Below are 132,228 nucleotides of genomic sequence, written 5' to 3'. Positions count from 1 at the left end.
GGTGGCCAATGGCAGTACTAGGAGCAGGGTGGGTCCTTGGAGGCCTGGGGGAGTGGCCACTAAGGTGGAAAGAAAGGTGAGTCAGGAGCACTGGGGAGAGACCCAGCTCATCTTCCAGCCTCCCCTGGTTTCCCTTTCAGTGACCCCTTCCCTTAGCAGAAGCCTAGGCCAGAGGCAGGCCTGGGGCTGCCCCCACACCTTCCCAGGGGTTGCAGGATGGGTTTGAAGTGAATAAATCTGGAGTAAACCAAGTGTAATAACTAACACTAATGCCAGAGTCTTAGGATTACCCTCATTTTTTACAGGGGCATTTCCCAGGGCTCAGAGAGGTTAAGTGGCTTGTACAATGTCACACAGTAATGATCAAGGCTGTGTTAAAATCCAGAAAGCCTGGGGCGCCTGGGTGGCTCAGTTGTTAAGTGTCTGCCTTCTGCTCAGGTCATGATCCAAGGATCCTGGGATGGAGCCCTGCATCAGGCTGTCTGCCCAGCAGGGACCCTGCTTCCCCACCCCCTAGCCCCTCCCCGCCTCTCTGCCTGCCTCTCTGCCTACTTGTGATCTCTGTCAAATAAATAAATAAAAATCTTTTTAAAAATTAAAGGGAAAAAAAGTCAGAAAGCCTGAATTTAGGGAGAAGGGCATGAAGCTGTGCCCTGCACACAAGGACCTCCCCCAGGTGGGTGCTCGGAATCCAAAGGCGACTCTCCTTGTGAGCCAACCTCTGTTCCTGAGCCCGTTGGAAGTCAGTATTTTGGGGGCACCTATCTTCACCCTTCCACCCCACTTCCCTCTTGGGAGTGCCTGTCCAGCCCTCAGTGTAACACCCGCCTCTCCCACCCGCCTATTGACAAGACTGCTGCCTATTGACAAGACTGCTGCTCCGCTGTCGTTCCCGTGATGACCGCCAGGGGTCGCCTTGGGCGCGCCAAACGTGGCACGGAAGAAAACCCAGCGGTCCAGAAGGCACTGGGTCTTCCAAGCCAGGAGGGAGCACACCCACCTCTGCGCTGCCTGGGGCCAGGGAGGCTTGCTTGAGTTCCGGGGTCAGACTCTGCCCCACAAGCATCTGACACTAGGGTCCTGCCGCCCCCAGCCTCCAAATCTGCTCCGAATTTCCTCCATCTGTCCCTGAGGCAACAGAACAGACATGAAGTCTGCTGATTCATCCTTTCCTCAATCACTTTCTCTGAGCACCAACTGTATGCCAGACAATCCCCCCGGACATACTGGAAATATGGAGTTGAGGAGGACAGGACCCAGCACGCAACCTCCGTGAAGGAGGGACAGTTTGTCAGCACTGTTCACTTGCCGCTCCTGGCACACACATCCCCTCAGTACCCAAAGCGTGTTTGGTGCTTACAGGAGAGCCTGGATTAAAAAAGTGATTGTACAATTAATTGATGACTGTTGTGAGTGCTCCAGATGAGCTCCTACCATGCCTGGGCTGTTTTACTTACCAAGCTGGCTCTTAATCTTCCCAATTGTCCCAAACATCATAACCCTCATTTTACAGCTGGGAAGACTGAAAGCACAGAGGGCAGTCTAGACAGCCTTATGGTTTCTTGCCTTGGAAGTCCCAGTCTACAACATTCTTCCACTACTCTTTGCCTGGCTAACTCATGGTCGCAGTTCAGGGTTCACTCAAAGGGCATCTCCTCTAGGAAGCCTCCCCTGATCATCTCTCCAGTTCCCTGCTTCCCATCCACCTGATTATGAGTCTGTCTCCCCTCCTGGACTGTGAAACCCTGAAGGCAGGAAGCATGTAGACTCTGTTCCTCCTCATCTACCTTTAGTACCTGGCTTAGTGCCTGGCAACAGGGTCAAGAGTGAATGAATGTTTGTTGAATGAATAAATGAGTGCACATTAAGCAGATAGTGGAAAGGTGCATGGCTCCAGGGCATTATGGGTAACCTCCTTGTCACTGGTACTCAGGCGGCCCACACCTGCAGGGCCCTGATGGGAGAGGCAGAGGGTGTGGGGTCCTGGAAGTTGATGTTATGGAGCTGCTGGGTGACTGGTGGGTCCTCCTCTGCTTGCCCCCGCTCCCACCATCCACTGTCTCTCTCAGATGATGCTGTCACATTCAGTGGGAAAGTTCTATATCTATAACGCGGGGCGGGGTGTGAGGGGGGGTTGATGTCCATCCCAGTGGAACCAAATGAACATTGCTGAGCCCCCATCTCTCCATCTGGAAAAGGAATGGGAGAGAGCCTGCTAGTGAGTCACCGTGAGGATTCCACTGAATGGGATCACTCATTAAAGCCTCCAGCCCAGCGCCTAGCACAGAGTAGCCCGGGTGTGCCCTGGGCTGGCACATAGTTCCTGCAAGCCTCCCTTTCCTCACCTGGAAAGGAGGTTAATGAGAGCCCCAGCAATCGAGGAGGGTGGTTTCAGGCAGAGGGAGCTCAGCACCGCAGCTGGCAGTGAGCAGGGCCTTGTGAAACAGCAGCTGCCTCGATCCACACCAGGCACTGTTCCAAGTTCTTCTACCCTGGCCTGATGTCATTCTCGCGAGTCCAGAAGTAATTCCCGCTGACATTCTGATGTTTCAGTGATGCCAGGTAAGCCCTCCTGTGTCAGAGCCGTGTCTGAGGAGTTGGGGGTCCAGAGTTTCCATGGCAACCCCCCAGCCATGTGTCCAGAGCATCCGGAGAGTGGACCCTGGGCCTCCCTTGGGACCTCCCTGGGTGCCTGGTGCACGGTAGGTGTGCGTCAGGGTTTACCGTATGGACTAGAGGCTTGGGCACCCTGTCAGCCTCCCTGGGACCCTCTGGGTGTGGGGGGTAAAGGCTTGGGCCCCGAGTCCCTCTGGGGGAGAATACAGCCTCCTGCCAGGCACACTGGGTGGGCTGCAGCCAGCCCTTGCTCCCTTTCCAGCCTGGTCTGTCCTGCTGCCTGCGAGTGGCCCCCTGAGCAGCCCAGCCCCTCCTCTCCAGCGGGGGCCTTGGCAACCCAGCCCTCATTGGCTGCACGTAACCTTGGAGACGGGTCCCCGCAGAGCAAACAGGCCACAGGGCTCCGGGCAGAATGGTTCCTCCCTCCGCACCCTGTCCCCTTGCACTGCCATGAGGGATCTCTGCACCACCCAGAGCCAAGCCTACTGGCAAGAGCGCATCCAGAAGGAGACCACAGCCCGGGTCACCTGGAAGATCAACTATGGCCACAGGTACCTGAAGGAGGGGCCCGTGCCCAGGAAGCGGCTGCAGCGGGCCCCCCTCAGGTTAGCCTTGGGAGCAGGGCCCTTGCCGGCCACCAGCGCCCCTGAGAGCAAGGAAATACGGGATGGATGGCCAGAGACCAAGGGGGTCCAGGATCAACTGTCCAAGGGAGTGGGCGTCCAGGGCCCCCCACCCAAGGGAGAGAAGGCCTGGGAGGCCCAAAGAGACCCTCGGGGGCCAGCAGTCCAGACCAGGCCAGGGGTCTTAGAAATGAGGCAGGTCCCCGCCAGCACCTTGCGGCTGCTCTTCCAAGGCATCTCCCACGACGGCCAAGGCCGGGCCTCGTACCTCCGTGAGCGGCATCGGCAGAAGCCAGAGGAGAAGTTTCTGTACCCGGTCTTGTCATCCTGGGAGTACGGCTGGCACATGGGTAAGGGCTGCCACCATCTTGCCACTCCAGGCCTCTGCTGGCAGGCCTGGCCCTCCCTTCCCCCACCCCAGCCCTGTCCTTAATCACCCCGCAGGCAACAGCCTACCCCTCGGTCTCACCCTTCTCAGAGCAGGCCCCACGCCTTCACACCTTCGGGCCTTCGCACATTTTCGTTGCTCCACCTGGAATGTACCTCCTGTCTCTTCCTCTGCTTGCTAACTTTCCCATGTCACCTCCTCTGGGAAGCCCTTCGAAAGTCCTCCAGGTAGATCTGAGTCCACCCTAGTGCTTATCCAGCTTTCTGGGTCTACAGAAGCCCTGGGCCCCCTGTGTCACCATTCCTCAAGTATCCATCTGGTCTAATGAGCCCTTTGGGTTCCAGAAATTCTTAGTTAATTTTATTAAGGCCCTCCCAGCCCCCAGCTTGGGGATGGTACTCCGTGACCATGGAATGAGTGAACAAATGAATGAAGGAAGACTAGGGAATGAGGCCTTGTTTTGGAATCAGGAAGTGCAAGTTCAAATCCTGGCTCCTCCCCTTGGGAGTTGTGTTGAGCTCAAACAAGAACCTTAACATCACTGGACCTCAGTTTCCACATCTGAAAAATGGGACTATACTAGTACCTGTCTTCCTGTGTCACAGAGTTTTGGGGAAATCAAATGGGAAAGCACCCTGAACAGAAATTTTCCTCACAAAATCCTCCTGCGGTGGAGAGGACATTCATTCATCTGACATGCGATGCTTTCATTCGGGAAAGTCCAGCGAGGGAGATCTGGAGTCACTAAATCCCAGCTCTGCCCCAACATGAGTTAGCAAATGAACAACCATGCGAAGAGGGACTCAGTTTGAAATTAGAGTGCCTGGGTTTGGATTCTGGTCTGTTGATTTATTCACTCACTCAACAAAGATTTAGTGAGCACCTGATTTACGTCAGGACCTTTGTGTCCCTGGGGATATGGCAGAGACTGTGAGTGTTCAGCCTGTAGAAGGAGATCTGTCGGGAAAAGGAGAGGAAGATGCAGGGGCTCCTTGGTGGACAGGTGGTCAGGGAAGGCCTGCTGGGACGGGGTGCTGGAGCAGAAGCCTGAGGTGCTTCTACTTCATCCGATTCTTCTGAGGAGGGCCTGACTCCCTGGGCCCACAGAGCGAGTCTCGGTTCCTGCACTGCACCCCCCTCCCTGCTCCCCCTGTCATCCTCCTGCCTATGGGTCTATGTCTCTGCCCGTGAAGCCACTGCCAGGCAAGGGCCACCAGACCGAGCAAACTAAACTACAGGATGCCCAGTTACATTTGAGCTTCGGATAAACAATAATTTATTAGTCTAAGTATGTCCCAGATATGGCACGGAACATACTTAGACTGAAAAATTGCCGTTTATCTGAAATTCAGCCATCACTGGGCATCCTTTACTTCATCCACAATCCGAATACTGGAGCCGGGGGGAGCTGCTCCTGGATGCCTCCTGTGTCCTAGGGCAGTCCTAGGTTCAGGGCCAAGACTGAAGACTGTTTCCCTCCATGGTGGTTCTGTAAAGCTCCCGGTTGCTCCTGAAATCTCCTGAACATTCTCTAAGATTCTGACCTCATGCCCCCTAACCTGACCAGTTCAGGGACTAAATGAGGAACAGATGAGAGAACTTCTGTGGACCATCTCTCTCCATCCCCCGACGCGGTTACAGACAGAAGCTGCATCATCCTGGAGGGGGGAGGGGGGAGTGGGGTGCGCTGCGAACAGCCATGGGGAAGTGGGGTCACAGGCATCATCTGGACCCCAGCCGGATTGTCCCCAAATGCCCTTTGACACAGAGAGAGTACCAGTCTAGTGCTTGGCACATAGTAAGTGCTCAACAGATGGAAACTGGTATTATTATTATTATTATTATTAATTCAGCAGCCAGGACTTACTGCCTGTGGGCATCTGGGAGCTGGTTCAGCCTTGGCGAGGACCCTGGAGACTCTCACTAAGAAGCTCTGGGATGGAGGGGCTTTCACTAGACAAAAGGGAGAAATGGGATGAGGTTACCCCTTGTCGGTGTGGGGTAGGGATGGGAACGAAAGAGTCAACTGTTGGAATGACTTGAGCGCCTGCCACCCATTGGGGCAGATTGTGGGCCCAAAGCCAATGTAGGGCCGTGAGGTCCCTATGCTACGTACGCCAGGTGTACCATGTAGTTCCTGGATGCTAAGTTCCTGGATGCAGTTCCGCTGCCCCCAACTGTTCAGAAGTACTTCAAGATCTTAACCAGAGCGATTGTAGCTGGTGTCCCTGCTGACCCTCGGCCCTCCCGGCTGGGCCACGCTGGCGGGAGGAACGTGGCCCCACCTCAACCAGGCCTTTGCTGTGTTCCAGGGGACATCATGAAGGACACCAGGGCTCCAACGTATGCCAGGTGCCAGCCCATCTCAAAGACCTTTTACATGAAGAGTAGCGTCTTCCATTTTCCACGGCGAACAGACCAGCTAAGCTGAGCTCAAGGGGGGCTCAGAGGCTGCTCCTGCCTTCTCCTGCAGTCTGTCTGGACCCCACTGTGCAGAGACGCTGCCGCTCCACCCACCTTCCCTCCGTTTGTCCAGCCCTGCCTTCTCTGCGGAGCATGAGGGGACATGAGTGCTTTTCTCTACCTCTGGGACTCAGGGTGGTCCACCTGCAGCCTCTTGGATGTCCTCAGGGACTTCAGCTCCTTGCACAGCCCTGCCCCCACCATCACCAGCCAAGCGTGGGGTGCTCGCTGCCCTCCCAGTGTCCCAGCAGCAGAGCAGGGGGCAGGCGAGGGGCTCGCGAAGTGCAGGAGAGTATCTCCCTGTCTTGACTCTCTCTATATTTTAGTGAAGGGACCCACAGCCGAATCGCTTGGTCCCAGTGTATCCCCCAGTTCAAGGAGGAAGTGGTTTCCATGTTTACTTACTATTTCTCTCACTGTCCCCCACCTCCACCCCGAAGAACCTGCATGGGTCAGGTTTGCCTTGTTTTTGTAGCAAACAGCCACCACCTCCCAGTTGCTTTAACCAATAAAGGCGTATTCATGCAGCATGGTACACTCTGATGGCCAGTGCGCCGCCTGCCGCCTGCCAACCTGGGGAGCCGAGCCACTCCCATCTGGTGGCTCTGCCATCTCCTAGGGCTTCAGGGTCCTTCCCCGAGTCTCTCTGCATCCCACTGGGGACAAGGGAAGAGACAGAGTCTGCGAAGAACACACCCACTCTTAACTGCCTTGGTCCGAAACGGACCAATGTCGCCTCCCATCACGTTCTGTTGGTGAGAACTCATTCCATGACTTCTAGGTGTGTGAAGGCTCAGAGAGTTGTGTCTCTCCTGGTCAGCCTCTCAGTACAACTTCACAGACGAGCCAGGCTCCCTACAGCTGAGATTTGAGCTAATTGGCCTGGCTTTCCCTCATCGACTTCAGGAAAGTTCTGGAGTGGGGAAGAGCAAGAGGCAGAGGATGTAAGTGAGGGCCAAAGTGTGCGTGTGATTCAAATGGAATTCACACTGTGGCTTTGCATGCACACCAGAGGTGCTTGGCAACAACCTGCTGAATGTACTCAAATACCAAAGAACACCCTGGATTCCTCCAGGGGCCATGTGATTGCAACAGCCGTGGATCTGACTGCTCCCGTGGGTCAGACCTGGTCTGGGCTCCTGTGGGATCAGAGGCCACACCTTCTGGGAGTTCACAGTGCAGACTGAGAAGGGCTTGTGATGGGGGAAGGTGGGCACTTTGGGAGCATAGAGGAGACACTGAAGTCGGCATGGGGTCTCGGGGAGGTCACTGTTATTTCGGGCATTAAAGGAAATAACGCTCAGAAAATGCCTAGCAAGTGCCTGCCTATTGCTGTGAATTACATCGATGATGACAGTGATCTCTGTCCACAGCAAGTCTGCAAGCTGCTTAGAAAAGGGCGAGCTACCACCGGAGCAGGCTTTCTCAGTCAGGAATTTGCAAAGAGTTCACGCCTTACCGAAAATGATTTAAGTGACGATTTTCTCAATTCTCTCAAGGAGGGGACTCCGTAGCTAGGATCGTTCTAGAGGCTCGGGAAAGAGATTCATTACAAACAGTGAATGTCCCAGGATGTTAGGCTTACTTCTTCTGAGGAATTTATTTGTGTATGTATTTAACAAAACTCCAATGTGGCATTTACCATGTACGGGCATTTTTCCAAGGCTGCACTGTGGCAATCGGTAGGCATAAGCCACACGGGTCCATTGAGCCCTTGAAATGTGTTGTAAGTATAAAAGATACATGAAAACTTGAAGATTTAATATGATAAAAAATGTAAACTATCTAATGATTGTTATATTGAGTTACATGCTGAAAAGACAAAGTCTGTCATTTCAGACTTGGATGCTGGATTAAACCAGGGATTGGCAGACTTTCTCTGGAAAGGACTAGTTGTATTTTCCACGTGGGAGCCATCCAGTCTCAACTCCACAGCTACTCTGCAGTTACAGGGTAAAGGCAGCCATAAATAATACATAACCAAATGGGTGTGGCTGTGTGCCCGGAAAGCTTTATTTAAAAAAAATAGGCAGTGGGCTCGACTCGACCTACAGGCTGTCATTTACTCACCCCTGGGTTAAATAAAATATATTATTTAAATTACATTTACTTGTTTATTTATTTATTTATTTTTGCTTTTCTTAATGTGGCTAATAGAAGATTTCAGATTACATTCGGCTCACATGCTATTCCTACTGAACAGGCTGCTCTAAGTACTCTACGAAAATTAACTCTAGGGGGACGCCTGGGTGGCGCAGTTGGTTAAACGACTGCCTCCGGCTCAGGGCGTGATCCTGGAGTCCCGGGATCGAGTCCCACATCAGGCTCCCAGCTCCATGGGGAGTCTGCTTTGCTCTCTGACCTTCATTCTCTCTCACTGTCTCTCTCTCTCAAATAAATAAAATAAAATCTTTAAAAAAAAAAGAAAAGAAAAGAAAATAGGGATAACTGTTACCCTGAGGCGGGGGTGGGGGGTCGGGGAGTGTGTGAAATCTGCTGACAACCTAAGGAAAGAGCATGCATTGGCTCCTTAGCCTGGCTCCCCCACTGCCAAGGGGTGGAGCCCAAGGCCAGACTAGCTTGTGGCTGCTTTCTGGGAATATCCCAGTCTGTACTTTCTCTGTAGGTTCATCCTTTGACTAAAAGCAAGTCCCCAGCAAGACCACCAGGTGGTGCTGTCGGACCACAGAGCCTGGCAGTTGGCCTGCAGAGACCTGGGCTCTAGGGCTGGGGTTGACCATTCACCTGCCGTGTGGCCTTGGACCTCAATTTTCTCACCTATAAAATGGGGTCAGACTGGCCTAGTGGAAACATGACCTTTTAAGACGGACTGACCTGATTTGAGCTTTGATTCCACCAGAGCCACAGGATGACTATCAGGGTCCCCAGGCATTTTGCCTTTGTGCACCCCTTCTTCCATAGAAAAATATTAAAAGTTATATTTAAACTCTGTTGGTATAAGCACAAATATCTTAATATTGGGGCGCCTGGGTGGCTCAGTGGGTTAAGCCGCTGCCTTCGGCTCAAGTCATGATCTCAGGGTCCTGGGATCGAGTCCCGCATGGGGCTCTCTGCTCAGCAGGGAGCCTGCTTCTCTCTCTCTCTCTCTCTCTCTCTCTGCCTGCCTCTCTGTCTACTTGTGATCTCTCTCTGTCAAATAAATAAATAAAATCTTTTAAAAAAATCTTAATATTATATATTAAAATATCTTTCCTCAACCTAAAACTTCATCTTATTCTTTCTTATTCTGAAAGAAAACATTTCTGTGGCCCTTAAAAACTATCATAAGCCCTAAGCCCAGAGGCTACTGGGCCTCTGGGAGAGTCACACGGGACTCCACTACTCACCAGCTGTGGGACCATGGGCAGGTTATCCAACCTCTCTGGGCCTCAGTTTCCTCATTTATGAAATGGAGATGACAACAGACCCCACGTTTTTAGAGCCATGGTTGGAATTTAGTGAGAGAGTATATACCATGACTATGAGTGGCAGCTATTATTTCTTCTTCTTATTTATTATCTTTAAAGATATATTCAGCTCTAACCTCTATGAAACTACTAAAGTATCTCAAACAAGTAAGAATCTCAAAATATATCAAAAAACATTTTTTTTTTTTTTTTTAGCTTCCAGGCTCCTTGGTGGGGGAAGTAGGAGAGTTTCCCAGAGAAGAGTGTGTCAGCAGAAGTTTTTGCAAATGGCAAACACAGATTTTTTTTTTTTTCTCCTGCCATCAGGGAACTTATGAGGGAGGAACATGGGCTTGCACCAAACAGCTGGACCCTGGGCCCCTGGACAATATGTGCCGGTGGGCAAGTACTTGTTTGGGAAAGGTGTGTGAGTGTGTGTGTGTGTGTGTGTGTGTCTGCATATGACATTCATCTTAGAAAAAGGGAGATTTGCATGGAGTTTTGAAGGCTATGAAAGCCTCGAGCCTATGGAGACAGGAACATCACGTTTGCAGGGAAGAGGAGCGAAGAGGGAAGGGGTGCTTTAGGCTAAGGGGATAGGGTGGCTCAGTGGATTAAGCCTCTGCCTCCAGCTCAGGTCATGATATCAGGGTCCTGGGATTGAGCCTCGCATTGGGCTCTCTGCTCAGCGGGGAGCCTGCTACCTCCTCTCTCTCTGCCTGCCTTTCTGCCTACTTGTGATCTCTCTATGTCAAATAAATAAATAAAATCTTATAAAAAAGATTAAATCTTTTTTATAAGAAAAAATTAAATCTTATAAAAAAAGATTAAAAAAAAGTCCAGTGTAGGAGGGTAGAGGTCAAGTTCAAGGTGAGGTTTAGCTGAATTTTAGTTTGTCTATCCCTGGTGCCACCCCATTTTATATCCTTCAAATATTCTTTGAGAAACTTGAAGACACTAGAAAGCAGGTCAGTTTTCTTTGTATTGTTTTGGTTTGGGGCTTTTAATTTAATTTAATTTATTTGACAGAGAGAGAGAAAGAGAGAAAGCATGAGTGAGGGCAGCAGGCTGGGGTAGAGGAAGAAGCAGACTCTCCAATGAGCAGGGAGCCCGATGTGGGACTCAATCCCAGGGCCCTGAGATCATGACCCAAGCCAAAGGGAGACACTTAATGACTGAGATACCCAAGTGTCCCAGCACTAAAATTTTTTAATCCCCAATTTGTACCAGCAGAAATCACTAACTTTGTAAGCTAGGTGTTTCCATCTGGAAGCATTTCTAAAAGAAAAATTACAACAATGTCCACTACTTTTCGCTCCAAAAAAAAAAATTGCTTTAAAGGATGACTATGAAAAGGCTTTTACCTTCTTAACAAGATGGCACAGTAGTGCCCCAGTGTTTCATTAACTCCACAAAAACTGTGAGTAGTGACTACGAAGACACAGTTTTGCCATCATAGAGGCTGACAATTGGGAGTGACACTGAGCAACCAGCTGTACAGGTAATGAGGGTTAGGAAAGGGAGATGAAGAGCACTGTGGGAAGATGTAATGGAGGGTCCTAGAAAGACTGGGGGAAGCTAGTGAGAAAAGGCCTCCCTGACTGAGTGAGATTTAAGCTGAGTTTTGAGGAATGAGAAGAAATTAGCGAAGCGGATGGGGGTGATGGGGAAAAGGGGTGATGGGAGTACGGGTGCCAGTGCAAAGCCCAGAAGCTGGGGAGAGCGTGAAGAACTGAAGAACTACACGCTGTGGCTAGAAGGTGTAATGGTTGAAAGTGGAGTTGGAGAAGTAAGTGAAGGCCAAGATATACAGGGCTTCGATGAAAAGGACTGGGGTCTTTACCCAGAAGAGAAATGGGGAGCCCTTGAGGGTTTTAGCCGGGAGGCAACAGCAGGAGATTTGCATTTTGGTAAGTATATGCTGGTTGTTGGGAGGAGACCAGATTGTAGGGGGCTAGGGTGGGAGTGGTGGGACCAGGGCGGGGGCCGCTGATGCCACACAAGGAGAGTCCATGGCTTGGCCTATGGTAGCCCCCTCGGCTCTTGGCCCCATGAGGCCTGGTGTTTGTAGGCAGCTCAGTCTCAGCTACGTGGAGACTTTGGGAACCAAGCGACCATCTGGCTAGAAAATGTCCCGTTGTTCCAGTCCATTCAGGGTAAGTACTGTTTCCCACACTAGTTGCTCAGAAGAGGCGTGTGCGTGCGTGTGTGCGTGCGTGCGTGCGTGCGTCTGTGTGTGTGAACGCGAGCGCGCGCGTGCCTGCGAACGTGCGCGCGCATGCGCGTTTGTATATGTGCGCAATGCTCCCTGCACGGCTCTTGGTTTTCTCGAGATTCCCTCAGTTTTATGGAATTCAGTAGCTTTCCTGAGTCCTGAAGCTTGAAACCGCTGGTGCCCGAGTTCCGTGGACCTTGGTTACCCGTTCCTTCTCCCAGATGTGACCTGTGAGTAAGCGACATGGGAATGCGGGCTCTTCACGGTGCCTCTGTCCTCAGGACCATGGGGTGGATGCCTTAATGGGGGAGACTTGGCAGCCGATGCAGGTGGAAACGTCTCTCACCCGCACGCCTGCCTTGGCCAGGCCCCTTTGCTCCCTCCAGGAGGGAAGACAGATGTGGCCTCTAGTCTGTCACCTTTTCCTTTCCTGGTTTGATAACTGCCCTTTATACTTGCCTTCTCCAATCCAAGGGAAAGATAGGAGCCAGGGCTGCTGAATTAGAGAAGCTCCCTGTACTCCCCACCCCGGTCTCCCATCCCAGCAGGGACAGGACTAGGAATACTAAACACTAACACAGAACAGCAAAGAGGGGTCTCTGTGTTTGCGGCAGGAAAGGGTGTTGAATAGAAAGCAATAATAACAGGGCCTGGATGGAGACGCATCTCCATGTCTCAGTGCTTTTTGTGGTCAAAGATAAAGCAATGGAACCTTAGTCTGATTCCTCATATGGCAACAATTCAAAACAGTGAAGTGAGAGACCTGTGTACCCAAAGACTGCAGGTGGGCCATCCTTTGATGGAGCAAGTCCTATTATTAAAATACAGCCTCCATCTTTGGAGGGCTTACCAAGTGTGAGGCACGTATTTGGTATGTTACATTCATTACTTAAACTTCACCTCTGAGCTTGGTTCTCTCATTAGCCTCATTTTAGACATAAGGGAACTGAGGGCAAGTGGGCGGCTCAGCATCCGGGAGCTCCAAGGTCGTGCAGAGTATGACTCCAAAGTGAGCCAGAGCCCTGGATCACGCTATACTTCTTGTCCCGAAGCAGAACTGGGAGAGTGAGTTCAAGTCTGGTCCCTCGATAAAGAATGAAAGAAAAGTCCCATCCTCAGGTCACCTGGGAGCTTGTTGAAAAGGCAGTTCCTGAGGCACCTGGATGGCTGGGTTGGTTGAGCGTCTGCCTTAGCTCAGGTCATGATCTCAGGGTCCTGGGATTGAGTCCTGTGTTGGACTCCCTGCTCAGTGGGGAGTCTGATTGTCCCTTTCCCTCTGCCCTCCACCCCTGCTCGTGTGCATGCACGCTTTCTCTCTATATATATAATAAATAAATTAAAAATAAAAATGCAGGCTCCCACCTTGCCCCCACTCCAAGCTTCTGAGACAGACTGTGGGAGCCTGGGGTCTGGGATCAGCATAACAGGTCCTCTGGGATTCTGGTGCACACAAGTTTCAAACCCTCTGGACAAAAACAAAGCTGAAAGGTTATACACACAACCAGGGTATACCCTCCTTCCCCAAAAGTTGTAAGGGGTCCTTGCCCCAGGCAGACCAGGTGACCCAGAGAGATGGGAGCATGTCTGTGGCTCTGTTAGTTTGTGACCAGAAAGAAACAGCCTCACTCCAGCCTCACTCTGTCTCTTCTTGTCTGGCAGAGTTTGCCCAGAATGGGAGCTGGCGGGGCCTGTGGCTCTGGGAAGCTGCTTCAGCGCAGGGATAGAGGGAAGTCTTTTCACCAAGGAGGCCGCAGGGTAGCAGAGATCAGCTCAGAGCCATTGACAAGCTCACTTAGTGTCTGGCCAACTTTTCCCCACCAAGCACAGGGCTCTTGTCCCACTGTGCTGCTGGCCTTTAGGGCAAAAGCATGATCCTATCCTCCATATGCTCTTTTGGGAATTGCCTGCTTGACCATTTTGGACCTTAGAAACAGGAAGTTTTCCTGGGCCTGTGAGCCCTGTTCAGAAGGGATGACAGAAGCTTTATAGCCTTGCCACCTGCCCCCACCCCCAATTCCAACAAGAGCTCTGAGGGTCATTGGGTTTTTGGGGGAGAAACAATTTTCCCATTTAAGCCAACCCCTTTTGATATTATTCCCTTGCTCAGATGCAACCAAATTTTAAAAATCAGGCTCATGGTTTCTTTCTTATATCAAAAGTCACATTGTCCCTGATATATTAAAGAAAATAATCAGGGGGTGGGACCCTGCTTATAGGATGCTAATGCTCTATTTTGGAGAGTCACTTAATGGTGCTGATTATTCATAGATTTTCTTGAAAGAATGCATAAGCTGGTAAGAGGAGTTGCTTCTGACACAGGCAACTAGGGGGTGGGGCCCCGGGGCTGCAATCCTTATCACTGCTTATGCTTTGGAATGCCTGCGTATTTAGCCATGCCCAGGTACTATTTGAACAGAAGAAATAATACAAGAGAAAGCAAAGCCAAACAAACAAAAATGGTCACCATGGATACAGGTAAAATGGTGCTTCTCTGCAGCTCTTTGGTTGCAGAATGATAACAAAATCCTTGAGTTTCTGCCAGCCAGCTAGCCTCCTCAAAGCCTAGGAGGAGGGAGGCTTGGAACATGCAGGGAAGGGGCAGTCCCGTGGGGCACAAAGTGCAAGGTGGGACAAAGGCAAGGCTGACATGATACCCCACAAAATACAGACCCTTGTAGGCATCCAAAACCTCTGGGCTCTCTCCACGTGGGTGATGGGAGTGTCTGAGGGACTTAGAAGCAGGAATGGGAGAACAGGTGGACCATGGTCAGAATGCAATTCCAGAGGACAGCACTGGTAGGTACTGGGGTGGCTGAGTTGAAGGACAATTTAGAGGCAGGGAAACCAGATGGGATAACCTTCCTTCTTGATCCCTGTGAGACATGATCACCATTCTGACCTCAGACAAGAGGAAGTAGATTCCTCAGAGAGTGAAGGGCCCAAATCATGGGGTGCAATGGAGGCCTTGGCCTTCCTGGTCATTTCCTGTGGACTAGGATCCACTCCATGAAGACTGAAAGCCAATGTTCTTCTTCCTCCGGCAGCCTCTTTCATGGCAGGGCTGAGCAGAGGCAGTGACAGCTGATGAGGCTCTCCTTGGGACATGAAGACTATCCTTTAGGACTGCAAAAGCCCCCAGTTTCCTTTTGGGTAATTCGGGGAAGATATAGCCCAAGTAGGATAATAGAAGACTCTCCTCCCAATTTGACAAAAATTTTTAAAGATTTTTATTTATTTATGTGAGAGAGAGAGAGAGAGAAAACACAAGAGGGGGAAGGGCAAAGGGAAAGGGAGAAGCAGGCTCCCTGCCGACCCCAGGACCCCAGGACCCCAGGATCATAACCTGAGCTGAAGGCAGATGCTTAATTGACTGAGCCACCCAGGTACCCCCAATTCAAGACAGATTAAATTCATGTTGAAGATGAAAGCAGTTGGACCAGTCTTGTTTCCTGAGTGCAGGCAGCAGCTCATGCCTCTTAGAGCTGTTTTATTTTGAGACAAGAAATGGTTAGTACAGTGGCTCCTTTGTATCTAGGAGCGTTGGACCTTTTTCTTCTTCGGAGAGATAGATTTCTTGCTGTTGGTGAAGGCCCTTGAAGACTGTAGTTTAAATTCGACTGGAAAGTGGTCGCTGACCTCCAAAGCCTACAAAGAGAAAAGGGAGATGAATTTGGGAATTCAGAGACTGTCATTTTAGTGAACAAATTCAGGCTTAAGGTGGGAAGATAAAAAACCTAAAGTCATGCAGTAGAACACACACTAGTGAGTGTCATCCTTGGACCAGCTCAACCAGAAATTTAGGTAGGTCTTCAAGCCACAGAATAAATCATAGACTTGGAGACTCGGGGTCCAATGGCCCTATGTTGTATCTCCAGTGGTGGCCTCAAAGGGTGACACCAACCCGTCTCCCAGGACAGTGGTACAGAAAGACAAAGATGGCAACTGTACCTCCTCCTCGGTCAACCCATAAGCTTTCTGGAAGTTAAAGGTGCTGTTTGATTTGAGAACAACAGAGTTGACGATCTCTTGTCCTCTAAGCACGATCCTGCAGAAAAGGGGGAGAAGACAGTCCTATTAACCACCTCGTTGATTTGTGAAACAAACCAAGTTTCCTGTTTGACCTCTGGAATTGACTGAGCAGCCTGGCTCTTTCATGTCGTGTTCAAATTCCAGGCCTGGTTTTGTCTCCCTTAGGACAGTGCCTAAGATTGGGGAAATTGGCTCATCCCCTACTGGGGTTCTATGGGCACCAGCACACAGTGTTTCCCTGTGTGGGCAGTAGCCCTGTAGGTGGAAGAGAAGATATTGTATGAAACATGGACACCACATCGTGGATCAATGACTTACATACTGAGAATGTTGTTCCCCTTGCAATTATTTTTCACTTTTCCTGATTCGGTTATGAAGAAAGGTACTGGCTTATCTTTTTAAAAAATATTTTAATTATTTATTAGAGAGAGAGATTGGGAGCACACATGGGGTGGGAGTGTGGAGGGCAGAGGGAAAGGGAGAAGCAGGCTCCCTGCTCAGTGGGGAGAGAGCCCAACGTAGAGCTCGATCCCAGGATCCTGAGATCATGACCTGAGCTGAAGGTAGATGGTTAGTCCATGGAGCCACGCAGGCGTCCCTGGCTTATCTTTAATAACACTCTAAGCTCCCATTTTAACCAAGACAGAGTGGGCTGTAATCACCAAGCACTCTGCAAGCAAGATAATTAAGGCAGAATTTAACATTGTTTAGTTTCACTGGGCTTATGTTTTAAGTTATTTACGATTTATGACAAATAATGCTATTTTCTTACCTTAGTATGAAATTTCCTTTATTTATTTATTTATTTATTTGTCAGAGAGAGAGAGACACAGTGAGAGAGGGAACACAAGCAGGGGGAGTGAGAGAGGGAGAAGCAGGCTTCCCGCTGAGCAAGGAGCCCGACACGAGGCTCGATACCAGGACGCTGGGATCATGACCTGAGCTGAAGGCAGACGCTTAACAACTGAGCCACCCAGGCACCCCTGAAATTTCCTTTAAAAATTAATTTATTTCATTACAAATGAATAAATTTAAAGACAAATACAGGGAAAAACCATAGTATAGTTGCTTTGTAACGACAGCAAAATCTGGGAACATGGTAGTTAAGTGAGTTTTGGCAAGATGGACTCTAATATACCCCACGTGGAGTGACACATTTGGGGCCTACATGGCCCCCACTGACTGACTGAGGAAGGACAAGGTGAGTCAACTGCCAGGTCATGACCATCCACTGAGCTTTTCCTAATTCTGACTGACTGATTTGGTTTCCTGTGTTTGTTACCAATCCCACCATGGTTAACTCTGAGCTTAATCCACAAGTAAACTCTTCCCATTCACTTGGCGATTTCTTCACCAAGAAATCTTCAGACCCAGAGAGTCAAGAGCAACATAGTTAAGGTGCCTCTGTTTCTGGCTTCTACGGACATGTGTGGGCAGGTCAGCTGATCGTTGAAGGCTCTCCTGAGGCTGCTCCTTGCACAGGCCAGCTCTTGGCAGCTTTCATGTCCAGGAGTGCACAGCTCATGGGAGGTGTTCAATAAATATTTGAACATAGAATAAAGACTTGAATTGAGACCATTTCATCCTACTCCCCTAATTAGAAATGTACATCCCTTTAATTTTTTAAGATTTTCTTCATTTTTAAAGTAGGCTACATGCCCAACATGGGGCTCGAATGCACATCCCAAGATCAAGAGTTGCATGTCCTACCGACTGAGCCAGCCAGGCACCCCAGAAATTTATAACTCCTTTAAGAAAAGCATAAAAGAGGGACGCCTAGGTGGCTCAGTCAGTTAAGCATCTGCCTTCGGCTCAGGTCATGAACCCAAGATCCTGGGACTGAGTCCCACATTGGGCTCCTTGCTCAGAGGGGAGCCTGCTTCTCCCTCTGCCTGCTGCTTCCACTGCTTGTGCACTCTCTCTCTGACAAATTAATTAATTAATTAATTAAAATTAAAAAACATATATATATGCCAGTCCAGAAAATATAGAAAATCCAGAGCAACAAATGAGAAATTAATCTTTAAAAAAATCACATGTAATCCTGCCATCCTTTGGCATATGTGTGTCTAAACCCGAGGTTCTTTTAGTAAACACATTTTTTACCTGTTCCCCCACCCCTCCTAATGTACTGTGAGCATCTTTCCTGGTGATGCACTGTTCTTCAGCTTCATTATTTTTGATCACCTTCCCCTTGTTGGCCAGGGGAGAAGAATGGGGCTGCAGAATGGCCTTGACCTGCCCAAGGCAAGTGGGCGAGTGGCCATCTCCAACCCACTTAGCTGGCAAACTCTCAAAGTAAGAGGAGTGAAGGCACCAGGGTTGCAGTAGGTTGTGGGGTGGCCCAGGCTCCTGGGACTTCCTGCCTCCATTCGCCTTTCCCCAATGCTAGGGCTGATTCCACTCTTGGGAGCTGGAGTAGGGACTTCTGCAAAGGACACACCAGCCCTGAAAGCTCCAAGAGGAACAAATGAGGTCATGGGATGGAAGTGAAAGCCTGACCTCAAAACTAGAGAAGTGAGAACAGCTGTCTTCTGGCAGAAGCCATCTCATGCTTCCTTGGAGGCACGCTGGGCTCTGGGAACCACGGAAGATCAGGAACATTCACATGTTTTGAGTGTCTCCCACATGTCCTGATTTAAGGAGCAAAAGTGAAAGCTAACTGAAAATCCCCAAGGAGATTTTACAAGTACTTATTTTTTTTTTTTTTTTAATGTAGGCACTACAGCCTATGTGGGGCTTGAACTCACACCCCAAAATCAAGAGACACGTGCTTCACTGACTGAGCCAGCCAGGCACCCTGAGAATGCTGTTACTTAAAGGTATGTATTTGCGTCTAGGAATGTATAGCAAAAGCTTTGAGAGTGGAAAGACCCTTGTTCTAACTGGTCTCATATGGATCATCCATTTCAGCAGTGCTTACGCTAGCAAACTCTTGGCAATAACCTAAGCTCGATGATGGGGGATTTGAGTGACTAAATTCTGGTATGTCTTTGTGATGAAATAATTAACAGCCAGTGAGTGTGTGGAGCACTACCATCTGCCAGGCATTGTGTGAGAAGACACATACTACTTCATCTATTCCTCCTCATGGCTCCATGAATGAGGCTTCACGACAGTCCCTGTCTTATAGGCCAGGAAGCAAAGACACACAGAGCTTAACTCTCTTGGTTACAGACAGGAAGTGGTAGAGGCAGGATTTGAAGCCAGGCCAGCACTAGCCATAACTAAGCTACAACGCTCAGGGCTCCCAGGCGTGGTGATGCAGGTTGCACACTGCACAAGTACCTAATGGGTGAGCCTGAAATCTAATGGACTGAGGTGGGTTGCCTTTCCTGAGGCATATCAAATACTGTGTGGGCTAGCTTGCGTCAGGCAGGTGCTTCCTACCTGTCATATGCACAGCTGGTGCTCCCCTTGACTGTGGTGTCTTCTTGGTCCCCTATCAGCCAGACAAACCTGGTGTCAGTCCTCAAGCGGATGTTCTTCCAGGCCTTCTTGGGGACATAGCTACAGCCGGCATTGAAGTCACCCATGAAAATGAAATTCTGAAAGATGTTATTTGGAATTGTCACCTTGTAGGTATTATTGCCATGCTTTTTCTTAGACCCACTAACAGTGGCTCCACCTCCCACGCCCAGTAAACAGTGGGTTCCGTTACGAGCTAAATTGTGTCCTCCCCTCCCCAATGCCCCCACACAAATTCATATACTAAAGTCCTAACCTAATACCTCATGCGACTGTATTTGGAGAGAGGGCCTTTAAATGAGGCTTTATGGGTGGCCCCTAATCCAGTATGACTGGTGCCCTCATAAAAAGAGATTAGAACCTGGCAATTCACAGACCTATACCCCTGGGGCTAATAATACATTATATGTTTATTAAAAAATTTAAAAATTATTAAAAGAGGTTAGGACACAGACAGACAAAGAGGGAAGACCAAGGATAGAGGCTTTAGGAGAAAACAACCCTGCTGACACCTTGACCTTGGACATCCAGCTTCCAGAGCTGTGAGGAATACCTTTCTGTTGTTTAAATGGCCCAGTTTTGGGCAGCCCTTGCAAACTAATACAGGGTCTTTTTTCATTCCTTTTTCTTTTCTTTTTTTTAAAAGATTTTGTTTATGTATTTGAGAGAGAGAAAGCGCTGGCACAAATGGGGAAGGCAGAGGGAAAGAGAACAGCAGGCTCTACGCTGAGCAGGGAGCCCACTGTGGGTCTCAATCCCAGCACCCCGGATCATGACCTGAGCCGATGGGAGACACTTAATCAACTGAGCCACCCAGGCACCCTGATTTCTTTTTAGTTTTTGAAGTTGAAAACGGAGTCTTGGTTTTGATGAGTATTTGACAGGTGAGAATGTACAAGGGAAGGTGTTGTCACGGGTCTGTAGGATGTTTGCTGCAGCCGTTCCCTCCTGGTCTTACTCTCCACATCCGTGTCATTCAGCATGCTGAGTTAGGTGGGCATAAAAGAATCCAGCTCATTTATTCCCTCAGATCTTTCTGGCTCAAACTACTGGAGGGTATAAATACATGAATGAATCAACGTTTTTTTGTTTCCAAGCAGGAAAATGAATTTGGGTGGTTTGACAGCTTTGGCACCATGCTTTCTCTTCTATTGTTTGTAAGCTGGGAACTTATTCCTGTGGAAATTCTGTCTGCTGAGGAAGTGGGAAGAGCCTGAAAGGGAGGGGTGATAGAATGGGTTGTCCACCCTTGCCCCGAGGCCACCAACAGGACCTTCTATCTTAGAAGTGTTTTTCCCTACAGAGCTTTCGGAAAAAAACTTTTAATATTCCTTAATCTAGAGGAAGTGTCATATTTCCTAGTTAGTGCTATTGTTTGGGGTTGTTGTTGACTTTTTAGCATTTTCTTCAAAAACATTTTATTTTGACCTCAGTGATCATAGTTTTCCTTGAGATAGATGAGTGTGGTTGAGGGCAGAATGTCATCCTTAACCCCAGTGACCACCGGCTCCTATTGTTCTAGGCACAGTTTACTGAGCACGCACTATGTGTCAGGCCAAGGATTAAATGTTTCATAAAGTTGGGGTGCCTGAGTGGCTCAGTCAGTTGAGCATCTGACTCTTGATTTCAGCTCAGGTCATGATCTCAGGGTCCTGGGATGGAGCCCCACCCCTGGCTCTGTGCTCTCATGGACTCTGCTTGTCCCTCTCCCCTCATGTTCTCTCTCTCTCTCAAATAAATAAATAAATCTTTAAAAAATGTTTCATAAAGTTTAAGTTAAATCTCACAATAAACACTGGGAGGTGGAAGGGACCTTTAATCCCTGTGGAAACAGGATAGAGGGATAAAGTGAACTGCTCTAGACCATTCCACTTATTGGCTCAAGTGATAAAGTCAAGAATTAAATCCTGATCTGCTTCACTGAAGGCCCTCAGCACAAGAGTAGCCCCTCTTATTCACTCTTGCGCCATCGATGCCTCCCTAGTGCCTGACATTTAAGAGATGTTCAATAAATTGTTAAGTGACTGAAAGAATTCAAACTTTTAGGAATAAATGAGTCTTTCTCTTGCCTGGCAAGAGAAATAAGCAGTGAATTACACACCTTGTGCTCTCCATGTCCTAGCTCTGCGCCCCCACTTTATTTGACCCATGTTGCATTTTGAATGGTGGATCTGGAGAGGAGGAAGGGGGTGGTCACTGGAGTCACATCCCAAAAGGAGGAAAGAGGAATGAGGAAGAGCCCTCTGGAAGACTTCTGAACTTGCCAAGCGCTTTCACAGACCCTCACAGCTGCACAGGTGGCATCCCTGTTTTCTAGGTGAGAAAATAATTGAGGCCAAGAAGGACAGTGGGTATATTCCCCTAGATAGCACCCTTAGATCAATGGAGAAACCACTTCTGTTCTTCACTTCCGTCTATGAGGTTGGGCTGAAGCTCACACAGATTTAATCAATCGGAGCTTCTCAACCCCCCTGATCACAGTGGTTGGTTGGGATGGACATGTGACCCAGTCAGGGCCAATGGGACTCAACCCCGGGGCACTTGTTGCATAGTGGGACAGACAGTTTGTCAGTGGGCTGGAAGCTGCTGGTGGCCATCTTGCCATCCCAAAGGTGGAGCCCACCCAGAGGAAATGAGGGCAAAGAGATGGAAAGAAAGCGAGGAGACAAGCCCTGATTACTGGATCCAACTATGCCTGAACTACTCCTGGACATTTTAGTTACATGAACCAATAAATTGCACCTCCCTTTCACAAACCAGTTTTGAAAGTCTGTCCCATGCAGTGAAGGACTCCTGACCACTGTTCTCATTGCAAAGTGAGAATGATAAAGGTAGTAAATTGTGGGGTTATTGGGAGGATTAAATCGACTTGTCCATGTCCAGCCTCAGCATAAGGCACGGCTCCCACTATTCGTAATTTGGGGCAGCCATTATTAGTGGAGCAGAGTTTGAATTGCCGAGCCCCACGCGGACGGGACCCAGGCAGATTTAGCAAGAAGGATATTTAAGGCCGAGGTAAGGCCTAAAATGAGGCTCTAACAGGGTGCTGCGCTGCACATGTCCTGCCCGCCTCGCTCTCCCGGGGAGTCACTCATCCCTTCCCAGAACCGGATTCTGCCTCTGCTAGATGGGAGTTCAGCAGACACAGAGGGTCATCACCTCTGCCTTCCAGCGGCGTTTCACATCCCAGTAGACATCAGCGAGCTCATCAATCTCTTTCACGGAGGTCTCAGGGGTGGTGTGCAGGGGGACAATCACGAAGTCCTTGACAGCTGAGGAACAGGAAAGAGGAGGAGGTCACACGCACACTTTCCTGAACAGGAGCAGGTTCAGGGAACACTGCTGGAGAGAAACAGGCTGTCCTTCTGGAAGGCCCAGACTGCACTACCTGGGTCCTCTCATTTCTGGAGGGGCCAGCCAGTGGCTGAGAGGTGAATGCTGTTGGGACCATCGGGCGGCTGTTCTCAGAGCATGAAAGCCTCTTTTCACCCATTCACCTGCCCCGCCAAGAGAAAGTTGGTAATCAGGACTCCTTGCTGACATTGTGGGTGTTTTTATTTTCTCAGTTTTTGAAAAATGGTATTTTCCACTTTTTAAAAAATAAGTCTCTTTGGCTTTTGTATGGAAGAAAAAAGTTTTTTCTAGTTAAAAAAAAAATTGAGGCTTGTCAGTTTACGTGTCTTTTATAATCTGGAAAAAAAGCCTCTCTAAAATTATGTATTTTTTAAAACAGCCTTTGTGAAACAGCTGAAAACCTCCCCACCAGGAGGGACTGAGCGAGCCTGTATCCGGGAATGTGGGTGAGCTTGGGAGCCGTGCCTTGCCCACCTGCCGGTGGCAGCTGGCGTGTTCTGAGGGCCTCTTCCCCGGGGTTCCCTTGCCCAGTGCCTGGGTCCCCACTCGTACGCAGAAGCTGAGGGCTGGTGGGGAATCACTGCTCAAGTCACACAGTGGGGAGTCAGGACTCAGATCTGGAAGCCTGTCTCCATGACCCCACACTTACCCACCAGCCGGGTCTCCCACTCTCCTCCTCCGGCCTCCACTCCATTTCCCATCCTCTCTGGCCCCCTAAACACCCCTACCCTTTTCGCACCTCCGAGTTTGTGTGTACTCACTGGGACCTCCCCCTGGAAAGGCCCTTGCCTTAGCCCTCAGTGACTGGCTTCTTCAGGTCACACTCCATGTCACCCTGAAGAGGCCATCTGTCTCCTGCCCCATCTAAGGCAGGCCCCTCACCCCAGTATGGAATGTACCCTGCTTTTACTTCCTTCCTGCTCTGAAGTTACTTGCTGTGCCTCTTAGTTTTTCCCACTGGAACCTTGGCTCTGTCTTGCTGACTGGCTTGGCTCCAACACTTAGCACAGTACCTGGCCCATGGGAGGGACTAAAAAATGTTTGTTGGTTGAGTTTATGATCGAATGAATGAATGAGTAAATGAATAAAGGAAACAAATGATAAATGAATGACTAAGTGATATAAAGGAAAAAAGTAAATGAATAAAGGGAAAAAATGATAAACAAATGGCAAACTCTGTCTTTAATCTCAGAGGGGACAGAAGGATGTTTCCTTGTACAAGAGAGAGAATTCCAAACAGGGCATGGCTGCAGTGCCATCCTCTGGGAGGAGAGGTAAAGGAGGAAAGGTAGATGCTCAAGATAAACAGGTTTGTTTAGTCATGTTTAGCTATGTGTCGCTGAAGACTCTATTTGAGAAGACGGGGCAGGGTGCTCTGCAAACACTGGTCAGCCAAATGGGAATTGTGTGTCTGACAAAGGTGATTATTACACCTGCTCTCTGATGTGCATTTCTGTCCTAAACAGCCCCCACCTCCTCCTCTTTTTCTATTGGAAATTTCCACCACCATTCTTCCATGTTTGTTTTCCCGAAGTACTCACAAAGCCAGGGCCGAAATAGTTATGTTCCTACTTCAGGCTGTTTATATTTGTGTAATATATATGCAGCTGCTGCTCTATGGATATTTATTTGGTCAGTGTCTGTCTTGTCCACTACAACATAACTTCCCTAGGACAGGGACCTTGTCTGCCTTGTCCAGTGCCTGGAACAGAATGTGGTAGGCACTGAAAAATATATTTGATTCATATAGCTCCAATCTGCAAACCAAATTAATTATTGACTTTGGAGTTAGATATGCACAGTGGTTAAGAGTGTGAGCACCCAAGATAATGGCTTGGGTTCCAACTACTGAGTGAGTGACCTTGGGCCAGTGATTCTACCTGTTTGAACCTTGGCTATCTCAAATGTAAAGTGCAGATAATCCTAGGTCCTGCTGGGTGTTGCAAGGATTACAGGAACCTGGCACTAGTCAGGGATCTGTAATTGTTATGGCATATATAAGTGTAGTTGTCAGAGTTCAGACGTGTAGTCGTTTGGATTTCCTCTCTATACACAGTCTGTGGAGGAGATTGGAAGGGGAGGGAGAGGGAGACTCTAGGTTGGGAGTTCGTCTCTGCTAGCCATCTCTGGGACTCTCTTTTTTAAATGAAGTTGTATTTGATTGGGACTGAAAAAAATAATGGTAAATAATTTCCATCAGCCTAAAAGCTCAGAGAGTGGAGTTATCACTGATTTCTGAAGGTGAGTTCCAGGCTAAGGAGGTCTTGAGTTGAGGAAACCTCCTCAACAGTCAAATATTAGACGTTCTTAATGGCCATCTCAAGTCTAATGTCTCCCTAACGATGCTGTGCAAACCCTGGGACCCCCGCTCACACTCGGGGCTACTGTCCATTCATGGGATCACAGGAAAGTCATGAGCAGGAGGGGCCTGTGGATCTCACCGGTGTGGGGTGACTGGAACCAGACCACAAAGGGTTCCCTGGAAAACACATCTGCGTCACCAGCCTGATAGTCATGGTAGAGGTAGCGTTTCTTCACAGACACTAGCTTTTCCCTAGAAATAAAAAAAAAAAGGAAGCCCTTCCAGCTGATTCATTTGTCTTCTTAACCTCATTCAAGAAGCAGAGACATAGCCCATGGCTTTATTGGCCCCCCAGACAGGCTCTTGCCCTGCAAGGGATCTTCCCTTCGAGAACAAGTTTCCGTCAACTCTTCTCAAAGGCCAGAGCCCTTTGAAAGCTGGAGACCAGAACAGCACCAGATCTCTGGGGCAGCCACAAGTTAATGTTCAGACTTAGAACACAATTACTGGTAAGAAGAAGACAACATGTGAAATTTTGGAGTCAGCCATGCTGGGCAGCTCAGGTTTCCATCCCTGGGCTGGAACTTCACTGTGAAGGATAAAGAAGTGACCCTCCAGACCAGGCAGACACTGAACCAACCAGCAAATTCGAGGTCAGGAAGCTGCGTGTGCTCTTACTTTGAGGAGATAATGCTTTGCTTCAGCCTCAATTCAATAGCAATTAGTTTGATATTTTGGTATTATTTGATATTGAGAACTGGTTAGAGATCATTAGAGATCCAAATTTGGTTTTGAAGAAAAGAAATACATTTTGAATCAAATCACGGTCATCATTTAGAAGTGAATCATGTCCCAGGAAGCCAAGACTATACTTACTTGTAGAGAAAGGCATACTGTTCTTTATATGTGTTTCTTCCAAGCCGAGAGCTAATCACATAGTTGTAGATTATATGTCTTCTTGAGTTTCTAGAAAACATAAAGATTTTACATTGCATCTTAAAAAATAAGCATTTCCCTACTGCAAGCTCCCCTCTCTTCATTCTGTATCCATATCGCCAAGGGTATTGTGGAGAAAGGCTGCCATTCGTCATAATCTCGGAGTCTAATAAGAAGGGCCACCATCGCCTGGGAATGTGACATTTCTCAGGATCTTTACAGACATTATCTCTTGCCCTTAGGAGGTGGGTAGTATTGTTACCCATTTTTTATAGTTTGCAGGTACAAAGCTGGGATTTGAGCTCAGATCCTATATACCCCAAATCCACAGGCTTTGGCCTGTACTTGTGGGACATTATTGAGACCATAGATTCAGGCCATATCAGTCCCAGATCCCACTCTGGTTCATGTCTGGGGCTGACCTCATACTCCCTGGTGGAGTAAATCTTATCAGGTCACCCTGTCCCTGCACTACTCCTGAGCATTTCTCAAAGGCAGAATTCCTAGTACTATTTTCTCTTCTTTTCTTTTTAAGATTTTATTTATTTATTCAACAGAGAGAGAGATCACAAGTAGGCAGAGAGGCAGGCAGAGAGAGCACAGGAAGCAGGCTCCCTGCCGAGCAGAGAGCCGGATGTGGGGCTTGATCCCAGGACCCTGAGATCATGACCTGAGCCGAAAGCAGAGGCTTTAACCCACTGAGCCACTCAGGCACCCCCCAGTACCATTTTCATTGGACGTTCACACCTGCTCTGAAAACTCCCAAACATTTTCTCACAAGTCAGCTATTGTTTATGTCCTGGGGGCTAGAGGTATAGCTGTGAAGTCCCATTACCTCTACCACTCATTCATACCAGGGAAATGGACTCTCCGTGTGTTTGCCAAACCTGCTGATAACTCCACTCAGGGCAGGGCCTGACACATTTTTACTTCATTCGCACACAGAAAGATCTAGCGCATATCTAAGCTGTGGCATATTCTTAGGTTCTGTTGGAATATAGCAGATTGGGTCTTTAGGAGCCCACTGAGGCCCTGCAGAAATTCTCGAGCATGCTAGATACATCTTCTACGGCAGGTCCAGCTGCTGGGGCCCAAGAAGTGTGGACAGCAGATTCCACCGGGTTTCCAGTTTGGGAAGACTGGCCTTGTTCTGAATCTCGCCTGCCAAATTTTGGGTTGGCAGGCTGCTCGCAATGACTCAGCTGTGAGGCAATTAAGGCCCCTCCTGGCTTACGGGGGTTAAGGGGACAAACAGGCCTGCCTCTGCCTGGAGTCCATGGCACAGTCTAGGGAAGTTGGGGAGAACTGACTGCAGTGGGGGTGGGGAGACCCGACCCAGGATGCTCTGGGGAGGCACCTGGAGCCCCCTGTCCTCAAAGGTTCTGAAAACTGACCAGAGACCCTCTATGGGAGGCTGAGGAGGTTCAGAATAGAGCACCGGCTTTGGAGTCAGACATGACCCAGGTGCAAAGGTAAGCTCCACTGTTTACTGGCTGGGTGATCTTGGGCACATCCCTCCTCTCTGAGTCTCAGTTCCCCCGGCTATAAGGGAAGCAGTAAAAGTACCAACCCCACAGAGTTGTGGGAGTAAATGAAATAGTGCACATAAATGGATTAACAGGATGCCTGGCATGTAGTTAGGGCTATCGATGGTAGCTGTTGCACATGGCCCTCTGGACCACCATCTGCCATCGTAATTTTCTTCCTTTTCCTAGTAATAGACTCCATCAGCACTTACTGATCCCTGCTACATGCCAAGCACAGTGCAGCCACTTACATGCAGTATTTAATCACAGCCACATCCCAGGAAGATGGGTTCATTATTAGCCCCATTTTGTAGACAGGGAAAATGAGGTACGAAGAGCTTGCATAACTTACTCAAAGGCATAGTAGAGCCAAGATCCAAACACAGGTGGTCTGAGACTAGCATAGGTGCCTAACACTTGTGCTAAACTCCCTTTTCTATCATCAAAGATCAGATCTGGAACCAGAAGAGCTGCTGAGGGTAAAGCATATTTTTAGAGGAGAAACTGAGGCCCAGAGGGGAGTGGAGCCAGCCCAAGAGGCCTCTTTGAACAAGAGTGTCCAAGGCTGTTCCTGCTGGGCTTACCGAGGCTGGATTGATCATTTATTTATTTTTTTAAAACGTGAGTTTCCTTAATTATAAAAGTGTAACAATGGCCAGATGTACTGGATGGTAGATTACATGGTTGTTAGCATTTTCTCTGTGCTCTTAAGAATGTTTAAAGTACATCATAAGAAAAAGGAAAGAGTGTATAACATTCTCATTGTAGAAAACTTGGAAAATACAGACAATATAGAGAAGACACCATATTTAAATTCCTTGTAATTTTTGCTCTGAGATAGCCGTTGTCAGCCATTTGATTCCCCGCTTTTGAATCTTTTAAATGTTTTTTGTTTTGTTTTTCTTTTGACATAATTGAACTACTTGGTACATATTATCATATGTTCTAGTTTGTGGTATAATCTTATCATGCATGTACAAAGGAAACATTATATTAGAAGTTTTTAAAAATTGGGGCGCCTGGGTGGTTCAGTGGATTAAGCCTCTGCCTTCACCTGGGGTCATGATCTTGATCTCGGGGCCTGGGATCGAGCACCACTTCAGGCTCTCTCCTCAGCAGGGAGCCTGCTTCCTCCTCTCTCTCTGCCTGCCACTCTGCCTACTTGTGATCTCACTCTATGTCAAATAAATCAATAACATCTTTTAAAAAAAAAAAAAGTTTTTAAAAATTGGAGTGCGTCAGAATCACCCGGGAAGGCTACTTAGATGAAGATCACTCCCAGGGATCCCGCAGACATTCTCGTTCAATAGCCTGGAAGTTCTGGAATGTGCCTTTTTAACTCACTTTGGGGTGATTTTCAGGTGGCTAGGTCTGCTGATTATTCTTTGAGAAAGAATGTAAATCATAACTATAATCCAAAATTGTAAATTATTTGAGGACATTATCTTTTGGGGTTTTTTGAATTTATAAAATCAATCTAGGCTTTTTGTAAGATATTCAAATCATATACAAGTATATAAAATAAAAAGTAAATGTTCCTATTTCTTCAGTGACCCCATCCACAGTGGTCCCGCAATTACACCCACCTCCCGGACCCAGAAGTAACCATTCTTAATAGTTGGACCCTATCCTCCCATTCTCTCCTCTGTCCCCGTGCAAACTCAAACACCCTCTTACTCAGGCATAGTAGTAATGTGATCACTAAAATGGGCCACTCTATCTACAGTTCTGAACCTTTTTTGAATTGCTTTCAAGATTACTGCAGTCGTCTTCCCGTGCTGAATATTTAGCTCTAACATATTCTGTAGTGAACGTGGTTTTTAACGTGGTAATATTCCAGCCTGCAGGCATATCGTAACTTCATTCTTGTACTCAATCTTTTCTTTATGACAGTAGTTCTGATTTCAATCTCTTGTCTGAATCCTCTTGTCTCTTTCGTTTCTCTCTCTGTCTTGGCTGCTCATGCATTTCCTCTATTTTGCTTTATCATATTAAAACTAGCTAGTCGAAAGTTCTCAGGACTGCAGCTACTGGAGTTGGAAGCTGGGGCAGTGTTGGCCATGTGACGTGGTGGTCAGGGCAATGCTGGCTTTCACACTAGTTTCAGTTCCCCTGGGCTTCTCAGATATCCTTGCACTTAACCTTGAGCCTGCAGGGGGTCCAGGCCCCCCACCCCCACCCCACCCCGTCTTTACCCATTTAATCTCTCCATCAGGGTGGGACAGATCCTGTTGTTGCTGTCCTTGATTTCCATCAGGAGTATGATATCACAGCGTTTGATGACCTGCAGAGACAGAATTCCCAGATGTCTTCAGGCAAATAATCTACCATAATAAAATCTTTTATTGGGCACTATGTTTTAAGTATAGGATTAGTGTTCGGTTAAAGTAATTAACTTCATTGCTGAAACAAGTGAGGAACTTCCTGAGGTAGGTAATATTGTTATGTCCATTTTATTTTATTTTAGTCAAGTTTTTATTTTTAAGTAACCTCTATGGCCAGTGTGAAAATCAAGCTCACAGTCCTGAGATCAAGAGTCACAAGCTCCACGGACTGAGCCAGTCAGGCGCCCCAGTTAAGTCCATTGTAAAGATAAGGAGTCTAGGGCTCCAGGAAAGTCAAGTAAACTACCCAAAGTCACTCAGTTGGAAAGTGGCTGATACCAAGGGCAAATCTAGGCAGTCTGAATCCAGAGCCTATGATCACATGATCACGTGTCCTATATCTTGGCTTTGCTTGAATAATCACAATAACAACTACAAATATTTATTAAGCTTTTAGTAAGTGAGAGGGACACAGCTGGATATGGGTCTCCCTAGTTCACCTGGCAACAAAATTATAATAATAAAAATTACAAGGGCTAACATTTATTGTGATCCTACTCTGAACTTCACCAACCTTATGAGATAATCATAAGCAGAAATCAGGCTCAGAGTGATTGGATGAGAAGTTTGAAGTCACACAGCCAGTATATAGATGGTAGAGTCAGGATTTGAATTCAGGATTGTGTGACTACAAAGCCCATGATGATGTTAAAATACAGGGAGGCTGGGTCTGGCCGCCAAGCCAGCCTGCTGATTTAGTTACCTGTCACTGTCAGACCTTTCTTGAAGGCACTTTAAACTAGGGGCACCTGACTGGGTCAGTTGGTGGAGCATGCAAATCTTGATCTCAGGGTTGTGAGTTTGAGCCCCTTACTTGAAAATAAGTAAAATATTTTTTTTAAATATTCTTTAAAGTATGGATCAAAATCCTTGGAGAATGTACTTACCCTTTGGCCTAGTTTTCCCCCCTGGAGGAAGGTCTCCTATCATAATGTAATATCTACTACCTCTCTGCATCTCAGTGTCCTCATCTATAGATTGGAATGATGATAGTACTTCCCTCACAGGGTTGCTGGAGGATTAAATGGGCACTTGGAGCAGTGAGAGCAGTATAGGAGGCACACAGTAAATTATTACTACTACTATTATAACTTGTATAGATCAAAGAGGAAGATACATTGCAACAAGGACAACAACAAAATTGGAAACAACCTAACTAAGTTATCCCTGAATAGGAAACCATTAAATAAAAGATAGCATAGGGCATTATATAGAATTAAGAGTCATGTGAATGGGTCCCTCAATGGCTCAGTCTGTTGAGTGTCTGACTCTTGATTTTGGCTCAGGTGATGATTTCAGGGGTATGAGATCGACCCCCATGCTGGGCTCTGTGCTGGGAGTGGAGCCTGCTTAAGATTTTCTCTCTCTCCTTCTGCACCTTCCCCTGCTTGAAAAAGGCATGTTTTAAAAGAATTCTTAACAAAATATATAAATAAATAATAACAGCATGTGAAATGCTTCTGATACAAAAGCAGGATACAAAACTGATGATAGAGGGTAGTCTCCGTGCTGAAAAACAGATGCAAATTTATGTATTTATTTTTGTGTAGAAAAATGCTCATAATGTCCTAAACACCAGTAGCTCTTATCTTCCAGTGATAGGATAACACTTCTTTATATGTTTCTATATTTTCAAAATAGTCCCTAATGACTGTTTTTAACTTACTAAAATTAGTTTCAAAATTCTAAATTTATATTTTAAAAAATTATACGTAATTTTAAAAATTCAAAGTGTTATTTAAAAAAAACTGCAGAGTGCCTGGGTGGTTCAGTTGGTTAAGCGTCTGCCTTCGGCTCAGGTCAGGATCCCAGGGTCCTGGGATCAAGCCCTGCATCCAGGCTCTCTGCTCGGCAGGGAGTCTGCTTCTCCTTCTCCCTCTGCCTGACTCTCCCCCTGCTTGTGCTCTCTCTCTGTGTCAAATAAATAAGTAAAATACTACAAAAAAATAAATAAATAAGTGTTAGCTCTTACCATCGACTCACTGAATTTATAATAACCCTATGATGCAGGTCCTCTTATTATCCCCACTGTATATATAGCTGGGGCTTTTGCCTCAGCGTGGCTAAGTAACCTGAACATCATGTGAATGTGGATAATGGGATCATCTGCTACAGAGCCCCTCTTGACCACTTGCTCAACGGCAGAAGTAATCACCATATTCCTGTGATTGCTCCTTTTGAATGTCATCCACTGGTGCAGGGCAAAAATGGACCAGGGTTCAGACTGCATTTCCTGAGCAGAAGGGTTGAGCTTTTAGATTCCCTGTTTACAGCCCTTTTGCCGCACAAAAACAAACAAACAAACAAAAAAAAAAACATTCCAAAGCCCCACATCTCCAGCAGTTACTCCAGCGGATCTCCATGTCCCTTGAGTACTTGCCTCTGAACCTCTGGACGAATTTCCTATAGACTGGAACCTACAGCACAGTGAGCAATGGATCTCACCATCGGAGTTCTCCTGGGGACGAACCCTAGAGCTTTAACAGTCCGTCCATCCTCCTACCCATCTCTCCACTCACTTGTTTATCCATCCAACAAAATTCAGTCAGGGGCCTGCTGTGTCCCAGATGACCTGTGAGGCCTTGCTTTACTCACAACTCTACAGCATCTGGCATGAGTGAAAGAGGGAAGGGAGGGAAGGAGAGAGAGGGAGGGAGGCCCAGGGAGCCATACTGGAGCCATTTGAGCCCAGTTTATAAAGCACAAGTACCTTCCTGTGTTTAACTCTTCTTTATGGCAGCATAAGAAAAATGGGAATAAATTTCCTAGCCAGTGCTTTAAAAAACAATTTTGTTAACAGTTTTCTAATTATAAAAATAATGTTGCTTATTGTAGAAATTTGAAAAATACAGAAAAAACTATAAAAAAAATCACCTGATGACCTCTAAACCCATCACCCAGACACTTCTCACATGATTTCTGTACTTGTATTTACAAAATGACATCAAAATAACTCGCCTGTTAGCATCAAATGGCCTCAGAGTCGTATCTTGACTCTATTGCTCACCAGCTGTGTGACCCTGAGCAAGTCACTTAAGCTCCCCGAATCCGCCAGATTCCTCATCTATAACCTGGGATGAAATCCTCCTCCTGGGGATGTCTTGGGGATTAAAGGATATGATAGATACAAGGCATTCAGTCCAGTCCCTGACCTGGAAAAGAAGCTCTGCAAACAGTGGGGCAGTGTTTATCACACAGTTTGGGTCTGGTTGGTTTTTTTGTTCTTGTTTTTCAGCCTCAGTGATGTTCTGAGCGTTTTCCCCACAGTGGTTAAATACTCACTTTTCAAATCTTATCACTGATACATGTTTTCCCTGCCCCCGTTTCAGGCCAGGAAAAAATACTTCGCCCCTGAATCTCTCTCCTCAGAATGAGCCTCCAGAGATGAGAGGCCCCCCAGAAGGCCCTCCCAGACCTGAAACTGGAGATTTTCCTGACTCCATTCACAGATGGGAAGGAGGAGAGGCCGAGCATGGCCAGCAGTGAAGCCTTCCCACCCAGCAAGCGGTATTGTGCTGCGAGTGGGCCTGGAAAGACGGGAAGGGGCAGTCTAAAGAAATCTTATGAAGACTCTGGGACCAAGAGCCGTCTTTGGTGTCTCTAAACAGGGAACTATACAGTACAGGAGGAGACAGAGCCCAGAGAGGGTCCATTAGGTCAGGGTCCCAGCCTTTGCTCTCACATTTACTGGCTCCATGACCAGGGACTATGTCCGTCTCCGCTCTGAACTCCACTTGCCCATGTGCAAAAGGCAACCAGAGGACTTGTGAGGCTGACCTTGGATGCTTCCTGATAAGGGCCTGGCTAACAAGAAGCACTCCTGAAATTGTAAGTACCATGTGCTGTGGGAGACGATGCCTCCCATGTCCCTCATCTCAACCCGAGTGCCTCAGAGCATCGAGTACTTGGCCTACGTTCAGTATTTGTTGGATGAACAAACTTTGCTCTTTAAGGACACAAACTGAGGAATGGGACAGAAGCAGCCTTGCCCAGGCAGGGTTTGGCATCTGGAGAACTGCCCGTAATGCCAGCCAGCAAGTCCAAGTTGGAGAAGGCAGGTCTCCTTCACTCTCCAGCCTCCCTGATGAAGGTCATAGACAACAGCATGATGAAGCTGGGCTCATCTCCAAAGGGATCAAGCCTATATGGAAGGGTGGAAAAGGCATCTTCTCTAATAGGGTTGGTTCATATGGCTGGCTTTGATCCTGGCTCTTCTGCTTACCTGCTAGGGAATCCTGGGTACGGCACTTCACCATTCTGAGTCGGCCTTCTCTGTTACAAAGTGAGGGGAATGCCACCTATGTCATAATATTAAATAAGAATATGGAGATATCTGGATGGCTCAATTGGTTAAGCGTCTGCCTTTGGCTCAAGTCGTGATCAGGTCGTGATCCCAGGGTCCTGGGATCGAGACCCACATTGGGCTTCCTGCTCAGTGTGGATACTGTCTCTCCCTCTGCTCCTCTCTCCTGCTCTCTCTCTCCCTCTGTTTCTCAAATAAATAAATAAATAAATAAAAATAAACATAGAAAGTTCCTGGCCAGGAGCAGGTACGCAGACACAAGGCCCCGTGAATATTACTGCCCTGAATATCTGGGTTCGGGTTTCACTGTAAGTGCTCTCATTGGCTCTGGCAGTCTTTGGGGATGGCCTCTATTTATGGGATGGTTTTGCAGCAGTGGGGTTAGGTAAGGATTCCTTGACAGAGACTTCCCATGTGCTTGGTGTTCGGTGTGATGGGCTCTCCATCAGTGGGCTCTCTAGGATGAGGCAGCTCCAGGGAGGGGCTAAGTATAGGGCCCCAATGATGGAATCTCCAAGAACCAAAAAGACAGCCTCTTAAGATTGTGATGACTTTTCCTGGGTAGAATAAGTGAGGAAGGTGATCGGCACTAGGGAACTCATAGGTACCCAGGCTCCGTGTGCCCTTGTGCAAGGAAGCAGGGAAAATAGTTTCCCGGCACGTCAGAGCTCCCTGTAGTGCCAGGGAGTCTCGGCTCCCACAGGTTGGGCATGGTTGTTCTGGTTAAACGACTGCCACTGGAAGGCCTTGGGTGCCATCCAAAGGGCAGGGCCAACCAGGGAGAGGGCGATCTAAATAAGAACAGAGCATGTAGTCCTTGTTCTAATCCATTTTGTGTATTAATCCCAACAGTAGCGGCTCTGTTTGTGATCATCTGCCCCGTCCCAGGCTCTCCTGGGGCCCTTCCACACCTTGAGTTCTCTCTGCCAACCAGTGTCACAGGTTGTGTAAGGCCCAATTTCTGAAAGGCCCAGAGGTTCAGGGAGGAGAAGGGAATTCCCGAGCTTCCTCACACAGCTGTTGGGCAGGATCTAAACCCAAGGTTTGCGGTGTTCCCACCATACCATGGTGCCCACAGGATTTTCTAGGGTGGTAATACCCAGACAGAGTCCTGGGAAAGGTTTCAGCTCCAGCATCATCAGAGATTAGTTAACGTGTCAGGTAAAGACAAAGTTAGTTGACTCCAGAGAAACGTGAGCAGCCACTCCGGACCTTGGTCATACAACCCAGGGAGGTTTTATCTAAGTGGAGAGAAAGTTTAGAATTGGTAGTTGGGAAAAGGTTGATGGGTATAAGGTGGAAAAGGAGGGAGAGGTGGGGAGGAGGGAAGGAGAGAAAGAGAAAGGAAGGAAGGAAAGAAAAAGAAAAGGAAGGAAGGAAGGGAGAGAAGGGAGGATGGAAGAAAGGAAGGAAGGAAAGGAAAGAAAGAAATCTGTGCTGTATTGATGGAGAAAAAGATAGAAAGACCAGGCTGGGCTGGCATCCCAGCTCCCCCTCCACCCACCCACCACCTACATGAGGTCACTACACCTTTTGTTGTTCATCTCTTCATGGGGGGTAATAACCCTCCTTCTTGAGAGTGATGGAATGAAATCGTGTATTCGTGGTGCCTGGCGGGGGCATTCAGTAAATGGTAATAAAAATCATGGTATTAGCCAGCCCTTCCCTGGAGCTTACTAGGAGCCAGATATTGTTTTAGGAGCTTTACATTTACCAACCTACACAAACCCCCGAACAATCCCACAGGGAGGAGCCGTCGTAGCTCCCGAACGCCCCTCATGTTCCGAGGATGACATGAAGCCCGGAGAGGGGATGTGGTTATTGGTATTATTGTTGTCAGTACTGTGATTGAATGCAAAGGCAGCTGCTACCTTCCCCCTAGAGACTAACTTGGGTGAAATTTCTCCGGAGTCTCTCAAAGGCAGAGAGAGCGCATGAGGGGGATCCAGTGCTCTCTGTGACCAAGAAGGGGTCTCACCTTCATGATGACATCCATGGCATTCTTGTTTTCCTTCTTGGCTTCCCCAAAGGACCTCACGTTGAAGGAGCAGAGCCTCAGGGCCAGGGCACTGCTGATGGAGAGGAGGAGAAGCAGCGGGAAGGCGGGCAGCCGGGGCATCCTGGCGGGGCTCCGGATTCAGCGAGAGGACCGTGGTGGCTGGCGTGCAAGGGCTCTGGGCCACCTCCTTGGGCTCAGCTGACTTATAAAGCCTGCAGATAACAGGAATGACTGGATTCCTTGTTGCTACTTTCACTTCTCTGAGGAACTGAAGATCATGGGTTTCTTTCCCCAGGGAAATGAAGAAAGGGGTCTAGTCTTTTAGGGGCCCCTGTTTTTGTCACTCGGGTGCGGAAATTGGCCTGCGTAATTGAGGGACCATCCCCTGCAGAGTCTCTCCTATCCCATTCGGGAACCAGCTGTGACATCTGGTCATCGGCCCTGCAGTGGCATGCCATGTGCCTTTTCCTGAGAATGGATAACTCGGAAGTGGTCCACCCCAGAGGGCAGCTGGGGTGAGGAAGGCTTCTGTGGAGGGGATGATGAGGCAAGGGTCAGTGGGAAATCCGGCCAGGCTTTCTGTCCTCACTGGGGTTTCGCAGCCAGCTGTCCTGGGACACACCCAGGCTCTGACTCTCTAATTGCCCTGGTGGGCGTAATTAAGGTCAACTCTGCTTTGAGTTACATAATGTTATAGGCAGTTTTACCGTTTACAGTGTAACACACTGAAGGCTGGTAGGGTGTTGCCAGGGAGAGCAAGTGCTGGTCTGCTGGAATGGGTCCGTAAAATATCCTTGGACTTGAAGGACTAATAGCCAGTGAAAGCCCCTGGAGAGATCACAGTTCAATCAGGTATGATCTTAATGTTTGTAAGAGATGTATGACCCGAAGAAAGGAAGGTTTTTCAAGAACTATAGGATTTCAACCCAAGTAAAATGAGTTTTAGAGAGGAGGGCATGGAGACAGGACGATCCGAAATGCAAAATCCAGTCAAGTCCTAAGCCCCGGGTGAGATTTACAGACTTTGGCAAGGTAAATTATTCTGTGAGGAAGGTGGGTGATGAGAATAAGTGGAGGGTAGCATTGGGATCTCTGGGCCACCCCCTCTTGAAGAGATGGGCGTGGAAAAGGGAGAAGCACGCATGTATCACTAACATACATCCAGGCAGCATCCTGGCCAAAATCTCTTGCCGAGCACGCTCAGGCATCCTAAGGAGATAACCCCAAATAGTACATGGAAGGAAATAATGGTTTCCTGAGCTCCTGGTGACAGGCTGATCCCTGGCGTCAACAACAAGCTTCTCTGAATCTCGAGGGAAAAGGGTGATGATTGCCTTCCTAGGCAAATCGGCCTCTCCCAGCCGGAGGAAGATTTAGAATTGAGTGCTGTCCATGCTTTTCGCGCCTCTTAAGGAATTTGTACATATGTGCATTTCACGAACTTGTAACATACGAGAGATCTTGGACTATTTAACTGACAATCTTATAACTCCAACATCAATTGTGCAGTTAGGGGGATCGATTTAGAGTTGTGGCTTTACGTTGAAGCCTTTCTGAATTCATGCACGGATCTGGAACATTTATAAGAATGTGGAGTTAACAGTGTTTTGTAAGTTTAATTTATTAGAATTACTTAGTATTTAGGGGCACCTGGCAGGCTCAGTTAGTAGAGCATGGGACTCTTGGTCTTAGGGTTGTGGGTTCAAGCCCCACGTTGGGTGTAGAGACTACTTAAACACAAAAAAATTCTTTTAAAAAAAAAGAGAATTACTTAGTATTTTAAAAGGTGGCTTTTTTTTTTATTAGTTCAGACAACTGAAGTCATTTACAAGGAAATGGGATATATTAAATGTATAAAAGTAGTTTAAGTTGTTTGTAAATGGGTCTATAACCCCTTAAAAGTAATTATTTAAGTTTGCTGAATAGGGCTCATTAGATTTAGCAAATAAAAATACAGGGCACTAGGTAAATTTGCTTTTTTTTTTTAATATTCATTTATTTATTTTAGAGAGAGACAGAGCAAGCAGGGGGAGGGAGATAGAGAATCTCAAGCAGACTCCCTGCAGAGCCTGACTCGGGGCTCAATCCCAGGACCCTGAGATCACGACCTGAACCAAAATCAGGAGTCAGGCGCTTAATTGATTGAACCGCCCAGGCACCCCTAGGTAAATTTGACTTTTAGATAATTCAAATTTAATTGGACATCCTATCCTGTGTTTTATCTGGCAGTCCTACCTGAATTTATAAAAAGAATAAAGACTTTCATAAGCTGAATTTAAAGGCATGGCATTGCCTACGGCAGTAACAATCCTGTAAGGGTCCTGGGATAGGGTTTAGTTCCCAGCATCAAAAATAAGCTAACCTGGGGACACCTGGCCGGCTCAATCAGCAGAGCATGCGACTCTTGATCTTGGGGTTGAGGGTTCGAGCCTCACGTTGGGTGTAGAGATGACTTAAAAATAAAATCTTAAGGGGTGCCTGGGTGGCTCAACGGGTTAAAGCCTCTGCCTTCAGCTCAGGTCATGATCCCAGGGTCCTGGGATCGAGCCCCACATTGGGATCTCTGCTCGGCAGGGAGCCTGCTTCCTCCTCTCTCTCTGCCTGCCTCTCTGCCTACTTGTGATTTCTGTCTGTCAGATAAATAAATAAAATCTTAAAATGTAATATGGGCGCCTGGGTGGCTCGGTGGGTTGAGCCGCTGCCTTCGGCTCGGGTCATGATCCCAGGATCCTGGGGTCGAGTCCCGCATCGGGCTCTCTGCTCAGCAGGGAGCCTGCTTCCTCCTCTCTCTCTCTGCCTGCCTCTCTGCCTGCTTGTGATCTCTCTCTGTCAAATAAATCAATTAAAAAAAAATTTTTTTTAAATAATAATAATAAAATAAAATCTTTTAAAAAAAGCTAACCTCCTCTACTGGGTAAAAAGCAAACCCCTTTGTTAGAATTACTGCACATGTTTATGAGAAAAAAAATTTTTAAAGACTAGAATGATACAAGTGAGCAAAAGAAGTTGGTCAGCTTGACTATGGAGGGGTGGCAATAATCTTGAAACATTCCAAAAGATTATGAGCTGAACCTCAGCTCCCTTGGCAACTGAACAGACATAGGAACATGGAATTGCCAGTTGAAAACTGTGACCAGATAGTCTGGACCTCAGAGGCATCAGTAGGTGGCCTAAAGCCATTTCAAGTACAGAAACTATATTGGGGGGCACCTGGGTAGCTCAGTCAGTTAAACGTCTGCCTTGTGCTCAGGTCATGATTCCGGAGTCCTTGGATCAAGCCCTGCATGGGGCTTCCTGCTAGTGGAGAAACCTGGTCCTCCTTCTCCCTCTGCCTGCTGCTCCCCCTGCTTGTGCTCTGCCTCTCTCTCTCTCTCTCTCTGTGTCAAATAAATAAATCTTTTTTTTTTTAAAGGAAACTATATTGGGACTACAGTTATATAAATTTGAACATTAAGTGTAACTTTTCTGCTTTTTCTTTTTTAAAGCATATTTGTAACCTCAAAGCCAAGCAGAAGTGACTTTACTTTCTCAAGGTCGATACCGAGCTGCCTGTGTTCCCTCCTCTACCACCCTATCATTCCTCTCACCTTCCCTAAGGCCACAGTCCACAACTTAGGTTATTTTTGCTTCAAAAATTTGAAAGAACTTCATGCCATGAATTTTTTTTCTTTTTCAAGACACGTATTATCACTTTGTTCAAGTGTAAATGTTCCCTTACCCTTTCAAAATAAATTTCCTTTTGTAATTTTGAAAAAAAAAATAAGTTAACCTGTAAGATGAGAGAGTCGACTAATCCGTTTCTGAATTTTTAATTTTGATTGTTTGAATATGAATTTGAAAAATAATATAAACCTCTGTATAGTGGCTTCTGCATATAGTAACTGCCCTTGAGGACTTAAAAAAAAATCACATAAACAGTCTGAAGATTGACCCCATTCTGTAATTAGCACACTTAACTGCACAGAACTGGACTTAGGGGGGAAAAAAGTATCTGGATTTCAGAAAGAAAATGCTACGCCTCTAATTTAACCGAAGTCGGCTAGGTGCAGAGGCTTTGCTGAGTACTTTCTGTGTTTCATATTACTTAGTACTCCCCTCGGCCCTTCTATGCTTCCTCCATTTTATGGATGAGCAAACTGAGGTTTACACCCACGGATACACAGCTAGCCAGTCTCACCTGGGGCCTGAACCCAGGCCCTCCAACTCCAGACCAGAGAGACTGAATCCAGTCTCTCGGGCTCCAGACCAGCCTTCTTGCCTGCCAAACCAGGCACAGCAAAACCTTAATAAGGAACAAACACTATAGGTGGGGGACTGGAAGGAGACCAAAGGAGACTTCAACTTTTTACTGTTACACATCTGGGTATTGTTGGGTTTTTTTGTTTGTTTGTTTCTACAAAAATATTTACTTTTTAGTAATTAAAAAGGAAGATAGAAGTGTTAAAACGCTTTTTATTTTTTAAAGCAGATTAAACAATGCCCTTGCCAACATGTTTTCTTCGCCTGAGCCAAGTGCAGTTTTCAGCCAGCTCCAGGAGTCACTGATAACATGGAGGGGTCAGGGACGGGAGGCTCTACTGCAGCCTCAAGGGAAGCAGAAAGACCACACTCATCCATCCTGTGCTGGGAATTGAGGGTTTGAGACAGTTCCTTCTAGGAGCCTGGAGTCCAGAGCCCGGAAGGAAAGGCAGACACTGGCCTGACCTACACTGATCACTTTGAAGTGTCCTTCCTTCTGCCACTTAGTGGCTATGGATGCTGTTTCCTGGGGCATGTACTTCTGAGCACTAGTCTGTAAGATGCTCCTAGAAAAAAGGATAAATATGTTACTCCCTGGAGATTTATAAAGCACATTAGCACATTAAATGCTCTGAAAAGTCCTGCAATAAAGAAGACTACTTCAGAGGGGCGCCTGGGTGGCTCAGTGGGTTAGAGTCTCTGCTTTTGGCTCAGGTTGTGATCCCAGGGTCCTGGGATTGAGCCCTGAATTGGGCTCTCTGCTCAGCGGGGAGCCTGCTTCCTCCTCCTCTTTCTCTCTCTCTCTCTCTCTGCCTGCCTCTCTGCCTGCTTGTGATCTCTATGAAATAAATAAAATCTTAAAAAAAAAAAAAAGAGGAAAGCTGCTTCAGTGTCCTGAGGCAGGGTGTCCTGACTTTGTTGTCCATAGAACTCTTTTCTTTCTTTAAGTCCTTTCAATATCTTGAGCAACATACACCTTGAGAAATACCATCCCAAGTGGGCAGGGACAGTCAGGTCCCCCAAAGCCTCACTAAGCCCCCATGGAAGAGTTCCCTGAATGCCATATGAATGGGCAAAAATAAGGAGCAGATGTTCAGACACATGGTCCCATACATCATTGGGAGCCACAGCCAGCCACCATGGGCCCTGGTGGAACAGGAGTCGGTGGGAGCAATATACTGGGGCAAAGGATACCTCGGAATTGGAGAAAGACACAATGGGCATTTCAGGGGGAGTGCAAGTGCACAGGCTGAGTAGCAAAAAGAAAGTAGCAAAAGTAGGAAAAGGAAACCAAGGGTTTGCGGGAAAATCCCCACGACTAGCATGGACAAGCCGCCTGACCCAAATAGGTGTTTCCAGTGACTAATGTCACTCTTTGTCTAGTAACAAACGAGCCATAGCAGTAATCTTATAATGTATGCAAATCGCTCTGGTTATCACGGTTCAGAGCCAGCTTCCCTCACCCCAACCATGAGGGGAGGTGCCTTGTTTAAGGCTGCTTACTTGGGACCAAGACCTTGGTGTGATGGTTTCCAGGTGATGAAGCAGGCTCTGGGTTTTGGCCTCACACAGCATCTTCCACGCAAGGCTGTGCTTGGACTTCAAAAAGGTCTCATTTTGAAGGACTGGCCTTGGCATGTCACTGCTCTAATTAGAATCCTTCAGAGATCCTTCATTTGGCATAAAGACAAAGCTCCTTCCTATGGCCTCTACCTACCTACCTCTTCAAAGTAACGTTCCTTTCCTTTCTCCTCCCCCACTGGACTCCCCTCACACTGAGCAGCTTTCAGTGCCCACCTCAGGGCCTTTGCACATCTGTTCCCTCCATCTACAGAACTCTTCCTTCCTCCCACCTCCAAGTCTCAGCTTAAATGTCACGTTCTCAGAAAAGCCTTGCTATTAGTGTCTTTTCTTTTATTCTCTTCCATGGGGCCTATGTCTTTTGCTACGTGGCACGTATCACAGTATATGATTATGTATGAGCTGTGTGTTGTCTTATGTCTGTCCGACTCTCCCTAGACACCTCCGTGGAAGCAGAGACACCTATCTGTGTCTGCATGGCCTGGGACAAGGCCAGCATATAGCAGGTGTGTGATAAATCATTGTTGAAAGCACGTTACGGTGCTCTGACTCCAAAGCCCATCTTCTCTGCAAATGTAGGGATCCAGAGGGGCGCGTGTGCCCGAATATTTATAGCAGCAATGTTCACAATAGCCAAACTATGGAAAGAGCCTAGATGTCCATCGACAGATGAAAGGAGAAAGATGTGGTATCTATATACAATGGAATACTATGCAGCCTTCAAAAGAGATGAAATCTTGCCATTTGCAATGACATGGATGGAACTAGAGGGTATTGTGCTGAGCGAAATAAGTCAATCAGAGAAAGATAATTATCATACGATCTCTCTGTTATGAGGAATTTGAGAGGAAGGGCAGGGGGCTGTATGGGGTAGGGAGGAAAAAATGAAACAAGATGGGATCAGGAGGGAGACAAACTATAAGAGACTCTTAATCTCACAAAACAAACTGAGGGTTGCTGGGGGGTGAGGTGGGGAAGATAGGGTGGTTGGGTTATGGACATTGAAGAGGGTATGTGCTATGGTGAGTGCTGTGAATTGTGTAAGCCTGATGATTCACAGACCTGTACCCCTGTGGCAAATAATACATTATATGTCAAAACAAAACAAAACAAAAACCCATCTTCTCAACCGTCGTGTGAGGGCGCTAAGCCAGGGGAACTTGGGTCCCTGAATAACCAAGAGAATCCAGGTCACTGAGACAAAAGAAAGAAAGCAACCACCTCCACATAGCATCTGTCTTTCAGGGAGCCTGCGTGTTAAGTTCTCATATAGCTTCCCGATCTCAGCTGCAGAGCAGGGAGCGGGCTTCTCCACCTCAGCACTACTGACATGTTGGTCCAGATAATTCTGTGTTGTGGGGGCTGCCTCGTGCATTGCTTGGTGGTTAGCAGCTTTCTTGGCCTTTACCCACTGGATGCTAGTAGCACCCCCCTAGTCATGACAACCCAGGATATCTCCAGATATTGCCAAATGCCTCCACAGGGATGGAGATTGCCCCCACCCCCACCCCCTGCCCCGCACTGAGAATGCTTGTGTGAAGGTGAAAGCATATGCACTTCTGCTTACTGGCTGTTCAACCTTGGGCAAGTCTCTCTGTGCTAAAGCTCTCTGTGCTTATTTCCTCATCCTCAAAAACGGGGATGATAATAGCTCTTATATGGTAAAACTTGACAATTTTGTGAGTTTATAAATAAAGGGCAGACTCAGCACAGCATCTGGCCCTCAGGAAGTACTCAGTTGGGTGATATTCTGCCTTCAGAATGAACTGTGCAAAGAAAGAATTGTGATCTCCATTTTACAGATGAGAAAACTGAGAGATAATGACGTCAGGCCCAAGCCACTCACTGTAAAGTCACATCAAAGGCAGGAATTTAGGTTTTCAGGATTAATTCTCTTAGCCAACCCTTTCTTTGGTACAAAAGGGCCTATTAACTGCAGACCTATTAACTGCAGACCTCATCTGACCAATCGCAAACTGAGCTGGTGGTGTTGTAATTAATGGGTTTGATCTGCCACAGTGGGACTAGGAAGAGGCAAATGAGGCCCTGGCCTCAGATGGAACATTTAAGGGGGTGACAAGTCACTAATCAAGATCAATAATATTTTTCACAATATTTTCAGTAATTAATCTTGAGTAATTAATCTAAATTTATGCAGAACATCTACAATGAACAAAGTATCACATCTTAAATGAAGAGAGAAGCCAACCCTCACTTTCAGGCCCCGCCTCCATCACCTGACCCTAATCCTGCCCCTGGGATCTGCAGATCTGGGAAACCACTGTGAACACACCCAAAGTAGAAAAGTTGGTTTTGGGGCACCTGGGTGGCTCAGTGGGTTAAGTCTCTGCCTTTGGCTCAGGTCATGATCTCAGGGTCCTGGGATAGAGCCCCCACATGGGGCTCTCTGCTCAGCAGGGATCCTGCTTCCCCCTCTCTCTCTGCCTGCCTCTCTGCCTACTTGTGATCTCTGTCTGTCAAATAAATAAATAGAATCTTTAAAAAAAAAAAAGAAAGAAAAGAAAAGAAAACAAAGAAAAGTCGGTTTCCCAGCATGATGCGGGAAGGAGAGAGAGCGCCCTCTTCTGGCTAATGGTGGGCACTGCTCCTCTCCTGGGAAGCCAAGTTCATCTTCCCTGGATAAAGAAGTATCTCAATGCTAGAACAGTCTCTTCCAGCATCACGGTGCTTTTTCACCCTGCCCTTCCTGAGACATCTAGGTTAAAAAACTGCAAGCAGGCCAAATAATGCCACTGGAGCCCCCCACCCCTTCCCACTGGCCACTGTACTGTGCTGGATCCATCCATTGCCTTTCTCTCCTTACCACATGTGCAAACAAGTCCAGCACCTGTCCCTGCCTCTATGGGCGATTCTAAAGCTTCCTGTTAGTATACAGCTGGTCCTTCCAAGCTGACCACAAGAGGGGATGGTGAGGAAACAGGACCAGGAGGTGGAAGGCTTCTCACTGTTTGCCTAACCGCAGTTTCTTCTTCTAAGGGTTTGGTAGTTTCTTTATGTTAATTATATTTTCATTTTTACTTTTAAATAACTTCTTTTACTTTTTTTAAAAGGTTTTATTTGTTTATTTATTTGACAGCGAGAGAGAGAGAGAGAGGAGAAAGAGAGCGAGCGCACAAGCACAGGGAGTAGCAGAGGGAGAGGGAGAAGCAGGCTTCCCGCCAAGCAGGGTGCCCGATGCAGGGCTTGATCCCAGGACCTTGGGATTATGACCTGAGCAGAAGGCATACAGTTAACAACTGAGCCACCTAGGTACCCCTATTTTTAAATAATTTCAGATGTGCATTAAAGTTGCAAAAATAGTTCAAAAATATATACCCTTCACCCAGATTCACCAATGAACATTTAGGCCCATTTGCTTTTTCATTAGTTTTCATACATAAAGATTTTTTTTTTTTTTTCCTGAACTGCTCAAGAGTAAGTTGGAGGCATTAGGACCCATTCTCCCTAAATACTTCCAAGTGATTTCTCAAGGACAAGTAATTTGCCTTTACAACCACAGGACAATTATCAAAATGAGAATCTTTAGCAATGATATAACATTATTACCTAATCCACAGACGTTATTTAAATTTTACCAATTACACTAATAATGTCCTTTATAGCAGTTTTTTGTTTTTTTTTTTTGTTTGTTTGTTTTTTTCTGGTGCAGGATCCAGTCCATGCTTACCCACCGTTCTTAGCGGTCCTATGTCCTCAACCCTCTCTAATCTGAGCAGTCCCTCAGCCTTTGTCTTTCATACCCTTGACATTTTTTAAGTGTACAGGCTAGTTATTTTGCTTAATCTCCCTCAGTTTGGGTTTGTCAGGACTTCCTCATGATTAGATTCAGGTGATGCATTTTGAGTGGGAATACTACTTACATGTTTCACAGAAGTTCTTAAATAAGCTTCTAGTATTCACAGGGAAACTGGGTGACTCAAAAGACACAGGAAGTAGAAGATGATTTAAAAGCTCTTAATAACAGTTGCTAACATTTATTGAGTGCTTGCTGTTTGACATTCCCTTCTGTATTTGTTGTTGATTTGGGCACTATTCTTTCTTGTATGGGGTGCTTAAGTTGGATCACAGTAATAAGACAATAACAACATCTATGGCTATTGAGCTGTATTGACCCCATATTACACATCTTCTTTTCATGGGTGAGGTCAGAGAGGGCCTCACTTGCCCCAGTTCTCACAGCTGCCAAGAGGCACAGCTAGGGCTGTTTAACACAAGAGTATGACTACCTGGTTAGTCTCCCTGTACCAGTGACGGAGCTCAGCCAGGATTCCAGCTCAGAACACTGAGGACAATCCATGTCCCACCCCCTAGACTCCCAGCAAGCGGGGACGTTTTCTCCCCATCTTCTCAACTCCTCTGCTTACTCCACATGTCCAGAGCATGAGAACCTGGGAGATAGACCCCATGCTGTGACGAGGGGACCTCAGTAGGTTGTGTGTTCTCCAGGGGCAGATATCCCTCCTGGGTCATCACCCCCTGGACAAGTATTTACTAATCCATTGAAAACTGTATCAGTCCCCAAAACAAGGCGAGGATCGTGGCTAGGAGTGGGAGTCAGTCCTTAACCAAACAGTGACTCATGAATGTTTCTCAAGGCAGGAGTCCCAATGCATAAGATTTCCCCTCCATAGGCCAAGCCTGCTCCAAAGTCATTCCAGAACCAGATTTAGGTGCAGGCTGGTGTCATTCGTAACACACAGCCTTAAGAAACCAGCCGTGGAGATCTGTTGGCACAAGGAGCTCCCAGCCTGAAACTGGGGATCATTTTGCGTTGTGGGTGTTTTAGGATATTTGTTATTCACTCATTTAACAGTTAGCCTACTAAACATGGAGAAGAAATACAGAGATGAATACGGCAGCCGCTGCTCGTGGGGACTCAAAATTAGTTAATTGCACTTGCCTTTGGTTTCAGTTTTCTGTGCCTCTGAGCCTTCCTTCCAATGTCCGGAAAACTCCTGGATGTGAATGGCCAATGTAAATGTGGGACTCAAACCATTATGACTTCTCTGACCGCAGAGAACCTACACAGGTTTGCCCAAAACTGAGGGGGGCTTTCAGTGCAAAGACAGAGAAAACAAACTGGGATGAACTGGTTATTCTAGTTTAGTTGGAAACAGGGGCAGCAGGAAGGGAATGGGGGCAAGGAAAAATAACCGTCAACACCTGTTTTGTTTGAGGATTTAGTAATGGCTAGAACAAATTGACGAAGTAAGTACTATAGTACCCCGACTTTATACAGGTGTCCACTGGGACCCAGGGAAAGTAAGTATCTTGTCATTTGTGTACAATTGATACCTGCATGAGTCAGGCCCACCGGGGAACAGCAAACCCTGTGTTCCCAAGCATTACACCGCACTGCCCCAGAGCCACACGTGTAAATGTGGTGCAGGTAAAGCTTTGGAACTATATTTGAGATGAATTCTCAGAAATTGGAAGCAGTAGCCAGTGGAAGTTACGTTTCCATGGAGACCCGCTCATATCCAGCCAGGCTCCCTTCACAGGTGGCCATAACGGTGGAGAGCTGCCATCCCGCAAATGTACATTTCTTAAGAAAAAGATCCTCTGTAGCAATTTCCTGAGCTTCCACCAGTGCCCATTCTATCATTCAAGATGCTGGTGGAGTCTCCATGGCAGTCTGCAAAATGTGAGTGTTGCCCAAGTCCTAGGAGGTATGCGTTGAGGACATTGGTTCCCAGCGCAGATCCAGGAGACTCGTCTGTCTCTGGTCGCTCACCCGTTGGCTGCATGAGCTCAGGGAGGTTAGCTAACCTCAAGCCCAGTTTCCTCATCTATTAAATGGTGGAAGTCCTAATCTCCATACCCCACAGTGGTTGTGAAGATGAAAACAAATGGTATAATGCATGAAAAGCACAATTCTCCGTACCGAGTAGGCAGTGAAGAAATGTATGCTACATACTGATTAACATCTGCTCACCCCATGTCTCTCTCTCTCTTTTTAAAGATTTTATTTATTTGACACAGAGAGAGAGAGAGATCACAAGTAGGCAGAGAGGCAGGTGGAGAGAGGGGGGGAAGCAGGCTCCCTGCTGAGCAGAGAGCCCAATGCGGGGCTTGATCCAGGACCCTGAGATCATGACCCAAGCCGAAGGCACAGGCTTTACCCTCTGAGCCACCCAAGCGCCCCTCACCCCATGTCTTTAAGTGAAAACAATCCACGTGAGAATTGACACAAAGGAGCAGGAGTCTACGCCCCACAACTGCCCTCTCCCCCTAGCTTCGTCTGCCCCATTCCTCTCTACAGCCTCCTGTTGCCCATCCCACTTCTGGCCTTTAGGCCTTTTCCCAGCCACTTGTGTGCCACTGGGGAGAGAGGACCATACTTGGGATCCTGCTCCTGGCCCCACTGGGTACCCAGTACCTCCAGTCCCCAGAACCCCCAACTGGGGCAGCGGGACCACTGCCTGAAGGGGGACCAGGCTGTAGTCCATCCACACAGATGTGTGATGTGACTCCCCTGTGTGACCTCAGCAGCTCAGAGATGAGACAAGATAAGAACAAACAAACAAGCTTTATCTTTTTTTTCTTTAAAGATTTTATTTATTTGACAGAGAGAAATCACAAGTAGGCAGAGAGGCAGGCAGAGAGAGAGAGGGGAGAAAGCAGGTTCCCTGCGGAGCAGAGAGCCCGATGCGGGGGCTCGATCCCAGAACCCTGGGATCATGACCTGAGCCGAAGGCAGAAGCTTTAACCCACTGAGCCACCCAAGCGCCCCGAAGCTTTATCTTTTTGACAAATCAGGGATCATCATGATTTAAACGGCATAACATGATGCATATCTTTTAAGTTTCGTTAAAAGTGTTCGTGTTGGGGCGCCTGGGTGGCTCAGTGGGTTAAGCCGCTGCCTTCGGCTCAGGTCGTGATCTCAGGGTCCTGGGATCGAGTCCCACATCGGGCTCTCTGCTCAGCAGGGAGCCTGCTTCCCTCTCTCTCTCTCTCTGCCTGCCTCTCCATCTACTTGTGATTTCTCTCTGTCAAATAAATAAATAAAATCTTAAAAAAAAAAAAAAAGTGTTCGTGTTGAAGTGGCTACCCAGTGGGAGGCTTAAAGGCCCCAGGAAAGACACTAGGGACAACAAAGAGGGAGAGGTCTCAGTACAGTGTCATGAGGGGTATGGATGTTGAAGACTGTGAGGACCTTGGGGAAAGTGTGTGCTTTCTTAGCAAGAACTATGCACTATATTCACACGCACACACACACACACACACACACACGTGCTGTTAAACTTCCCCCATGGATTCCTGGTTCACCCTGGGGTCTTCAGAATCTCAGTTCCCTGTCTGACCTTTGACTCTTCAAAGGCAATTTTTAGGCCCCTCTAAGAACGGCACAAGCCCAGTAAGTGCTGGGCCTATGAACAGTGATGATGCTGATAGCCTATAGCTGATATGACACACACTTCCCTGGTGCCTGATGAAGGGCTAATCTGCAAACTTATTATTCAACTTGATCTTGTCTTCAGCCCCACGAGGCTGGTCCCATCATCAGTTGCTCATCCTCACCTCCTACTTAGAAATGAAGAAACCCAGGTTTACACAGGCAGATAGCTAGTAAGTGGCAGAGCTGGACCCACCATCACCACCTGAAAGGTGTTCCTGTGACTCACACCCCTGGAGCTTGTGTTTGCTCATCTGTGCTACTAGCTGTGTTTTTTGCCAGCCCACCCATGAGCTCCAGTGTGGTACCTGCATCCCCAGTGTCCTTGAAGTGCTAGATCTCCCCTAATCTCAATCATTGTGGTTTGGGTGAGGTAGGAAAGGATTTCTTAAACAGGACATAAAAAGAACTAAACACAGAGGCTAGGGGTGCCTGGGTGGCTCAGTGGGTTAAAGCCTCTGCCATCGGCTCAGGTCGTGAACCCAGGGTCCTGTGATAGAGCCCCACATTGGGCTCTCAGCTCAGCGGGGAGGTGCTTCCCCCTCTCTCTCTGCCTGCCTCTCCACCTGCTTGTGATCTCTGTCAAATAAATAAATAAAATCTTTAAAAAAAAAACTAAATACAGAGGATATTCGACTAACTTAAAGTTAACGTTGGTCCAGAAGCACTAAAGAAAGTGGAAAAATAAGCCACAAACGGGGAGAAGATCTTAGCTGCACATATAACTATAAACCATTAGGATCTAGACAATTAGATGGGAAAATGACACGAACAGGTATTTCACAGACACAGAAACACGATGGCAAATGACTATATGAATAATTGCTCAAGCCCGATTATGCTAGATATAAAGATTAAGGTCACAATGAGATACCCTTCCATACCTACTAGATTAGAAGCAGTCTGGTGGAGATACCTGGGTGGCTCAGTCAGTTGAGCATCTGCCATTCGGCTCGGACTGTGATCCCGGGTCCTGGGATCGAATCCCACATCCGGTTCCCTGCTCTGTGGGGAGCCTGTTTCTCCCTCTGCCTCTCTCTCTCTCTCTGTGTCTTTCATGAATAAACACATAGAAACCTTAAAAAAACAAAAACAAAACAAAACAAAAAAACCACAGCGATCTGATGGAACCAAGTGTTGGCAAGATCCTGGAGAGATTCTCCTATGTTGTCCTTCTAAAAGTTTAGTTTTGCCTCTTGTTATTAAAGTCTTCAGGGTGCCTGGGTGGCTCAGTCCTTGGGCGTCTGTCTTTGGCTCTGGTTGTGATCCCAGGGTCCTGGGATCGGGCCCCTGCTCATGGGTTGTCTGCTCTCCCTCTCCCACTCCCCCTGCTTGTGTTCCCTCTCTTGCTGTCTCTCTCTGTCAAATAAATAAATGAAATCTTTAAAAATAAATAAATAAAATCTGTAACCTATCTTAACTTGGAGGGGGGGTGAGTTGTTAAATTCCATGTTTTTCTATATGAATAATCAATTGTCCTAGCACGTTTTACTGAATAGTCCCTCCTGTCCCCAGTGATCCAAAATGTCACTTCCCTCATAAACCACGTTTCTCTATGTGCATTGGTCTGTTCCTGTGATGTTTATTCTGTTTCTTCAGAGTTTTTACCTGTCCCTATGTGAATACACACTGTCCTAATAACTATACTTTTATAACAAATCTTGATATCTACTTTTCTTTCTTTACTAGGACTGTTTTTACTTTTCTTTGACCTTTGCTCTTTCCTATAAAACCGTATTTTTTAAAAAGATTTATTCATTTATTTTAGCAAGAAAGAGAGCAAGAGGTGGGGAGGGGTGGAAGGAGAGAAATAGTCCTGAAGCAGGCTCCCCCGCTCAGCCTATGTCGTGCCTACTCGACAAGGGCTCCATCCCAGGACCCTGAGGTCATAACCTGAGCCAAAATCAAAAGTCAGCCACTCAACCCACCTGAACCATTCAGGTGTCCCTCCCATATAAACCTGAGAATCATCTCATCATCTTCCTTGAAAAAAAGCCCGGTTGGGATTTCAATTTGAACTGTTTTTTTTTTTTTTTAAGATTTTATCTATTAGAGAGAGAGAGCACAACCAGGGAGAGTGGCAGAGGGAGAGGGAGAAGCAGACGCCTCACTGAGTGGGGAGCCCAATGTGGGGCTCAATCCCAGGACCCTGGGATCATGACCAGAGCCAAAGGCAGTTACTTAACCCACTGAGCCACCCAGGCTCCCCTTCACCATCGTTTTTTACTCTGAAGACAGCATTTCTAACTTTTCATTATTGAGTATATTTGCCATAGGTTTTTGGTAGCTGCCTTTTAACTGTTTAAGGAAGTTCTCTTCCTACTTGCTTATGAGTTATTACAATGAGGGACTGTTGAATTTTAAAATTTTGCAACCGTGGAGATGACCTTATAGTTTCCTCTTAATATGTTGATGTGGTTAATTACAAGAATATATTTTCTAATGTTAAACTGTCCAAACTGTCCTGGCATTCCTGGGATAAACCTGTTTGGGGAATGATGCATCATCTTTTTTATATGTTGCTGGATTCAACATACTAATATTTTATTTAATTCAAGATTTTTACTTCCGTGTTTCTGAGCTAAGCTTTAGGAGTAATAGTGATCTGATCTTGCTTGGTATGGAATTTAGACTGGCCTCATAGACTGAGTTAGGCTCTGCTCTTTCTTTTTCTGTTTTCCGGAAGGGCTTATGAGTGAATAGTATGATCTATTCCTTGAAAGTTTAGACTTGCTTCTAGAACCATTAGGCTTAATGTTTTCCTGTGACTAAAACAATTTTTTTAAAGATTTTATTTATTTATTCGAGAGAGAGACAGTGAGAGAGAGCATGATCGAGGAGAAGGTCAGAGGGAGAAGCAGACTCCCCATGGAGCTGGGAGCCCGATGCGGGACTCAATCCCGGGACTCTTGGATCATGACCTGAGCCGAAAGCAGTCGTCCAACCAACTGAGCCACCCAGGCGTCCCCTGTGACTAAAAATTTTAACAATTTCTCTAAAAATTATAAAATTTACTTTTTCTATAGTTGACAACTGATATAATTTGCTGGCAAATCAAACTTGATATTATGTAGTGATCCTCTCCATCCTTATGATTTTTGTTAGTCTGTTATCTAATATTAATATAGCTACACCAGCTCCCTTTTGGATAATATTTTTGAGGTATATCATTTTCTGCACTTTTACTTTTAATCTTTCCAGGTTCCTATGTTTTAGGAATACCTCTTGAGAAAGTGCCTCTTAGATTCTTCTAACATCCCATTTGATAATTTCAGACTTTTAACTGATGAGTTTAGTTAAATTACTAGGATTATTAGTATATCTGAACTTAGTTTTTTTACTCTCTTTTTTAGGGGGAGGAGTCTCACTTTTTCTACATGACTTTGGGTTGATTAACATTTGGGTTTTTTATTGACTTATGTCATTTCCCCCCTTCTACTGATTTGAAAGGTATACGTGTTATTCGTATTGTTTTAATGAATACCATTGACATTGTGCCATGCATAATTAACAAAGCCAAAGTTAATATCTTAAGTCCCTTCCCACCACAAATGCGAAGTCATTGGAACCCTTTAATTTTGACCATCTCATTCCTAATGTATTGTTGTCTCCTATTTTCGTTCTGACCTTGTTTAAACCTGTGAATTATGATTACTGATGTCATTGTTGTTTTGTACTGACAGTTTTGTTTAGATTCACTCTATTTTTTTTAAAGATTTTATTTATTTATTTGACAGGGAGAAATCACAAGTAGATGGAGAGGCAGGCAGAGAGAGAGAGAGGGAAGCAGGCTCCCTGCTGAGCAGAGAGCCCGATGCGGGACTCCATCCCAGGATCCTGAGATCACGACCTGAGCCGAAGGCAGCGGCTTAACCCACTGAGCCACCCAGGCGCCCTAGATTCACTCTATTTGCCCATTTCTTCACTCATTATTCCTCCTTTCACTTTTTTAAAAAAGATTTTTATTTATTTATTTATTTGAAAGCGAGAGAGAGAGAGAGAGAGAGAGAGAGCAAGAATGGGAACACAAGCAGGGGGAGTGGCAGAGGGAGAAGCAGACTCCCCACCAAGCAGGGAGCTGGATGTGGAACTCCATCCCAGGACCCTGGAATCATGACCTGAGCCGAAGGCAGACAATTAAGGACGAGCCACCCAGGCGCCCTCACTGCAGTTCTTAATTGGGTTGTTTTTCTTATTTCTGAGGTATACCTTAGAAGTTCAGTTAGTCAAATTTTCCAGTTGTAAATTCACTTTATCTGTATGTCACCCTCATTCCTGAAATGCTGGGGATCCAATTCTCAGGTCTTTGGAGATATTCTTCAGCATCTTTTAGCTTCTTATGTTGCCATTCAGAAATTTGCTGGCAATCTAATTTCTTCCTTTGGGAATAAACTGTCTTTTTTTTTTTTTAATCTCTATTGCTTTTAAGATCTTTTTCTTTGTTTTTAGTATTCTGCAGTTTCACTACAATATTTCTTGGTGTGGATTTCTTATCATTTTTCCTGCTTAGGATATATTATGCTTTTTAAATCTGTAGAATTATGTCTTTTTTCTGCTCTTGAAATTCTCACCAATTACTACCTCAAGTATTGCCTCTCCCTTCTTCTCTCCTTTGATGCTGCTTAAATGATCTCAGTCTGTTCTGCTTGTTTGTAAGATCTTTCATATTTTTTATTTTGTATCACTGTGTTGCATTCTGATTAATTTCTTCAGATAATTCTTCCAAATCACCCTATTTGGTTAATTATGATCTATGAGAATCCTGAACAACTTGCTCTTTGATGAGTACATTGTCCCTGAAACTCTGAGAACAATTTGATGGAAAAAGGAAAAACAAAAGAAAAAACAATTCAATGAAGCAACTCTTGTAACCTGAATGATGACGTAACCAACAACTTAGAGAGAGATGCTCCAATCCAAGCCAGGGAGATTGTCCTTGACCCTGGATGGATTCCAACAGTCTTAGACTGGTTTTACAAGGTGCCTCAAAAATGCTCCTTTGCCACATCTCTGAGGCTTCTTGTCCATGACCCATTCTTAAAATTCAAGACCCGCCCAACTCAGCCAGGTTCTGCCAGTCTGAAGGGTTTGGCAGGCAGGAGGCTGCCTTTGGGGTGGATTTAAATATGAAGAGAGTCCTATTGGGCACTGGTCCCACCTAGGTCTAGACTAAGAGGCAGAAAAGGAAGCCATGGATTTGGGGTAGCAGAAGACATCAAGCCCCATCACCTCACCCCACATACAGTGCTCATTACATAGTAAGTGCTCAGTAAATATTTACTAAATCAATGAATAAACACTTAGATGGAAGAAGTCCATAGAGCAGTGTGGGCCCAAAGGGGACTTAAGGAAAGTTTCCTGGAGGAAATGACATTTAAGCTGAGGCATGGAAAAGAGGAAGTAGTCAGGCCAAGCAGAAAAGGAAGAGTTCCTGGTAGAGGGAACAGCCCATGCAGAGGCCAAAGTGGTAGAATTCAGCCTGGGTGCCCTGAATAGTAGATGATGCTGGAGTGGGAAACTGAGGCCAGCTGCTCAAAAATCCAGACACTGTGGCAGATAAGCTCAAAAATCCAGACACTGTGGCAGATAAGCTAGTCAGACAACACCGTTTGAATTTAATGGGTGGTAATTTTTATGCTCCGCTGATTATTTTTTCTTTTTCTTTTTCTTTTTTTCTTTTTTGGCTGAAAAAGCTGAAAGCCTTTCAAGACTGCCATTTTGCCCCCGAAGCTTTGGAGCCAGGTGCCGGGTCTGAATTCCCAATTCTGTCCTTTACAGGCTCAATCCATGGGCAAACTCCTCACCTTTCTTCTGAGAAAGGAAGCCAATCACAATGCCCACCTTACAGGAGTAAAAGAGACAACACGTGTAAGGCAGCTTTGCTAAGCATGCCTGTGAACCTGGGCCCGTCTCTCGGAGCCCTCTGAGAGCAGAGATCCCGTCACTTTGACGGCCCGTGCCCGGCAGCACCAGGCACACAGCAGGTGCTCAGTGAACCACGAACCAATGCCTCGACGAACTCTGGCATCTCCCGCTGGAACTGTGGCTCCTCGGGTCCCCACCCCTTCCCCGGCCCCCAGAGCTCTTTAGGGGCGGGGCGGCGCGGGGCGGAGCGGCCGGCTCTGCGCTCCGCACTTGGCGCGGCGCGCGAACGCGGTAGGCGCTGGCGCTCTGGCCGGACCTCTTGGGTGCTCGGAGGCAGGTTGCGGAGGTCGGGGTGTGCGAGACCCTCACTTGCCCCTCCGGGCTGAACGCTCGGAGCGGCGGAGCCGAGCAGCTGAGTGTTCTCGTGACGGGTGGGCGGTAGACCCGACCGGACAGCCGCGGAGCCGCGCCAGGGGCCGGCGCGGGCGGAGCCGGCTTTTCTGTCGGCTGACGCAGGCCGCCGCGCCGCGCCTTTAAGGCGTCCGGCAGAGCCCGGCTCCGGGAACTGAGCGGCGCGGGCACGAGCGTTGCTGCCGGACGCGAGCGGGACTGGGGGCCGAGGACCGGCGTCCGGATCCGGCGGCGCGACCCTTGCGCCTGAGGTCAGAGGGAGTATGCGCCCGCGGGGCGGGCTGGGGCAGGGGATGCGCTCCTGAAAGTGGGGGTGGGGGGCTGTTGTGTGTGTCCGAGGTCTCTCCCTTCGGGCCCGCTGACCCACCCTGCACTTCCCGAATCGGGGCTGCCTGGCCTCCCTACAAACGGAACACGGGGCGAAATGGGTCGGGGACCTGCATTTCTCTTTCTGCTCGGTTCCTTCGCTCCGGCATCAGCCCTAGCGCGCTCCCCTGCAGTGCCTGGACAGATTTGACATTCCCGAATCCAGATGCCCTCACTCCCCGGGCTGCCTACCGCCTAAGCCCCGGGACAAGGTGAGGATGAGTCGGGGATCAGCACCCTCTTTCTACTCCGCCTCCCACCTCTGGCTCCGGCACCAGCCCCTGTGCGCCCCTCCTGGTGCCTGGATGGTTTGGAGGCTCCTGCACCCTCGTTCTACCACTTCCTGAGGAAAGGTTGCAGTTCGACCTTCCAGCTAATGGTACCTACCCCCGTCCCGCCCCAGATATCAGCGCCCCTCGGGACCTCTCCCAGCCAGTACCTACTCCCAGCCGCCTTTAGCTCACCTTTCCTCAGTCTGCCCCAGTTCTCTCGGCCTCATGCCCTCTCCTCCCGCCAACCCTTGAGTTAGGATCCTGGTCCAACCACCCTGACAGCCCGGTGCTGCCCCACAACCCCCAGCATCCCCCGCCTACACCTTCTCTGCCTTCCTGGCAGCCTTGGAAACTGGGATTGTGTAACGCTGGTTGCAGGGCAGAGCACCTGCAAGCTGTGCACCCCTGTAACCGCATTTGAGTGAGGAGGCCAAATTGAGAGAGTGAATGAAATAGGGAAGAACAAGAGGTTGCAGGGGGTGGGGGGTCTAGAGACTGTGCAAGCTGGGATATGTACCTGGAGCCCTTCGTGTGCCTCAGAGTCTGGTTGATTAAGAGGAGGTTTCAGCTTGGACTGGAGGTCAGCATTTTCCTCTCCTCTCCCTCATGGCTAGTCTACCTGGTTGGAAGTTAAGAGTTTATAATATTGTAAGTAATAGCTGACATAGAATACGCAAGTACTGGCTGCCGGACCCTACCTTTAGAAGATTACCTGCTTTTCTTCTCCCAACATCTCCATGCATGAGGTACCAATGTTATGCCCATCTCTCAGAGTAAGAATGTGTCCTCTTCCCAGGACACACAGGGAATCTGACCTCAAACCCCCTATTCTGAACCATTAGACTTAATTTTTACCCAATTGTAACTAATAAATTTTTATCAACATTTTTATAACATAGAAAGTTAGAAATACGAGAAATTGATAACCTATGTTCTTAGGACCAATTTTTCTAAAAGTGGGTTCTCAGACCAGCAGGGGGTCCTGGGTGTCCTCCCTGGGTAGACTGATGCCCAGAGAGAAGGGGTATGCTGGAGGCCCCACAGCTAGGAAGTACCAGGGCTGGGATGCTAAACATGTCCTGGGATGGTCAGTCCTTACTTTCTGCGCTCCCAGTTCTGCCCCAGCCCATCAGCCTAGGCCCCTGGAGATTCTCTTCCCTCCCCTGTTTGCATCCTGATCTCCCCCTTCCCGCTCTGCTTGCTTTGCTATAACCCAGGCAGGTGAGCTGCAGCCTTTGCTTAGGCTGTCCCCTCCTTTAGGAATGCCCTCCGTGGAATCTGATGTCTCGGTCGTACCTACCCCTTAGCTCCAGCTCAGCAGTTCTCTCCGGGAAGCACGTCTGATTCCTCCTCTTATAACTGGGATCCTTACCTCTACCCCCATGATGGCATTTGAGAAGTTCTAGCTGCATGTGTCTGCCTATGCTTTCTGGTGCACCTGTGCTGGCAGGATCGGAAGCACTCCCCAGTACTCATCTAACCATCTGCCTGGTGACGCCCCAGGACAAAGAGAGAGAGAGAGAAAGAAAGAGGTCCATGGGTGTATGGTGCGGTTTCCAAAGTAAGGATAGGCTCAGAATTTCTGAACCCCACAACACCAGACCCCCTTCATTGAGCTACAGCCTGATCGTGGGAGAATGGCTCAGCATGTCACCCAACATTATAATTACATAATTTGTTTTTTTTTTAACCCAGAGGATTCCCACCAGAAAATCAGAAACTTGGGTCCAAATCCCCCTGCTACCACTGCTAGCTGTGTGGCCAGAGGCCTATTACCTCACCTCTCTGAGCCTTAACTTCTGGTAATGGCACCTGTTTCAGAGGGCAGTGGGAAGATTTAGATAAGATAAAGCACACAGCCCAGCTGGTGCTGAGCACTCAGTAAGCAGCAGCTATTATGAAGAGTGAGTGTTGGCCCCCACTTTGAATTACTAGAGACATTAAATCATTACTCAGTGACTCACACTGACTGCTTAGAGGTGGGCCAGAGGAGTCTCACCAAAGGAGAGGAAAGCATTTTATTTTTTTAAGACTTTAAGTAATCTCTACACCCCATGTGGGGTTTGAACCCACAACCCCACAATCAAGAGTTGCACACTCCACCAGCTGAGCCAGCTAGGTGTCCTGAGGGAAACATTTTGTGTGTGTACTCAGAAAGGCCTGTGACACTTTCTTCGACTCTAAACCATCCATTGCCTTGGCAAAAAGAGTCGTCTTTCTGATTTTTAGCTTTAAAAATGTATGAGCTTTGAGTTTTCTGAGGCTTCACACACCTAGAATGAGTGTGTGAATGCAGTTTGTGCAATTGTAAATAACTGAAACTTACTGATACGAGAGAAAAAAAATAGCTTGTTTTTAGAGGTGACCTTGGTTTGCACTGTGTGTTGGTTCAGGCTTATCTTGGGGGTGAGAGGTTTGAATCAAAGGTTTACTTTGGATTTGGAGGGAAGGAAAGCTGGGGTGAGTGTTTTTCCGTAGCATACTAGTAAGCGGCTCAGAGTAGAAATCACCTTCCCTGTGTCATATTCTTTAGCAACTCCTGGTTATTTTGGTGATTAGATCACTTTTTTACAGTGATGAGTATTCAAAAAGTAAAGGACCAGGAATGTCTCCTTCAAAACTAAGTGTTTGGAATATCTGCAGGTTGAAAAAAAAAATTTTTTTTTAATGTCTCCTAATGTGACTATGAAGATAAGTTAGGATCTCGTTTGATAATTTTAAGACTGTTAAGGTATTCTAAGGCACACATTTTTGTAAATTTTCATTGTTCCATGGCATTTAGCAGGCTATGGGACTTTCTTTCTGTGACTCTGCAGGGACACAAATATTTTTCATGCTATTAATATGGTGGCCATCAAATTCAAATTCAGTGAAATTTAAAATTCTTTTAAGTCACACAGGCCATATTTCAAGTGTTCAGTAGTTATGAGTGGCCAGTGGCTACTGTATTAGGGAGAGCAAAGAGAGAACATTTCCATCTTCCCAGAAAGCTTTATGGGAAGGCACCATTTAGATCAATAAGGCCATGGACAAACTGCATGATTACAGGCTTAGTTCCATTCTTTCTAGCAAGTCATCTGCAGGCCAAGAAATGGAGTGTGCTGAGGATGTCTCCTTGTCAAGGATAAGGATGTTACTTAAATCCCCTTAACCTCATTCTGGTTTTCTGGTTCACTGGCTTTTAACACTGCCAGATTCAGAGGATGGGGAGATGGAAGCAAATGCAATGTCTTCCGGCAGTGCTTCTCCATCTTGGCTGAATGTTAGAACCGCCTAGGGAATTAAAAAAAAAAAAAAAAAATACACCTGTCCAGCCTCTGGTCCAGGCCCATTGAATCTGAATCTGTGGGGCAGGTATCCTGGAATCTATATTTTTAAAACGCTCCCTGGGAGATTCTGTGCAGCCAGGGTTGAGAACAACTGCCTTCAAGACTGTGAACTTAGGAAAAAAAAAAAAAATCCCTGAGGACTGGAAGATGTCATTTTAAGGCAGGTATGGTGAGTGGCTACGAATGTTCCTCATTGATTTACTATGGCAGTAAATGCAGCGATGGAGTTGAATGGTCTCCCTTCTCGGGAAGGGCTCTCAACTGAGGGCAGCTTTGCCCTGCAGGTGCATGTGTCAATGTCTAGAGACCCTTCTGTTTGTCACAACTTAGCAGTAGCTTCGAATGGCTAGAGGCTCCCACATGCCGCTAAATATCCTATTTGCATAGGACAGCCCCCCACAACAAAGAGCCAGCAGGCCCAGAATGTCCATTGTGCCACAGTTGAGAAACCCCAATCTAGATGCAAGTTTTGCAAACCCAAGTTGTCTCTGACCTTGGATATAGTTGTCTTCAAGGAAGATCAAGATACTTTCCTAAACTGGGCCCTCAGAAACCCTTTTTGATCCATCTTCCAGGCTTTCCAAACCCAGAAGCCATGGAGGGGGTCGCTGCCTGTATTCGGATGTGTTTGGGGCTCCACCAGGGAAACTGCTGATTCGGGGGACAGGGCAGCCTGTGAAAGGTGTGGGCAAAGGATCTCACACTGCAGCAGGTTGGGATCCTATTCTTTTGTTAAGTGATTATCCATAGTAACAGCAGCCTTTGCCTTAGGCTTTTTTTTTTTTTAAAAGATTTTATTTATTTATTTGACAGACAGAGATCACAAGTAGGCAGAGAGGCAGGCAGAGAGAGGAGGAAGCAGGCTCCCTGCTGAGCTGGGATCATGACCTGAGCCGAAGGCAGAGAGGCTTTAACCCACTGAGCCACCCAGGCGCCCCTGCCTTAGGCTGTTTTCCAGAGGCTGTGGCTCTGTGACTGTTGGCATGGGGTGTTTGCCGTGTGATATACTCAGGACAAGATTTAAGCCTTGTATGTGGTGAAATTTGGGACCGGAGCTAGGGGCCAGACTCTGGGAGTATAGTTAGCGACACAGACGTGCCCATAGACTCAAGTGTTCGAGAGCCCCCGGCACAGTGGCACTGTGAGGGGAGAGGGGAGGTGGAGGTGTGGCTGGACTCCCTCCCTGGGTCTTGGAGGGCTGTTGAGATCTTCCCAGCTGTCCAGAGTGAGTACTTGCTATCTGCCAGTCCCTGCTTTGAGCAGTCTCCATGCACCCTCTCATATTGTCCTTTTACCGAGGCCCTAAGAGGTGAAGTGACTTTGCCAAGGTCACACAGCAGGTCAGTAGCAGAGTAGAGATTTGAACCCAGGTTATAAAACTACAAAACTGAATCCTCAGAAGAGTATTTACAGACGGGCTTTGCTTCATGGCCAAGACTTGTGGAGTGAGCTGGAACTCACCAGGCAGGAGGCAGAAAAGGCATGCCAGGGAGAAAAACACCATGTGTGCCAAAGGCTTGGAGGTGTGAAAGAGTATGACTTACCAGGGATGGTGGCTCATTCAAGGAAAGAGGTGTAGGGGGGTGATAGAAGAGGATAATGCTTGAGAGACAGGCAGGTATTAAATCTATCCGACGTAGCCTTGTAAATCATGCTGAGGGCCATTGTGAGCCACTGGTGAATTGGAGACAGAGAAGAGCTGTGTGATGTTGGACAGCTTGCTTAACTTCTCTGGGTCGCAACCACCCATCTGGAGAAGGCCTCAAGAACTCAGCGCTCTGATGAAGAATGTTCACTTTGTTGGTGACCATCATGAACAAAGTGAAGCAGTGGCCTTGATGGCACTAGTGGGCAGCCCTGTTGATTCATGACCTCCTAGCTTCTCGTTTGGTATTAACTAACTGCCCTCCAAGGGGCAAGGCACTGTGTGTCTGGAAGTGCTGTGGCAGATGCAGAGATGTAGTGAGACTCCTCTTGGAGACTTGTAGCCTAGTGGAGGGTATAGCTGGTGTTCTCACGGGTCCCGTGCGTAAAGGCACAGATCACCAGGGCCAGGAGAGAGAAGCATCCCTATAAAATACCTGAGGCATGGAGGTTACTAATGACTGGGGTTGGGGTGGTGGTGGTTGAGGGAAGGTACATTGAGGGAGATAACTCCTAGCTCTACCAGAAAGACTTATAAAGGAGAAAATAGGGGTAGGTCAAGGGTATTTTCCCAGGAGAGAGAATGGGGGAAATGGAGAGAAATAAAAAGCCAGTTCACAGTCCCCAGAGGGTCAGACTATCAGCATCTCTGGTACCTGATTCCCCACAGTTTCCAGGTCACAGAGGGGAAGCAGAAGTCATCATCAGACGAAGATGTTCAGTAATGAACTTGCCACTTACATAGTGAGGTCCCACGCCGTCATCTCTCCCTCTGTTTTCAACCCTGCTGTTTGACCGGCTCCAGGAGCACCCAGGTCTTGGTCGTCTGTCTCTCCCAGCTCCTGGGATGTTTTGCAAAAATCCGTACAGGACAAGGAGTGGAAAGTGAAATTGGAACTCTTGTGAGAGAGGCAGGATTTCATGAGATCAAAGCAAGTGATGTTGGAGAACTGCTTGAATGACATGTCAAGGCAGTAATAGATGAGGGTCTGGCACCGTGAGACCTGATGAAGAGAAGGGGGGAAAACTGAATTCAAAAATCAGTTCTTTGAAAATCAAAGAATTAAGCCCTTGAGAGATCAATAAGGTATGTTTGCAAAAACATCCTCTTTAGCACTGTGATCACCAAATGCTAACCGGAAGGATTTATCATGCTCTAAGACAGTCCACGTGAGACTTACTCTTTAAGAATTAGCACAGGATTTCAGTTATGACCTTGTTTTCATTTTGCTCGATATTTACTCTTGCTTTTAAAATACATTTGGTTGGAGTGCCTGGGTGGTCAGTTGTTAAGCCTCTGCCTTTGGCTCGGGTTGTGATCTCAGGGTCCTGGGATAGAGTCCTCCATGGAGCCCTGCAATGAGCCCCACATCTGACTCCCTGCTCAGCGGGAAGCCTGCTTCTCCCTCTTCCACTCCCCCTGCTTGTGTTCTCCCTCTCTCTCTCTCTCTCTCTCCCCCTCCCTCTCGCTTGTCTCTCTGTCAAATAAAATCTTTAAAAAAAAATTCATTTGATTTTTTTCTTTTGTGTTTTATTTGGATTAAGTTCTAAACTGAGCTTTGTTTTTTGTTTTTTGTTTTGTTTGTTTGTTTTCTTCTTGACTGTGAACTTCCCTGTGTGGCTTCACTGCTGGTCCCTTTTTGGGATGCTAATTCTCCGGGGGCACAGAGATCTCCTATGGGAGGAGATTCTGCTAGAAAGAAGGTGGGGACCAGCTCACAAAGGGCCCTGAATGCTGAGCCTCTGCTGGAAGCCAGAAATCTTGTCCTGATAAAAAACCTCCAGGCTCTTAATAACAGGGCTCCCTTCTGTCTAACCCAGACTTTGTTCCTGCAGGTAGAAAATGCTACGGACCAACTTCACCTCCTTTAGAAATGACAAAACCTCTTTAATCTCCTTGCTTTTCCTTTTATTGCGAAGTACAGATTGAGCAATGGGAGACTGTGTTTTGGGTGCTGAGGTTCTATTTTAGGCCCTGTGCCACTGCGTACCCATAGAGAGGGCTATTTTAATTCCTTTCAGTCATGTGGAAAATAATCACTTAAGTGATGCTCTTTCTAGCACTTTACCTCTGAGAGGTGACCTCGGCCGATGACCGTGCATGCAATCTGCAAGAGCCAAATGCTGGAATCAAAGCTGGTCCTGGGCTCCCTTAGACTGAATGCTGGGTTCCTCGGAGGTGAAAGGTCAAGTGACTTCGGGACTTCTTTGATCCAGCAGGAGATTTGGCTCCTATTTCTGGAGGGTTTTCTTGTTTTCAACATGATTTCAATCAGGCAGTTAGGTCAGACTTTCATCAGTCTAGATCATGACCTCCCCACCCCCACCCCAGGCCGATATTTTGAAGGTGCTCGGCTAGGTCAGGTCACATGTTGGGTATGTTATTGCCCTGTTTCTTGGCTAGTACGATTTTTTAGAAGATCTGCTACCAAATATATAAGCCACTTACCTTCCAGCTGAGCCCCTGATTCTGCTGCCTGCCTTTCCCCCGTCTCTGCCTGTGTCCTTTCTCCAGAGAATCAGGTAGCATGATTATCTGGTTCTCCAATTCCCTGCCCACAGGACCAGCCTGGTTAGGCTGAGTTTCCTTACCCACAGAGCTGCCCCAGGTGGGAGAAGAAAAGGAGAGGGGCTGTGGGCTTGGCTGGTTCTTAAGTAAGAACCCCCAGAGGGAACCAGTTGCTGGCACTTTGACACCAAGTGGGACCAAGGGCTCCTCTTATTAGTACCTCTCCCAGAGCCGCCAAGGAGCTATGCATTTCCAATTCATGCAAGGGTCTGGTTGCAGGATGGAAATCCTTGTCTTCTTAGAGTGCTGGACTTCGACCTTTGAGGACTGAAGTTCATGTCAAACTGACTTAACCTTTGGATAGTCACACAGGACAGGAGCCCTTCCTGGTCTTTGTTATCTTGGGAGGCAGCCTGGCTTTTTAGCTTGTGTACAGGGAGAGAAATTTGCAGGCTAACAGCCTTCACATTTGTGCTTCTTCCCTTACCATGTGAAACAATTAAGGTTTGGGCCATTTTAACTAACACAGAGTACAGGACTGGCCGGGAGAACTCTGTGATGATGAAAATGATCTCTGTGTCCACTGTCCAGTCTGGTAGCCACATGCGGCCCTTGAGCACATGAAATGTGACTAATGCAAGGAGGAACTGAATTTTTCATTTTATTTTATTTTGATCGATTTAAAGTCACAGGTATCCAGATAGTGGCTGCTATATAGGACAATGCAGGGTAGACCATTCTATTTGAGGACTTTATATTATACTTTGTAATAAAGTAGAGAAAACCTTATACACATACATAGTAGCAACTCAAAAGATACAAAGGGTATCAGTGACAAGTCTTCCTCATCTCTCTCTAGCCTCCCAGTTTCCCTTCCCAGTGGCAGCCAGTTTCTTATGTATCCACCCAGAAATATTTCACACATATATAAACATTACATCTCCTCTTTCTACCTCCCTGTCCTCTCACTCCTCTCCTTTAATGCAAGAGGTGTTATTCTGTCCACTCTCTACGTTCCTGGGGCTTTGTTTGTTTGTTTGTTTGTTTTAGAGGCAGGGAGCAGTAGAGGGAGAGAGAGAATCTTAAGCAGCCTCCACACCCGCACAAAGCTGGCAGTGGAGCCCAGTCTCATGACCTTGAGTTCATGACCTGAGCCTAAATCAAGAGTTGGACACTCAACTGACTAAGCCACCCAGGTGCCCTTGTTCTTTGTTTTTTTGAGTTAATAATGAACCTTGGAGGTCATTATTTTAATGGCTCACATTTAATTTTACTTGTATTTAATGGCTATACCTAATACACCTTTACAAAGTTACACCATCATTTACTTAACAGCCCCCTCCCCTTAGAAGTGGGCATATGCATTAATTCTAGTCTTTGGCCATGACAGATTCCTCCTGGAACAACTAACTTGCACAAGTGGGATATCACAAATTAGGTATAAAACACAGACTCTTACCTTAGAAGTGAGACGATCAGGTCGAAGGAATGGTTTACATTGCCTCGGATTTTTACCAGATCGCCATGCATAGAGCATGTTGATGAGAATAGAAGTTGCACCTACGGAAGAGCTCCTGCTCCCCTCAGCCTTGGCAATGGTCTGTTAGTGAACTTGTTGTTCGTTGTCAGTGTGATAAGTCAAGCCATTACCTTGTAGGTTTAGCATTTTTCTTATTATAAATGAGATCGAGGGTCTTTTTGTATGTTCAGAAGTCTTTTCCTTTCTGGTAAATTGGCTGCTCAGATCATTTGTCCCTTTTTCTGTTGGATTTTTGGTTGTTGTAATTGATACGTAGGAGGAACCTTCTTTACATTCAGGAAATTAGTCTGTTGCCTCTGATTTATATTGACAAATCTTGATCTTGCTCAGGGTCTCTCTTTCTCTGTGGCGTTTGAAAGCATTTCATGTGGTGAACATATTAATCTTTTTGTTACAGCCTCTGTGTCTTATATCTGACTTAGACATTCCCCATGGAGGTATTTTCAAACAGGTCTCTTGTTTCCTTCTAGAACCTCCATGGTTCCATGGTTCCTCACTGACTCCCCTGAAATAGTTCAGGGGTTTTGTGGATTTCCCTTCCCTTGCCCGGCTCCTCATTCTCTTGCTGTGGTGCCTTTGCCATTGGCTTTCTGTCCAGCGCTGATTTTAGCTGTGGGGTGCCCTCTCACTAACCACTCTGGGAGAAACCTGATCCTCATTTGTCCACTGGTTGCTACCTTCTTCTCTCCTTCCTTTCTCCTTTTAAAAAAATTTTTCTTAAACTTTTAAGTAATCTCTATACCCATCATGGGGCTCAAACTCACAACCCTGAGATCAAGAGTTGCATGCCCTACCCACTGAGCCAGCCAGGCGCCCCTTCTCATTCCTTTCTGAGTACAACTTTGAGGTAAACCCTAATCCAGAGTGGAGAAGGTGAGAGTCAGTCTTTATTTACATCCCTGCACCCCGTTACCTTTCTCCCACTGCCTCCCAGATATCCCCAGGTCAGTCCCTGCTCTGTCCTCTTGATGCGGATCCGCTTGACTTTCTCCTTGACTTCATGTGTGCCTTCCTTGCCCGGTCTCATTATCTGACACACCCTGCCCTTTGTGCCGGTTGCTTAATTGGGGTGAGTGACTTGAACCAGAGGTGGGCTATAAAGCTGTGGGATATTTGTACTCTGCCTGTGCGGAGGAGGAGAGCGCTCCGCCTTGCTCGCGGAGGAGGAGAGCGCTCCGCCTTGCTCTCCGCATTCTGTGGCTGTTAGCACTTCATTCATGTGCTCTAATATGATTTAATGCTTTGTCATTTTCTTTCCTGTGATTCCAGAATCTCATTTTCGCTTCTGCCAGAGCCAGTAGCAGTTGGGAAAGAAGGCCGTGTTCTTTGAAGAGTGAGTATGGATTTTTAACACTGTCAATTACAAAAAAAAAAAAAGGCAGCCCTTAATGAGCTTGGGTCCCCTCTGTAAGCTTCCTCAAAACCCCTCCAGGCCAACTTCTGGTGGGTGATTTTTCTGGTTCAGTAGGTCTGATGGGGAGGGGTTTGGGTCCCTGAAGGGCAGAGACGTGCCCACTATGGACAGTTCTCAAAGACTGTGCCAGGAGCAGGGCTCTGAGCTTCAAGGGAGTCTGGAAGATCTGAGCCTCTGTGAGGGAATCAGATCCTGGGGAGTGTGTTGCTTGAATTAGCCCCGAAGGTGGAGAGGAATTCATCTAGCAGCCAGGACATGGGGTTCCTCCCCATGAAGGGAACAGCCTGAGGAAAGACAGAGCAGGAGGCTCTGCGGGGCTGGCATGGGGACGGGAGCTGGTCACTTGGGGTGCATGCAGAGATGTGGAAATTGATCCAGGAAGTTGGGTTGGGATCGTTGAATTCACATTCGACCAGGGCAGCCTAAGGTATGGTGGGAAGTGTGATGGTTCCCCTGGCAACTAGTGTTAGGGATGAGACAGAAAAGGAGCAAGAAGAAATGAGGATCTGAACCCAGGGCGGCGGCTGAGGGAGCTGTGGTCTGACTCACACCTGCTGGAGCTTGTCTTCCTCCCCGGCATTGCTAGGTTATGTTGGACAACATCAGCCTCAGGAATTGGTGGCAGGAAGCTTTCAGAGGTATAAACCACCCCCACCCCCCCAAGCTATGTTCCTCTTCCTGTGTGGCTCGACCATGCTCTTAAAATGTGACAGGTATGACTGAAGAACTGAACTCTGAGTTTTATTTAGTTAAATTCAAATAGTCAGGCGTTGAACGCCGTAGTCTGTCTAGACTCCCACAAGTTGGCTCCAGTGCTGGCGCCCCTCCAGCTCTGCGTAACAGGAGTGGGAAGAGTGAAAGATGTATCAGAGTCTGGGAGGCTAGATCAATTGGGGAGACTCTCGGCAGAAATGAATGAGAAGGGGGAGAGATGAGTCTGGGACATGGTGAGACTGTGCTTAGGCAGGCTTTTAGAAAAGTCTGGAAGGGGGTTTCTGGCCAGGCATGTTGAGTTTCAAATTTCCTGAAGGAGGGTATGGAGGAGGATGTAGGGATGGAGAGCTCTCCAAGGAAGACTGTGAGGAGAGCATTTTGGGAGTATCAGACGACAGGATGAGGAGAGCATGATGGGAAGATCAGGAGAGGAGAACATCATGGGAATATCAAGGGGGAGAGAGAGGAGAGCATCTCAGGCCAGGTGTGCTCGTTTCAACAGTCAGAGGCACCTGGCTGGCTCAGTCAGTAGGGCGTGTTAACTCTTGATCTCGGGGTCACAGTTCAAGCTCCATGTTGGGCATGGAGCCCAACATGGAGCCTACTTTAAAAAAATTAATTAATGATTAATCAATAGTAGGGCTGTGAGAACTGCAAAGCACAGAAGATGAGTGGACTCAGCCAGACTGTGGAGGGGGGAACAATAAGACAAGGTGGGCATAGAGATGGGCCCCTTGTGGCAGGAATCCTAGGGGCCATGCCATGCTTTCATTGGTGAGTGGGCAAGCTTAACTGCTTATTTGGAAATTTCAGTGTGATTTTCCTCCATGATGGAGATGATCTATATGACAAGAAGTTAGAACTGCCCATTTCTTGGGGCGCCCAGCTTACTCAGAAGAGCATGTGACTCTTGATCGTGGGGTCATGGGTTCAAGCCCCATGTTGGGTGTAGAGATTACTTTAGGAAAAAAAAAGCTTCCCATTTCTTGAATTATTGTTTCATCAAGTCCTGGGGCCTCCACATAAGAGAATTCTAACCATTTTAGTATTTTTTCTAGCTGTTGATCATTAGTGATGGTTTTGAGGGATTGGTTTACCTTGACAAGAACCTAGTTTCAAAAAACAGCTTTGGGTGGTTGCAACAATATTTCAGGGCTTGGACATTACACTCGGATATTAGAAACTTAGCGTTTTCCTTGTGGAAAACATTGTAGGAAGAATTTTCGGCCTCCAGTGGTTACTCCATGGATGGAGGGTGTGGCTCTCACCTCGTTGGCTGTGGTGGTGGTGCTGGTTATTAGCATTGCTATCATTGATACAATAATCATTATTTTTTTTAAAGATTTTATTTATTTATTTATTTGACAGAGATCACAGTAGGCAGAGATGCAGGCAGAGAGAGAGGAGGAAGCAGGCTCCCTGCTAAGCAGAGAGCCCGATGCGGGACTCGATCCCAGGACCCTGAGATCATGACCCGAGCCGAAGGCAGAGGCTTTAACCCACTGAGCCACCCAGGTGCCCCTACGATAATCCTTATTTTGAAGACACCAGGGCTTTAGTCTGTCAGATATGATGGTGTAGGGGTAAGATATCTAGGGAAGGGCAAGATTCTTTGAAAATGCTTCCCATTCTGTTTTTTCTTAGAATTTTGCATTATACCCTAAGATGAACATATTGGAACTCAAGAGTTCTCAGTTTTCAAAATCACGGAGAACATGGAAAGCCAGTCGTGATGCATTATGCCTTACTTTTCACCCCAGACGAGGCACTTGGAGGTGCAGTGTGTACGTGGATCCGCTGGTGTGTCCTCTATCCAGTTAGTGTTCGCCCCTGTGTTCAGGGATGCACAACTTGGACGCTGACAGGAGGAGGCCAGGGGGCAGGCGTCAGTCTGGGATGTGAGCGTGTGTTCCTCTCCCTGGTGTCCTAGCAGCCAGCTCTCTTCTTCCTAAAGTATCTTCTCTTCACACGGTGCCGCGAGGCCACGGACATCATTATCATTAACCCTGGGATGCGGTGTTTTTATTTACAAGATATGTAAAAAGAGTACATTTTTTTACCGCCCTTTTCAACCTTTTTCGATAATTCAGGCAATATGCATTGTCAAGGCACAGACAATTTGCCTGGTACTGTTTTAGGTTCTGGGAACATGCAGCAAGGAATAAGATTCTTGAGGGGGGCAAACCAGATCCTCCTCTTTAATTGCCTGGCATAATTTCAGAAACATTTTAAGTCTTCAGAATAGGAAAAGACTGCACAGGTGATTTGGATGAACATTCTTACTTAATTGTTGAGGAAACCAAGCCCTTGCAGCTGGTATATAGAAGAGCCTGGTAGGAGAGAATCTGCTGGAATGTTCCAGCCCCAGCCTGCTTGGGCCCAGCCCTCAGGTGAATCTGCCCGAGTGGCAGCCATTCCTCTATCTCCATTATGATTGTCACAAGACCCATATATCGCATTTTTCTTAAAATTGACTCCTTTTAACTTAGTGTTCAAAATTAATTTGCATCCCTACCATGAATTAAAAATATCTCTCCACTTGCTAGATGGGATGCTACCCCATTCATGAATGGCTTAATAAAGACAATTGGATCTTCAGGGAAGAAAGGAAGGAAGGAAGAAAGAAACCCTAAAAAGCAACACAAAGAAACCATGTTATTAAGTAGCTGGGCACTGTTGCTTGTGGGAGGGGAAGGCTTGGAGAGGTTATCTAATAACAGCACACTGAGAGTTCCCGTTGACCTCGGCAGAACTGACAAAGAGCCCAAAGCCGACTTCTCAGTATGGATGTTGGTATTATGTTACCTGGGTAATGTGGGTAGCCCTGAGCATTATTTAGCACTCTCCTGCTCCCTGACCTGAGCATTATTTAGTACGCTCCTGCTCCCTGATGTCATCTTGCAGGCATCAGCTGAACGGGGCCCATCCTTCGCCGGCTCCATTTTCCACCCTGCAGCAGACTTTCCATCATGGGTGGTTCCAGGTTCACAGGGGTTCCTTCCGTTTTTCTGTCCCCAGCCTCTCCTTTGGGTACATAGAGTACTCTGTAAACAAACCTCAGCAGGGTAGGAGAGCTGCCTTTTAAAGGAAAGCTGGGGCAACTCGTTTTCAAAATGAAGAATGATGGGACGCCTCAGTGGCTCAGTTGGTTAAGCGTCTGTTTTCGGCTCAGGTCATGATCCCGGGGTCGTGGGATTGAGCCCCACATTGGGCTCCCTGCTCCATGAGGAGCCTGCTTCTCCCTCTGCACCCCCTGCTTGCAGTCTCTTGCTCTCTCTGATAAATAAGTAAAATCTTTAAAAAAGAAATCTTCAAATAAATAAATAAATAACATGAGGGATGATGTAGAGGTAGGGATAGTCACCTACTCCTGAAGTGTACAGAACACTCAGGGGGCTCCTGGCTGGCTCAATAAGAACAGCATGCACCTCTTGATCTCGGAGTTCTGAGTTTGAGCCCCACGTTGGATGTAGAGATTATTTTAAAAAAAAAAATCTTTTTTTTTTTTTAAGATTTTATTTATTTATTTGACAGACAGAGATCACAAGTAGGCAGAGAAGCAGACAGAGAGAGAGAGAGAGAGAGGAGGAAGCAGGCTCCCCGCTGAGCAGAGAGCCTGATGCGGGGCTCGATCCCAGGACCCTGGGATCATGACCTGAGCCGAAGGCAGAGGCTTTTTAACCCACTGAGCCACCCAGGCGCCCCCCCCAAAAAAAAAAATCTTAAAGGAAAATACAGAAAGCATTAGTTTCTTCACTCGGGGCCAGTCTACATTTGACCTGGTCAGGGAAAGTGCGCAGGCTTCTTTAGCCTTGCTAAACCAGCCACGCTGTACAGAAGCTCTTCATCCAAGACTTCATTCTGCAGTGAAACAGAAGGTGGCTCCAAAGAAAACCTTCCCCGGACTGATGGGGCCAGCCCGGTGTTGACAAAGCTGTGACATCTCTTTTTGACAGTCATACCTTCTGGGGCTGCCATCTCCAGGGTCAGGGCCTGTGATGTCATGGCCTTGGGCATAAAATGTTCTCATTCTTCGTCCAGAGCATCATGTAATTAACTTCCTGCAGCTCAGAAATCAGAATTCGTGATAACCTTCAGCAGTTTTTTTTTAATTTTTTATTAGCATATAATGTATTATTTGCCCCAGGGGTACAGGGTGTGAATCATCAGTCTTACGCAATTCACACCACTCACCATAGCACATACCCTCCCGAGTGTCCATCACCCAGCCACCACATCCATCCCTCCCCCTTCCCTCCAGCAACCCTGTTTGTTTCATGAGATTAAGAGTCTCTTATGGTTGGTGTCCCTCCCCTATCCCTCACCCTCAGCGGTTTTTAAGGACTTTGTGTAATGTGGAAAAGTCTTCTTGAAGCTGACAGGTCCTATTCTCATTGACTCTTTTGTGACCCACAGTGTTCAAACAGATTGGTTAAAATTCCCTTCATCTGGAAAGTAATTTGCTTACCCCTTGACCCTGAGGCCTTTTGGTATTGTAAATTGTATCTGGGGAGTTTTGTAATCACTGAAGGAAAAAGTGCAGCATCATTGGGAATAGTTGTTTGCCCCTAAAACTAAGAGGATTGAGCCCATTTCGTAACTTTGCTTTTCACTAATTCATTTGTCCCATATTTGTGTCTTGTGCTCTCCTTGGCACTGAGAAAGAATGTGGACGATTGGCCCTACCTTCAAAGAGCTTTATAGAAGATGAAATAGGCCAATGACTTAAGAGTGCTGGAATGTGTTTATGGTGATGGACAAATTGAGAGGACAGTTGAATGAGAAGCATACACAATGCTTCTGCCCCTGAGAATGCTTTCATTCCTACAGTTTCAACCCTGTACCCAGACAGAGTGTGTCTGCCTGACTGAAAAGAGCTACCTGGCCCACCTCTACTCTCTCTCCCCCTGCTCCCCCTACCAAGGCTGTGAGGGGCTCTTTCTCCAACCCCTTTGTAGGGGACAAAACATGTAAATGGGAGAAACCAATATTGCATTATATGTTAACTAACAAAATTTAAATTCTAAAAAGTTGTAAAGAGAGATATTCTATCTTCATGGAGAAATTAGGAGTGACAGTGAGTGTGAGTGTTTAACAGCAAATAGCTTACAAAGATTGAAAAAGGCCATTTGAAAAAAAAAAAATTTAGACACAGTAGAGCTTGGTGCAAAGGGAGTAGGTCCAAGCAGAAACTTGTTTTGTAATCATGACTCTTCCAACTGAGTAAACTTGGGCAAGTCACTTAACCTCTGTGTGCCTTAGTTTTCTCAGCCTATGAAATGGCAGAAACACCCACCTTGCCTGTTGGACAGGGCTTGGTGTGCTTGACTAAGTGTTGATCACTTTTAGCCCGCTGGCCAAATTCAGCATGTAGCCTATTTCTAATAAAGATTGGAATACAATCCGTCCCACCTATTACATGCTGGGTGTGACTGCTTTCTCACTACAGTGGCAGGTAGAGTAGTTATGACAGACCCTGTAGGGTTCCCAATGCCAAAATATTTATCATCTGGCCCTTGTGTTCAGTGATGTCAGTGAGGTCACACCGTCACCATCATGAATTCATTATAATACTGAAATATGTCTCAGTTGACATATTTCATATGTCAGTGGGGGCATATGGGAGAGATCTCTTCATTTCACAAGGAAGGGCAGGATTTGCTGGATATTCACACTTTTTCTTAAAGAAGTCTTTGTTTTGGGGCGCCTGGGTGGCTCAGTGGGTTAAAGCCTCTGCCTTCGGCTCGGGTCGTGATCCCAGGGTCCTGGGATCGAGCCCCGCATCGGGCTCTCTGCTCAGCAAGGAGCCTGCTTCCTCCTCCCTCTCTCTCTGCCTGCCTCTCTGCCTACTTGTGATCGCTGTCAAATAAAATAAATAAAATCTAAAAAAAAAAAAAAAAAAAAAAGAAGTCTTTGTTTTGTTTGGTGAAATGTAGGTTTGGTCTTGGGCAGCTGGGAGCCCTCGGGTTGCAGGCCACCCACCCCCACCCAGCACCCGTCGGTGCAGGAGTTCTTTTCTTGATTAGAGAGGATGATGGGACTTACACGATTTCTCATTTCATGAGAAAACGAACCGTGTTGTGAACTCCTAAGACAGGACAGAGTGGGGGCTACTGATTCAACTCTGGTTTCTAGAGCACCTAGAAATGTGTCAGGCCCTCGTCTGGATCCTGGAGACACACAGTAACCCCCATTCTCCTGGTGCCCGCATTCTAGCCTTGAGATGTTCCCGGTGAGTCTGCTGGAAGACCTCAGGACGTGCGCTGGAAACTGCTGTTGGGATTCGTTCCCTCCTGACTTTTTATTATATAGTGTTTATTTTTGAATAGGCCGTACATGTGTAAGTGATAAATAACCAAAAGCTTTAAGAGGTAGACCGTGAAACCCAAGTCTTCTATTCCTGACACCCAGCTTCTAGTTTCCCACCTTAGGTGAACCTAATGGTGTTACCCACCCTACTGGTTGATGGTAGCATTCACGTGCACACGTACGTTGTTTCCAACTCAGTCTTTTAGGTTCTCTGTCTTCTCTTTTTTTAAAGATTTTATTTGTTTATTTGGAGCAGAAGTGGAGGGAGGGGCAGAGAGAAAGGGAGAGAATCTCAAGCAGACTCTGCAGAGCGCAGAGCCCTGTGCAGGGTTCGATCCCACAACCTTGAGATCGTGACATTAGGCAAAATCAAGAGTCAGATGCCCAACCAACTGAGCCACTTAAGTGCCCCTGACCTCTCTAACTTTTAATTTTTTTTTAATATTTTTATTTATTTATTTGACAGAGCAATCACAAGTAGACAGAGATGCAGGCAGAGAGAGAGGGGGAAGCGGGACCCCCACCGAGCAGAGAACCCGATGAGGGCCTCGATCCAAGGACCCTGAGACCATGACCCGAGGCGAAAGCCCAGGCTTAACCCTCGGAGCCACCCAGGCGCCCTTCTAACTTTTAATTTTTAAAAATTGCAAACTTTCAGAAAAGTTGAAAGAATACTACCTTGTAAGCTGCACCTAGATTCACCAGTGGTTAACATTATAATATTTGTTCTAATGTTCTCTCTTCTCCCCTCCTTGCCACATTTTTTCCCCTCAGTTTTTAAAAGTGAGTGGCAGAAGCAAACACTGAGTAGGCGATATCACTGTTCCTCACCTCTTAATACTTCAGCAGACATCACCCGGGAGTGAAGATATTCTCCTACATGCAGACATTACCACGATTTCATCCCCCGCTCAGGAATTGTGTCTCTGATACAATAATATTATCTCATATCTGGTCCTTACTCAGATTTCCCCAATGGCTTTAACAGTGTCCTTTATTAAAAAAATCCAGGATCCTCTTCAGGGGTTCTTTGTTATATTTATTTGTTATAACAATTTAGATATTTTAAGCACTTGTCAGCTTTTGTTCCCTCCTGACCTTTATTCTCATTCCGGGTCCTTCTGTCTCCCACTTTGCTGCTTCACCTTTTCTCTTGAGACAGAGTTTCAGTATTGACTCTCTTCAGCCCTGCAGGCGTCCACCAGTCCTGAAGAGCAGGATGGACCTTGACGTGGTTAACATGTTTGTGATCGCGGGCGGGACTCTGGCCATCCCAATCCTGGCATTTGTAGCCTCGTTTCTCCTGTGGCCTTCAGCGCTGATAAAAATCTATTACTGGTAAGTTGATTTTATAATTAAAGTCCTCCAGAGTAGCATAGTAACAGTGTCCTCTTCCTTGCTTATCCTTTGGTGGCAGTTTTTCAACATTTTGTCATGAAATATTTCAAAGATACAGAAAAGTTGAAAGACATCCTGTCTTGAGTCTGGGGACTGTTCTTGAAAAATTGGTTGTAGCTCCTTACCGGGTAGATTCTTTCTGGTTTCTGATTACATCTTTGCCTGGGGGGCCACCCTCACCCCCAGAGTCACTGATTCTGTCTTCAGGTAAGGATTGTGCCTGGTTATGGGAGCTCCTTTAGTGTTTTCTTAGTTGTTGGATTCCCACCAGTATGTCCTGACAGGTGCAGTGATGTGCACAGAAAAATGATTGGAAAGACCAAGGCCAAGGGATGGCATGGGTTTTAGATTTGTTCTAAATGTGTTCGTTAGTGAAGTGACGGAAAGAAAAAGAAGTTTCCAAAGGTACCCATTCGTACCATCTTTATGAGTCTTGCCGTATCTGTAGAACAGCTCTAGTTTCCTTTTGTATTTTCTTTAGAGTAAGTCACTCTTCTTACCTTAATTCGATTTAAGAGTGACACAAATATTACTACCTTATGCAGAAAATTCCTATTTGTTGTACTTGCTGTAAATAGTAAATTAATATTAAAAGTAAAAAATGATGGGCACCTGGGTGGCTCAGTTGGGTGAGCCACTGCCTTTGGCTCAGGTCGTGATCCTGGAGTCCTAGGATCCAGTCCCATATTGGGCTTCCCCTGCTCTTCAGGGAGCCTGCTTCTCCTTCTCCCTCTGCCTGCCAGCTCCCCCTGCTTATGCACTCTTTCTTTTTCTTTCTTGATCTCTGTCAAATAATTATAAAATCTAAAAAAATAATAATAAAAATAAAAAGTTAAAATGAGCACAATGCCATTAAACGGCGTTTTAAAATTCTAGCCTCCCAAGGATTCTGTGTGTCCTTTCTCTTTGTTACAAAGTCCAAAGAGGTGTGAATGATGTAGCAGCCAGAACAGGGCCTTCCTCCTGGATGGAACCAGAAGATTAACAGTTGAAAGGAGATTAGATTTCTCATGATGTGCTTCAGTGACTTTTCGTGCTATGGTCCATTTACCAAATAAAACCACCCCTCACGCCCCATGGTGTGTGTCCCCTGGCAAAGGCAGTCCCCAAATAGCCCTGGTTCCTCTCTGTGCCACAGGGAGAAGGGCAGCACACTGGGATTTAACCAGGACTCCGGCAGTTAGACTCGCCTTCTCTGCACACAGGAAAGAACGCAGCCAGGTTGCGTTCAGCTCGTGCCCTTTATCTGCTCTCCTTTCTGGCTCCCTTTTGTTTCATTGGAGTGTGGAATTTTCCGCCTGCCAGCCAGGCTCTGATCCTTGAAAAGAAGCTAATTGAACAGAAGGGAGCTTTTCATCCTGCACTGTCCCGCTCCCTCTTGGATAGGAAGGGGTAGGAGGACAGCATGGTGACCCTGTCAGAAGGTCATCCAGGGCCCACCGACCTACCTCTGTGTTGACAAAGCTGAGATTCTGGCTGTTTCCGTGTGATTGCCCTGCAGCACCGGCAGCCAGAGAGCTTGGGAGCCAAGGCCTCTGTGTGACCCCTGCCATGGAGAGCCCAGAACCGTGGGCCCCTTGGGGCTTCACAGAGGCACCCTGGCCCTCCACACACAGATGCCATCTTTCCTCACTCCAGTCCAAGCAGAGAATGCAGTTTGGTTGTGGGGCCTGTCACCGTGGATACGGCTGCAGACAGGTGTGCCAATCCCACCCGCCACACACGGAGCCCGGCAGCTTCCTTGGGCTGTCAGGGAGAAGGCTTTCAAAGTCAGGAGTGTCAGGATAATTTTGACATTGGAGCTTTGAAAAGAAAAATAACCTCATAGCAAATAATTCGCCTTTTATTGAATTAAAATTCACACAACATAAAATTCACCATCCTAAAGTGTGTAATTCAGTAGTATTAGTATATTCTTGGCATTGGAGCGTCTGGCTGGCTCGGTCAGAAGAACCTATGACTCTTGATCTCGGAGTCATGAGTTCAAGCCCCAAGTTGAGTGTAGAGATTACTAAAAAAAAAAAAAAAAAAAAAATTTAAAAATAAAAACTTCTTTTAAAAAAAAATGTATATATATACACACACACAGTGTTGTGCACCCATTACCACTATCTAATTCCTGTCTAATTCCAAAACACTTCCATCTTCCCAAAAGGAGCCCCTGTACTTGTTTGCAGTCACTCACAGTTTCGCCGTCCCTTCATGCCCTGGCAATTTTAATTATATCTCTGTCTCTTTAGATTTGCCTGTTGGGGCCATTTCATATAAATGAGATCAAACAATTTTGGCATTTGATGTCTGATTTCTGTGACTTAGTATGTTTTCAAGGTGCATCCTTGTTGTAACATGTGTCAGTATTTCATTATTACGGCTGAATTCTAGTCCATCCTGTGGTTATACAACATGCTGTGTATTTAAAAGGACATTTGTGGGGTGCTTGGGTGGCTCAGTGGGTTAAGCCACTGCCTTCGGCTCAGGTCATGATCCCAGACTGGGATCGAGTCCCACATCAGGCTCTCTGCTCAGTGGGGAGCCTGCTTCCCCCTCTCTCTCTCTGCCTGCCTCTCTGCCTACTTGTGATCTCTCTCTGTCAAAGAAATAAATAAATTCTTTAAAAAAAAAAAAAGGACATTTGTATTGTTTCCACATTTTGCCTATTTTGAATAATGCCACATAGCAAATAATTCACTTTTATTAACAAATAATACCACTAAAATCCTGGGAGGTCCCACAGAGCAGAGCATTCAGTCCCTTATTTAAATGACAGCATAGGGACACCTGGGTGGCTCAGTGGGTTAAGCATTTGCCTTCGGCTCAGGTCATGATCATGATCTCAGGGTCCTGGGATCCAGTCCCACGTCAGGTTCCCTGCTCAACGGGGAGTCTACGTCTCCCTCTTGCTCTCCCTTTGTGTTCTCTCTCAAATAAATAAATAAAATCTTAAAAAAAAAAAAATGACAGCGTAGATACATGTGATCTTAAAGCCTGCCTATGCCTGTCACTCCGCTCAGAGCTGTAGCCAGAGGACAAACACAGTGTTCTTGATTTTATGAACTCAGGCACATAAGCTAAGAAGAAACCCAGCTGGTTGGAGAGAATGAAAATCCTAGAAAACCTTTTGGTTCATGCCAGGTTGAACTGTGGTATGAGGAGTTTATGGTACTAGAACCCGTGATGCCATTGCAGAGGGCTGTTGGAAATCCTGTGATTTCCTCCTCTTCCTGCCCCCTTGGAAATGCACAGCCTGTTTCCTTCATCTCACCTCACTGGAAGTGACATTTACACAGTGGGTGGCTTGGGATGAACAGCTTTACCATGAGTCATTTACATCTCTTAACCACAGCTCCTCCTCCAAACACCTTTATTTGCTCAACGACGCATAATGACCACTAGTGAATAGAGCGAGGTTGGTCAGGTAAATTTTCAGGGTTGCTACGTGAACGGGAGGAGCAGGTGGTAGAGTTAGCTGGGCCTCCCAGACAACCCAAGCTGCTCTGCCAGATGCCCAGAAGAGTGTGGGCTAATCACAGCAGCCTCTCCTGGACATCTCTCTTCGATCTTCCCAGAGGAAACCAAGTGGTGACATAATGGTAAGAAGTCCTAAATAGAAAAAGATGGACAAGAATTGAAAAAAGAAAATGAACATTGTTTGCAGGTGACAGGATTGTATTCATAGAAAGCCCAGGGGAATCTATAGATAATTTTTGGGAATTAATAAGTGAGTTTGGAAGGTTGCTAAATACAAGATAAGTGAACAAAAATCCGTTATATTCTTATATGACAGCAACAAAAAATAGGAAATGAAAAAAAAATGTAATGATTCCATTTACTGTTGTATCAACAAATTCAGAATACCCAAGAATAAATCTAAAGAACAGTATGGAAGGCCTCTGGTCAGCAAACTATGAAGTATTAGAGAAATTTGGAAGACCTAAAGCAATGGAGGTATAGACAGTATTTGTGAGTTGGAAGACTTTCTTATCACTGGGTTGTCCGATTTCCCTAAAATAATATGTAGTTCAGTATGCACCCATTTACAGTCACAGCAGATTTTTTTTTTTTAAGATTTTATTTAGTTATTTAAGAGAGAGAGAGTGAGAGAGAGCATGAGAGGTGAGAAGGTCAGAGGGAGAAGCAGACTCCCCATGGAGCTGGGAGCCCGATGCGGGACTCGATCCCAGGTCACCGGGATCATGACCTGAGCTGAAGGCAGTTGCTTAACCAACTGAGCCACTGAGGCACCCAGGGTTTTTTGTTTTGTTTTTAAGATTTTATTCATTTATTTGAGAGACAGAGAGGATGGGTCGGGGGGTCGGATGGGCAGAGGGAGAGGGAGAAGCAGACTCCAGGCTGAGCAAGAAGCCCAATACAGGACTCCATCTCAGGACGCACGGGTCATGACCTGAGCTGAAGGCAGACATTCAATCAACTGAGTCGTCCAGGCACCCCCAGCAGGTTGTTGTTTTTTTTTTAATGGAATTTAATAAACTGCTTCTTAAATTTATAAAGAAAAACAAAGAGCCCATTAAGCAAGACAGTCTTGAAGAGGAACGATGTGAGATAATTTACATGACCAGCTGTCAGACCTAATTATAAAGCAACAGTGAATCAAGGCAGCGTAATATTGGCACTAAGAAGGACAAACCAGTGGGTCAGGAGAGCCCAGGAGCAGATGCACATAGATGCAGTCTCTTCGTTGTTAAAGGTAGTGCTGCTTTGCTGCAGGGGAAGGGGGCTGTGTCAACTAGAAACCCATCTGGAAGAAAAGTTCATCGTGACCCATTTGGTAGGCAGAATTAGCCAGACCCACAAAGATCCCTCTCTAATCCATGGAAACTGTGAATATGACGACAAATCACTCCCACGGTCGTTATGTTATATATAGTTGACCTAAAGACAAGATTTACCTGAGGAGGCCTGATCTAGTCATAGTAGCCCTTACAGGTGGAGGCCCTTACAAGTTTGAAGCACAAGAAGGACTCTGTGCAATGGCGAGTTGGAGACCCCAGGTGAAGGAATGGCAGTGGGCTCCAGGAGCAGACAGCCCCTGGCTGACAGCCAGCAAAACGGCAGGGATCTCAATCCTAGGCCACAAAGAACTGAATTCTGCTAATAACCCCTAAATAATAAGCTTAGAAGCTGATTCCTTCCCAGACCTTCCAGATCAGAAGTGGCTGGTGCCTTGATTTCAGGTTTTGATACATTCAGAGGAGAACTAGGCTAAGCTCACTCCTGACCTGCAGAACTGTGAATTAGTAAACGAGTGTTGTTTCAAGCTGCTAAGCTTGATAATTTATAACACAGCTGTGAAAAAGAATACAGCCTCATCCATAACCTTGTAACATGCACAGAAATCAAATACAGGTTGATTTTAGATCCAAATGAAACAAAAAAGCTTTTGTAAGGAAACATGGAAAAACCTCACAAGAGAGGTTATCCAGATGGCCAGTAAACATATGTAATTGTGCTCAACTTCGTTGGTCATACCGGGCATTTAATAAAACCACAACAAGAGACCATTTTCTACCCACCAGGATGGCTAAAGTGAAACAGGTTAAAATTCCAAGAATGGGCAAGGATGTTGTATTCATATCCTAGTGATAAATGGCTACAATCTGGGTGACCTAAAACAACAGAAATTTGAAACAACAACAATAGAAATGTATCTTCTTACAGTTCTGGAAGTTGGAAAACTAAACCAAGGTGTTGGCAAGGTCGGTTCCTTCTGGAGGCTCTGAGGGAGAATCTGTTCAGTGGCTCTTCCCTAGTTTCTGCTGACTGCGAGCTATCCTGGGCATTCCTAGACTTATAGTTGTGTCCTTCCTATGTAGATGTGTCACTCCACTCTCTACCTCTGTATGTCACTTGGTGGTGTTCCTTTGGTGTGTTTCTGGGTCTACATCCCCCCCAACTTTTTAAGATTTTTATTTATTTATTTGACAGAGAGAGTACAAGTAAGCAGAGCAGCAGGCAAAGGGAGAGGGAGAAACAAGCTCTGCTGAGCAGGGAACCTGACGCGGGGCTCGATCTCAGGACCCTGGGATCATGACCCAAACCGAAGGCAGACACTTAACCAACCGAGCCACCCAGGTGCCCCAACATTTCCCTTTTCTTTTTTTTTTTTTTTAATTCGCCGCCTTTTTTTTTTTTTAAGATTTTATTTATTTGACAGAGAGAGAGCACAAGTAAGTAGAGCAACAGGCAGAGGGAGAGAGAGAGAAGCAGGCTCTCTGCTGAGTGGGGAGCCTGATGCAGGGCTCGATCCCAGGACCCTGGAATCATGACCTGAGCCGAAGGCAGCCGCTTAACCAACTAAGCCACCCAGGCGCCCCCATTTCCCTTTTTTTAATAAGGGCACCAGCCATATTGGATTTGGGGCCAACCCTAATCCAGTATGACCTCAGCTCAACTCAATTATATCTGGGAAGAGGCTGTTTCCAAATAAGGACACATCCACCGGCTCCAGATAGACATGAATTTGGGGGAAATACTATTCAACCCCATGTGGATGTGGAACAACTAGAATCTGGCATATTATTGATGAAATTATGAATTGGTTTGGAAAACTTTTTGTCAACAGAACCCCCCTCATTTCACACAAGACAAGTATGTGTATAGTGTGTATATAAACACACACGTATATGTGGAAAGAGAGATATCAAAAGATGTATAAAAGAATGTTACAGAGCAGCTTCATTTATAGTACCTCCAAACTGATAACACCAGTGTCTATTAATACCATAGCAGATACATAAATAAAGGTATAGTTGTACCGCTATTCATATAATATTCAGTAGGAAGGAAAGAACTTGTGCTATATTCTATAACACAAACATAATACTGAATGAAGGAAGTCAGATACAAATACTGCTCATATGATAAAGTTCTGAAACAGCAGAACTGTCCTGGAGAGATAAATGGAGGCAGAAGTTAATGGGGAGAGGCACAAGATAGGCACCTGGGATGCTGGCCATATTCTTGGTCCTAATCTGGGTGGCAAGATGCCGGGTTCATTCATTTTGTGCAAATTCATCGGACTGTACACTTAAAATTTGTGCACTTGTCTATATGATTTATATTTCAATTAAAGGTTTCTCTAAAAAATAAGAAGGATGTAGGGAAATTGGACTTCTCATGTACTGCTTGTGGGAATATAAAATTATGCAGCCACTTTGGGAAGCAGTCTGGCAGTTCCTCAAAAGGTTTCTTAAGAAAAAGCTACCGTACGATCCAGCCATTCCACTCCTAGGTGAGCTGAGAACACCCAAGAGAACTGAAAACATATGTCCACAGAAAAAGTTGTATGTGAATGTTCGTAATGGCATTATTTAGCTCCTGAGAGCTAAAAAGGAGAAACAGCTCAAATGTCCGTGAACTGAGACTAGATAACCAAGTGTGCATATCCATATGATGGATTATGATTTAGCCTTTAAAAGGAGTATTAATACATCCTATAACATAGATGAACTTGAAAACATGCTAAGTGAAATAAGGCAGACACAAAAAGCCACATGCTGAATGTGTCCCCATTTATATGAGATGTCCCGAATAAGCAAATCCATAAAGTAAATGCAAAGAGACATGAAAGAAACCAGTGGTTGCCAGGATCTATAAGGAGAGGGCAATGGAGAGTGAGTGCTGATCAGTGTAGATTTTTTTTTGAATTGCAGTAAAATGTACATAACATAAAATTTGCCATTCTACCCATTTTAAAGTATACAGTGCAGTCTTGTTTCTTTTTGATAAAAATGTTCTAGATATAGATAGTGGTGATGGTTGCACTCCTTTGTGAATATACTTTAAAAAAAATCCTCAGCTGTACCCTTTAAAAGGGTGACTTTTATGGTATGTCACTTATATCTCAATAGAAAGAGATCTATACTCAACACTCTAGTCATTAGGGGCTTGAAAATCAAAACCACAGTGAGCCACCATTAGGGTGGCTATTTCTATATACATTTTTTCTAGGGTGCCTATTTTTGAAAAAATGGAAAATAACATGGAAAATAGGTGTTAAGAAATAAATAAGTTGTTGTTGAGGATATAGAGAAATCCTTGTTCCTTGCTGTTAGAAATGTGAAATAGTACAGCTGCTGTGGACACATTTAGTAGTTCCTCAAAAAATGACACATAGAACTACCTTATGATCCAACAGTTCTACCTCTGGGTCTATATCCCAGAGACTTAAAAGCAGGGACTCATACAGATATTTGTATATCAATGTTCACAGCAGTATTACTCGGCCAAAAGCCCGAAACTGCCCAAATACTCATCAGTAGATGAATGATAAACAAAAATGCAGTACCCACATAGAGTAGAATGGTATTCAGTTTTGAGAAGGAATGAAATTCTGACACCTGCTGTAACACGGATGAACCTTGAACTCATTATGCTTAGTGGAATTAGCCAGACACAAAAGAGCAACGTTGTGTGAATCTACTTATATGAGCTATCTAGGATAGGCAGACTCATAGAGACAGAAAGTAGAACAGAGGTTATCAGGAGCTCAGGGGAGGAGGGGAATGGGAATTATTATTTAAGGGTTATAGGATTTCTGTTTGGGATGATGAAAAAGTTCTAGACATGGATGATCGTGATGGCTGATGTACAACATTGTGAATGTGTTTAATGCCAATGAATTGTGTGGTTAAAATGGTGAATCTTCTGATGTGTATTTTACCACAATTAAAAAAAAAAAAAGAAAGAAATGTTGAAGTACTTTTCTCCAGAGGTTCTTATAACCTAGTAATGCTGAGACTTAGAGGATGAAGGGTCTGGACCCTGGAGGTGTGTACGTATATGTAATGGAGTATCCATCGGTCAGCCTTCAAAAGGAAAGATCATGCCTTTCGTAACAACATGTAGGTAACTGGAGGGTATTATGCTAAGTGATATTTCAGTCAGACAGAGAAAGAGAAATACGCCGTGTGACTTCACTTATGTAAGGAATCTAAAAAACAATGCAAATAAACAAAAACCAGAAACGGAATCATAAATACCGAAAACAAACTGGTGCCTGCCAGAGGGTAAGTGGGTGGGTGGTATGGGCAAAACAGGTGCAAGGGATTAAGATGTGCCACATTCCAGTTATACAGTAAATAAGTCATGGAGATGGAAAGTACTGCAGAGAACATAGTCAAGAATACTGTAAAAACGGTATGCTGTTACATGGTGTTGTATTATTGTGGTGAGAACAGAGTCATTATAGAATTGTCCAAGCACTATATTGTTTACCTGAAACTGATAAAACATCGTATTTCAACTATACTTTAATTTTTTAAAAAAGATCATAGAGTCAAGAAATGAATGAATTGGGATATTAATGAATGAACGAATGAAGAATGGACTTGTGTCATATGCCATGATTTAGAATTTTGAAATATGCTTGCTTTGTCATAGGGCTTTTAAGCTAGCCAGTGTTATTTTTAATGTTTTGAATAGGGAATGCATTTCATTGAAAAAGGAAAGCAGTAAAAGTCTCCCTCCTACCCCTGTTCCCTTTCCAGCTACTTCTCACTAGAATCCCTGCCTCTGCTCCAAATACTCACCTTCATAGTGTCTGGTGTGTGCCCTCATGCATTTTGTTTGCAGATGCAAGTAAATATGAATATATGTCCTCATTCCTTTCTCCCTTTATTTACGCCATGTAAGCGATTTGCTTTTTATAAGACTTGGCTACCTCTCTGGTGCAAAGTGTACCACAAAGTGAATCCCTGATTGAATTAATTATCTTTCATCTTGGAGAGATTCTTCATGCAGAGAGTTCAATTTGTTGCTAATTCCATACTGAAATCGAATTTGGGCCAAACTCCAGCACTGCCAAGTCTTACGTAACGGACAGACGCTGAGCTTTCAACCAGCTGCCATATGTTGTGAGGAATAAAGCAGAGGACGGATGCAGATAGTTCCTAAGAGTCAAGTTCCTCAGAACTGGTGGCTTAGTCGGTTAAGTGTCTGCCTTTGGCTCAGGTCTTGATCCCAGGGTCCTGAGGAGCCCTGCTTATCCGGGAGCCTGCTTCTCTCTCTCCCTCTGCCCCTTCCCCTCAACTTGTGCTCTCTCTCACTATCTCCCCCTCTCTCTCAAATAAATAAAGTCTTTTTAAAAAGTCTAGCTCTCGGGGCACCTGGGTAGCTTAGTTGGTTAAGCAGCTGCTTTCAGCATAAGTCATGATCCTGGAGTCCAGGGATCGAGTCCTACATCGGGCTCCCAACCCACGGGGAGTCTGCTTCTCCCTCTGACCTTCTCCCCTGTTATGCTCTCTCTCACTCTCTCTCTCTCTCAAATAAATAAAATCTTAAAAAAAAAAAAAAAACCAGTCAAGCTCTCACTCTCAAAATCTCTAGGGGGAAGAAACCAGCATATATTAATATATATATTATACAAATAATATATATATTATACAGATAATATATATATAATTAACATATATTTTATAATACTTAAATGTGTACATATGTTTTGGAGGTAGGTTATGAGCCTCTTTGAGCTTATCCACCAGCATGGAAATAATGTCCGTATAAAAACAAATGTTTAGGGGCATCTGGGTGGCTCAGTGTATTAAGCCTCTCCCTTTGGCTCAGGTCATGGTCTCAGGGTCCTGGGATCAAGCCCCACATTGGGCTCTCTGCTCAACAGGTAACCTACTTCCCCCTCTCTCTCTGCCCGCCTCTCTGCCTACTTGTGATCTCTCTTTCTGTCAAATAAATAAATAAAATCTTAAAAACAAACAAACAAACAAACAAACAAATGTTTGTTACTATGACTTCTGCATCACAGTTAAAATCCAGTCCACTCAATCAAAATCCACTGGTTCAAAATCAATAGCTTCTTTGAAGCCACAGTAACACTTAAAAAAAGTTAAGACTCAAGAGCAGAAATTTGGTTGGCTGGAGGGTTAATTTAACTTCCCGCTTGCTCAAATAGAATGACAAAAGGACAAAACTGTGTTCTTCGCAGAGATGGAGTCCATGGACTCACCAGCTCTCGACAGCTGTCGGTGGGTTTGGTCCTGAAATCGTCAGGACTCCAGGCACCCTTTAGACAGTCTTCTGTCGTCCATTCTCCCCAGGCAGAGATCTGTGGATGTGTGGAGTGACACTACCCCCACCCATAGCCTTGGGGAGAGAGGCTGCTTCTTCATCTCCACAGAGAGCGAGCGGCGTTACCTTTAAGTCTTGGGATGCCTTTCCTGCCCGGCAGAGCCCCTCTGCAGTGAGATCCGTACTCTGGGATGGCCCTGCATGGGTAGTGTTCGTGATTCTTCATCCTGGATTCCAGATGCCCGTGAATCTGGCCCACCGGGAAGTGCAGGCCGGCTCTGTGTGAGGGGAACTGCCTTTTTCTTGGCCTTTCCCGAGTTCTTCCCAGCCTTACCGCCAGCCACTTTGAATTCAGCTGCAGCTCGAGCAGGCGAGGCAGAGAAAGGCCAGTCAGGCAGCTGGTCTGATCCCGCCACCTACTCCTTCGGCACACCACCATGCAAACTGCTAAAAATAGGGATGTAAATATATAGATTAACAAAAGGCTGTGATGTGTCATGCTCCTTCAGAAAACACTCTTCTTTCTCCTCCTAGTTAGAAGTATCAGAAAAGTACATACCAGAATATTTATTTAAGATGCTTCCTGGAATGGTTCTACTTAGTGCTCCCTGAGGGTAAAGCTGGGGAGGGGGTTGGGGGACTCCAGAGACCGGCTGGGAGGACGAGGAAGGCAGCTGGGAGAAGGGTTTGTCTCTCCATGAAGTAGGACTGTGGACAGGGCATATGCCCCTTCTCTGGAGCTTGCTGATTTTGTCTCGCCTTTCTTTTTTTCCTCCCCAGGTACTGGCGGAGAACGCTGGGGATGCAGGTCCGCTACGTTTACCATGAAGACTATCAGTTCTGTTACTCCTTCCGGGGCAGGCCTGGGCACAAACCGTCCATCCTCATGCTCCATGGGTTCTCTGCACACAAGGATATGTGGCTTAGCGTGGTCAAGGTGCGTTCTAGGTTCTTCTCCCTCAACAGAGTGTCACTCAGTAAAGAAAAGGGTGTCCATTTGAATGTGATGGCCTCAGCAATGATGAAAAGCCAAGGGAACCCAGAACTGTGGCTCAAATCATCTGAAAACTAATTCAGCATAGGGGTGCCTGGCTGGCTCACTCAATAGAGCACGCGACTCTAGCCCTCAGGGATTGTGAGTTCAAGCCCCGTGTTGGGTGTGGAGCTCACTTAAAAACACACACACACACGGGGCGCCTGAGTGGCTCATCGGGTTAAAGCCTCTGTCTTCAGCTCAGGTCATGATCCCAGGGTCCTGGGATCGAGCCCCGCATCGGGCTCTCTGCTCAGTGGGGAGCCTGCTTCCTCCTCTCTCTCTGCCTGCCTCTCTGCCTACTTGTGATCTCTCTCTCTCTCTCTGTCAAATAAATAAATAAATAATCTTTTAAAAAAAACAACACACACACACACACGCAGACACACACAAACTAATGTGGTATACAGTTAAGCCTTGAACAACATGGGCATTAAGGGAGCCCATGCATGATGCAGTCTAAAATTCATGTATAGCTGTTTTGCTTCCCCCAAATTTAACTATGAACAGTCTACTGTTGACCAGAAGCCTTAACAATAACATAAATGGCCAATTAACACATATTTTGTATGTCATATGTATTATATACTATATTCTTACAATAAAATAAACTAGAGAAAAGAAAATGTTATTAAGAAAATCAGGGGTGCCTGGGTGACTCAGTTGGTTGAGCATCTGCCTTTGGCTCAGGTCATGAGGGTCCTGGGATCGAGGCCCACGCCAAGTACCCTGCTTGGCAGGGAGCCTTCTTCTCCTTCTCTCTCTCCCTCTTCTCCCTCAGAGAGAGAGGAAGAAGCAGAGAGAGCCTCCTGCTCCCCCTGCCTGTGTGTGCTCTCTGTCTCTTTCAAATAAATAAATAAAATAAAATAAAAAAGAAAAAATCATAAGGAAGAGAAAATACATGTACTGCGCTGTATGGAAAAGAAATCCACGTCTAAGTGGACCTGCACAGTTCAAACCCATGTTGTTTGAGGGTCAACTGTATTATTTGAATCCTTTTGTCAGACAAAAGTTACTGAATTCAGTGTTACTTGTAAAATCTGCACCTTAGAGATCATTTCACCATACAAGTATTTCTTAGGGAAAGTTTCTGACACTCAACTTCCTCTAGAACTTGTCATGACGATCAAGATCGGGTGTAGCAAAATCACTTATTCTTTCATACTCCACTGTCTCCTCTTCCTTCCCTCATCCCCCTTTTTGTTGTTCTTCTCCCTTCCCCTCCCTCCTACTTCTGTTTTTCGCTCTTGTTTTTGTGTTTTAATTTTCCTGAGTCGTTTAGAGAGACTCTCTTGATCTGACCGCTCTCTGAGGTAGTTTTCTAAATCCCTCACCTTCTGTCCTGGTTTCCTTGCGTGTGGCAACTTGCTCTGCTTGATAAGTGACCCGCTGGTGCAGGTTGGGTCTGGGAGAGGTCTCGGGAAGAACGAGCCTCAGCCTCCCACCTCAAGCAGAACCATACCTGAATGATTCCAAGTAGGACCTAAACCAGGGGGAAAAGGTTCACCCATCCTATAGTTGCTTCTGTTCTCACTCCCAAATTCCACTGTAAGGACAGTCATCCTCATGCCTGAAGGAACCTCTCACTTCCTGGCCCACCTCAGATGTTTTTGGTGTAACTGGTATTTGTGTATTGATAACACATGTTTCTCAGCTTCTGCTTAAAAGTGGCACAAATAGGGGCGCCTGGGTGGCTCAGTGGGTTAAAGCCTCTGCCTGCGGCTCTGGTCGTGATCCCAGGGTCCTGGGATCGAGCCCCGCATCGAGCTCTCTGCTCGGCAGGGAGCCTGCTTCCCTTCCCCTCTCTCTGCCTGCCTCTCCGCCTACTTGTAATCTCTGTCAAATAAATAAATAAAATCTTTCCGAAAAAAAATCTTTAAAGACAAACAAAAAGAAAGAAAGAGCAAGAGACTCAAGCCTGCTACCCCAACCTTTGTCTCCGTCTTCCCCCCTTTTCCAGACATCCCCTGAGTCCCCTCTTATCTTTGTATTGGTCTTTGAGGGCCTTGTCTTCCTATGAGGCTCCTGGCAGTGCTCACTCACATCAGATGTAACTAGGGTAAGACACTGGGTAGCCTAGACCCATACATCCCCAGGGATGGCTGTCCAGGTCACTCGGTAAGTGAGGGCCACCTCCCTAGAAGAATGGACAGACATGTCCTGCACACCACAGCCTGACTCTCTGCACCTGTGTGTCCCTAGTTCCTTCCAAAGAACCTGCACTTGGTCTGCGTGGACATGCCAGGACATGAGGGCACCACCCGATCCTCCCTGGATGATCTGTCCATAGACGGACAAGTCAAGAGGATACACCAGGTAAGCAGGAGGCTCTGCCGAACATTGCTTGGACTGTGTCTTACCCACCTCGTGTGCCCAAATCTGGAGAGCAAGGAAGAGCGTTCCATACTGACTTGTAACCAGCCTTCAGTGCATTCTGACTGCAGATATTTGCACACAAAATGGCACCCCAGTGTTGGGGCGCCTGGGTGGCTCAGTGGGTTAAGCGTCTGCCTTCGGCTCAGGTCATGATCTCAGGGTCCTGGGATCGAGCCCCGCATTGGGCTCTCTGCTCAGCAGGGAGCCTGCTTCCCCTCCTCTCTCTCTGCCTGCCTCTCTGCCTACTTGTGATCTCTCTCTCTCTCTGTCAAATAAATAAATAAATAAAATCTTTAAAAAAAAAAAAAAAAGGCACACCAGTGGTATCACTGGTCAGCTCTGAAGGACCAGGACCTACGGCAGACGGTTCTGGAAGCCTGCTTTAGTTACTTCTCAAGAAATAGGATATGGACATTTTTTTAGCTCTTTAAAAAAGGAGTTTAGAATTCTCAAGACCATTTCCCTAGAGTCTGTTTTTTTTTTTTCGCTTATACCTACATGACACAACATAATGACAGCCCCTCTGCCTAGTTGTGGAGGATGGGGACAGTGCTCTTTGCATTTTGTTCTATTTTAGCATCTAGCTTCAGCCTCTCTCTGACTGGGCTGTCAAGGTCATGGGGCTTATGAACCGCTTCAGAATTTAGTAATCTATAAGTTACAGATAGGCATTATGAATTTTCCCCAGACGAGGTTGTTTAATGTCTGCGCCCACCCTAACCCCCCTTTAAAGTGTGTATTCTGATGAAGTCAGGGACCTTGTCTGTTGGGGTCTTTGCTGTATCCTCAGGAACTGACTATAGTTCCTTATACATAATAGATATCCATTAAATATTTTTTTAGATGGGTGGATGGTTGGTAGAATGGTGGGACGAATGGTTAGACGGTTAAATAAACAGAGAGGTGGATTATTATATGAAATGGGTGGCTGGGTGGGAAGGGCTTTGAATGTAGGGCAAGAGTAAGCAAACCCTGGTTGGCCTGCAACTATATTTGTAAGCCAAGTTTTCTTGGAATATAACCATGCTCATTCATTTACATATTACCTCTGGCCACTTTTGTGTTACAATACTGGAGTTGAGTAGTTGCAACAGAGAACCTATGACCCAGAAGGCAAAAAATATATTTTCCTTGAAACCTTTGTTTAAAAAAAAAAAGTTTGCTGGCTCATGAGTTAGGGGAATCCTTGTTGATTTTATACTTACAAATGACCCTTCAATGACCTGTGCCAGGTAAAGAGGATTATGTAAAAGGATTATATGCCACAGGGTTTGTCTGGATAATGGATCTAGTAGATTTCAGAGGTGTTCCGCTGTGTAATCAGTTTTGTTATTGTCTATAGCTTTGTGACCAAATCTCCTTCTCATTTCTCTCCCTAGTTTGTAGAATGCCTCAAGCTGAACAAAAAACCCTTCCACCTGATAGGCACCTCCATGGGTGGCCACGTGGCTGGAGTCTATGCTGCTTACTACCCATCAGATGTCTGCAGCCTTTCTCTTGTGTGCCCTGCTGGTAAGTTACAAGGCTGCAGTAGCCCTGTGTGTGACTTGAGCATGGAGGGGTCTGAAACTCTAAGGAGCCAATGCCGTCCCTGCACTGTCTTGTAGCATCATGTTTTCAGTGTCTACTTTAGAGAGATGCAATGCTTTAGTGATAATGAACCAACAGGAATTGTATAACCATAATCATAACCTTCCTAACTTTTAAAATCTAGAACCAGCCTTGTTCCACAAAGGATTCAAGGCGGTTAATTAAAATGTGTCTAGTACTTTGCAACATATAAATACTTTGAAATATAATGATAATATTAACATCCAACATATTTTTTTTTTTAAAGATTTTATTTATTTGAGAGAGAGTGAGCAGGGGGAAGAGTTGAGGGAGAGGGATAAACATACTCCACGCTCAGAATGGAGCCCAGTGCAGGCTCCAGTCCCATGACCCTGAGGTCATGACCTGAGCTGTAACCAAGAGTCAGAGCTCAACTGACTGAGCCACCCAGGCGCACCTAACATCCAACATTTATTGAGCTCTTATGAGCTAAGGTCTTTATATGGATTTAATTCTTGCCATGTCCTTATAAGATGAAAGTACTCTTATTATGTCTTTCTCCTTTTCTGCTGAAAACTCAGTAATCTTGATACATGACAGGGTCTTTTTTTAGAAATCAACAAACTTTAGTTTCTGTGTTTTTATGTATATACACGTCAACTTGGGCTGTAATATGTCTCCAGAAATTATAATTTGAAGTTGAACTTTTTAAAGAATTTTATTGGGAGGGGAAAAAAAGATTGTATTTTTTTAAGTAATCTCTACATCCAGTGTGGGGCTCAGACTTAATCCCAAGATCAAGATTCACATAGTCCACTGACTGAGCCAGCCAGGTACCCCTGAAGTTGGATTTTTAAAATTCATTTTTCTTATAGAAGTCTTCAAATTTGGATTTACAATGTGTTAGAGAGAAAAATCTTAATTTTCTTTTTCCTTCTCCTGTTCCCTCTCTCTCTGGTACTTTATTGGATTTTGATTTACACACAGTATATCACCCAAATCGTAAGTGTACATCTCAAGGACTTTTTTCATGGGTAATTACTATCCAGATCAAGGGAGTATGCCCATTTTATAGGTGGGAACATTGAGGCACAAAGAAATTACATTTCTGCCATTGCTATGATAGGAATGGATCCTAAGCTGTCTGACTCAGAACCCAAACTGGGGCTTTTTGGAAATCCTTTATTGTCCACTACCTCTTACATGTCACTCTTACGATCTACCTCCTTTATCTGCTCGAACCTGCTGTCACACCTTCTACTGAAACCTAAGTAAATTGACCTTAAAAAATCTTTTCGTCACCGGGTGCCTGGGTGGCTCAGTGGGTTAAAGCCTCTGCGTTCGGCTCGGGTCATGATCCCAGGGTCCTGGGATCGAACCCCACGTCGGGCTCTCTACTCCGCAGAGAGCCTGCTTCCTCCTCTCTCTCCCTGCCTGCCTCTCTGATACTTGTGATCTCTGTCTGTCAAATAAATAAATAAAATCTTTTAAAAAAATAAAGTAAAATAAAATCTTTTAGTCACCAAAATCGCTTTCATGTCTGTTGAGGACATTGAAATTGAAACTCCCAAAGTGGAGTGCCTGGATGGCTCAGTGGGTTAAAGTCTCTGCCTTCGGCTCAGGTCAGGATCCCAGGGTCCTGGGATCTCTGTTGTGATCTCTGTTAAATAAATAAAATCTTAAAAACAAAACAAAACCTCCCGAAGCATTTTCTTTTCTCCTTTCTCTAAGCTCTGTGTCTGAATTCATTTGGTCTTTTAATTAAAAAGTTTAAGAATCAGAGAAACGGCTCCTATGGAAGTTATTAGGAAGGTCAAATCTAACTGGCTTTTTTGAATGTATGTTTATTTCCTCAGAGTTGAGTTTCACACCTACGTTTCAATGGGAAATTTAAAATTAACATTATTTGGGGGCAACTGGGTTGCTCAGTCAGTTAAGCATCTGACTCTTGATTTTGGCTTAGATCATGATCTCAGGGTCTTGAGATTGAGCCCCGCATCTGGGTCTGCACTGAGTGTGGAGCCTTCTTAAGATTCTCTCTCTCCTTCTCCCCCCCTCCTCCCCACTCGTGCACTTAATTAATTAATTGATTAAAAATAAATTAAGACTGCGTGTGGAAATGAAAAGATAAGCTTTTTTACTTTGAAAGAGTTTTAAATTTATAGAAATGTTGCAAAGATAATACAGAGAGTCCCATAGACCCTTCACCCAGCTTCCCCCATTGTTAATGGCGCACCTTAGCCCGGTAAATTTGTCACAGCTAAGAGACCAACACTGGTACAGCACTATTAACTGAACTCTAGGCTCTGTTTGGATTTCATCCGTTTTTCCACTAATGTGCTTTTTCTGTTCCAGGCGCCAATCCAGGATACCACATGACATTTAATCTAGGATTATTTTTAAAGTGAAAGGAAATAGATCATGTAATCTGCACCATGGCATCACAAAAGCCACATGATGCTTGTGCTCACTTTAAAGGAACTGCTGAATGTAGGAGATTTATAAAGTGTGGGTTTCTACAGCACAGTATTGAAGTCACTGCTTGCGTTATGAAATGTATCTCGTCAGCGAAGTGAAACACCTAGACTTTTGCTCAGTATTGGAAGTGAAAATGAGTTTTGCCCTCCCATGCACATCAGCTCGTGTGAATTCTCTCGTGTCTTGTGCCAGGGAGATAGGAAACGATGGCCAGCCTTAAAGGTGTTTGGTCTCAATGAGCACCTAATGCTGTCTGGAGAAAGAATGGCTGTGCACAGGGCAGCTACGGCCCCATCATGGGGGACAGCTCACAGGGGTCTCTTCCTCCCTGTCGTTTATGTATTAACCCCAAAAAAGATATTGCTAAGTGGCTCCAGGCCAAGGGAAGGAGGCGTTGGGGCATTGGTCACTCCAGTCCTGTGTTCTCTTCCCATAATGTATTTTATCAGCTCTCCTCTTCGTGAATGGGGCTTGGACAAGTTGTCTTCTAGACTGATCTTCTTTTTTTCTTTCTTTTTTTAAAAAAGATTTTATTCATTTGAGAGAGAGAGTGAGAGAGAGCATGAGAGGGGAGAAGGTCAGAGGGAGAAGCAGACTCCCCGTGGAGCTGGGAGCCCAAAGCGGGACTTGATCTCTGGCCTCTGGGATCATGACCTGAGCCAAAGGCAGTCGCTTAACCAACTGAGCCACCCCGGCGCCCCTAGACTGATGCTTCTTAAATTCTATCATACATGTGTCTCCCCGGCAGCTTGTTCAAGTGCAGATTCGGATTCAAGAGACTTTGGAAGGGGACTGGGATTCTGCATTTCCTGCGGCTTCCACTGCTGCTGGTCCGTGGACCACAGTTTGAGTAACCAGTCCCTAAACCATCCTGAAGAAATCTTTTTCTGTGTTTCTCAGAGTGGGATTTTGACTTGGAGCAAGGATGGCAATACCAATGAAAAAGAAATCTGGTGAAAAACACCTGAAATATGTTAGCTCTGGGCTGCTGTTGGAAGTTTCCTATATAATAATAGGAGTTGGTAAGAAGGTAGCTACATTACCAAGCTGTTTTGGTTTGAATCCCGCAGGCCTGCAGTACTCAACTGATAATCAATTTGTACAGCGGCTCAAAGAACTGCAGGACTCGGCCGCCATGGAGAAGATCCCCTTGATCCCATCCACCCCAGAAGAGATGAGTGAAATGCTCCAGCTCTGCTCCTACGTCCGCTTCAAGGTGCCCCAGCAGGTACCGTGCTCCAGCAGCAAGATGCCTGTCCTCTGCCAAAGGCTCGGGCAGCCAGCTGGCGCCCTTTCTTCAGCTGGAGGACCTTCCCTCTCGTCGTCCTCTATGTAGTCATTTGGTGGCCGTCTGTCCTGTGCCTGCGGCAGGTCAGGCATGGTGTTGGGCACAGTGGTGAAGAAAGAAGGCAGAGGGGGGACCTGGGCAGACACAGGCCAGTGTGGGAAGCAGATGGCTAATGAGTAAACATATCCGTACACATGGTGATAAGTCCTGTGGAGGAGATGAAGATGGTATAGTGACTGAAAGCAGGGAGGCAGGGGAGACTTTGACAAACCCCTCTGAGGAGCTACTGTGGGTGGACGTGGGAAAAACATAGTAAGTTCAAGGGAAGGAGGAGGCCGGGGGGCCTGGCTGTAACTAGAATGAAAGTAGGGGAGGGAGGCAAGGGCTACAGCAGAGACTTGTTTCTTTTTCTTTTCTCTTCTTTCTTTTTCTTTCTTTTTTTTTAAATTTCAGGACTGCTTTACACACCTAAGAATTGCTAAGAATCCCAAAGAGCCTTTATTTGTAGAGGTTCTGACTATTGCTATTTACCGTATCAGAAAGTAAAACTCAGAAGAAGGTAAGACACAAGAGCATACAGGCCCTCAATTCCATGAGCCACCAGCGTCATGACGCTGTCCCTTGACAGGTAGTCTCTGAGGAACAGTGCTTCTGAGAGCATGAAAGTGAAGCAGGCAAGTAACATGCAGCATTACAGAGGAACTAGCTTGAACTGATAATCAATTTGTTCAGAATTCCTCATGAACCCCAGGAGCCTCTTGGAGAACCACTGGGCTAGATCACATAGCACCTTCCAGGTTTGGGGAAGGAGCCTGGAGTTCTCCTAAGAGGGAATGTGGGGGACACACACTGAAGCAGAGAACCAGTGGGGTGCTCCTGTGGCCTGGTGAGGACAGTGGTGTAGACGAGGGTGGGGGCAGTGGAGACTAGAGACCCGAGCCGCTCTGGGAGGGATGATGGGCAGGCCTTACTGGCAAATTGGCAGTAGGGGATGAGAGGCAGTGAGGACGCCCAGGTGACTTTGGTGCTTGAGTTGGATAAAGGCAGCTGTTTCTGAGTAGGGGAAGGAAAAAGGAAGGACGGGTGCTGGGGACAAGCTCAGGGCTCCAGTTTGGCCGTGGTCAGGTTGTCTGTGAGGCCTCCAGGTGCAGATGTCAAGCAGATGGTTGCATATGCAGACGCTGCTGAGGGACGTCTGGCCCGGAGCTGTGCGGTTAGAGCCATCAGCCAGGATGATGTGAAAGGTCACGGGCTGAATAAAGCCGGGAATCCAGGGAGGTGGTGTGGGAACCAAGAGACGAGAACGCATGGCTAAATTTCATAACGGCAGCTAATCACTTTCTAGTGTAGGAATTGGACCCTGCCTCGTGGTGGGGTGGAACCTCCTAGAAGTTGAGGGAGTGGGCTCTATGCCAAAGGCCTGAACACGACTCAGTTAGTGGGTGTAAAAGCACCCAGCATCTGATTCTGGGGTACGTTCTAGCCCTGAAATCATTTTAGTTGTGAGGTTGCACTGATCCCCTCCCAGCCACGCTCTCTGCCGAGAAGAGAGTGGCCAACCAGTGCTTTAGGAAATTCCATGTTTTAAGCTGTTGGGAATGTGAAAACACTGGGAGAAAGCAAGTGGCAGCTCTCGAAGTCTTCCCTCCTAGGAGACCAGGAGCAGCCAAGCACTCTGTGGCATGTTATGTTTATCTGTGTCTTCCACTCTGACCTCAGTCAGATCAAGGATTTCGTCTTACCTGCCTGCTCTGTCCGCAGCCTTTTGCACACTGCTTGTATGAAATAGGTCCTCAGAACAAACCTGAGGGGGGTGGTCAGAGGGAGGGAGGATGCCCGGATGATGCAGAGGTGGAGAATGGATGTGCCGCGGAGCAGGTGGACTCATGAATTGTTGCATGTACGTGCACGGGTGATTTCGGGATGCAGGAGAGATGAAGGGCTGAGTACTTGGTTGGGTGGATGGGAGGGTGCGTGGAGAACGCAGGGGTGGGAGGCAGGTGGATTGGCGGATGCAGGATAGAGGGGTGTATCAGTAGACATGCATGTGTGATTCAGGGATAGAGGCTGGCCGGATGGCTGCACGGATGTCTGCACGAAGCAGGATGGAGGATGGTGGATGGGCGGGTACAAGGCAGGTGGGTGCATAGAGAGATACATGCACACATGAGTCAGAGATCCAAGACGGTGGCTGGGTGGGTAGAGCAGAAGTAGAGGATGCAAGATGGATACGCGTGTGGGTGCAGGATACAGAGTAGAGCAAACAAAAAGGCTGATGCCAAGTGCAGTGTGTTGGACGACTTGCCATTGGTCTCCCCTCCAGGATTTCGCTTCCAGAAGGGTCACCTCCTAGTCATGCTCCAGAGGGTTGGTTCAGAGCAGTTCTGGCTGGATTTTCCCCCTTCAGTCAATGCACAGGACTCCTCAGCGTGCATGTGAGGGGCTCACACCATTCCCAGGTAGAGGAGAGGAGCGCCAGTGCTAAGGGGATCCTGCAGCAGGAGGGAGAGGAGAGCTATTCCTTCTTCCCACAGTCAGTCTCTGGGCCAGGATCCTGGGTCCAGGAGATCATCCTGCCCACACTGGTGCAACCTTCACCAGCCCTCCAAAACGAAAGGAAAGAGAACACTAAATAATAAACCAAGGACTGTGGAACCCATCCTAGAATTGTTTAAATAGTTAATCTCTATTGTTCAAGAGGCCCATCATCCCCAATAATTTGATTTTTTTTTAATAGACCTTGTTCTGCATGTGGATGTTCCTAAACAGTTCCTTGATATTATTTCCAACCTTCATTGTATCTTAGGCTAAGCAGAGAATATCTCAAGATAAAGTGACTGTGAGCCCAGGTCAGGTTTTTTACATGCTTTGGCTTCCCAGTATTACCCAGGTTCCTTCCTAATTATAAAGGAAAACCATCAGATGACCCTAACTTCCAATTACAGTGTATACTCCGTAGTGGAAATTTGGAGCCGTGGGCCCTAAAACCTTGACAGTGCCTTACTTTGCCGGACTTCATTTCCTTCACTGTCCTGGAGCCACGGGGGGCTTGAGGAAACACTGTTTCTTGCCTTCTAACCATGGTTCCCTTCTCTGTAGATCCTGCAAGGCCTTGTTGATGTCCGTATTCCTCATAACAACTTCTACCGAAAGCGTAAGTAGCTGTGTTTAAGCTTGGCACTTGTGACCAGTGAAGCTTTATGGGCAGCTGGCTTCTATATTTTACATTCCTGAGACTTTGACCATTGTCTGGGGCGTCTGAAGACAGAAGGTGGCAGCCCGACTCCATGGCTGTCCCCAAACTCAGTAGAGTCCAGATGCCTGCTGGCACAGCCCAGCGTGTGCTCACTTTGTTTTCCTTTTCTGCATAGTGTTTTTGGAAATCGTCAGTGAGAAGTCGAGATACTCCCTCCATCAGAACATGGACAAGATCAAGGTCCCAACGCAGATCATTTGGGGGAAACAAGACCAGGTATGTAGCGAGTGTGTCCCTGGGGCCTATGTCCCTGTAGCGTGTAGCGAGTTTGTCCCTGTGCCAGCTACACTGGCCACTGAGAAAAAGCAAGAGGTGATTTATCAAGTGAGCCTCACTGGCTGGTTTCTGATACCGGGAGGACGTAAAACACCCCTGGGGCAGATGCTGGTGATTATAGAGGGCAGCATTCTCTCGAGTTGAGAGCAGTGGTGTTGATCTTTTAAAAGGAAAGGAAATCAGGGCACCTGGGTGGCTCAGTCGTTAAGCTGCTGTCTTCGGCTCAGGTCATGATCTTAGGGTCCTGGGATCGAGTTCTGCATCAGGCTCCTTGCTTGGCAGGGAGTCTGCTTCTCCCTCTCCCTCGCCCTTCCCCCCCCATGCTTGCTCTCTCTCTCTCTCTCTAATAAATAAATAAAAATCTTAAGGGCACTTGGGTGGCTCAGTCAGTTAAGCATCTGCCCTCGGCTCACATCATGATCTTGGAATCCCGGAATCGAGTCCTGCATCAGGCTCCACGCTCAGCAGAGTCTGCTTCCTCCCTCCAACCCTTCCCCCTCTCATGCTCTTTCTCTCTCTCGCTCTTTCTCTCATGAATAAATAAATAAAACCTTTTAAAAATTTTAAAAATCTTAAAAAAATAAATAAAATGAATGGCAATCTTAAATAATTTTTACAAACTACTTTAATCAAAGCCATGTAGTCTTAGAGTACAAAAAACTGTACAGAGGGACTCCTGGGGGTGCTCAGTCAGTTAAGCGTCAGCTTTCAGCTCAGGATCCAGCCCCATCTGGGGGAGGGAGGGCGGGGCTGAGCAGGGAGCCTGCTTCTCTGCCCCTCCCCCTGCTCATGCTTGCTTTCTTTGTCTCTCTCTTGCTCTCAAATAAAATCATTAAAAAAAAAAAACTTTAAAGAGTACAAAAAGGTTTGTAATGAAAATTCGATCCCTTTTCTATCCTAGATCCCGTTCCTTGAGAAAGCTCTTTGCTGTCTTGTGAACATTTCTTCCATTTTTCTAAGGCAGGGATTGACATGTTTTCTGTGAAGGGCAAGATAGCAAATATTTTTTACTTTATGGGTCCTACTATTTCTGTTGCAACTCCCAAGCTCTGCTGTTGTGCAAAAGTAGCCACGGACAGTACACAAACAAGTGGCAACGCAGAGTGCCAGCAAACCTTCATTCCCGCCAACCGACAGTGGGCCATTGTCCGCTCACTGCTGTGCTGAGCATACATGTTTCTGCAGAGATCCGTTGTATCTGTAAAGTTTTCAAACATGCCTAGTGACACTGTTCACATTACTTCACATAGGTGTGAACTGATGTATCTTGGAAATAATTTCATACCAGCCCACACAGATTTACTCATTCTACTTTTTTATTTTATTTTTTTTTTTAAAGATTTTATTTATTTGACAGAGAGCGAGAGATCACAAGTAGGCAGAGAGGCAGGCAGAGAGAGAGAGAGGGGGGAAGCAGACTCCCTGCAGAGCAGAGAGCCCGATGCGGAGCTCAATCCCAGGACCCTGGGATCATGACCTGAGCCAAAGGCAGAGGCTTTAACCCACTGAGCCACCCAGGTGCCCCCATTCTATTTTTTAAATATTTTTTTTTATTTTACTGACTTTTATTAATATGTTTGGGTAAGTTTTTGTATTCCTACACAAAAATGACATGACCAGTGGTTAAATCCTTTTTTTAAAGATTTAAAAAAATTTTTTCTTTTTTTCTTTTTTTTTTTCTTAGGCAAAGAGGGGAAGGGGCTGAGGGAGAGGGGGAGAGGGAATCTTCAGCAGGCTCCACACACAGCATAGAGCCTGATGTGGGGCTCACTCACAATCCTGAGATCATGACAGGAGCCGAAATCAAGAATCGGGTGCTAAACTGACTGAGCCACCCAGGTGCTCCAAGATTTTTTAAAATTTTAATTCCAGTTAGTTAACATACGGTGTTATAGGAGTTCCAGGTGAACAATATAGTGACTCATCACTTCCATACAACAGTGCTCACATAAGAGTGCTCATCACAAGGGTCCTCCTTAATCCCCATCCCCAATTTTACCCCTCCCCCCACTTCCCCTCTGGTAACCATCAGTTCGTTTTCTACAGTTTAGAGTCTGTTTTTTGGTTGTTTCTCTTTTATCCTTTGTTCATTTGTTTTGTTTCTTAAATTCCACATATGAGTGAAATCATATGGTATCTGTCTTTTTTGACTGACTTTCTTCACTTAGTGTAATACTCTCTATCTAGCTCCATTCACATCATTGCAAAAGGCAAGATTTCATTCTTTCTTATGGCTGAGCAATATTGTATATATCTACTACATCTTCTTCATCCATTCATCAATCAGTGGACACTTGGGTTGTTTCCACATCTTGGCTACTGTAAATAATGCTCCTGTAAACATAGGGGTGCATGTATCCCTTAGAATTAGTGTTTGTTTTTTGTTTGTTTGTTTTTTAAATTTATTTATTTGACAGAGAAACGCCACAAGTAGGCAGAGAGGCAGGCAGAGAAAGGGGGGAAGCAGGCTCCCCGCTGAGCAGAGAGCCCGACATGGGGCTCCATCCCAGGACCCTGAGATCATGACCTGAGCCGAAGGCAGAGGCTTTCACCCACTGAGCCACCCAGGTGCCCCATCCCACTTTTAATATTTTATTTTGAAATAATTTCAAATCTATAGAAAAATAAGATGAGCACAGAGTATTCTTATATACACTTTCCCTAAATCCATCCATTTTAACTGCTTTATTGAGGTATGTATCATCTACCTACCATCAAATTCACCTAGCTGGGCACCCTGCCACAACCCAGTTGTAGAGCATTTCTGCCGCTCCCCAAAGTTCCCTCCTGCCCATTTCCAGTAAATCCCAGCCCCACACAACCACAGATCTGTCTTCTATTTCTACAGTTTCACCTTTTTTTGAACTTTCACAGAAATGCTGTCGTGTTCTAGGTCGTCATTGGTATCTGGCTCTCTTCGCTTGGGTGTTGTGTTCCTGATGTTCTTTTGTGGAGCTGCCTGTCTCAGTAGTTTGTTTCCTCTGTGGCTGAGTGTCATTCCATGGCATATGTCTACCGTGTTTTATTTATTACCAATTTTTAAACACTTGCTCCATTGGCTTTATTAAACATTCTCATCTATCTATCTATCTGTCTATATTTGGAACCATTCGAAATAGGTTGCTTACATTGTGCCCTTTACCCCCAGTACTTCAGGGTGTATTTACTGAGAGTAAGAATATTCTGTCACATAACCACAGTGTTTTGTTACATTCAGGACGTTTAACGCTGGTGCAATGTTTTTGTCTAATCTACTGCCCATATTCCAAATTCATGGGTGGGGCGCCTCCGTGGCTCAGTTAGTTAAGCGTCTGCCTTTGGCTTAGGTCATGATCCCCCAAGGTCCTGGGATCGAGTCCCGCATCAGGCTCCTTGCTCAGCAGGATACCTGCTTCTCCCTCTGCCTCTGCCTGCTGCTCCCCCTACTTGTGTTCTCTCTGTCACCTCCGTGAACTTCAGCATAGATGTGTGGTTGTGGAGTGTGAGACCACACCTGAAAGGTGAGTTCTCCAGTGTGGACTCCCTGGGTCAAAGAGTGGGTGCATTTTATTTTATTTTATTTTAGATTTAATTTATTCATTTGTCAGAGAGAGAGCAAGAGAGCACAAGCAAGGGGAGCAGAAGGCAGAGGCAGAAGCAGACTCCCTGCTGAGCAGGAAGCCCGATGCAGGATTTGATCCCAGGACCCAGAGATCATGACCTGAGCCGAAGGCAGATGCTTAACCAACTGAGCCACCCAGGCATCCTGAGCAGGTGCATTTTAAAATTGTAATAGGTTTTGGGGACACCTGGCTGGCCCAGTTGGTAGAGCATACAACTCTTGATCTCGGGGTCATGAGTTCAAGCCCTGTGTTGAGTATAGAGCTCACTTAAAATTTTTTTTTCTTTAAATAATAAAATCTTAGTAGATTTTGATTAGATAACTCTGTATTATTTTTCTGGAACAGTCATAGCAAAGTACCACAAACTGGGTGGCCTAAACAACAGATATTGATCATCTTAAGAGTTTTAGAGGTTCAAAGTCCAAGATCAAGTTGTCCGCAGTTTGGTTTCTCCTGGGGGCTGTCAGAGAATCTGTACCACGCCTCTTCCCAGCTTCTGGCAGTTTGCTGACAGTCTTCGAGTTCCTTGGCTAATAGATGTGTCATGCTGCCGTCTGCCTCCATCCCCACGCAGCGTTCTCCCTGTGCCCATGTGCCTCTGTGTTCAGATTTTCTTTCCTATGTTTAAATTTTTCTAAGGCTGGCAGTCATAGTGGGTGAGATGCCCACCTGCACCAGTATGACCTCACCTTAACTAATTACATTTGCAACAACTTTATTTCTAAATAAAGTCACTTTTGTATTGGAGGTTCAAACTTCAAAATACGAAGTTTAGAGGGGGGAACACAAGCAATGACAGACCCTCCAAAGAGAGACTGGTTTATACCCCTAAAGCTTTTTTTTTGCTTGCAGCTGTTCTTTAGAAATCATATCTTACACAGAGTTGTTGTTGTTGTTGTTGTTGTTTTTCTTCTTCTTCTTTTTGAGATTTTATTTATTTATTTGAGAGAGAGAGGAAGAGCACAGAAGGAGAGGGAGAAGCAGATTCCCTGGAAAGCAGGGAGTCTGATGTGGGGCTCGATCCCAGAACCCTGGGATCATGGCCTGAGCTGAAGGCAGACACTTAACTGATGAGCCACCCAGGCACCCCAAAGTTCTTCTAAAGTTTAAAGCAAGAAGAGGGGCGCCTGGGTGGCTCAGTCGGTTAAGCATCTGCCTTCAGCTCAGGCCATGATCCCAGGGTCCTGGGATCGAGCCCTGAATCACATCAGGCTCCCTGATCAGTGAAGAGTCTGCTTCTCCCTCTCCATTTGCCATTTGCCTCCTCCCTCTGCTCATGCTCTCTGTCTCTCTCTCTTTCAAATAAATAATTTTTTTTTTAAAGGCAAGAAGAGGCAATGAGAAATGGAGCCTTTATAAGGCCCATGATGATCCGTGGGGAGAAGCAGCCAGCACTGTGTCCCCAGGGTGCCTAGGGAGGGACGGGTGACGGAGTCAGTGTACAGCCCTCCCAAACCAGCCAGGTACAGCCGAGGATGTAGGGTGCAGTGATGTGGACATGGTGAGGAGGGAGGACTCTTTGCTCCCTTCTGCAGCAGCCAAGGGACTAAAAGGAGCTTTGTGTGCACCTGAGTAGAGAAGACACGGAGTAGGCCAGCAGGGGGTTCTTCAGTCAGAAATCAAGTTAGAACAATGAAGGCCTTTCTTCAGTCTAAAAATCCCAAAGGTGATTTGGGGCTCTCAGGGACCAACACAGAGAGGCAAGGACTCATTGCCCTGCCCTGCAGAGACAATGCAGAAGCAAGATCTCTGGGCTTAGATTCTGAAAATTCTGGGTTCCAGCCCTGCCTTTGCCCTTATCAGCCCATGACCTTGAGCAAACCACTCAGCTGCTCCAGATCCTGGGTTTCTCTTCTACTTTTGAGGTGATATGAGGCTCACATGAAGCAACACACATGAGAGAGATCTTTCTCCAGTGATAAGAAAATACATTACTGGGGCGCCGCCTGGGTGGCTCAGTGGGTTAAGCCTCTGCCTTCGGCTCAGGTCATGATCTCAGGGTCCTGGGATCGAGCCCCACATCGGGCTCTCTGCTCCGCGGGGAACCTGCTTCCTCCTCTCTCTCTCTCTGCCTACTTGTGATCTCTCTGTCAAATAAATAAATAAAATCTGTTTAAAAAAAAAAAATACATTACTTATTACTCATGTCCTTTGCCTCTGAGAGTAGGCCTCTGCCTGTGGTCCAGAATTTTTTCCAGGACTCTGAAGTCCATTTTGTTCTGAAAAAAGAGCCTAACATTCTATGGACCTACTATAAATATGACCAGATCTTCTCTGTGTTCTATGGACCATCCCCAGTGCAAAATCCAAATAGCAAAGCCTTTAGGGGCTCTTTATTTATGCCCTTTTGCTTCCCAAGCATCTGGCTCTTTTCCTGTTCTGTTGTCAGCATTTGGGGTCACCAACCCATGCCCTCCAGGCTGAATTCAGCCTCCCTCTTCTTTGGACCCCAATAGGTCAGCCACTGTTCTGTACAGCTACAGGAGAGCTGTGTGCATTGTTGTCTATGTGAATCATGCCCACCGGTTTTGGGCAGTATACAGCCTGCATAACTGAACCTGGCAGTCCTCCTTCCTAAGAGGATTTCTGCACATCAGTTCAAGTATTCCCGCTCTTGTGTTCAGTCCACCAGAATGGGAGGGCCTTGTGAAGATATACAAGGTCTGTTACTCTTTATGTCCCTTCATCCTGCCACCACAGTGCGTGGGATGCAGGAGACCCAGAGTATACAGTGAGTGAGTGAGCCAGCAAGTAAGGAAATAAATAAATAAACAACCTAGCAAAGGAACAAAGCCACCAGCTGACGGCCTATACATTTAAGTCAGCTAACAGATTTATATTGAGCACCTGGTATGTGCCTGGCACTGTGTTAGGCCCTGGAGTTACAGCGGGCACCAAGACAGGATCCCTGAGCTCCAGCAACTCCTGATCTACCTGCCATTATAATGCCTGGCAGAATGTAAACTAGCGTGAGGTAGGTCTTATGAGTTCAGGGTTCGATCCTGTCTTTATATTATGTTGATGGTGGGTCTTTTTGCATTAATGTCTGTTTTCTTAAATACTGCTTTAAAATAATCTTCATCTTAATTACCGAGTTTTATGGCGGCTGCTTAAATTGTGTGCCCAAGGCAAGTGCCTCACTTCCCCCACCCTAGTCTTGGCCCTGGCCTGAAGTGGGATGGAGGAAAATTGTTTTGACTGTCTTCATGAGTGTCTTGCGCAAGAAAGAGCTGATGTGGTTCCCATAGATGTGTGTACCGGTTGAGTGTCCATATAGCTATTTCCTGTATGTCTGAGTGACCACGGGGAGTCCTGGATTTGACCAGCCTGACAGTGTCAAAGCTAGAGGCTCATGTGGGCAGCTATGGGTTCTGACCTCTCTGCAGGATAGACATTCAGTTGGGAGTTTCTGCTTTTTCATGCCTTTACCCGTTGACGCCACCTGCATTTCCTCTGGGGATCTTTCTGTCTCTCTGTCTTTTTTTAAGATTTTATTTATTTATTTGACTGACAGACAGTGAGAGAGGGAACACAACCAAGGGGAGTGGGAGAGGGAGAAGCAGTCCTCCCCACTGAACAGGGAGCCCAATGAAGGACTCAATCCCAGTACCCTGGGATCATGACCCAAGCCGAAGGCAGATGTTTAATGACTGAGCCACCCAGGCGCCCCTCCTCTGGAGATTTTTCTACAGACGCTGGGCTTTATTTCTGCACACTTGCCACAGCAGACTTCGCTCTGAGTGCAGGCCCGGGGGAGGCGCCTCTCTCACTAAGCTCCCCATCAGATGCTTCTGTTTGTGGCCTGGGGCTGCTTTGCTATGCTCCGTGCTCAGTGCCTTGGCAGAGACATGGTGTCCCTTTCCTCACCCCCCACTTCCTGGGTGGAAAATCTTGGTTTTCATGGTCCAGGCTGACCAGAATGGTGCTTAAACACAGACAGCACTTGAGTTTGTTGGGGGGTCTTGCTTTTGCGTTGAGGATGAGAGGAGGGGTTCTGTTGTGCTGGATGAGTTGAAGGTGAACGCAGTGGCAAACGGGGAACAGATGCAAATCTGATGCTTCAGGAGGGTGTTGGGGAGAAAACCCGGGATGGGTGTAAACAGCAAGGTAACCCAGATGACAGTGAAATGAGTACATTGTTAGGAAAGGGTCAGCCTGGAGAGTGGTGCCTTTCATATCAGAAGAGCATTCCCCCTTGGCGCACCTGGGTGGCTCAACGGGTTAAAGCCTCTGCCTTCAGCTCAGGTCATGATCCCAGGGTCCTGGGATCGAGCCCCACATCGGGCTCTCGCTCAGCAGGGAGCCTGCTTCCCTTCCTCTCTCTGCCTGCCTCTCGGCCTACTTGTGATCTCTCTCTGTCAAATAAATAAATAAAATTAAAAAAAAAAAAAAAAAAAGAGCATTCCCCGTTATTCACAGACTCCAGGGCCTGTGGTCATGCAGCTCAGGGGACCCCGAAAGACCCTCGAAGAGACACTGTCCCTTCCCCCAGCTTGGGATAATTAGCGTTCCCCTCCTGTGTCTTCTCTGTGTGCCCTTCCCAGAGCTGCCTTCTCTAGTCCGGCCTGATCATGTCTGTCCCTAAGACAGCCCCGCAGCTCCCCACTGCCCTCAGATGGAGGCCTGACCCCTTATCTCTCCACCACACCCTCCCCGCCCCCCACATGCTGTGTCTCCGCTCAGCTAACTGCCATCCCCTGTGCTTGCCTGACCTGCCCCCCCCTCCTGCATGATCCTCCCCTGCCCCCGCACCCACCCCGTGCACCCTTAGCTCCCGGGATGCTCCCCACTTAGAGCCCTCATCTACTGACCAGTCCTGCTCCCCTGTCAGACCGAAAAACTTCCTCCGGGGCAGGGACTGTGTGTTTCCACTTCAGTAATGCTGGCAGCCACACAAGTCCAGGTGCCAGATTGCAGAATGAGGCATGCAGTCATTTCTGTCAGTGAGCCACGTGCCCTGACGTGACTCGATCCTAAATGTCTCCCCTGCCAGGCCTCGGCCGTTGTCCAGTCCCCCGAATGCATGCGGGCATCTGAGGCTTTTCCACCTAGTGTCCTGTCTTGTCCTGCAGGTGCTCGACGTGTCTGGGGCGGACATGTTGGCCAAGTCGATCGCCAACTGCCAGGTAGAACTTCTGGAAAACTGTGGGCACTCAGTGGTGATGGAGAGACCCAGGAAGACAGCCAAGCTCATTGTCGACTTCTTAGCTTCCGTGCACAGCACAGGCAACAACAAGAAGCTGGACTGAGTCCCCGCCCGCAGCCTGCGCTTGCACACAGCATCTGCCCCCATCTCCAGAATCGGACGCGGCCAGCATTTCTCAGGGATCCTGCCCCAAACGCGGTCGGAGCGCCAGCGTCCCTGAGGAGGCCAGTCCCCTGTCCCTGGTCTCAACGGATCCACAGAGCTTTGGGGACCATAGCGAAATCTCCAAGATATTTTTCACAATATAGAAACTCCCATGGGACAGAATTAAGAAAACCTAGCCATGAAATCTACCCAGAAGTCTTCATGTTGCAAAGCGGCTGCCTTGGGACCATAATCACTGAGGCCATCTTCTGTAAAACAACCTTCCCAGACTGAGACTCGAGGATTTCCTGCTGCTTCGACGTTCTCCCCTGCATGGTCAGTGGCTGTTTTAGGAGCATTAGTCTCCCATCTGCTGAGCCCTTCTTGTTCATGTCTAGTTTAAGTTCTTTGTAGAGGCCCCTATGTGAGTACAAGTCCATCAGGTGCAAGACCAGGGAGCAAGATGCAAGCTCTCCGTGATACTAGCACGCGAGGAGGGGTGCGGTCCCGCGCCTGCCGGCCCTCCCAGCTGCCAGAGCAGTGGAGAACACAGGTCGAGGGGTGGATGGGCCCCTGCGTTCAGCCCTGTCACGAGGGAGCCCGGAATGGCTGCAGTACGACGACCAGGGTGGGTTTCCTGGGAATCATTGATTATTTCTAAAAAGTAGGACTAATGAAGCAATAATGTTCTATCATCAGACTCGGATTCCAAACACAAGCACCTCGTGGGCCTCCTTTCTATCTTGCTGTGCTACTGAAGACCCTTGGGTGTAAAATACTAGTTTGTTAATGAATTCTGTGAATTCTGTGAACAGTCATGTGATTGAAAATAAGTCTCAACATCTGTAAAAGTGACCACAATGACACGAAATAAGTTTAATAAATCTAGATCAGCAACATGCAGATGGTTTCTGTCACTAAGTTCCTATTTAAGTACAATGTTGGCCGATTTCCTGTTAACTTTAAGAAGTGTTTTCTCAAGTAAGGCTTCTTCGAAGACACTGGAAGACACTGGATGAGTTACTAGTTTTCTTCTAAGAACTCGTGTTTGTCATTTTTATTCAGCTGAAACCGTATATCAGAAACAGAAGGCAAGAGTCATCAGACTGTTCCTTTTGGCCCTTGTCTGTTGTACTGAGGAGCCCTTAAAATTCCCAGAGCTTTAGGGCACCTGCGTGGTCAGCCAGTTAAGTGTTTGACTCTTGATCTCAGCTCAGGCCTTGATCTTGGGGTCGTGAGTTTGAGCCCTGCACTGACCTTCCCGCTGGGCGTGGAGCCTTTTTTTTTTTAAAAAGGGGGCGCCTGGGTGGCTCAATGGGTTAAGCCTCTGCCGTCGGCTCAGGTCATGATCTCAGGGTCCTGGGATTGAGCCCTGCATCAGGCTCTCTGCTCATTGGGGAGCCTGCTCCCCTCCCCCTCCTGTCTCTCTGCCTACTTGTGATCTCTGTCAAATAAATAAATAAAATCTTAAAAAAAAAAATCCTCAGAGCTTGAGCCCTCCACATCTCTTTACAGAGACTCTGCAGCCAAGGAGTTCTAGAAATAAAGTGAGATAAACTTTATAGTTTAAATTAAAAACTGCAGTTATAGTTTAAGTATAGTTTAAGCTTATATTATAATTTATCAGAGAAGAGTGGAACACAGATCTTAGAAACAAGAAGATACAAAAATGTGATGTCTCAGATGGGTGGGCTGCAGTTAACACAGTGTTGGGAGAGAACGTTAGAGGCCTCGGTACACGTATTAGCAACGAAGAGGGGCGCCTGGCTGGCTCAGCTGGTGGAGTGTGTGACTCTTGATCTTGGGGTTGTGAGTTCGAGCCCCATGTTAGGTGTAGAGATTTCTTAAAAATAAAATCTTTTTTTTTTCTTTTTAAGATTCTATTTACTAGAAAAAGAGAGCACAAGCAAGGGGAGCAAGAGAGGGAGAAGCAGACTCCACACTGAGCAGGGAGCCTGACGTGGGGCTTGATCCCAGGACCCCAGGATTGTGACCTGAGCCAAAAGCAGATGCTTAACCCACAGACCCACCGAGGTGCCCCTTAAAAATAAAATCTTAAAAATGAAAAACCAGGGACGCCTGGGTAGCTCAGTGGGTTAAAGCCTCTGCCTTCAGCTCGGGTCATGGTCCTGGGGTCCTGGGATCGAGCCCCGCATTGGGCTCTCTGCTCATCAGGGAGCCTGCTTCTCCCTCTCTCTCTGCCTGCCTTTCTGCCTACTTGTGATCTCTATCTGTCAAATTAATTAATTAATTAATTTTTTTTTGGTAAATGAAAAACCGTAGGGGTGCCTGGGTGGCTCAGTGGGTTGAGCCTCTGCCTTCGGCTCGGGTCATGGTCTTGGGGTCCTGGGATCGAGCCCCATGTGGGGCTTTCTGCTCAGGCGGGAGCCTGCTCTCCCCCCCTCTCTCTTCCTTCCTCTTCTGCCTCTCTGCCTACTTGTGATCAAATAAAAAATTATTTATTTGTGTCAAATAAATAAATAAAATAAAATAAATTTTTTTAAAAAATGAAAAACCATAAATCAAAAATAAACCTAGAAAAAAAACGGAAATAATACAGGTGATAGCAAAAACCAATGGCATGGACGGAAGAGTGGATATTAGACACACTGCGTGTTCCAGTCTTTCATGTTCATCAAGAACTCTGAGCTTTGTGCGGTCCTGAGGACAGGCGTCAGTCTGGGTGGGTTTGGGTGAGGAGGGACGGTGTCCAGGGTGGCTGAAGATGTCTCCAGCCTGGAGTCAGTCCTGCAAATCGGAAAGCACACGAGCTGCAGGAATCGTCATGCCCTGGGTGAACGGCCAGTAGAGAAGCCACAGTTGCTGCAGCATCGCCCACACACTGGAATCATCCAGGCAGGGGTGTGGGCTGCCCGTCTCACCAGGAGGACAGCTGGCGGGGTCTGCAGCGGCAGGAGGCAGCTCCTGCCTCCTCGGCTGTCATGGAATGCATCAGCTGGAGGTCACAAGAAGAGCATTATCAAAGAGTCCTTTGGACAGACCTTGGGTTGCCTTGGGCCCGCACCTCTGGTCCCACTGTGTTAGGGAGACTTGAAAACAGACACGGACAGCTCCCTCTTAGCACCCCACTTTTTGCCCTTGTGATGATAGCGAGCTTGCTGGTGACCGCCACCTGGCGGTCCCCCAAGCCACAGCCCACTGGGTCCTGTGGTCGTCGCCTTTAATGGCATTCTTGGAAAGAAGAAAAGGGTCATTCAGAACAGCCTTGCCTGAAAGACTGCCAGAAGTTTCTGAAGTGACAGTGGAAAGCCCCAAGAATCACAAGGGAACTGGCTCTCCCACTTCCTGGAGTGGGGCCTTCAGGGCTGCCGAGAATGCACTCTGCTGGGCACGTACCGAGGGCGCTGAGGGACAAGCCGTGGGTGGCTCTCAATTCGCCATTAGTCTGGGCTTCCTGTCCAGCACAGATGCAGCCCCAGGAGTGACCGGTGCCAGGAACGCAAGTCTGATGTGCTGCCCATGTGTGTGAGTCTGCCTGCCATTTGAGGCCCCGTGAGTACTCCCCAGCCCAGGGAACCGTCCTTGTTGCCTTTTCCAAAGGAAGTTCTCAGAAGGTATTGGGAGACTAGAAGGTGGGTCAGGCCAGCTGATGCTCTTCAAGTACGTTCCCTGCATCACCTTATGAAGTTCTCACACCCCTGAAAGGTACATACAACCTGCGCCTGTTTTATTTTTATTGCTTTAAGTTGTGCCCATTTTCAGCCTGAAAACCGAGGCAGGGAGGTGAAGTATCTTGCCCAAAGTCACACAAATTGTAACAGGTAGAGAGAGCCGCCTGGCTCTCTGACTCGGGGTGGAATGTGAAACTCTTGATCGTGGGTTGTAGGTTCGAGCCCCTCATTGAGTGTAGAAATGACTTAAAAAAATAAAATCTTTTTTTAAAAGATTAAAGAAAAAGTAGAGAGATCGAGACAGTTTATGATTGAAGGTGACTTGCAAAAACGATGTTTTCGCCGGTTCTGGCAGGAGCTCTCTCCAACTTCCGGTAGAGGCTATGGCCCTTGTTGGCTCACCTGAACCAGCCAGCATGGGGCATCTCTGGCCACGATCACTGAGGCCACACCTCAGGCCCCTGCTGAAAAAGGTGACCTAGTTGTTCACTCAGCAGTTAAGGCTATCCCAGTGCTGAGCCTCTGCTAGGTAGGAAACAAGCTTACCTATATTCAGGCATCTGAGGGGGCCTCAAGGTACAGCCTGAGCATCTCCCAGTGTCTTCAATAATTACGACACGTGTCATGTCCACCCTGGAAGGGCTCGTTCACCTTGTTGATAACCCTCATCCCCTCTGCCACACTCTGGAAATGATCATCAGTGTTGTTTGCCCAAAGGAGTTTTCTGGAGGGGCGGGCTCCTCTGTGTCTTGCCCCTCGGGGGTCAGGCTTGGCAAATGGTCAGTTGATTTGGCTCTGCTCCTAGCTGCCATTCCAGAAGGGGCCCGAGGCTCTGCCTGGGATCAAGTTCAGTCTCCCTTTGAAGGAGGTCAATTCCCTAGACTTCATACCAGCCAGGGCTTTCCCACTGCCTTCCGAAAAATTTTAGGTTTTAATTAAATATAAATGCTAGCTTTGGGTCCCCATTTACTTCCCAAACCCTGGGTATATTGATCTCAGCACAATTATTAGTTGATTAGTGAAACACACATTTTTCTAAAATGATGGATGCAAATTTTAATATCCACACGTACCAACCTTCTGCTTTAGGGACTTCCTGTCTTAGATCAAGAAATCTTTTATTAAAAGTGGCAGTTCACTGGGTCTGTTCCAAAAATGTTAGCTGAAATACTCTTTGGCCAGGTTTGGGAGTTTTTTTTTTTTTTTTTTTTTAACTCTTAGTCTGTCTCTGTCTCAACTCCTCTCCTTACCCCATCTGCTTCACCACTTGATCTGTCTCCTATCCATCTGTCTGGCTCTTACCCATGCACACAGGCACACAGAGACATACTCTTCCCTGACAGGTGGGAGCCCGGCTCTTCTGATCCTTGTCTTGTAGGTCTTCAACACCACTCCTTTAACCATATAGACTGGGCTTTCTCACCAGCCGCTTCTCTCCCCCGGATAAAGTAGGATGATGTTCACACACAACCCCCATCCCTGAAAGGAGGCAAAAAAGTAGCGAGGGGGTGGGCGTGGTCACAGATGGGGCAGTGGAGATGTCTTCACATTACCTGCTGAGTCTGGGCCAGCTGCCCTGAGGCTCTGGACTGGAAGTCACCAGCAAGCGGGTTTGCGGTCGCCTGCAAGTGCCTGTGATGGGATGAGGGTCTTGCATGACCATCATTAACCTAGTCAGGGAGAGGATGTCAGATAGCTCCTTCCAGCAACAGGAAGTCTTCTCCCTTGGCTCCTAAGAGGAACCTTTCCTTCATGCCATGTTGGATTTTTGGTCTCTCTATCCTCCAGGCAATGACTAGGAACCTTAGGACACACCTAAGGGGTGTCCAAGCTCCAATAAGAGATGGGAAGAGAAGGAAGAATTCTTAGGGGCAAGAAAGGGCCAACTATTGACATGGGATAGGTTCACAATCCCTTACCAAACCTCCAAGAGCCAGATGTGCTTCTGAATTCAGAAGGTTTCCCATTTTAGAAAGGTGTTAGGATGTGTACACCCCAGATTATGTAACATCCCCAGCGGGGTCTGGGACTGCCTGACATGACCAAATGCATCGACATTTCTGCTGTGTGATGTAGGAATATCCATGGCAAATGGGACAAAAGCTATAAAAAGCTTCATCTGGGTTCAGATTAAACACTGCCTGCCGCATGAAGATTTGGTTTTCACGTTTTTCTTGGATTTCAGAATTGCAGATAAGGCAACGGCAGGCCTCCACTCCCTGTTTCCTCTCCCCTGCCTTGGGGTTGGGTGGTGGGGGGGTGGGAATTAGGGGGCAGGAGGGGGCATCTGGAGGAAGAGTCTGTTCTTCCAAGTGGGAGAGAGGCTACAGATGGGTGTGGTCCATGGCTCCCTCTTGTGACTGTTAGGGGCAAGTTCTGATTTTTATTTAACAATTTTTTATTTGACAATTATTAAATTATACAAATAATGACCTGTCACTTTAAAAGAAGTCAAAGAGGGATGCCTGGGTGGCTCAGTCGGATAAGTGGCTGCCTTCAGCTCAGGTCGTGATCCTAGGGTCCTAGAATCAAGTCCCACATCAGGCTCCTTGCTCAATGAGGAGCCCACTTCTCCCTCTGCCTGCTGTTCCCCATGCTTCTGCTTGCCTGCTCTCTCTGACAAATAAATAAGATCTTTAAAAAAATAAAACAAGTTAAACAAAATGAATGTTTAAAAAATATGCTTAGGGGCACCTAGGTGGCTCGGTGGGTTGAGCCTCTGCTTTTGGCTCAGGTCATGATCCCAGGGTCCTGGGGTCGAGCCCCTCATCAGGAGCTCTGCTTGGCAGGAGGCCTGCTTCTCCCTCTCTCTCTGCCTGCCTCTCTGCCTACTTGTGATCTCTCTGTCAAGTAAATAAATAAAATCTCTAAAAAATTGGTTATAGGGTGGCTGGGTTATGGACATTGGGGAGGGTATGTGCTATAGTGAGTGCTGTGAAGTGTGTAAGCCTGATGATTCACAGACCTGTACCCCTGGGACTAATAATACATTATACGTTAATAAAAAATAAAAAACTTTTTTAAAATCTAAAAATATGCTTATACAGGGACACCTGGGTGGCTCAGTTGGTTAAGCAGCTGCCTTCGGCTCAGGTCATGATCCCAGGGTCCTGGGATCGAGTCCCACATCGGGCTCCTTGCTCGGCAGGGAGCCTGCTTCTCCCTCTGCCTCTGCCTGCCTCTCTGTCTGCCTGTGCTCGTTCGCTCTCTCTCCCTCTGTCTCTGACAAATAAATAAAATCTTTAAAAAATATATGCTTATACATACATATTTATCAACAGAGAGGTCCCCACAGTGGGTTTATTGGGGGGTGTTTTACATAAATGGGTCCTGCTGGACACTACTGTTGCCGACCCCGCACCCCCTGCTTGCTCTTTTCACTTACATCTATGTCTTGGGCCTCTTATAGGTCAGAACCCACAGATCCCCCAGGTTCCTGTAATGGAGATGCAGAGGCCTCCAGGGAAAGGTGGGGTACAGCAAGGGTGCATTTCTTTGTAGGAAGAATCTTTGCAGGATTTGCTGAATCCCTCAGACAGGATCTCTGAATTTTAAGAAAGGCTCTTGGGCCCCTCCAGAAATAGGCTGCTTAATTACAGGGTGGTTATCTCCTCCCCAAATTCTCCCTTCCTAGGGAACTAGAGCCTTTCTTTAGGGGAGAAGTTTCTAACGTCACTTGTGAGGAAAGTTCCCTCCATCATTTAAATGCATTTCAGAAATGCTGGATGAAACAGAGTTAAATAGCCTGGCTCCCTCTCCGACTCCAACACAAGCAGGGAACTGACTGGGAAGGAGTAAAAACACCCTCAGAAGGCAGCCAGGAATGCTGGGGCTGAGGCAGGGACCAGCCATTGTACTGCTCCCCTGGATGATGGGGCTGGTTTTGGACTTGACAGTTCTGGGCAGGAACTTCTGGCCTTTTTTTTACCCTTGACTGGTGAGCTGCACCCCAGAGTCCTTGCCTGCAGCATGTGCTGCTAATGTCCCTTTCCCAGATCCCCTTTACTGACTGCTGCCTCCCCACCACTGCTGAGGAAACACATCTGCCCTTCTCCAAGGGAACTTCCCTCAGACACAGGAGATGCCTGAGAGGTGGTGGCCCATCCTTTCCTCTCACCTCCAGGGGTTTCCAGACAAAATACAGGCTGCCCAGCTAAATTTAATTTAGCATAAGGATATCCTATTCACTGTGTATCTGAAATTCAAATTTAACTGGGCAACAGTATTTTTATTTGCTACAGCTGGCCGTCAATGACAGGAGGTGGGGGTGAGTAAGTATGATAAAAGCTTTCCCCCCTTACCTCCAAAGCTGGATGCTTGCTGGTTATCATTTATGCTCCAGGGCTCCCTGTGGGATCAGCTTGAGGCTGGACTTCAGCTGAACCCACATCTTTGCTTAGCTTCTTCCCCTGCCCATCCTACTTTCTTCCTCCCTTGCAGTTTTCCCATGAGAGCTGCCCCCAATAAATTACTTCCACGAGGATCCCTGTCTCACGCTTGGCCTCTGGGGACTAAAAAAAAATGCCTCCCTTTCAATTTCCTTTGAGGGTTGTCTCAAGGAGCAACTTCCAGACTTGCCATCCCATGGGTTCGAGAGCTTCTCACCACCTTAGACAACTCTGTTCTCTTTTTTCATCTGTGAAAGGCAATAATGTGACATTGTGGGGTAGATTGGATAATGTGAGCACGCTCTTTGGCATTTGGCAAGTCTCCCTAAATGGAAACAACAGCTGTCATCCCGTAGCTTTTAGCTCCTGGTCCTTTTCACTCCCTTTGTCCTACCATCTCAATCTGCTGGCATCAGTGGATATGATTCCCATGAGTCTGATGGAGATTTGTGGCTGTAATCCTAATTTTACCCCCCTCTTGCCTTTTCTTCCCAACATTGTGAAAGCACCAGTTTTATCAAAAGCCATTTGGCACCAGTTCACAAGGCCCGGAGGGCAAAGCTGAACAGGGGGGGGGGGAGTGTGGACTCAACTCTTTCTTGGTTGCCATAGCTTCCAGGGACATAAAACACTCCCCGACCTGCCCCAACAACTTGGCTCTGAAATGTCAGAAACACAGGGTCTGGAATGGCCGTCTTGAGCCAAATGACTCCACCAATGCAATGCTGGGCAACGTATATAAAGACTGAGGCAGGTTCGTGTGTTGTGTTTTTGAGTGATGTTAAGATATATGGTTAAGAGGGGCACCTGGGTGGCTCAGTTGTTAAGTTTCTGCCTTCGGCTCAGGTCGTGATCGTAGGGTCCTGGGATGGAGCACTGTATAGAGAGAGAGCACCACCTCCTCCCTTACAATGGGGAGCCTGTTTCTCCCTCTCCCTCTGCCTGCTGCTCCCCTTACTTGCGCTCACTCACACTATCTCTGTGTCAAATAAATAAAATCTTAAAAAAAAAAAAAAAAAAAAGGATACATTGTTAAGAAGGGAAAGCGCCCCCTACCCTATCTCTGGAAGGACACTTAAGAAACTCCTATCAGTGGATACCCCTCTGGACAAAGGCTGGCTGGGTGAGGGTTGGGAGGAAGACTTACTTTTCATTGTTTATCCTATCCTACATACTATTTGAAATGTAGGCCACATGCCAACAGTATCTTCTAGGAAAATAGACACAATTTAACTGAGAAAAGTCAACTACTATCTTTATCATTCAAAGGCATCTCTTTTATTCTAAACTCTGAATTAATGAGGCAACACTGAGAAAATTCAGGGAACTTGGAAGGCACTTCATTTTCAGGGTTTGGTGCAGAAAAGTGAAAATTACCCAAGTTCTTTGAAGTCTAAAATACATGAGCTGCTCTGGTTTTTCTGGGCTGCAGCCTGGTAGGTGGGTTTGCCAGGTGGCTGGTTTGGGGGGACCTCTCCCATTGCAGAGTGTTTCCTGAGCCCGATACTTCACACCCACCATTTTTCCCTCACAACTCTGGGGTAGATGCTACCAATCTCTCTGTGTGATAGATGAGGAGGATGAATAAGTGGCAGAGGATGTACTTGAAGTGAGTTTGGGCAGTTTCTGAAACCCAACCTCTTTTAAGAAAGAAAATGTCAGGGGCGCCTGGGTGGCTCAGTGGGTTAAGCCGCTGCCTTTGGCTCAGGTCATGATCTCAGGGTCCTGGCATGGAGTCCCGCCTCGGGCTCTCTGCTCAGCGGGGAGCCTGCTTCCTCCTCTCTCTCTCTCTCTGCCTGCCTCTCTGCCTGCTTGTGATCTCTATCAAATAAATAAATAAATAATCTTTAAAAAAGAAAAAAAAGAAAATGTCACTGTCTGTGGGGTCTGTGTTGATTTCCTCTACCTCTCCACCAATCTCGAACAAGTCCTGTCTCTTCTGAGGAAAGAAGGAAGGGAAGCAGAGCCACAGAACCAGAGAACATGACTATAGCCAAGGACAGGTTGCAGGATGATACAGAAGAAAGTGGAACTTCAAGAAAAGACACAAGAGGGGCGCCTGGGTGGCTCAGTGGGTTAAAGCCTCTGCCTTCAGCTCAGGTCATGATCCCAGGGTCTTGGGATCAAGCCCCGTATCGGGCTCTCTGCTCAGCAGGGAGCCTGCTTCCCTTCCTCTCTCTGCCTGCCTCTCTGCCTACTTGTGATCTCTCTCTGTCAAATAAATAAATAAAATCTTTTAAAAAAAAGAAAGAAAGAAAAGACACAAGAGAGAAGGTCCCAGCTGACTCAGGCTCATGTGTGCCTGTGCCGGGCAACCCTCTACCTCCAACTCAGGCAGAATCAGCACACCCACCTAGGAACTACTGCATTCACTAACGGTGTGCTGTGTGTTGAGTGCCAGGAACTAGAATGCAACGGTGAGCCAGCACAGACAAGGCCTCATGCTCACGGGGCTTACACTCAAGTTTTAGCAGCCCCAGTGCCTCTCCCCCACACACCCTAGACTCATGCCACACAACTGATGGTAGTATGGGGCAGTATGGACAGCACCATCTCAAGTCAGACCGCCTGCTTCACTGTTTACACCTGGGTGGTCTTGGGCAAGTAACAGCCTCTCGGACCTCAGTCCCCCCCATACATTTCAAATAGTATGTAGAATAGGATAAAATGGGGTCGATCGCAGTAATAGCTACCTTAAGGTTGTGTGAGAGTTCCACGACTTAACATAAGAAATTTTTTTTTCATGACACCTGGCCTGAAGAAAGTACTAGATAAATATTAGCTGCTATTAGTATTGTTGTTGTTGTTATTACTATATTATTATTATTTACAAACACTATCAGTTTCACGAGTACAGGGCCGTATCTTCTTGTTCTCCGCTGGGTTCCCAGTACCAGCACATAATAAGGACTCAGCATGAATAAATGCAGAGATGAAGCCGAGCTTACATCTGAAGACAGGACCATCTGGAGCTTATGTCAACCCAGATGGATAACCTACTATAGCCTGGGCGCCTCAAGGGACATTAGGAGTGGCTCCAGTCCTTGGGGTGCTTGATGGAAGATGCTCAGCAGAAGAGATGCTACATAGAAAGCTGAGTGAATGAATGCATGGAAAAATGCACGACCATGAAAGCGAGCTCCTGGGACGAATAAATATGTCCGGAGTCCAGTACCCCATACACACATTTGGTTACAGAGCTTTCTCTGGAATGGGCACCAGGGGGCACTGAGCTCAGCCACTCTGAGCTCCCGCAGTATTCACGCCCAGGTTCCAAGGAGGACGCCGCCGGTGACGTCATATCCGCGCCTAGGCATTACGCTTCCGGGGAGCGAAACAGACAGGAGCCAAACGTAAGTAACCCCGGAGTTTCCTGGGCCCAGGGGTCTGGCCACTGCAGAGGAGCTCCCAGCTTTGGTGGATTCTTGCAGTGAACGGGAATCAGGGAGGCGCCAGGCTAATCGTATCGAAAGCAGGTAAGCAGAAGCCCATGGAAGAGCGGCTTTTTGCCGGGAGTGAGCTCAGTCGGCCACACTCGGGACGCATGGCCGTGCGCACCAGGTGCGCATGCGCAAGCGAAGAGTTACGGCGGCCGGCGCGCGACCAGCTGAAATACCTATCTGCTCCAGCCTAGGACGCAGTGGGCTGCTGGCGAGCTCCGGCCTCGCACCTCCCCGGGTATCTGTACAACAGGGTCTCGGCAGCAGATGGTGGCTGCGAGGAGTGAGCGGAATCACGTGTGCAGACCGCATGCGCCCGGCGCCAGGTGGGCGCCAAACAAATGGCGGATGGTCTTTTAAAAAAAAAAAAAAGTTTAAAACAACTGAAGTGTCCCACAGTAGGGGACTGAGCTTTTTTTTTTTTCTTTTAATATGATTGATTTGGCCCAAAACTTATATATTGGATGCATACTGTGTGTGGTGCACTTTTCGATATCTGCGAAACAGTCGTGAACAGGATAGAACTCGGTTTCTTGCGGAGTGTATATTCTGTTGGGGTGGGGGAGGGAAGTACAGAGCGAATAAATGAATTACGTAGTTGTGTTAGAAGGTGGTTAAGTGCTGTGGGGGAAAACTAGAACAGGGGCGTGGAGGGGCTGCCGTATTAGAACAGCCACCGGACCAAATCGAGGGGTGCGAGTTGATCAAAGCCGTGAAAGAAGCGAGGGAGCGAGCCATCTGGTTACCTGGAGGAGGAGTGTTCCCAGCGTGCGGAAAAGCTAGGAATGAGGCGCAGAGGCGGGAGGGAAACGGTGTGTGAGGAAGAGCTAGGTGTCTGGTGGAGGGGGTTGAGCAAGGGAGCATGGTCAGAGCTGTGGGAGGAGGCAGCGGTACAGTTCAGGTAAGGCCTTGCAGGGCCTGTAAGTCCTTTGGGTTTACTCAGTAAAACGGGAACCATTGCTAGGTTTTGAGCAGAGGAATGGCGAGGGCTCGAATAGGTTTTAACTGGCTCAGTCTGACTGCTGTAGAGACTAGATTGGGGGAGAGTGGGCAGCAGGTGGAATTAGGGACACCTATGACTATAGGTCACTTAATGAGCATCCCTACAGCCATTACAAAGGCTGGCTTCAAAGATGATGACAGCAAGAGCTATGGAAGTTCTTCCATTGGTACAGTGAGCCTGGCTGTAGGAAGGGTACCCAGGCATGCTCTCCCTTAATCTCGGGACAGCCTGCAGAGGGCAATACTGTCCCTGCCTCTGAGGCTGAGGCTGAGGCCTTTGTGGAGGTCACTGCTCAGTAAACACTTGCTCCTTAAGTCTTTTTTGGTCAAATATACAGAACTTAAAATTGCCATTTTTAAGGGTACAGCCCATTGATGCATTGGTGTATGTTAACACTGTTATGGAACTATTATCATCCATTTCCAGAAAAGTCTTCATTGTTATTGGCATCCTGAGCCTCAGGCCAAATCTCATTCCCCTAGCTCAAACAGCCAACTCCATCAAGGCTGATGGTGACTCTTAAAAAAACACCCATCGGGTGCCAGACAATGAATGAAGTGATTGAGGGCCCTGTTCTCTCTGCCCTTCTAGTCAGGGACGACTCTAATGATTGGGAAAAAATCATCAGGTGGTTATTTCTGCAGTCTTTCTTTTTTTTTCAAGGATTTTATTTATTTATTTGAGAGAGATTTATTGAGAGAGATCACAGGCAGGCAGAGAGGCAGGCAGAGAGAGAGGAGGAAGCAGGCTCCCTGCTGAGCAGAGAGCCCGATGTGGGGCTCAATCCTAGGACTCAGAGTTCATGACCTGAGCCAAAGGCAGCAGCTTAACCCGCCGAGCCACCCAGGCGCCCCTGCAGTCTTTCTTGAAAGCAAAAGTATCCTCAAACATACAGGCCTAATACTTCTCACATTCAGTAAGTGTTTATTGAATACCTACTCTGTGCCAGACACAGTAACTATTCATGTTTCTAAGTGGATGCTTGGATGTAGCTCCTTGACCCTAACTTCTCCTTTTCTCTGAGGATATCATCTAGGACTGGTTGGAACTGAGCCTGGTGCAAAGGTTTTATAAATGCTGGTTTACAGCTATGTGGCCTTGGCTAAGTCCCTTTCTTTGGTTGGCCCTCAGTTTCCTGGTTTCTTTAGTGGGGAACCAGATATTGGACAAATAGTATTAAGAGATTGCATAACAAGTGAATCTAATGTAGAATAAGGTGTCCAAAAGATGGCTTTCTTGAGGAGGTAAAGTTCCTGGAAGAGGTGAGCTTTAAGCTAAAATGCAAAGGATGAGTAGGGCTATCCAGAGGGGGAGTGAGGTAGGAGTGGAGCCAGTGACAGATTATCCCCAGGGGACCAGCATGTTCTGAATTTTTGAAGGATCCAGGTCTATTAGAAATGATATTGATTGCCCATTCCAGGAATCCCTCTTCTCAAACCCCTTGCTTTTTAAGCTCAGCCCTTTGTGGGGGGTAGGGGCTACCAAATAGCTCTGTATACACCTGACCTTCAGACAGAACAGGCAGATCCAGCATGGGATGGAACAGCAGACTACCACTCATTCTCTTCAAGTTCTGTGTTGACTGAGAGCAAACAAGAAGATCCTACATTTTATTCCTATATGCTATTTTTTAAAAAAGATTTTATTTCTTGGTTAGAGAGAGAGCATGCACAAGCAGGGGAAGCAACATGTAGAGGGAGAAGCAGGCTCCCCACAGAGCAAGGAGCCCAATGCTCAGGATGTCAGGACCCTGGGATCATGACCTGAGCAGAAGTCAGATGCATAACTGAGCCACCCAGGTGTCGTTTTTGTTTGTTTGTTTGTTTGTTTTTTAATTAGAAAGCATTGAACCAGAGTGGTCTTGAGGGACTCAGGAGGGTTTGGAATCTGTGTGTCCTTGGGTAAGCGTTACCTCTCTTTGCCAAGCCTCAGTGTCCTCTTCTCAAAAATGGATTGGGGGGAAAGTGGGAATAATAATAGCTTTTCCTCATGGGATCATTTTGAAAACTTATGACTTAAGGCATGTGGGGCTTTGAGCCCAGAGCTAGGTACTTACTAAGAAAAAGTGTCCATTGGGATTATATTATTAGGATTTGAGAGTACAGCAATGTGGCATGTAGAAAATCTTTTCGTCTTTATGGGTAAATTTGGTTTGACCAGAAATAAATGAATTACTATACTAGGAGTTCTTTTAAGAATCAAATGGGTTTAAAAAAAAAAATGCGTTTAAAAAAAGAAGAAGAAAGAAAGGGAGAAAGAAAAAAAAGAAAGGCAAGGGGTGCCTGGGTTGTTCAGTCAGAGGAGCATGTGACTTGAACTCAGGGTCATGAGTTCAAGCCTCACTTTGGATGTAGAGATTACTTAAATAAATAATAAGCTTGAAAAAAAATCAAATGGGTCTGGGATGCCTCACTGGCTTAGTTGGTAGATCATGCAACTCTTGATCTCAGGGTTGTGAGTTCAAGCCACACACTGGGTGTAGAACTTACTTTAAAAAAAAAAAAATCAAGGGGCGCCTGGGTGGCTCAGTGGGTTAAATCTCTGCCTTCAGCTCAGGTCATTGCCTTAGGGTCCTGGGATCAAGCCCAGAATCAGGCTCTTTGCTCAGCAGGGAGCCTGCTCCCCCCCACCCTCCTGCCAACGCCTGCCTCTCTGCCTACTTGTGATCTCTGTCAAATAAATAAAATCTTTTTAAAAATTTAAAATTTTTTTAAAAATTTAAAAAAATAAAAATGGGTTAAATTCTCATTTAAGGGAAGCCTGGGTGGCTCAGTGGGTTAAAGCCTCTGCCTTCAGCTCAGGTCATGATCCCAGGGTCCTGGGATTGAGTCCCGCATCGGGCTCTCTGCTCACTGGGGAGCCTGTTTCCTCCTCTCTCTCTCTGCCTGCTTCTCTGCCTACTTGTGATCTCTGTCAAATAAATAAATAAAACCTTAAAAAAAAAATTCTCATTTGAAAAATGGGGGGTGGGGAGTGAAAAACAGTTTGTACCTTGCTAATTTGTAGCCCTCTTGCCTTTAATTTCTAGATGTGTTCAGCTTTGGAAAAGATGCCAACCCCAGCCACCACATATGAAAGAATAGTTTACAAAAATCCCTCTGAGTACCATTATATGAAAGTCTGCCTGTAAGTTCAGTCTCTTTAGTTCTATTTGTGATGACATTTTTATGAATCTGGATAGTATGGAATTTAATACATTTTTTTCTTTTTAATGTTTTTGTAGAGAATTTCAGGATCGTGGGGTTGGACTGAATGCTGCACAGTTCAAACAGCTGCTTATTTCAGCCTTGAAGGACCTCTTTGGGGAGGTATGAATCACTTGGTAGATTGAACATTCCCAAGATTTTTGTAAGAAATACCGAAACAGTGCTTTTCCAAATGATTATTTTAAAACTTTAGAAACCTACTTGACACTGCAGAAGCAGACTTTCAGAAATGATGAGTTTTAAGTAGGTCTTTTCTAATATGCCTTTGTGTATTTGACAAGGAATGTGTTAGACAAATGTTTTAGTGCCGTGCTACACACACTGTGGCCCAGACTGACAATCTGCAAATAGTTTTTTTTTTTGTTTTTTAAGATTTTATTTATTTAAAGAGGGTGTGTGTGAGCAGGGGGAGCGGCAGAGGGAGAGGGAAAGAGAACCCCAAGGAGACACCACATTGAGCACAGAGTCCAACCAGGGCTCAGCTCAGGACCCTAGATCACAATCCGACCTAAAATCAAGAGTCAGATACATAACTGCCTGAGCCACCCAGGCGCCCTATGCAATTTTTTTGCCCATTGTGAAGATTTGTGATTCACACCAAAATCAGCACACTCCTTCCTTTACTGAGAAAGTCTCTGTAAGCAAACCTTGAGGTGAGCTATCAGAAGAGCTTGCAATGCTTGATCTTAGAATCATGAGGTAGAGCCCCACACTGGTGTAGAGATTACTAAAAATAAATAAATAAATAAATGAATAAACTAAAAAAAAAAAAACAACTGAGCTGAACTAAACAATGTACTTAGTGATATTATTGATTTACATTGTGTTACAGCCTCTTATTTTATCACAGACCAGCACACTGAGTAGTCCCGTGTTAGCATTTACTTGAAAATAAGCAGAATTTTGAGAGAGAACAGAGATGATTTAGGAAATTATTTCCTGATTCATATACTTTATCAAATCAAAATCTGGTAAGCATCTCATTAAAATTAAAAACATTTACTCCACAGCAGACTCAGTTAAGAGGATGAAAAGATAAATTACAGACTGGGGGAGACTAATTGTAAACCACATATCTAAAATGTAAAAAAGAGGGGCGCCTGGGTGGCTCAGTGGGTTAAAGCCTCTGCCTTCAGCTCAGGTCATGATCCCAGAGTCCTGGGATCGAGCCCCGCATCGGGCTCTCTGCTCAGCAGGGAGCCTGCTTCCTCCTCTCTCTCTGCCTCCTCTGTGATCTCCATCTATCAAATAAATAAATAAAATCTTTAAAAATAAAATAAAATGTAGAAAGAACTCTTAGGCGCCTGGGTGGCTCAGTCAGTTAAGCGTCTGCCTTGGGCTCAGGTCATGATGCCAGGGTCCTGGGATCAAGCCCGGAATTGGGCTTCCTTCTCGGCAGGGAGTCTGCTTCTCCTTCTGCTCCCCCCCATGCATGCTTGTTCTCTCTCTGTCTCAAAAATAAATGAAAAATCTTTTAAAAAATAAAAATAAAATAAAACAAACTCTAAAAACTCCATAGTAAAGAAAACCAAACATTTCAACTTGAAAGTGAGTAAAAGACACAAATAGACATTTTAGAAAAAAAGATGTACTGTTGACAGAGAACCACATGAATGAAAAGATATTCAGCATTATTAGCCATTAGGGAAACACACCTTAAAAACACAATAATCTCAGGGTGTCTGAGTGGCTCAGTTGCTTAAGCAACTGCCTTCAGCTCAGGTCATGATCCTGGAGTACCAGGATCGAGTTCCGCATCAGGCTCCCAGCTCCAGGGGGAGTCTGCTTCTCCCTCTGACCTTCTGCTTTCTCGTGCTCTCTCTCACTGTCTCTCTCTCAAATAAATAAATAAAATTTTAAAAAACAACAACACAATAAGCTCAAAAAAAGCCCCACAAAACAAAATGGGGGTGGGGCACCTGGCTGGCTCAGTTGAAGGAGCATGAGACTCTTGATCTCTTGACTCTTGGTTGTGAGTTTGAGCCCCATGTTGGGTGTCAGGATTACTTAAAAATAAAATCTTTAAAAAAACAAGTAAATAGGGGCGCCTGGGTGGCTCAGTGGGTTAAGCCTCTGCCTTTAGCTCAGGTCATGATCTCAGGATCCTGGGGCTCATCAGGCAGGGAGCCTGCTTCCTCCTCTCTCTGCCTGCTTCTATGCCTATGTATGATCTCTCTGTCAAATAAATAAATAAAATCTTTTAAAAAAAAAGTAAATAAAAACACAGCGAGCTATCACTACACACCTAACAGAGCAACTGAAAATAAAAATTTTTACAAATGGTGATAATACTAAATGCTGGTGAGGATGTAGAGAAACTGGGTCACTCCCTCATTGCTAATGGGAATGCAGAATGGCATAGACACTTTGGAATACCATTTGACAGTTTCTAAAAACAACTAAACATGCATATGCTCTACTACCCAGCAGTTACACACCTAGGCATTTGTCCTAGAGAAGTGAAAACTTAATGTTCACACAAAACTTTTATGTGACTGTTCATCATAGCTCTATTTGTAGGAGCCCAAAAGCAGAAATAAGCCAGATGTCCTTCCATGAGTAGTTAAACATTCATGATATATTCATACCGTAGAATATAATCATTAATAAAAAGGACCAAAGTGTAGATACACATAAAAACTTAACTGAATCTCCAGAGAATTATGCTAAGTGAAAAAGCTAATCCCAAAAGGTAACATTCTGGGTGATCCCATTTGTATCATGCTCCTGAAATAAGTAAGTATATAAACTGGAGAAAGGTACGTGGTTAAGGGTTAGGGGGAGGAGTGGGTGTGACTAAAACGTCGAAGGAGAGCGGCCGTGTGGTGATGAGATACCATCTTGGTGGTTATGGTAGTGGTTGCATGAAACGCTCTGTGTGGGAAGATTGCATAGAAGTATGCACACACACACGCACAGACAAATATGAGTGCGTGTATGACTGGCAAAATCTGAATAAACTGGTTTATCAATTTTAGGTTTTTGGGTTTGATACTGTATTACCGGGGGTGCATAGAACCTTCCTTTAAAATACATTGTACCTTGTGATTCCAATTTTTCAAAATAAAAAGTTTAAGAGAGGGACGCCTGGGTGGCTCAGTTGGTTAAGCAGCTGCCTTCGCCTCAGGTCATGATCCCAGCGTCCTGGGATTGAGTCCCATATCGGGCTCCTTGCTCCGCAGGGAGCCTGCTTCTCCCTCTGACTCTGCCTTCCACTCTGTCTGCCTGTGCTCGCTCGCGCGCTCTCTCTCTCTCTGACAAGTAAATAAATAAATAAAATCTTTAAAAAGTTTAAGAGAAGTGTGCACCTTTTATCAGGTATAATATCCGGTTCCAGAATGAAGAATGTTATGAGAGAGGAAGTAGATGGTTTCTGTATGTGAAACAGCCTAGCAGGCAGTTGAGCTTAATCCTGGGGATCAGGGATGGAACTTTTTTTTTTTTTTAACCCTGAGATCGAAAGTCTCCTGCTCGACTAACTGAGCCATCCAGGTGCCCCCAGGGATGGAACGATTTAAACGAAGACTTTTTGAAGGATAAAGAGTCATGAAGAGTTACAGGAAGAACATTCCAGGCAGGGATAATTGTAAATAAGCAGTCCCAATACTCCAGCACCACTAAATAAAATACTACTTTTTTAGAGGAGAAAAGCAGTTGACAGGATTAGTTGTAAGGCTTTAAGACTAGTGATGATGAGGGCTCCTGGGTAGCTCAGTCTGTTAAGCATCTGCCTTCGACTTGGGTCATGATCCCAGAATCCAGGGATGGAGCCCTGTGTTAGACTCCCTGTTCAGCAGGGAGTCTGCTCCCTCTGTTCCTTCCCCTGCTTATACTTGCTCTTTCTCTCTTTTCTCTCTCTAGCTTGCTCTCAAATAAATATAATCTTTTTTTTTTAAGATTTTATTTATTTATTTGACAGAGATATCAAGAGAGGGAACACAGACAGGGGGAGTGGAAGAGGGAGAAGCAAGTGGGGTTCCCACCAAGCAGAGAGCCCAACGTGGGACTCAGTCCCAGGAACCTGGGATCATGACCAAAGCCGAAGGCAGACATTTAATGACTAAGCCACTCTGGTGCCCTCCAAATAAATAAACAAAATCTTAAAAAAAAAAAAAAATAGAACAGTGATGGTAGAAGGTACCTTGCTACCTCAATCACTGGAGCATACAACTCTTGATCTCGCAGTTGTGAGTTCAGGCCCCACATTGGGTAGAGATTTCCTTTAAAAAATAAATTGCGAGGGGAGCCTGGATGGCTCAGTTGTTAAGCTTCTGTCTTCAGCTTGGGTCATAATCCCAGGGTCCTGGGATCGAACCCCACATCAGGCTCCTTGCTCAGTGGGAAGCCTGCTTCTCCCTCTCCCACTCCCCCTGCTTGTGTTCCCTCTCTCCCTATCTCCCTCTCTCTGTCAAATAAATAAATAAAATTTTAAATATAATAATAATAAATAGCTACAATAATAGTCTGCTAATAGTATTTTTCCATACTTAGGCTGATGCAGCGTTACCCTTGGACGTCCTAACCTATGAAGAGAAGAACCTGTCAGCCATCTTGAGGATATGTAGCAGGTATGACAGACAGAGGCACCTTTGTAGTATAACAGAGGAGAGACATGGATGGAGAAATAGAGCAAAAATACTCTTCTCTAAGAAGAGGCTTGTCATATGAACTCTGAGTAGTTTTTGGAATTTTAAACTGGGATGGATATGAACACTTATCCACCAGGAGCTTAGACATAAAGAACAAAACTCATGATTTGCTTACAGCTGTCGTGTTTCCCAATTGATAGCCATGGTTGCAAACTCAAAAATGTGTATTTTAGAAACATTCCTAATTGCGGTTTATTTTATTCTTTGCCTATGAGATACTGTGCCTTTACTTTTAAAGTTTTCTCATTTAGGGCTCTCTTTGGCAGCACATCTACTCAAGTTTTCTCATTTAAATTAGGGTTTTTTAGAACTAATTTAGCTGTCTGGCCCATCACAAAAGTACTAGAGAGCTATCACAGAGACCAATCCTTATGCATTCATTGTTGATCTCTCTACAGTGGTCTTGTCAAGTTGTGGAGCTCTTTGACTCTGTTAGGATCCTATAAAGGCAAGAAATGTGCTTTCAGAGTAATTCAGGTAAAGGCTTCCTTCACATATTCCAAACAAGGCTGAGTAGGGGTCAAACAGCTTTTTCTTTTTCTTTTCTTTTCTTTTTTTTTTTTTTTTTTAAGATTTATTTATTTATTTTTTTTATTAAAGTTTTTTTTTTTTTTTTTTTTTATTTATTTGAGAGAGAGAGACAGTGAGAGAGAGAATGAGCGAGGAGAAGGTCAGAGAGCGAAGCAGACTCCCCATGGAGCTGGGAGCCTGATGTGGGACTCGATCCCGGGACTCCAGGATCACGCCCTGAGCCGGAGGCAGTCGTTTAACCAACTGCGCCACCCAGGCGTCCCTAAGATTTATTTTTGAGAGAGAACGAAGCAGAGTTCGGGCCCCAGCATGCTGGGCCCATGGCGGGGGGGATGCTAAGGGCCCATGGGGGGGGATGCTAAGGGAGAGGTGAGGGAAAGAATCTCAAGCAGACTCCATGCTGAGCAAGGGGCCCAACATAGGGCTCAGTCCCAAGACCCCGAGATCATGACCTGAGCTAAAGTCAAGAGTCAGACACCCAACTGACTAAGCCACCTAGGCACCCCTCAAACTGCTTTTTTAATACATGTCCCATTTTTTGCTTGCATAAATCTAGTATGGATTAAAATTATCCACGGGGGGGCAGTGGGGAGGAATAAGGACTACATTGCTTCTGGAAGTGTGAGAGAAAGCACTTAGATTTTAGATTGTATGGGAGATGTTTGGGGATGAAACTTGGAACTCTTGTGGAAAAGTCTTAACTTTCCATTTGTTGCTTAATACCTAGTGCCTAAGATATTAGAAGACTCTTTCTAAACTTAAGATGATGATTTATGTATTTGAGGCTACCTCTAAGTGTGCTCTTTGAGATGCCACTGCATCAGCCTCGCTTACTCTAGGAAACTAGGCACGTTTCCACATGCCCTGTGTTGCAGTGCAATTTCTCCCCAGATTTCCTTAACTTTTTTCTTTCTCTTACAGGTTTCTCCATTTCTGCTTGCCTTATCTGGTAATAGTAGGGAACTAGTATTGGATTGAATAGTTTTCAATTGCAGAAACATTCCTCTGCTCTCAGAAGCACCTTTTGGTGACAATAAGCTGTCTGAAGACTGAAGCCGTTTAAAAGCTCCAATTGCTAGAATTTGACAGTGCTGAAGATGTTCCCAGTAATTTCCCGCCATTATCTGTGGTGGGTTGGGGTTCAGAGGAGAGTCTGCCTGAGCCAACCAGTGGTGAACCGGCAGCGCATTGAGCAGACGCACGTCAGAGTTGGAGACCGGGCTGAACTCAGCAGGGTCTTCACACAGAGGGACGTGGCTGCCTTCTCAGAATTAACGGGGGATGTTAATCCTTTGCATTTAAATGAAGATTTTGCAAAACACACCAAGTTTGGAAAGACAATTGTACATGGAGTTTTGGTCAATGGACTTATTTCGGCTCTCCTGGGAACTAAAATGCCAGGGCCAGGCTGTGTATTACTTTCACAGGAAATTAGCTTTCCAGCCCCTTTATATGTTGGAGAAGTTGTTTTAGCCTCTGCAGAGGTGAAAAGGCTGAAGCAATTCATTGCCGTTATTGCCGTGTCATGTTTTGTAACAGAAGGTGAAAAGACTGTTATGGAAGGCTGGGTTAAAGTTATGGTCCCAGAAGCTCCCCAGTCCTGAACTGTGTTTAAAGATGCACATTCAGGTGCCAGTGGTACTGTTCTAGAGCCTTTGAGGAAAAGGGATTGCTGCTCTTCCCTGAGGGATGGCTTATAGACCGAGAAGCCTGTGTTGGGGGAGGGGAGCAGGTAGAGGGGCGTTCCAAGGTCCACTGTCCAGTTTGGTGTTATGCTTCAGAGACTTAAGTATATTCATCGTCTGTCTAGGTTTTTGAGATGGAAAAAATACCAGGAAGGTTATTTAGCCAAAGGTTTTACTTTTAGGATTTCACATGTAGTTAGATTTGCATTTGAGTAACAAATCTGCCTCCTATCTGTGCAGAGTAAGTTTGTGACTGAATTTATAACTAGCATTTTTTTTTTTTTTAAATATAGCTAGCATTTAATTACTGAAGGCAGCAGCAGAAGTCAGGTCATCTCTGAGCACCTACCTTCTACCAGTCCGGGTACTTAGATCCTGTCCTTCAGCAGTTTCTGGGTCAGAGTTTATCGTAATTTGTTACTATTTACACCACAATGGCACCTTGTTCCATCTTCAGTGGCATATGCCTTTCGGATGGTTTCCCTGTGATTAGAGAAGGGCTTATGTGCACGTTTGGACTCATTTATGTAAACTGTCTCAACCTCACTTATACAACAGGGATGACAACACCTACCACACAGGACCGATGGAGATGCTAGGTACAAATAGCTAATAAGCACAAAGTCCAGCCGCTCATCCATTCTCCCCATGAATAAGGTTAGAGGTTTTCCCAAGTTTAGAGCAAACTAGCCCACAATTAAACGGGTGACAGACTCATTTTTCAAGATGTTAATCAGTCTAAACCTGGAATAGAGTTGGAATGCAAAATTTCTATTTTAGTAATCCAGATTATTTTCTCCCTCCCTTGAAAACACTGTGGATTCTCACCTGTATAAATAATACATGTTTATTGTAAAGATATTATAAATAAAAAGTATAAGGAATGCTGTGGAGGCCAAGTTCTTAAGAATTGAGGGATATTGAAAATTTTTTTTTTTTTAAAGATTTTATTTGTTTATTTGACAGAGATCACAAGTAGACAGAGAGGCAGGCAGAGAGAGAGAGAGAGAGAGGGAAGCAAGCTCTCCGCTGAGCAGAGAGCCCGATGCGGGACTCGATCCCAGGACCCTGAGATCACGACCTGAGCTGAAGGCAGCGGCTTAACCCACTGAGCCACCCAGGCGCCCCCAAGGGATATTGAAAATTTAATCAGTATTAAGAAAAAAAAGTTGGACACCGAAGAGGAAATGCGTCTAATGTGTTCATACTGAGTGGTCATCCCAATGCAACCAACACTTTCAAGATAATCTATAACGGGCACCTGGGTGGCTCAGTGGGTTAAACCTCTGCCTTCGGCTCAGGTCATGATCCCAGGGTCCTGGCATCGAGCCCCGCATCAGGCTCTCTGCTTGAAAAAAAGATAATCTATAACAGAACATCCAAATCTTGTGACTTTATTTTTTTTAAAGATTTTATTTATTTATTCGACAGAGATCACAAGCAGGCAGAGAGAGAGGGGAAGCAGGCTCCCCGTGGAGCAGAGAGCCCGATGCAGGACTCGATCCCAGAACCCTGAGATCATGACTGAGCTGAAGGCAGAGGCCCAACCCACTGAGCCACCTGGGTGCCCTGCTCTGTGACTTTAGATGATGGTTCTGATTACAGCTAGATGCTTTGATCAGGAAGATAGAGCAAAAGTCATTGGTGAGATCAACCTCCATTTCCTGGGAAAAGGTTTTTCCGCCTGGTGAGTCACTAACTAGATTTTTTTTTTTTTTTTTTTACGTCAAGGGGATAAATTAAGCAGATTACTAGAAAAAAATCACTCTAGGCACTAGAGGGCAATGATGTGTATAAATGGTATTTTTAAACTGTTGACTATTGTACCATATTCTAGTTGGTGATGGTGAGATGAAAATACTAAAATCAATGTGAGAAACAAGGATGCCGTTCTCATGAGTTTCAGAATGGGCAGCTGTGCGGCTCAGATGCACAGGAAGACTTATTCATAGGGGAAGGCTACACAAGCTAAAACTGATACAGTGTTGGGGAAAAGAACGGAAACTTGAAGCACAATATACAGACTCAAAGCCATGACTGTCTGTTCCCGTAGAACTCATTCTCTGGCTCTAGTAGCACTCTTGAGGACTAGGTCCATAAATGGAGTATGATATGATCGTTAATAATGGTAGTAGCTACCATTTTTTTCTTCAAATTTCTACCCTCCCCCTTTTTTTAAAGATTTTATTTATTTATTTGACAGTCACAGCAAGAGAGGGAACACAGCAGGGGGAGTGGGAGGGGAAAAGCAGGCTTCCTGCCAAGTAGGGAGCCCAATGTGGGGCTTGTGGAGCTCGATCCCAGGATGCTGGGATCATGACCTGAGTCGAAGGCAGGCATTAACGACTGAGCCACCCAGGTGCCCCCATCCCCCCTTTTCTTCACTTTTCTTTCTTTTTTTTTTTTTTAAACATTTTTAGAAAGTGTGAGTAGGGACGCCTGGGTGGCTCAGTTGGTTAGGCAGCTGCCTTCGGCTCAGGTCA

At 46.3% G+C, this 132,228-nt stretch overlaps 4 protein-coding genes across 6 annotated transcripts; 3 read left to right on the top strand and 1 right to left on the bottom strand.

Moving 5' to 3' along the window:
- Positions 1-15,179: 15,179 nt before the first annotated feature.
- On the bottom strand, positions 15,180-36,449 carry DNASE1L3 (deoxyribonuclease 1 like 3). Its single transcript, XM_044255250.1, has 8 exons — positions 35,993-36,449; positions 29,523-29,611; positions 25,742-25,831; positions 25,005-25,117; positions 22,369-22,481; positions 19,132-19,289; positions 15,661-15,757; positions 15,180-15,357 (listed from the first exon to the last, which is right to left on the bottom strand). Exons 1-8 carry the CDS (start codon positions 36,131-36,133, stop codon positions 15,244-15,246), a joined length of 915 nt encoding a protein of 304 aa, XP_044111185.1. The 5' UTR covers positions 36,134-36,449; the 3' UTR covers positions 15,180-15,243.
- Positions 36,450-55,669: 19,220 nt separating this feature from the next.
- On the top strand, positions 55,670-108,114 carry ABHD6 (abhydrolase domain containing 6, acylglycerol lipase). The gene is made up of 10 exons (XM_044253308.1): positions 55,670-55,777; positions 66,456-66,519; positions 74,810-74,961; positions 86,842-86,998; positions 89,297-89,410; positions 90,850-90,982; positions 94,570-94,727; positions 97,887-97,941; positions 98,159-98,259; positions 106,994-108,114. The coding sequence occupies exons 3-10, from the start codon at positions 74,843-74,845 to the stop codon at positions 107,168-107,170; spliced, it is 1,014 nt and encodes a 337-aa protein (XP_044109243.1). The 5' UTR covers positions 55,670-55,777; positions 66,456-66,519; positions 74,810-74,842; the 3' UTR covers positions 107,171-108,114.
- A 10,397-nt stretch (positions 108,115-118,511) lies between these two features.
- On the top strand, positions 118,512-129,065 carry RPP14 (ribonuclease P/MRP subunit p14). 3 transcript variants are annotated; one of them, XM_044253306.1, is made up of 6 exons: positions 118,512-118,584; positions 122,703-122,800; positions 122,898-122,982; positions 127,372-127,448; positions 127,928-128,006; positions 128,982-129,065. In XM_044253306.1, exons 2-6 carry the CDS (start codon positions 122,703-122,705, stop codon positions 129,036-129,038), a joined length of 396 nt encoding a protein of 131 aa, XP_044109241.1. In that variant the 5' UTR covers positions 118,512-118,584; the 3' UTR covers positions 129,039-129,065. The 3 variants fall into 3 exon arrangements, with proteins under 3 accessions (XP_044109241.1, XP_044109242.1, XP_044109240.1); XM_044253307.1 differs by lacking the exon at positions 118,512-118,584 and adding an exon at positions 118,611-118,707; XM_044253305.1 differs by lacking the exon at positions 118,512-118,584 and adding an exon at positions 118,824-118,997.
- Positions 129,066-129,148: 83 nt separating this feature from the next.
- HTD2 (hydroxyacyl-thioester dehydratase type 2) lies at positions 129,149-130,629 on the top strand. Its single transcript, XM_044253303.1, has one exon. It carries the CDS (start codon positions 129,158-129,160, stop codon positions 129,662-129,664), a length of 507 nt encoding a protein of 168 aa, XP_044109238.1. The 5' UTR covers positions 129,149-129,157; the 3' UTR covers positions 129,665-130,629.
- Positions 130,630-132,228: the final 1,599 nt, after the last annotated feature.

Source organism: Neovison vison, chromosome 6, assembly GCF_020171115.1.
Source record: "Neovison vison isolate M4711 chromosome 6, ASM_NN_V1, whole genome shotgun sequence".
Classification (NCBI taxonomy): Eukaryota; Metazoa; Chordata; class Mammalia; order Carnivora; family Mustelidae; genus Neogale; species Neogale vison.
Note: the sequence above shows the minus strand (reverse complement) of the source record. Positions and strands in the feature narration are given on the sequence as shown.

Bases quoted from the DNA above. Each gene is read 5' to 3' on its own strand.
- DNASE1L3 (XM_044255250.1), bottom strand. From the start codon at position 36,133: ATGCCCCGGCTGCCCGCCTTCCCGCTGCTTCTCCTCCTCTCCATCAGC. The intron at 22,482-25,004 runs GTGAGATCCACA...CCTGTTCCTCAG, and splicing joins GTTCCAGTCACCCCACACCG to CTGTCAAGGACTTCGTGATT. The intron at 19,290-22,368 runs GTGATGACCCTC...AACATCTTTCAG, and splicing joins AACGCCGCTGGAAGGCAGAG to AATTTCATTTTCATGGGTGA.
- ABHD6 (XM_044253308.1), top strand. From the start codon at position 74,843: ATGGACCTTGACGTGGTTAACATGTTTGTGATCGCGGGCGGGACTCTG. The intron at 86,999-89,296 runs GTGCGTTCTAGG...GTGTGTCCCTAG, and splicing joins TGTGGCTTAGCGTGGTCAAG to TTCCTTCCAAAGAACCTGCA. The intron at 98,260-106,993 runs GTATGTAGCGAG...CTTGTCCTGCAG, and splicing joins TTTGGGGGAAACAAGACCAG to GTGCTCGACGTGTCTGGGGC.
- RPP14 (XM_044253306.1), top strand. From the start codon at position 122,703: ATGTGTTCAGCTTTGGAAAAGATGCCAACCCCAGCCACCACATATGAA. The intron at 122,801-122,897 runs GTAAGTTCAGTC...ATGTTTTTGTAG, and splicing joins CATTATATGAAAGTCTGCCT to AGAATTTCAGGATCGTGGGG. The intron at 122,983-127,371 runs GTATGAATCACT...TTCCATACTTAG, and splicing joins TGAAGGACCTCTTTGGGGAG to GCTGATGCAGCGTTACCCTT.
- HTD2 (XM_044253303.1), top strand. From the start codon at position 129,158: ATGTTCCCAGTAATTTCCCGCCATTATCTGTGGTGGGTTGGGGTTCAG.